The 142462-nt window shown below is 41.9% G+C and overlaps 9 protein-coding genes and 1 long non-coding RNA gene across 25 annotated transcripts; 7 read left to right on the top strand and 3 right to left on the bottom strand.

The window, feature by feature from the left end:
• Positions 1 to 3776: 3776 nt before the first annotated feature.
• On the top strand, positions 3777 to 6596 carry LOC130190223 (uncharacterized). 2 transcript variants are annotated; one of them, XM_056409527.1, is made up of 5 exons: positions 3777 to 4302; positions 4380 to 4573; positions 5443 to 5590; positions 5779 to 5983; positions 6146 to 6596. In XM_056409527.1, exons 1-5 carry the CDS (start codon positions 4150 to 4152, stop codon positions 6451 to 6453), a joined length of 1008 nt encoding a protein of 335 aa, XP_056265502.1. In that variant the 5' UTR covers positions 3777 to 4149; the 3' UTR covers positions 6454 to 6596. The 2 variants fall into 2 exon arrangements, with proteins under 2 accessions (XP_056265502.1, XP_056265503.1); XM_056409528.1 differs by having other exon boundaries at positions 3778 to 4290.
• A 12795-nt stretch (positions 6597 to 19391) lies between these two features.
• rtn4rl2a (reticulon 4 receptor-like 2 a) lies at positions 19392 to 22288 on the top strand. Its single transcript, XM_056409725.1, has 4 exons — positions 19392 to 19608; positions 20627 to 20853; positions 20969 to 21202; positions 21327 to 22288. The coding sequence occupies exons 1-4, from the start codon at positions 19551 to 19553 to the stop codon at positions 22179 to 22181; spliced, it is 1374 nt and encodes a 457-aa protein (XP_056265700.1). The 5' UTR covers positions 19392 to 19550; the 3' UTR covers positions 22182 to 22288.
• A 23668-nt stretch (positions 22289 to 45956) lies between these two features.
• LOC130190201 (N-acetylaspartate synthetase-like) lies at positions 45957 to 56263 on the top strand. Of its 13 annotated transcripts, XM_056409495.1 has the most exons (8): positions 46997 to 48797; positions 48916 to 48996; positions 49094 to 49145; positions 51335 to 51411; positions 52414 to 52507; positions 52827 to 53043; positions 53996 to 54157; positions 55345 to 56263. In XM_056409495.1, exons 3-8 carry the CDS (start codon positions 49122 to 49124, stop codon positions 55710 to 55712), a joined length of 942 nt encoding a protein of 313 aa, XP_056265470.1. In that variant the 5' UTR covers positions 46997 to 48797; positions 48916 to 48996; positions 49094 to 49121; the 3' UTR covers positions 55713 to 56263. The 13 variants fall into 13 exon arrangements, 3 of the variants coding, with proteins under 3 accessions (XP_056265470.1, XP_056265471.1, XP_056265469.1); XM_056409496.1 differs by lacking the exons at positions 46997 to 48797; positions 49094 to 49145 and having other exon boundaries at positions 48985 to 48996; XM_056409494.1 differs by lacking the exons at positions 46997 to 48797; positions 48916 to 48996 and having other exon boundaries at positions 49003 to 49145.
• A 5111-nt stretch (positions 56264 to 61374) lies between these two features.
• On the top strand, positions 61375 to 66832 carry LOC130190040 (CD209 antigen-like). The gene is made up of 7 exons (XM_056409177.1): positions 61375 to 61481; positions 62025 to 62162; positions 63579 to 63677; positions 63784 to 64578; positions 65077 to 65219; positions 65728 to 65837; positions 65931 to 66832. Exons 2-7 carry the CDS (start codon positions 62057 to 62059, stop codon positions 66067 to 66069), a joined length of 1392 nt encoding a protein of 463 aa, XP_056265152.1. The 5' UTR covers positions 61375 to 61481; positions 62025 to 62056; the 3' UTR covers positions 66070 to 66832.
• A 2863-nt stretch (positions 66833 to 69695) lies between these two features.
• Positions 69696 to 85530, bottom strand: cabp2a (calcium binding protein 2a). Its single transcript, XM_056409434.1, has 7 exons — positions 85459 to 85530; positions 83746 to 83928; positions 73573 to 73603; positions 72035 to 72169; positions 71821 to 71930; positions 71596 to 71743; positions 69696 to 70766 (listed from the first exon to the last, which is right to left on the bottom strand). The coding sequence occupies exons 1-7, from the start codon at positions 85516 to 85518 to the stop codon at positions 70741 to 70743; spliced, it is 693 nt and encodes a 230-aa protein (XP_056265409.1). The 5' UTR covers positions 85519 to 85530; the 3' UTR covers positions 69696 to 70740.
• Positions 85531 to 88173: 2643 nt separating this feature from the next.
• Positions 88174 to 114629, top strand: vwa11 (von Willebrand factor A domain containing 11). The gene is made up of 18 exons (XM_056409217.1): positions 88174 to 88218; positions 100376 to 100568; positions 102987 to 103123; positions 104353 to 104497; positions 104668 to 104761; positions 104858 to 104986; positions 105835 to 106021; positions 107054 to 107223; positions 107899 to 108011; positions 108109 to 108225; positions 108301 to 108474; positions 108557 to 108689; positions 108787 to 108939; positions 109561 to 109653; positions 110037 to 110308; positions 111341 to 111474; positions 112239 to 112398; positions 113665 to 114629. The coding sequence occupies exons 2-18, from the start codon at positions 100383 to 100385 to the stop codon at positions 114037 to 114039; spliced, it is 2772 nt and encodes a 923-aa protein (XP_056265192.1). The 5' UTR covers positions 88174 to 88218; positions 100376 to 100382; the 3' UTR covers positions 114040 to 114629.
• A 78-nt stretch (positions 114630 to 114707) lies between these two features.
• On the bottom strand, positions 114708 to 124904 carry LOC130190051 (mucin-2). Its single transcript, XM_056409216.1, has 5 exons — positions 124504 to 124904; positions 121980 to 122149; positions 121809 to 121899; positions 118580 to 121701; positions 114708 to 118353 (listed from the first exon to the last, which is right to left on the bottom strand). The coding sequence occupies exons 1-5, from the start codon at positions 124772 to 124774 to the stop codon at positions 115930 to 115932; spliced, it is 6078 nt and encodes a 2025-aa protein (XP_056265191.1). The 5' UTR covers positions 124775 to 124904; the 3' UTR covers positions 114708 to 115929.
• A 732-nt stretch (positions 124905 to 125636) lies between these two features.
• si:ch73-109d9.2 (uncharacterized protein LOC565042 homolog) lies at positions 125637 to 132694 on the top strand. 3 transcript variants are annotated; one of them, XM_056410011.1, is made up of 5 exons: positions 125649 to 125665; positions 126053 to 126346; positions 129931 to 130055; positions 130612 to 130720; positions 131257 to 132694. In XM_056410011.1, exons 2-5 carry the CDS (start codon positions 126085 to 126087, stop codon positions 132432 to 132434), a joined length of 1674 nt encoding a protein of 557 aa, XP_056265986.1. In that variant the 5' UTR covers positions 125649 to 125665; positions 126053 to 126084; the 3' UTR covers positions 132435 to 132694. The 3 variants fall into 3 exon arrangements, with proteins under 3 accessions (XP_056265985.1, XP_056265986.1, XP_056265987.1); XM_056410010.1 differs by having other exon boundaries at positions 125637 to 126346; XM_056410012.1 differs by lacking the exons at positions 125649 to 125665; positions 126053 to 126346 and adding an exon at positions 126368 to 127922 and having other exon boundaries at positions 128275 to 130055.
• Positions 132695 to 134100: 1406 nt separating this feature from the next.
• LOC130190088 (uncharacterized) lies at positions 134101 to 135140 on the bottom strand. Its single transcript, XR_008830901.1, has 2 exons — positions 135052 to 135140; positions 134101 to 134360 (listed from the first exon to the last, which is right to left on the bottom strand). It is a non-coding gene; the product is annotated as an uncharacterized LOC130190088 (long non-coding RNA).
• On the top strand, positions 134373 to 139162 carry si:ch73-109d9.3 (zinc finger and SCAN domain-containing protein 21). Its single transcript, XM_056409282.1, has 4 exons — positions 134373 to 135352; positions 136250 to 136386; positions 136508 to 136607; positions 137766 to 139162. Exons 1-4 carry the CDS (start codon positions 135043 to 135045, stop codon positions 138893 to 138895), a joined length of 1677 nt encoding a protein of 558 aa, XP_056265257.1. The 5' UTR covers positions 134373 to 135042; the 3' UTR covers positions 138896 to 139162.
• The last annotated feature ends 3300 nt before the right edge of the window (positions 139163 to 142462 follow it).

The following is a 142462-nucleotide window of genomic DNA, read 5'->3' as shown; positions in this document are numbered from 1 at the left end:
TCCCGGGGCGCGCCCTCAGAGCATGTGCAGACCAGTTGGCAGGAGTCTTCGCAGACATCTTCAACCTCTCCCTGTCCCAGGCTGTTGTTCCTGAGAGCTTCAAGATGTCCACCATTGTGCCTGTCCCCAAACACCCCAAGGTAACCTGCCTGAATGACTGGAGACCCGTAGCCCTCACCTCGATTGTCAGTAAATGCTTGAGAGGTTGGTCAAGGACTTCATTTGTTCCATGTTGCCTGCCACGCTGGACCCATGGCAATTTGCATATCGTCAAAACAGATCCACCGACGTGCAATTGCCATGGCACTTCACACCGCCCTTTCCCACCTGGAGGAGGAACTGTTGTTCGAATGCTGGTTGTGGACTACAGCTCAGCGTTCAACACTATTGTTCCCGCCAAGCTCGACACCAAGCTCAGAGGTCTAGGCCTGCACTCTACCATGTGCAGCTGGATACTGGACTTCCTGTCGGGCCGCCGCCAGGTGGTGAGGATGGGCGGTACCACCTCAGAGCCGCTGACCCTCAACACGGGAGCCCCTCAGGGATGCGTGTTGAGCCCTCTCCTCTACTCCCTGTACACCCACGACTGCACGGCCATGCACAGCTCCAACGTCATCATCAAGTTTGCTGACGACACAACAGTGTTGGGGCTGATCACCGGCCACGACGAGACAGCCTACAGGGAGGAGGTTGGATCACTGGTACAGTGGTGCCAGGAGAACAGCCTCGTCCTCAACGTCAAGAAGACCAAGGAGCTGATCGTGGACTACAGGAAGCGGAGAGGAGAGCACACCCCATCTCCATAGACGGTGTTGCAGTAGAGTGCGTCAGCAGCTTCAAGTTCCTCGGCGTGCACATCTCCGAGGACCTCACATGGACCACGCACACCACTCACGTGGTGAAAAGGGCCCAACAACGCCTGTATTTCCTTAGGCGACTGAGGAAATTCAACATGGCCCCGCATCCTCAGAACATTCTACACCAGTACCATCGAGAGTGTTCTGACAGGTTGCATCACCGTCTGGTACGGGAACTGCACCGCCCTGTAGCGTAGGGCACTACAGAGGGTGGTGCGGTCGGCACAGTACATCGTTGGAGGTGAGCTTCCCTCCATCCTGGACATATACACCAAGCGGTGCGTGGCCAGGGCCAAACGGATGATGAAAGACAATAACCACCCGGCCACAAACTGTTCACCCTTCTACCGTCAGGCAGGCGATACCGCAGTATCAAGTGCCGCACAAACAGACTGAGGGACAGCTTCTTCAGTCAGGCCATCAGGCTGCTGAACAAGGACTGAGACCCTCATTAACACTATACACCAGAACATATTCTGTGAATATCTATGGCCATGGTGTATATTTTATTACATTGTTTTATATATATATATTGTATATATATATTGTATGTATACATATATATATATATATGTCTCAAAAAGTGTATATTTTATTACATTGTTTTATATATATATATTGTCATGATGTATATTCTATTACATTGTTTTATATATATATATTGTTAATACTTTCTTCTCTTTTTTGTGTTTGGATATTGTATAGTTTATTCTCATTCTTATTCTTTTTTTAGTCTGCTACTGCTGTCGGGTGTTTTGCACATAAGAATTTCACAAACCGATTATACTTGTATAAAAGGGGATGTGACAATAAAAACTTGAAACTTGAAACTTGAAACTTAATTTGGCCGCGATTAACGCACTAAAATATTTTAACGCAATTAACGCAACTTTGTTTACTTCCGGTGTCGTTGAAGTTGTTGCACTCCTGTGAGTGTCAAGCCGCGGCAGTCCGCCTCCTTCCTCCCGTCTGCTCCTGATATTCACAGAGAAGCAGAGGGCGACGTGTCGGTGACGCGGGGCGGAAGGTAAAGGGGACTTTGTTGTTGGTCCGTGTACGTTTTGTTAGTTTGTTTTTTCGTTTCATTCCAAATACGGAATACGGAAATCACGTGGTTTTTTCGTTTTCCGTTTGAAAACCAAAAACGGAAAAACGGAATACCACCTCCGTATTTCGTTTATGCTGTCTGAAACCAAAAACGACAGAACGGAAGTGCTTAAAATGAAGTCAAAATAAAAGCCAGTGATACATATTCGTATTAACCTTAGAAGAATATTAATGAATCAATATAAAGAATAAATAATTAAACGGAGATATTTTAACGATGCAAACACATAGCAGGGTAACGTTAGAAGAATATTAATTAGTCAATATAAAGAATAAAGAATTAAACCTGGATATTTTAGCGACAGTGGTGACGACGGGAAGTTTAATATTCATGTACACAGCAAGAATGTGTGTGTGTGTGTGTGTGTGTGTGTGTGTGTGTGTGTGTGTGTGTGTGTGTGTGTGTGTGTGTGTGTGTGTGTGTGTGTGTGTGTGTGTGTGTGTGTGTGTGTGTTTTTTTTAAACATATGGTTGGAGGGAGCCAGAAAGACTGTCCCACATTTACAAAGAAACAAATGGTCAATTTGACCCGCCACATAACAGGAGGGTTAAATGTAGTTGACACTACAAAGGGTTGCATTTTGGGTAACTGAGTTTATTCTGTGTTTATCTCCCGCAGTAGACGTGTTTGCCACTGCCACCCTTTTGCACTGAAGCACGCAAGATGGACTCCAGCCTGTTACCTTACTTAGATATTGTACAACAAATGATGCATAGTGGCTGTAGTGATGTGGACATAAAAACCACTTGATATTTGAATGTGGCTTGCGTAGAGGAACGTCCGTGGCCAATATTCGGAAGTTTTGTAAAGACCACGGGTTAAAATGACAGCGAGTGACGGACCAACAAGTTGAAGCTGCAGTCTCCAATGCAATAACACAGGTAGGGTGCAGCTTATTCATTTGCGTGAAAAAATGCATACAACGAAACTATAAGTGTGTGTAAGGTTAGTATGTTATACTTTAACCCTCCTGTTATGTTCGTTTCTGACATACAGCCGTCATGCTCCCGGGTCAGTTTGACCCAAAAGTGGTCAGAAACAAAAACATCCTAATAACTATAGTTTGTACCTCATCACCAACACCATTACTAACAATCCAATCAGTTTTTAGTGGAATTGAGTTATTCACCCCTCCATAGATTTAATGAAAAATACATGTTCAAACAATTGTTTAGGTACATTGAAAAAATCTAAATCTAAATTAAATTGCATTAGTTTACTATAACATGTATATTTTCCTACATTTTATTACCATTTAGTAAAAAAATGTCATGGGGTGATGTAGATAAATAGAGATGAGACACCTGTGTTCAGGGTCATAATGACCCGCCCACTAAAAATCAAGCCAAATGAGTCATAAAGGATTTGTATTGAAAGTAAACTTTAGTTATGTTAATGTATAGTGTTGATATGCATACATTATGTTATAAAAGATGACCAAAGGCCAGCACATAGTCATCCTCTTGGTGCAGTCGTATGGATCTGTAGAAATGTCACTCTTGCCTGTCTTCAAAACTTGAGAGCCCTGAACAGGGTGTGTGTCACTCTCAGTCACCCAGTCTATTAGAAGTACTAGAGCACCATATTTATTAGGAGAGACATGAAAGAAAGCCTTACCTTAGTGTCCCATGTCCAATAAAGGTGTATTTAGGGGGAAAATGAGAAACATTTGTAAAGTGTGGTTCTCGTGGGGTGATGGCCGGGCACACAGGCAGGATATAGATGGTTCATACAAACAGATGGTAAGAAAGACTGTCCCACATTTACAAAGAGGGGGGACTCCATAATAGCTATTGTATTTAGTAGTTATATAGTTATTGTAACACGGTCCGAAAACTGTGCAGCTCCACGCAGCTCCAGCCGCAAATACCTGCCGTAAAGTGTGATCCATGTGACGTCATTCTGTAACTTGCTTGTATTTATTACAATAACAAATGATAACGACATCTTTTAACATTAAAGTTAGACACAGATCTGATTAAAGGTCAACATCTGAATCCAACTAAATAATGTAGCCTACTGCTAATTAAATTTGTCTCTTACAACTATGAAAATGTAACGAGTAAAACATGTTTAAACTGCAACTAGTTTTCATAATCATCTATAATTCAAAACACTTAACAATTAATAGTAATTTAATTGGAGTTGAAGTTGACATTTCATGGCTTAACATTACAATGCAACATGTATTCCTTTCTTTATCTTCAGGGTGGTCCTACCTATGGCAGGAAAATGATGACTGGGAGTCTTGCAGCTGCAGGTGTCTTCGCATCAGAGAGTCGTGTTGGAGCTGTTTTGCGCAACATTCACCCACCTTACCATAAGGCACGATGCCAGGTTTTTTTTTTTTTTCTCAAATTAGAATATGTTGTGCTATTCAATAAGGTAATGATGTTCTTTTTTGTCTGTTTAAGGGAGCAAGGAACCTCAACCCTCTTCCTTACCATGCAGCCTATGTGGGTCACAAAATCCACATGGACCAAAATGAGAAGATTGTCATGTTTGGCGTGACTCATGTGCTGGCAATAGATGGCTTCTCCAGCAAAATTGTTGGACAAGCTACTATGCCTGTAAAGAACAACCTCACCATCTACAATGACGTTTACAGGTAATTGAAAAGACTGTTGTCCTTGTACCCTAAACATTACAAATCATCCCCATTTTATGAGGTGTTTTAACAGGGTGTCTGTGGGTCCTTAAAAACAAAAAAATGCATTTAAAATTAAATATCTTACAATTTCTTGAATACCATTTTGTCAGCTCTGAAAAATGTACTTGATTAGGAAGAGACGCACATTTTCGAAAGTGGATTTAAATTCAATATGGCTTGTTAATGTATTAACCCTTGTGTTGCCTTCGGGTCATTTTGACCCGAATCAATATTACACCCTCCCCCCGCCTTCGGATTAATTTGACCCCATTCAATGTTTAATGTCGGTGTTCTTTCGGTAGTCAACAAACAAACATAAAGCGCCTCACACTTAAACTTGGAAAACAATATTAATTCTAATAATTTTCTGGAGGTTTTAATTGCTGGCGTCAAATTGAACCCAAAGGGTAAAATATGTTAGTAAATATAAAGGTAACAGGAGGGTGAAACATTGAATCGGGTCAAAATGACCCATAGGCGTGGGGAGGGTAATATTGATTCGGGTCAAAATGACCCGAAGGAAACACAAGGGTTAAAAGAAAATGCTCAATTTAAGTGGGATTAGTCGCATGTGAAAACCTTCATAATATATATTTTTTTAGTTTGGATTTGAATCAACGTATTAAATTGCATTCATATTGGTCTAAAGAGGACTTAAATTAAACTTATTGAAAACTACAGAAACCCTTTTTAAGCAGCAAGTTAAAACTCATCTCACCTCATCAGTACCTGATAACACAAGGCCTACTACACATTTTGTAAATGTATCTGACACCATTAGCCTTACCCTCCATACTGCTGTCTGCCAATGTTATGTTTTCTTGCAGGAGTGCAGTAATGGAATATGGGATGTGGGACCAGGTCAGAGTGGATCATGGAAAGGAGTTCTACCTCACTCTTTTCATGCAGGAGAAGTTGGCCAGCCACCGCCACAACACTGAAAGGCCACCATATCTCCAAACACCATCGACAAAGGTGATCAACATACAATGGTTTTGCTGATTATAAAGTTAATCAACATGTAATTAAATAACTATTTCACACTTTCATTAATTATTCAGAATGGTTAACTGGAGATATTGAAATGTGTGAAAGTGTTAGTCTGGGGGCGGGGAAAATATTTGTTTATCAAGAATCTGAAAATGTCTATTTTGCAATGACAGAATCACAGAATCGAGAGAATCTGGCCAGAAATCAACAACTGGGTTAACTACCCGTTGAAAGCTGCATTGGTCCAACTGGTGGATCAGGAGGAGCTGGACATGGAGGACCAGATGACTCGGTTCTGTGTGTCATCTTTGACATGCCAGTTGGCCCAGATCGGTGTTAACCGAACTGTGCAAGCATGGAATGCACACAGGATTCCTGGTATGTCTTCGGGTTGGTCTTTCAAGCCTTTTTTAATGTGAATAATTATTTTCAAAATGTTTTACTATAGAATGTTTCTTAAACATGTTTAATCAAATACTAGAAGGAGCATGTTGCAATACATGGCATGGTTGTGACAGCCACATTGAATTATTATTACAGGGAGGGGGATACCAAATTACTTGGCCAGAGATGGATGCCCAAAGAAGCTGTCGACAGACCTTTTGCCAAATGCATCTGTGGCTGCAGACTGGTACGACCAGGAAGTGGGCTCACTGACACGAGTGTCAGACTTTGGCACCAACCCATTTCCAAGTTTACAGGACCAGGAAGCTGCAGTGAGGGAATTTGCTCTGCAGTGCCCTGATACAAGTGTACTGCTGGACAATGCAGTGAATAATCTGGCACAACCGTTCAAAGATGGACTCAAAGGCCTCATCGACATCTCAAGGAGAAATTGTCAACGCTGATGTTTTTTTGTGTGTCCAAATTGTTATTGTCTGTGCTTTTTATTTGGTTCAACTGACGGGATGTTTTTTTCTTTTCTTCAAATGTTGGGGGTTTAAAGGGAGAAATATGTTCTTTTTGAATAAACACTTATGTCTTCAAAGTCTGGCACGAATTTCATTTTTAATCTCTAATGGGAAAGGCTGGACCTGTAACACCAACTATTGAGAGTGACACGGTGTGTTGACCCCCTGCCCTGTAAGGCACTGGAAGATGGCTTGTTCAGCGACCTCTGACCTAGGTAACAAACGTACACCCCAAAATATACACACACAAGACGGTTGCAGCCGGTTTAGGGCGGTGAAGCCATGATAACTTCATACATTAGCCACCATTGTATCACTTGTTTCAGGCTAATAAGTCGGTCTCCCCGACAGCCGGGTATCACAGATTTGGACCCAGTGTGAAGATTTCCCACTGGAGGAGGACCCCTATGTGGTTGGGAACCTCGCTTGTTTATGAAGGGCAGCTTAAGGACCCTGACACCCTCAGTTTGGATGCCAATCTGACACCTATTGCTTCACTAAGAACACAGCTGATGTCTGAGCACGACAATCAAACAGCAGGAACAAACATCAATGAATGATAAACAATCTGAGCCAACCTATAAATCACATAATACTAAACACCATTTTGACCTGAGCTTGTAGCAGGTATGAAGCTTCAGTAGAAGCTCAGTCAGGACGGTTCATACATCTGACATTCACTTTTCATTTGGAACAGCTCTTGGAAGGCAAAACTTTGATGATGTAAATCATGCGAGCAGATTGACTGCAGATGGAAGAATCAGAGGAATTGAGATCCAGCAATACAATTCAAATACAGGAATGTAATCCTAATGCAATGCTACCACTAATTCTGAAGGCTTCCTCTTTAGGGAGTAGTTAACTTGTGCTTGACATAAAGAATTAGTAAAAAACATTTGTCTTTCTTTCTTAATCTAGAAGTGTGTGATGTCATTGGGGGATCAGATATAAGTAGGCTACATGTGAGCTGCTGCTCTAAACTAAAGGCCATGACCTGTTAGGCCTACTCTGAGCTAAACCTGTTGCTATTAGCTAAACAAGGCCATGACTTGTTGCTCTAAACTAAAGAAGGTCATGACTTGCTGCTCTAAACTAAAGAAGGCCATGACTTGCTGCTCTAAACTAAAGAAGGCCATGACTTGCTGCTCTAAACTAAAGAAGGCCATGGCCTGTTGCTCTGAGCTAAAGAAGGCTCTGAGCTGAATATGGCTTATCTAAATGTACATGCAGAGATATAGCCATACGGCTAAACACAGACAACAACTCCTAACAATCACTACTATAAACTATGTGAGACATGTTAGAGATGTGAGGAGCTTTGCTCTCCATGTTTCAGTCTGATACAATAACTCATGGAGTCAACTCCTCAGAACATGTTCACACACAACACAGAGCTCCATCCTTCTGGAGACCAAAGTACTACATGATGATGATGTGATGTAGTCAGAGGGCTAAGACTGCAGAGTAACAACATAACAGGTTACATGTTGATGATGATGTGATGTAGTCAGAGGAGTAAGACAGCAGTCACAACAGAACAGGTTACATGTTGATGATGATTTAGTTTATTTCAATCAGCAAAATATACAACACTCATAATTCAACAAATGAAGAAAGTGGCTGACCGAAAGGGTCGAGGCTGAAGCTAACAAGCTTATAAGTGCCCTAACCTATGATTTCTCGAAAAAACTTATTTCAAAGAATCATATATATATATATATATATACACACATACATACGTATACATATACACATATATACATATAAACACACACACTATACATACACACACATGCATATAAACATAAAACGAAAAACAAAACAAAAAACGTGTCCCCATTAACCGTTGATGTAATGATGATGTAGTAATGAAGGTTACAGGTGAAGCACAGGTGGTGCTGTGACTGGGTGCTAACTGAACGCTGCTTAATAAGAAAAACTCAACTGTCTCTTTATTTTTCAATTGTCAATATGTATTGCCTCGTGGTCATCATATCCTCACTCTTCCATGTGGGAATGTTTTGTTCCAAAATGACCCAAATAAAACAAGTAAATACATGATGTATACAACTATGCTGGAAATTAACCATGGACATAAATATCAGAGGAAATAAACGGCATTAAATACATATGTATCAATAACAGATATACTGCCATCTAGCGGTATAAAGGTGAACCGTTTACTCTGCGGTGGAAATATAGTCTCTGCACAGAAACATTACTTTGATTAATCTATATTAGGAACTGTGTTGCATCAAACAATGCAACGATTAAGTGAGAAGGTGATTCTTGCTGTGTAGGCTACATGAATATTAAACTTCCCGTCTTTCACCACTGTCGCTAACATATCCAGGTTTAATTCTTTATTCTTTATATTGACTAATTAATATTCTTCTAACATTACCCTGCTATGTGTTTGCATCGTTAAAATATCCCCGTTTAATTATTTATTCTTTATATTGATTAATTAATATTCTTCTAAGGTTAATACGAATATGTATCACTGGCATGTATCACTGGCTTTTATTTTGACTTCATTTTAAGCACTTCCGTTCTGTCGTTTTTGGTTTCAGACAGCAAAACGAAATACGGAGGTGGTATTCCGTTTTTCCGTTTTTGGTTTTCAAACGGAAAACGAAAAAACCACGTGATTTCCGTATTCCGTATTTGGAATGAAACGAAAAAACGAAATAACATTACGTACACGGACCGTTGTTGCTCCGCCCGATGCGCGCGCAGACACGCCGGCATGGAGCTCTGCGGCGAGACGGAGAGAGAAGAGTGACCGACACGTGGAGACAGAATGACATGCTGCTGTAGAGACGACCAACAACAGACGTTTAGTTTAATAAAAGAACAAACACGTCTTGAAAAGAACCTTACATTACTTCTGCTGTAATCTGGCGCGATAGAGAAAATTACAGGGGGCGGGGCCTCACCCTGATCGAATGGTGGGGGAAACACTGGGATGTGTCACATGCAAAAGACTTTAAAGGGTGAATTTACATTGTTTTGTAAAATCGAGAAAATGAGCCCAGCCTCCAGAGGGTTAACGTGACATATTTGAATGTCAGTCAGTTTACCAAGGCCACTGGTTCTGCTGTTCAGTGTTAAAGATGACAGGACCAATGGGGTCTCTAAAACACCTTTGTTTACTAATCTGGATGTTTCACTGAAGAAACAATTTATCATCCACGATATTAAATACCTCACTGGCACTTTATAGGTAGGAGCCTCTTTGAAAACACAGCTCTGTGTGAAGTTTTGTCTTTAAAAAAGTATACAATTAAACAAGTGTCTGAAATACACGCTGTCTGAAGTGATTACTCGTTCATTTAGAAGATTTAGTCTTTAGAAGAAAAAAACTTTTAATCGCGATTAAATGTATCTAGAAATATATCTATTTATACAGAAAAATATGTATGTGAATATATACATCTATAAATATATACATGTATATATATCATATATATACAGGACTGTCTCAGAAAATTAGAATATTGTGATAAAGTTCTTTATTTTCTGTAATGCAATTAAAAAACAAATGTCATGCATTCTGGATTCATTACAAATCAACTGAAATATTGCAAGCCTTTTATTCTTTTAATATTGCTGATTATGGCTTACAGCTTAAGAAAACTCTAAAATCCTATCTCATAAAATTTTAATATTTCCTCAGACCAAGTTAAAAAGATTTATAACAGCTGAGTGTTTGTCAAGGCTCAGGAAACCCTTGCAGGTGTTTCGAGTTAATTAGACAATTCAAGTGATTTGTTTAATACCCTACTAGTATACTTTTTCATGATATTCTAATATTTAGAGATAGGATATTTGAGTTTTCTTACGCTGTAAGCCATAATCAGCAATAAATCAGAATAAAAGGCTTGCAATATTTCAGTTGATTTGTAATGAATCCAGAATGCATGACATTTTTGTTTTTTAAATTGCATTACAGAAAATAAAGAACTTCATCACAATATTCTAATTTTCTGAGACAGTCCTGTATATGTATATATATGATATATATACATATATAAATATATATATATGTATATATATACAGTATATGTATATATATATTCATATATATATACTGTATATATATACATATATATATATATACATATATATATGACATATATACATGTACAGGACTGTCTCAGAAAATTAGAATATTGTGATAAAGTTCTTTATTTTCTGTAATGCAATTAAAAAAATATTAAATATTAAAAGAATAAAAGACTTGCAATATTTCAGTTGATTTGTAATGAATCCAGAATGCATGACATTTTTGTTTTTTTAAATTGCATTACAGAAAATAAAGAACTTTATCACAATATTCTAATTTTCTGAGACAGTCCTGTATATATACATTTATAGATGTATATATTCACATACATATTTTTCTGTATAAATAGATATATTTCTATATACATATGTTCATATACAGTATATGTATATATATATTCATATATATATACATATATATACATATATATACATATATATACTGTATATATATACATATATATATATATATATATATATATATATATATATATACATATATATATATATGATATATATACATGTATATATACATTTATAGATGTATATATTCACATACATATTTTTCTGTATAAATAGATATATTTCTATATACATATGTTCATAAACAGTATATGTATATATATTCATATATATATATATATATATATATATGCAGTCACACTATACTTTTGTATATTTCCCCATGTTATCAGGTCACATTTATATAAAGTGAGTGAGAGATCCATACATTGATAGAGAGATGGAGAGAGAGAGATAAAGAGAGAGAGAGAGTGGGGGGGAAACATGGCAAGATCTCTGAGAGCAGAAAAGATACGATAATAAGAGTGAGCGAGGGAAGGAGGAATGGAGTGGGAGGAATAGGAGGAGTGGGAGGAGTGGGAGGAGAGGGAGAGTGGACAATATTGATGTGAACACATGCCGAGCACATACGGCCGAGTGTTACACAATTCCTCTGCCGGCGATGAAAGAGGAGGACAGGAAGCTGCACGGACCAAAAGAGAGTGAGCGACTTCCTCTTTCAGATGAAACCCCCGACGATGACATCATCTCCATCCAGAGAGACGACATTACGCAACCGCTTTCTGCCATGCTGGGGTTTTAATTGGTCGTGATGGTCATGTGACACGGCCAGAACCACCTCATCCTCTCCTTCCTCTTTACACTAGTTATATATATATATAAAAATATATATATTTATATATATTTATATATATATATATATAAATTATATGTATAGCAGCTATAATTAAATACACGTATTCTGTTCTAAGTTATATTAAAATAGAAAAAATATATGCGAAAACTTCCAATGTTTTACCATCTGTGAGGTTCCTATGCTGTTTTTTTAAATTAATGACGATTTGAGTATTTAGATTTGCATTTATTGGATTTTTGGATTATCCATGTAGGTCAACTGTGTTTGAATCTGACCCACGGAGCCCAAATACATCCTGTTTATCTCTTTACGATTAAAATGTCATTTGTATTTGGTCATTTATGTGTGTGGTCGTGTCACTTCTAAATATCATTCAGTAATTGGGGCCATCTTTCTGCTTCATTTAAGTAAAAACAAAAATCCTTTTCATGAGAAAATAATTCAGTGTGACCTTCAACGTTCTCTTGATATCAACCATTTACAGATCTGTGGAGGGAATGTTTTCATAGTGAGTAAAATGAGCCTCCTGTGTGACATTAATGTGGCTTTATAGACAGCAGAGGACTAAAGATCATCATCATAATAATGTTATTTATGTAGCTCTTTTTATGGTAGTCAAAGATACTTTAAATATCATATTAAAAACATCCTCATAGAATAAAAATAACTAAAATTACAATAATATATTAATATTTGATATTAATGTATGAATATTAAATAAATATATATTTTAAATAAGTTTCTATATTTGAATCATTGTATAAAAAAAGAAACATTGTGAAAGTGACGATAAATATATATATATATAAATATATATATATACATATATATTAACATATGTATATCGAAATATATCTATTTATATTGAAAATTATTTATATGAAAAAGACAGCAGAGGACTAAAGATCACCATAATAATAATTTTATTTGTGTAGCTCTTTCCATGGTACTCAAAGACACATTATATAGCATATTTAAAACATCCTCATAGAATAAAAATAACTAAAATTACAATAATATATTAATATTTGATATTGATGTATGAATATAAAATAAATATATATTTTAAATAAGTTTCTCTTTTTGAATCATTGTAGAAAAAAAGAAAACATTGTGAAATTGACGATATATATATCTATATATATGACTGTATATACATATATATTAACATATGTTTATATAAATATATATATATTTATATAGAAAAATATTTCTATGAAAAAGACAGCAGAGGATTAAAGATCGTCAACATTATGAAAGTGCCGATAAATACAATAACTGCAAAAGTGATGACCTCATCTCTAGCCGTCTAAGCGTATTAACTAATCAATTTACCTTTTATTTCAGACTCAAGCTCAAGATAAATAAAAATAGATAAAAAGATCACAAATAAAATCTATAGAACAGGGTTCATACGGTCATGGAAAACCTGGAAAAGTCATGGAATTTGTTAATGATTATTTCCAGGCCTGGAAAAGTCTTCACATTTTTTCTTCCAAAAGTCATGGACATTTAATTATATTCATATTTGCATTCATGCTGAGTCTTAAATCATTACACACTTTTTTAAAGAATACGCTCTTTCATACTCACATACACACATTTTCCACGCTGCAAGTGAACACACCTTAAATAAAAATACATAAATGTTTAATTCTTTTAACCAAAATATTGTGTCTCTCATTCATTTGTTAATTAAGGTTATTTACTGTATGCTTTGGAATTCTCTTTGTTAGTTTAAATACGAGGTTTTCTTACTTTTTCATGTTTATACACCGAGATTTCACAAAATGTTTGGTCATGGAAATTTGGTTTAAAGTCCTGGACACCCATTGGTCCCCATGTGGATGAACCTGTTCATTGGTCATGAGGATGAACCCTGATAGAACTCCAAATTATTTATCAATAGACAGCTGTAGAACTAAACTTTAAGTTTGATTAAACCGTTATTATTTCATGTTCATGTCATCAAACCCGGCAGATAAATAAAAAAATAAAATGTCTTAACAAACAGCTGGTAAAGTGTTGACTCCTCCTCGGTCTCTCCGATAATATTTAGCAATGGCAGCATATTAGTCAACGCGTTGTCTTATTCAGAATAACTTCATGACGTCGCCCATTCTCTTCCCACCATTGTTCTGGCGCGTGGAAAAGAAAGCAGCAGAGCGGCGCGTGGCGAAGCGGAAGTGGTGACGAACACGACCCATGAAAGACACTGGCAGGAAGAGAGAGAGAGAGAGAGAGACAAAGGGATGGAGAGAGAGAGAGAGCACATTAAGACAAAAGAGAAATGTGATGTAAGAGAGGGAGGAGATGCATCGGCGTCTGGGAAAAAACTCTGGAAAAGATTCTGAAAGACGCCGACGCCTCGGGTGGAGCTATTTATTTGATACCAGCATGCACCTGGGTTATATGTAGGAGTATGCAGGTAGAGGACCAGCATGCACCTGGGTTATATGTAGGAGTATGCAGGTAGAGGACTAGCATGCACCTGGGTAGGCCGATGGAGAGGCAGCGTTAGGAGTTTTTTTCTTCTTTTGTTTGTTTGTTTTATTTAAATAAATTATCAGATAAACAGAATCCTGAATGGACAAAACTTTCTTGTGTCTGCGCGTGAACCACAACCTTCACAGAGCGTCAGCGGCCATTTGATTGATGTGTTTTTGGGGTCTATTGGACAAATTGGCCCCTGCAGCCTCTGTGAGGTGCATGTGAGAGGTGTGAGGAAGAGATGTGTCAATCATAAACCTGTCAGATGGTTTTCCTACCAGCGGGTTCCCCTTCCATGGAGAACATGTCTCTCACATTTGGGCTTTTTTATGTCAGAGCAGAGCAGAGGCTTTATATATATTAATATATATATATATATAAATATATATATATATATAAATATAAATGTATATATATATATATATATATTAATATATATATTAATTTTTATATATTAATATATATATATATATTAATGACTATATATATATATACAGATATACATATATATATAAATATATGTATATATATACATATAAATATATAAATATATATATATACATATATATATATATGTATATATATATATACATCAGTAGTTGTTAACTTAATTAAGGTAAATGAAAGAGAAACTGAGAAGCTGTCTTCGGTGAGCGAGAGTGTGAACGAGCGAATCCGAAATACAAGAATTAAATATGGACATCTCTCTATTATTTGCATTAATATACATTATTAATATATATTTTTTCCATTGAATGGTATATCTGACACTGAACTAGTTCTTCTCTATCTCAGCGTCATCATATACTTATATAATGCAGCAAAACTACAGAGCAAATGACATTGCCCCCCCCCCCTTCTTTAAATCCCACACAAAAGCCCATGATTCAGTCTGTCAAGTCTTTTATTTACTGCATGCGTGTCACGCCTGTCTGTCGCACCTCCTTATTAGTGAAGTCCCCCCCCCCCCCACGGGGTGCCTCGAGCTGTGTGTTGTGTTCGCTAACGAGATAAACCGCGAAACCCATCATGAAAAGCCGTTTCCCCGTCGCCGAGTGACCTTCATCATAAACCCAGGATGTTAATTAAAGAGAAGCATGTCTTCCTTAAGCCGGCGCGTTGTAACTGGAAAGATCTGACCTTTTTATTCCTATTTAACAGCTTTATCTATTCCAGAGAACAAATGGATGTGTGTGTGTGTGTGTGTGTGTCGTTACCTTGGTAACAGACACACCTCCACTATAGTATTCCCATCACTCGTAATAACACACGTTCTCCCGCCTGCACACAGAAACATGAAGGTTCCTTCTGGAACCGAGAATGGTTCTTCAGAGTGATGCCGTAGAAGAACCATTTATGGTTCCACGAAGAACCTTTCATACCAGGGTTCTCGTAAGAACCATTTCCTTAAAGAGTTCTTCAAAGAACCTATAAAGGTGTCTCAAAACACCTTCAAAACATGGTTCTTTAAGGCACCATTTCTGGTTCCTCAAAGAACTTTTCAAACCAGGGTTCCTTAAAGAACCATTTCCTTAAAGAGTTCTTCAAAGAACCTATAAAGGGGTCTCAACGAACCTTAAAAAATGGTTCTTTAAGGCACCATTTCTGGTTCCATGTAGAACCTTTCAAACCAGGGTTCTTTAAAGAACCATTTCCTTATGGAGTTCTTCAAAGAACCTATAAAGGTGTCTCAAACGAAAGAATTGTTCTCCAGTCGGTGATGGTTCTCCGTAGAACCACAAAGCCTTTTAAAGAACCATTTAAGAACCGTTACTTTTCTGTGTGCTGTCAGATGAACCCAGGAGGCTTCTTCACATCAGCTGATTCAAAGTGCAATCACAACACACACACGCACACACACACACAGACACACAAATACGCACACACACACACACACACACACACACACACACACACACACACACACACACAGAGAAAGCCGACAACACTGTGACGCACAGATGAAGACGGACATGCAGATGTGCGGAAGTGGGCGTCGGCCCGGGGAAGCCCCTGTTGTTTTTATCCTCCTGTGTGGGGGAATGCAAAGCGTACACACACACACACACACACACACACACACACACACACACACACACACACACACACAGCATACTCACAGCATACTCACACACGCAGCTGGTGCCGTGGGTGTGTGTGTGTGTGTGTGTGTGAAGGGGAGGCCTGTGAGGTGTTGATACCCGGATGGCCAGTGGGCACCGATAGCTCGTCCACAAGTCCAGATAAGGACAAAGCAGGAGGTGTGAGGGAACAACAACACACACACACACACACACATACACACACTCACCGTGTCATGGATCTCCTCAATTACTCATTTGTTTATGATGCCGGTGGCTCAGTGTGTACATGTGTGTGTGGGACATGTGACTCGTCCTCCCCCTTGTGTACTCGTCTGTTGTGTTGCAGGATTGTGAATGGGAGTCCTTCTGATGTCCACTTCATCAGGACCTTCCTCCTTCATTTTCACTGTCAGACATTTATTAAAAAAAAAGTAATATTCACCAAGGTCGACGATGCTATCTTTCCTCTTCTTAGCGTCGGGCTGGTCTGACGTGAAACTGACTAAACGCTCTCAGGAAAGAGATATTTACGGCTCTCGCCTCTCGGCTCTGATGTTCTTAAAGGACTTTCAAGAGCCCACCAGACGGAGCGAGACGACGATCGATACCAGAGTGACTCACGCATTAAGCAAATGAAACAAGTGGAAGAGCTCCGGGTCCTGAGGAAGACCTCGAGAGCGGATGTCGTCTTGAAAGCTTTTCCCAAAACTCTTCGACTAATTATTTCTCAGATCCTGTTCCAGTGGTTCTCAAATGGGGTACGTGAAGGTCCTCTAGGGGGTATGTGAAGGCTCTCTAGGGGGTACGTGAAGGTCCTCTAGGGGTACGTGAAGGTCCTCTAGGGGGTATGTGAAGGCTCTCTAGGGGGTACGTGAAGGTCCTCTAGGGGGTATGTGAAGGCCCTCTAGGGGGTATGTGAAGGCCCTCTAGGGGGTATGTGAAGGCTCTCTAGGGGGTACGTGAAGGTCCTCTAGGGGTACGTGAAGGTCCTCTAGGGGGTATGTGAAGGCTCTCTAGGGGGTACGTGAAGGTCCTCTAGGGGATATGTGAAGGCCCTCTAGGGGGTATGTGAAGGCTCTCTAGGGGGTATGTGAAGGCTCTCTAGGGGGTATGTGAAGGCCCTCTAGGGGGTATGTGAAGGCTCTCTAGGGGGTATGTGAAGGTCCTCTAGGGGGTATGTGAAGGTCCTCTAGGGGGTATGTGAAGGCTCTCTAGGGGGTACGTGAAGGTCCTCTAGGGGATATGTGAAGGCCCTCTAGGGGGTATGTGAAGGCTCTCTAGGGGGTATGTGAAGGCTCTCTAGGGGGTATGTGAAGGCCCTCTAGGGGGTATGTGAAGGTCCTCTAGGGGGTATGTGAAGGCTCTCTAGGGGGTATGTGAAGGCCCTCTAGGGGGTATGTGAAGGTCCTCTAGGGGGTATGTGAAGGTCCTCTAGGGGGTAAGTGAAGGCCCTCTAGGGGGTATGTGAAGGCCCTCTAGGGGGTATGTGAAGGCTCTCTAGGGGGTATGTGAAGGCCCTCTAGGGGGTAAGTGAAGGCCCTCTAGGGGGTATGTGAAGGTCCTCTAGGGGGTAAGTGAAGGCCCTCTAGGGGGTATGTGAAGGTCCTCTAGGGGGTATGTGAAGGCCCTCTAGGGGGTATGTGAAGGCCCTCTAGGGGGTATGTGAAGGCCCTCTAGGGGGTACGTGAAGGTCCTCTAGGGGGTACGTGAAGACCCTCGATTGGGTACATGAAGGCCCTGGGGGTACATGAAGGCCCTCTAGGGGGTACTTGTACCCCTGGGGGTACTTGAAGGTCCTCTAGGGGGGTACGTGAAGACCCTCTAACCCTCTGCTCACCACTGTGACCCACATACTCAAAGTTATTAACTCAACTTGACTTTACAGTGTCGTGGTGTATTAAACTCAAGTGTTTCTAATATTTTGTCCACCCTATTTACGACGATGGAGTGAATCTTTTAGAAATACAATTCGAATTGAAATCATATTTTGAAGGGTCAATACATTTGAATGTTCCATAAAGTTATAGTTTAAATAATAAACACAGGGCTGGTGCTTCATACTTTTCATTCAGTCGATTAAAGAACTTCAACAAAAAGCCAAACGACAAAGTTGTCATCTCACTGTATCATTGTCACATTTCATGCTACCTCGTGGTTTAACACACGCAGCTTGAGGCGCAGACACACAACACAACACATTTGCAGTGCTGTGAGTCTGATGGTGTGTGTGTGCGTGTGTGTGTGTGTCTTTCTGCTTTATTTACAAAAACCCTTAAAAAAAAAAAGCCCTATAAACCTAATTAACATATACCACATGCAATAAAACCCATTTTATGGCACAAGTCCCATTTAAATCTACACAGATTTAGTTAAAAAGTGATTCACATCTAGTTATATTGTAATAAAACATAAAAGCACATTTCCATCTAACCATATCTCATCATCAAGCACATTAAGACCTATAATTGTACAAATAGCATCCAAATACACTCCTCAATCATGATTTCTTGTGAAGTGACTCTCTTCTGGCACCGACTTGTTTCCCTTGCAGTTGACTCATAATTCGGGGGCCTCCTGCTTTCCCGTCAGGCAGAACCGTCTCGGTCCATCTTTCCTCTCCTGTATCTTTCTATCCGGGCTGCAGTGCGCCGGAAGCTGGCCATAAGAGTCCCTGAGAGAGCCATGCAGGAAACGAGCTGTGCGCTCCTCTCCTTCTACCCGTTCTGCGCGCTCCTCCACACAGTCATCACCAGGCACCGTGCCTTGTCCAACCCCTCCTCCCCCTCCTCCTCCTCACCCCTCCCTTCACGTGTTCTACTTTCACTCTCTCACCCTCCCTCCCTCCCTCCTTGTCGTGCTCCTACGTGCGTCGAGGAGAAGTCTCCTCCTCTCGCCGTCTGAGCGCAACGTCTCCAACCCGCAGGCTTTACGCGCGTAAACACTCTCCAAGAGAATTCCCTACGGAAGGCTCCTCCCCTTTCCGTCGTTGTGTATGTGTGTGTGTGTGTGTGCCTCCCTCCTTCATTCATGACCCCGGATTGATGACGTGGGAGATTCCTCGGTGCCCACTGCCGTATCGGCAACAGCGGGACGCAGGGGGGTATATATGGGACGCTGGGCGCCACCAACCGGCACAGTCTCAGTCGCTCCGACTCGGGAACCAGTGCATCAGCGCAGATAGCAGGCTTTTCATTCGCCCTCGTAAGCTAACTCGCTTTGGTCTTTGGTTCAGGATGGACTCCTCTTCGATTTCTCGAAGCCGACGATGCTCCATCGTACGGAACTGCACAAGTAAGTGTCTCTCTGTGATAATATTCTTTTGCTTTTCGCTACAGACACATAGAGATGGACTGTCATGCTGCTTTGCATGACTTTTGTAACAGTTTATTTCATTTCAAATTGATGCATGATAGAAATTAGAAAGGAAGACAAAATAATTTAAATGGTTTTAATGTGAAGTGGAATATCCAACGGGGACTTGTGTATTACGCAAAGGAAGAGCTGCTACATTTGGAATTTTTTTTATTTTTTAAATAACATGAATGGATGGATGATAGAAATTAGAAAGGAAGACAAAATAATTTAAATGGTTTTAATGTAAAGTGGAATATCCAATGGGGACTTTTGTATTACGCAAAGGAAGAGCTGCTACATTTGGACACTTGGATTTTTTTCTTTTTCTAAATAACATGAATGGATGGATGATAGAAATTAGAAAGGAAGACACATAAATGTAAGACTTAAATGTTTTTTGTATTTCACGTAAAGCCCTCTGAGGCAAATTATTAATTTGTGATATCTGGCTTTACAGAAATAAACTGAATTGAATAGAATTGAAAGGCAGAGCTGCTACATTTTGACATTTGTGATTTTTCTTTTTCTAAATAACATGAATGGATGGATGATAGAACTTAGAAAGGGAGACACATAAATGTAAGACTTAGCCTACATGTTTTTTGTATTTCACGTAAAGCCCACTGAGGCAAATTCTTAATTGGTGATATCTGGCTTTACAAAAATAAACTGAATTGAATAGAATTGAAAGGAAGAGCTGCTAAGTTTGGACACTATTACTTATGCTTTGCGTAAAGGTCGGTGCGTAAAACGTGTAGAAACACAACGCTGTAAAGTGTAGACAGTCGAAATTTAATTCCGACTTCAAAAAACACCAGTGCAGTCGTCGTACATGTCGGATGATTTTCAGCACCATGCACAGCTCCCGCTCACCACCCTTCCTCCTCCTCCTCCTCCTCCTCCTCCTCCTCCTCCTCCTCCTCCTCCTCCTCCTCCTCCTCCTCCTCTCCTTCAGGCGGTCTCTCCCTCTGGCTGGTGGTGTGGCTGGTCCTCGGCAAGCCAAGTCCGGCATCGGCGTGTCCGCCCTCGTGTGTGTGCTACCCGACGCCCATGACCGTGAGCTGCCAGGCGCAGAACTTCACCGCCGTGCCGGTCGGAGTGCCCTATGAGTCGCAGCGCGTATTCCTCCAGAACAACCGGATCACCGAACTCAGAGTCGGCTCGTTTAGCTTCGGGACTCAGGTAAGAGGGAGTTTGGAGAAAGACTTTTACTTTTTCTTCTCCTCCTCAATATGCTTTACTATCCATTGAGAAGAATAATCACCGTTCAAGTCTTGTGTTTATTTGCGTCGTATAGGTCCTGTGGCTGTTCGCCAACAACATCACGTGGATCGAAGGAGGGGCCTTCAGTGAGCTGAGGGACTTGGAGGAATTGGACTTGGGGGACAATCCCAGCCTCCGCAGGCTGGAGAGGGGAGCCTTCCGTGGACTCGAGAAGCTCCAGAGCCTCCACATGCACCGCTGCCGACTCAACGCCCTGCCCCACGACATCTTCCACAAGCTTTATAGCCTGCAGTTCCTCTACCTGCAGGTAGGGGCGCTGGAGAGACACAGAAAGCTGCGGATGACGTCACCCAGTTGGAAAAATCATACACGTTCCTGTGTGTTTCTTCTTCTTCTTCTCTCATGCTAATCCCTCCTTCCTTCTTCCTCAGGAGAATAACCTTCACTTCCTGCAGGACGACATCTTCTCCGACCTCATCAACCTGAGTCAGCTTTTCCTGCACGGCAACCGCATCCGCACGCTGTCGGAGAACGTGTTCCGCGGACTCGTCAACCTCGACCGCCTCCTCCTGCACGACAACCGCGTGCGCCAGGTGAACCGCCGGGCCTTCCGCGACCTCGGCCGCCTCACCATGCTCTTCCTCTTCAACAACTCCCTGGCCGAGCTACCCAGCCAGGCCCTGAGGGACACCCAGGGCATCGAGTTCCTCCGCCTCAACGCCAACCCGTGGTCGTGCGGCTGCGAGGCCCGCGCCCTGTGGGAGTGGTTCCGCGAGGCCCGCGTGTCGTCCTCCGAGGTGATCTGCGCCTCGCCCTCCGCCCGCCGCAACCAGGACCTCCGCTTCCTCCGCGAGATGGACTTCGCCCTCTGCCCGTTGGCGGACCCCGGCTCCATCGGCGGCTCCACCACCACCACCTTCAGCACCAAGACCCGCTGGTGGTTCCACAAGAACAAGCCCCAGTCGTCGACCAAGGGCCTCTTCGAAAAGTCCTCGGAGACCGTCAAGGCCGGCCTGTACGGGAAGGGCCCGTCCTCGACCACCTCGGTGGTCAAGTACGAGCTGGGGGAGGACGAGCTGGCGCTGCCCAAGCTCGACGCCGAAGAGTACTGGGTGAACTACGGCAACGAGGACTCCGGCGTCACGCTGCGCTGCGTGGAGCTCGAGTGTCCGCCCGAGTTCGACATGCCTCCGTCTTCCTCCCCTCGGTCGCCCTCCTCTCCCTCCTCCCTCGCGCTGCTCGCCCTGTGCGTCTTCAGCCTCCACCTCCACCTGCTGTTCGGCTGAACTCTCAAAGGTCCCGGCGTGACCACTCCCCCTCCGCTCCAGCCTGTTGTAAAGGCTGCGAGGAGATATGAACCCGTTACTCGACACACACCCCCCTTTGCCCGTTATGCCGTCAACCATTTCTCAAAGGCTCGGCGAGGGAGATGGGGGGGGTTAGATTCTGAATCTACCCCCTACAGGGCTTAACACCATTCAGGGCTGATGAGAACTCCTCAGCTATAAGATCTTATACATCGACAATACTCTACAGGTGTGGCCTTCTGCGTCTCACCTGTACGGCGTGACGGTGCGGGTTACCCCGTCGTCACGGCTACGAGGGTGGAGTCCATTGCTAACGACTCATCGACTCATAGTTAGATCCGCTATCGCTATCGGCGCATCCGATGAAAAGGGCGGCCAATAGCACAGTGACGAGGACACGCTCAAATAATAGGTATGTATTTTTGCGATATTTTGGGATATTTGTGGTCCACTGCGATCACTTTCATCTTCATCCAGGAGAGAAGGACAGAGGACATGTTGAGGAAGAGGAGGAGACGATATGCTGTGAGGCTGCAGGAGGGACGGGAGGAGGTGCAGGAAGGACGTCAAGGACGAAGGAAAGGTGGCGAGGGTAGGGGCGGGGGGGGGGGGGAGAGAAAAAGGGGAAGGGTTAGAATGAGGAAGAGAGGAAGGGAAGGAAGGAAGGGGGGACAGTGTTAATGCAGCAATAAGAAAAAAGAGGCAGTGAGAATAAAGGACATGGAGGACATGTTGAGATAGAGGAGGAGATGATATGCTGTGAGGCTGCAGGAGAGAGGGAGGGGATGCAGGAAGGACGTCAAGGACGAAGGAAAGGAGGCGAGGGTAGCGGCAGGGAGTGAGAGAAAAAGGGGAAGGGTTAGAATGAGGAAGAGAGGAAGGGAAGGGAGGAAGGGAGGAAGGGAAGGAAGGAAGGGAGGAGGGGAGGACAGTGTTCATGCAGCAATAAGAAAGTAAAGGATAATAAAGGACGGGCTGCAGGAGAGGAAGTGAGACATCCACTCGTCCGCCGTGGTCCCTTCATCCCATCCCCCGGACGCCATTTGTAAATGTGGCGTCGTTTCGGAGACGCCGCCACAGGGGAACGACTGCTTCCTGTTAGGAAGCCCAACATTTTATTTTGAATTTTTATTTTTTGAAATGTCTTTCTGTGACATTGATATGTGAATACATATGCTGTGTAAATATTGTTGACTTGAATCTTGATAAAAAAAACCCGACTTGATACAAAACAAACGTCCTGAATCGATGCTTTTCTTTTGAGAAACTGAAATGATATCCATGTGGCCGCAACAAAACGACAACCAACGTTTCAGATTACCAGCGAACGCACCGTTCCACACGGACCTGATGCCGCCGCGAGAGCGGCATCAGGTCCGTGTGGACCCGTCAGCGCCGACGGATTCACGGGCTTCACCACGTCAGCGGCTCGCCGGGGGGCGGCGCCAGATGGACGACGCGGCTGGAAGTCGGCCGGTCGGTAAACACGGCAAGAGAGAGGCCGGGCGGCCGATGGAGAGAAGGTGGAGGAGAGGGGAGAGCGATGGAGAGAAGGTGGAGGAGAGGGGGGACCGATGGAGAGAAGGTGGAGGAGAGGGGAGAGAAGGTGGAGGAGAGGGGAGAGCGATGGAGAGAAGGTGGAGGAGAGGGGAGAGCGATGGAGAGAAGGTGGAGGAGAGGGGGGACCGATGGAGAGAAGGTGGAGGAGAGGGCGGACCGATGGAGAAGGTGGAGGAGAGGGAGAAGGTGGAGGAGAGGGGAGCGATGGAGAGAAGGTGGAGGAGAGGGGAGCAATGGAGAGAAGGTGGAGGAGGGGAGCGATGGAGAAGGTGGAGGAGAGGGAGCGATGGAGAGAAGGTGGAGGAGAGGGGAGCGATGGAGAGAAGGTGGAGGAGAGGGAGGCGATGGAGAGAAGGTGGAGGAGAGGAGAGAGATGGAGAGAAGGTGGAGGAGAGGAGGCGATGAGAGAAGGTGGAGGAGAGGGAGGCGATGAGAGAAGGTGGAGGAGAGGGAGAAGGTGGAGGAGAGGGAGGCGATGGAGAGAAGGTGGAGGAGAGGGAGGCGATGGAGAGAAGGTGGAGGAGGCGATGGAGAGAAGGTGGAGAGAAGGTGGAGGAGAGGGAGAGCGATGGAGAGAAGGTGGAGGAGAGGGGGGACCGATGGAGAGAAGGTGGAGGAGAGGGGAGAGCGATGGAGAGAAGGTGGAGGAGAGGGGGGACCGATGGAGAGAAGGTGGAGGAGAGGGGAGAGCGATGGAGAGAAGGTGGAGGAGAGGGGAGAGCGATGGAGAGAAGGTGGAGGAGAGGGGGGACCGATGGAGAGAAGGTGGAGGAGAGGGAAAGAGAAGGTGGAGGAGAGGGGAGAGCGATGGAGAGAAGGTGGAGGAGAGGGAGGCGATGGAGAGAAGGTGGAGGAGAGGAGAGGCGATAGAGAAGGTGGAGGAGGGAGGCGATGGAGAGAAGGTGGAGGAGAGGGAGGCGATGGAGAGAAGGTGGAGGAGAGGGAGAGCGATGGAGAGAAGGTGGAGGAGAGGGAGAGCGATGGAGAGAAGGTGGAGGAGAGGGAGGAGAGAAGGTGGAGGAGAGGGAGAGCGATGGAGAGAAGGTGGAGGAGAGGGACGATGGAGAAGGTGGAGGAGAGGGAGGCGATGGAGAGAAGGTGGAGGAGAGGGGAGAGCGATGGAGAGAAGGTGGAGGAGAGGGGGGAGCGATGGAGAGAAGGTGGAGGAGAGGGGGGACCGATGGAGAGAAGGTGGAGGAGAGGGGAGAGCGATGGAGAAGGTGGAGAGGGGACCGATGGAGAGAAGGTGGAGGAGGGGGGACCGATGGAGAAGGTGGAGGAGAGGGGAGAGCGATGGAGAGAAGGTGGAGGAGAGGGGAGAGCGATGGAGAGAAGGTGGAGGAGAGGGGAGAGCGATGGAGAGAAGGTGGAGGAGAGGGGAGAGCGATAGAGAAGGTGGAGGAGAGGGGAGAGCGATGGAGAGAAGGTGGAGGAGAGGGGAGAGCGATGGAGAGAAGGTGGAGGAGAGGGGAGAGCGATGGAGAGAAGGCAAAGAGAGTCAAAGTCAAAGTCAGCAGGGAACTCAGGAATGCTGAGAATCTTCTTCTTCTTCTTCTTTTCCTTCTCCTTCTCATCCACCTTTTCCGCCTCTTCCTTCTTCTTCTCCTTCTCATTCGCTTCCTCCTTTTCCTTCTTCTCCTTCTTCTCCTCCTTTTCCTTCTCCTTCTTCTTCTTCTTCTTCTTCTTCTCCTTCTATGTGCACTGAGCCTTTTCTTAAAGCTTCCTCCATCACTCAAGGCCACAGATGGGAGATGGAAGAATAGAAGGAGAGAAGGAGAGGAGAAGGGAAGGAGAGGAGGAGGGAAGGAGAGGAGGAAAGGGTCCCAGTAGAGGTGACAACCGTAAGGCAGTAGTAGGAGTGAAAGAGTAGGAGGTAATGTTAAAGGAACACACACACACACACACACACACACACACACACACACACACACACACACTCTCTGCGTGAGCTCCTAATACGTCTTTAAATAAATCAGCTTATTTGTTATAAATATATTTATTTTTTACTAGAAAATAAAATGTAACAGACGTCACGATAAAAAAATAATAAATTCATAGGATGTTTACAAAATGTTTATTTGTAGCCGTTTCAGTCGTTCTGGCTTTTGTCCAGAGCGCGCACACACACACACACACACACACACACACACACACACACACACAATCACACACATGCACACACACACAAGCACCAGTGGCGGCTGGTGAAATTTTTTTTTGGGGGGGGCGCAGTTTAAATATCACTCAACAATGAGAAGAAAAGAGGTTTTGAGTAGAATATTGTAAAAAACAAAGCTTTATTTAAAGAACACAGCGTGCTCAACACTGTCCAATAACAACTATCAACACACTGTAACTTTAGCATGAGAGGTTCAGAGCAGCTTTAAGGAACATTGGGTTGGGTTTCAGAGGTTTGCAAAATAAAAGAGTTTCACCCTCACATGAAAGAGGTTCAGAGCAGAATAGAGTCAGAAAGAGATCACATGTTACATTGGGTGACAGAGCAGACCCACTACTGTAAAGACAAGTAGCTCCTCTCTTTAAAGTGGTCAAACTTCTCAATAACTCTCTGGTTAAAGTCAATCATGTCTGTAACCAGCCTGTTTCATTATTCTGGAGGGAATGTGTCTGTTTTTCAGAACTTCTTCGTTGTGTTTCGATGCCAGTTCGGTCTCCTACTGCTCTGCATGAAGCTAACTCGCTAACAGCTGTTAGCGAGTTAGCTCCATGCTCTTAGCTAGATAACTGCGGCAAGATTCGTGCTTTACACTTGTCTGAAGCTCTTTAGATCCCTCGCCCCGTTGTAGTCCAGAGAGTTTCAGTCCCAGGACTTTGGAACAACAGACAGGGGGAACAAAAAACGAATTACTCATGGAGCATCCAGCTAACCAGCTCCGGTTAGCATATAGGCTAGAGGAGAATCTCCGGGTGTACGTCCTCCCGCGGTCAGCGATTTGCTGCTGAATTTTTAATTCGGATGTTCGGGTCCCAACTCTTTCAGCCTCTTCTTGTCAATATCTGACCGTCGATTGAAAGGTCTTTCGTAGAGATACCACAGAGTTTTCAGTCACCGACGCCATGCTAACAACAAGCTTCTGCTAGCTATGTTGCTCGCGTACCTGCGTGGAGGTGGAGCTCCCTGGCAGGGTTGCCAGGTCTGTGAGATAAAACCAGCCCAATATCAGAACTCAAAATATGCCCGTGCAAACCATATACACTGCTTTTAAAGTCCAACAGCATTGCTATCATTGCCAAATGTATTGTAATATCTACAAAGTAACAACATATGTTTAGTTTGCCAGCATTAAAAGCAGTTTTCCTCAAGTTATTTCACCTAGGTCCTAAAATGGCCTTGTGTAATTAGATACAGTATATTATCATAAATAAAATGTGTGTACGTGCTGATCTGGAGTCAGTTTGGTAGGATTTGGGTATGAATAAATTATTTCATTTAAAATATGGATTTTTATTTAAAGATATTCATGTAATTTGCATGCAAAATAGGTCTACCCGAACCAAGGACAAAAATTCAACCCGCAACACTTCAAAAGTGGCCCGATTCCGCAGGAAAACCGCGGACCTGGCAACACATGCTCTATGGGCTGAGGGAACATACGGGTCTCTGATCTGCCGAATAATCCAATCGCGTGCGCACATTTGTGCTCCCCAAGATTCCCGGTTTCATCCGCCAATGTGAAGCCGGTCATTGCCAAAACGACTGAAATGTTGTATCGATGCCGTACACACACGTTAGACCAGCGCCTCGAAAAAGGGGAGGGGCTTCTCTCCATGATAATGGCGATATATTATATTTTTTCACATTAACTTAAGTGGTTGTTGACAGGGGCTTACGGTCTCCCACACACATTTAGCGCGTCAACACGGTATATTTACTATTTAAATGATTTGGCATATAATGTTTTTTGACAGGATTTTTTTTTTCTTCTTCTTTTTTTTTCATCTCCAAATTTTAAGAGGGGCGGCGCACTAGCGCCCCCTATGGACGAACCGCCACTGACAAGCACGCACAAACACAACACACACACACAAACAAATGCATGGACACACACACAAACACACACACACACACATGCACACACACACACACACAAATCCATGGACAAACACACAATCACACACAAGCACACACACACGAGCACGCACACACACACAACACACACACAAACAAATGCATGGACACACACACAAACTCACACACACATGCACACACACACACACACACACACAAGCACGCACACACACACAAGCACCCACCCACACACACACACACACGTGCCATTGTGTAAGTCCTCCAGCTGTCCAGCTTTCTCAACTGTGAAACCGAGGAAAAAACCCACGGAGAACAGGAAGTGTGTGTGTGTGTGTGTGTATGTGTGTGTGTGTTTGTGTGTGTGTGGAGATGAAAAGTGCACGAGTGTATCACTTCCTGACAGCGAGCTTTAAGTTTCAGCGTCACACGTAGAACACCGGCTCCTGCCAACAATAATTGTCACAAGTAGATATAAGATTATAAAGATTTTGTATTTAAATCCAAATAAACTAAGCGCCAAAATCTGTGTGAATGTGATTCATCTCAGAGTAAAAGTATAAAAACAACCAAGAATACAGCTTCCATTGAGTCTCATGCACATTGAACCACCAGGTGCACATTGTGGTACTCTAATGTGCACATAGTCTTACTCTAATGTGCACATCGTGGTACTCTAATGTGCACATTGTGGTACTCTAATGTGCACATCGTCCTACTCTAATGTGCACATTGTCTTCCTCTAATGTGCACATTGTGGTTCTCTAATGTGCACATCGTCCTACTCTAATGTGCACATTGTGGTACTCTAATGTGCACATAGTGGTACTCTAATGTGCACATAGTCTTACTCTAATGTGCACATTGTGGTTCTCTAATGTGCACATTGTGGTACTCTAATGTGCACATCGTCCTACTCTAATGTGCACATTGTGGTACTCTAATGTGCACATTGTGGTACTCTAATGTGCACATAGTCTTACTCTAATGTGCACATCGTGGTACTCTAATGTGCACATAGTGGTACTCTAATGTGCACATAGTCTTACTCTAATGTGCACATTGTGGTTCTCTAATGTGCACATCGTCCTACTCTAATGTGCACATTGTGGTACTCTAATGTGCACATTGTGGTACTCTAATGTGCACATCGTCATACTCTAATGTGCACATCGTCCTACTCTAATGTGCACATTGTGGTTCTCTAATGTGCACATCGTCCTACTCTAATGTGCACATCGTCCTACTCTAATGTGCACATTGTGGGACTCTAATGTGCACATAGTCCTACTCTAATGTGCACATTGTGGTACTCTAATGTGCACATTATCTTACTCTAATGTGCACATAGTCTTACTCTAATGTGCACATTGTGGTACTCTAATGTGCACATTGTGCTACTCTAATGTGCACATCGTGGTACTCTAATGTGCACATCGTCCTACTCTAATGTGCACATCGTGGTACTCTAATGTGCACATCGTCCTACTCTAATGTGCACATAGTCCTACTCTAATGTGCACATTGTCCTACACTAATGTGCACATAGTCTTACTCTAATGTGCACATTGTGGTACTCTAATGTGCACATTGTGCTACTCTAATGTGCACATCGTGGTACTCTAATGTGCACATCGTCCTACTCTAATGTGCACATAGTCCTACTCTAATGTGCACATAGTCCTACTCTAATGTGCACATTGTCCTACTCTAATGTGCACATAGTCTTACTCTAATGTGCACATTGTGGTACTCTAATGTGCACATCGTGGTACTCTAATGTGCACATCGTGGTACTCTAATGTGCACATTGTGGTTCTCTAATGTGCACATCGTGGTACTCTAATGTGCACATCGTGGTACTCTAATGTGCACATCGTCCTACTCTAATGTGCACATAGTCCTACTCTAATGTGCACATTGTGGTACTCTAATGTGCACATCGTCCTACTCTAATGTGCACATTGTGGTACTCTAATGTGCACATCGTCCTACTCTAATGTGCACATCGTGGTACTCTAATGTGCACATCGTCCTACTCTAATGTGCACATTGTGGTACTCTAATGTGCACATCGTCCTACTCTAATGTGCACATTGTGGTACTCTAATGTGCACATAGTCTTACTCTAATGTGCACATAGTCTTACTCTAATGTGCACATTGTGGTACTCTTATGTGCACATTGTCCTACTCTAATGTGCACATTGTGGTACTCTTATGTGCACATTGTCCTACTCTAATGTGCACATTGTGGTACTCTAATGTGCACATTGTCCTACTCTAATTAATATGAAGTTTATGCAGTCTGAGTTATTCAATAAAGAGTTTACTGTCATGTCTTTGAACTCCACAGCGAATTGTAACAACGGTTTTATTTATTTAGGGACTAGTTCTGGAGAATTGTTCTTGTTTATTCCCCTGATGTTTTCAGTTAATTCATCAGTAAACAAGTCACATGTTATGGTTGTTATCGTGGGAACTTTGCATCAAAGTATAGTAAATATATATATATATATATATATATATATATATACATTCAAAATGTTGCGGTCACCCAGACAATTTGATGTTTTCCATGAAAACTCACTCTTTTATTTATCAATTAATTTGAGAATGAATATAAAATAGAGTCAAGACATTGACAAGGTTATAAATAATGTTTTTTAAATTGTAAATATGAATGTAGTTCTTCTTGTGGCTCAAAGGAAGGCCAGTTTTATAGCTTCTCTCACCAGCATAACTGTTTTCAGCTGCGCTCACATAAAAAGGGGTTTCAAGGGTTTTCCACCCCTCTGTTAGTCTTCTAAGGCGATAACACAAAGTACCATCAGAACACTGGAGATGGGCCTCTACACACCTCTGGAGAGACTGTGTTTATGATTCATTTCACGTTATCTTCATTGAATAAATCACATTTGAAATATACGGACGTTCCTTTTTTTTTTAACGCCATCGTTTCTGCTTTTCACAAAATAAAAAGGAACATATAAAATCACGGTGGACTAATTTCCACTCAGTGGAACAGTATGTCTTCACCAGACTTTACTCAGCAGACGGACGGCGAGGAAAAACTGAAAGCTGTCACGTAGAAAAGTCACAAGCTCACACTTCAAACGCACACACACACACACACACACAAACACAATGCGTGTGTGTGACATGGAGCTCACAGCTTCACATGCCCATATAAGGATGAAACCAGCGCACATCACAGGGTTCATCCTTCTAGTTCCATCTCCGGAGCTTTTTGTTTGGCAGAAAGATTCCGTGACGCAGTTTCTCCATCGAGCAACACGTGAACTTCTCGATTGGACGCATTCAATGTCATTCAAATCTGTTGAATGGGTTGAATAATACTACTAATAATAATGATTCCCAGCACAACAGAGATGGGGAGGAGGGGGAGGGGAGGGGAGGGGGGGGGGGGGGGCTGGTCGCAAGCCAGCTTGTTCAAATGCGTCACTACTTTGGATCAACTTGCCTCCAACCTCTTTATTATTTTCTCTCACACACAAACACACACACACACACACACACACATTCACACACACATGTTCACACACACACGTTCACAACCCTGCCAACCCGTTCTCTCACTCCCTCGTGCACATACGCATTCTGCATGTCGTTCGCCCCGTTGTGTGTTCGGGAGTTGATGTTTTTTTTCGCTCGGCCGTGTTGCTTTCACACGTTTTTCTGTTTTGTAAAGACGTCACGTCTTCCGCTCGCCGTGTTTCCATCTCTTCGGTTTGCCTTTATAACATTTATAAATATCCTCCAGCGAGCTCTTCTGATTCATCGATTTTCTTCTTCAGAGTTAGGAGTACTCAAAATAAAATCCATATAAAAAGATGAGAACAGAGGTCGGTGCTGCATCAATTAAACACGAGAGAAACACTTTTGATGTGGTGCACGTTATCTTTTATTTTTACTACCAACTATTCATACACTCATTTATTCATTGAATGTCTTCATGTAACTCTGGTCACATGACCTATCTTGCTTCTCTCCATCCTAGAGAGGGATCCTCCTCTGTTGCTCTCCTGAAGGGTTCTTCACCTTTCCCCTGTACATTTTTATTTCTTTGGGTGTTGTTTTACCTGATTCGATGTGAAAGGTCAAAGGTCAGGGAGTCGTCTGTGTACAGATTCTAAAGCCCTCTGAGGCAAATTTGTTATTTGTGATATTGGGCTATGTAAAATAAACTGAATTGAATTGCTAATGTAGGTGAATGGATAAACATAAGAACATATGGACACATAAACAACATTTAAAAACAACACAATTCAACAATATAAAACAAACAGCTTAATCCTATTACAATACAAAATTAATCAGAAATAGTCCATAACCAAAAAGCTTAAATGGATATTTAAGGTCCTTTTAATGGAGGTAAATTAATCCGCTGTAAGTGAATTTACCTTATTTGACCTTTTCAGAGGAAAATGCAATAAAGGAATATATATTTATTAGAAGGCAATCAACCAATCAAATGTTTATTTCAGACTCAAGTACCAGATAGTACTAAAGATTACAACAACAAAAAATACATAAAAAATCACAAATAAAATACAAATGCTTTGCGTGTAGTACTGAACTTTAAAACCCATTATTAGAGAACAGCTTTTAAGTGATGTCGTCCTTTTATGCAGTTCTCTGGTTCCCCTAATTTAGTTTGTCTGTTGTTTTTTATTTTATTGTTGTATCTTACCATTCTATTTGTTTTGCCTTGATTCTCTGTAGAGCAATTTGTCAACTCTGTTTCTAAAGTTGCTATATAAATAAAGTTATTATTATTATTATTATTATTATTATTATTATTATTATTATATATGATAAAACCATTATTATTTTATTTTTGTTTATTATATTTGTATTTTAGCATACTATTTGTTTTGCCTTGATTCTCTGAAGAGTATTTTGTAAACTCTGTTTTATTATTTATTATTATAATAATTTGTATTATTATTATTATTAATACTATTAATATTATTATATTTTATAAAACCATTATTATTTGATTTTTCTGAGTCATCAACCTGGCAGATACATTTATAAATAATATTAATAGTATAATATTATAGTATCGACTCCAACATTTCACTCCCATCAGAACCACGACCCCATTCGATAACGATGATCCCGACCTGCTGTACAAAACACACTAAAACACAACGTGTGTAAAAAGTTTCGGGCCCACAGCCGCCAGGTGGTCGTGATCAGTCACAGCTCCCAGCCAGAGCATGGCAGTCACATTTTACTTCACGAAGATGGCGGCTGACTCACTCGTTGACGCATCGAGAACATCGAACGCAGCGTTGAAGGCGGCGCCTGTCGGTTCCTTTGAAAGTTACTCAGACGCACGGCCGGAAAAAAAAAAGGTTTTGACATGCGAGGACGTGATAACTCGAGATGTGAATACCCAGATATCCTGATCTCATCCATCGCTGGCCAGGCCTGCTGAATGAAGGCTGCAGGACACGCCGCTGAATAGACGGCGGCCGAGACGCACAATGGAATGTTTTAAAAATAGAACGCTTTTGTTTTTGGGTCTTTTATTATTGATCCTTTGGATTGTGATGAATTACGTGACGATGACATCGTCCCCTCAAACGAATGAATCCTGATGTTCTATGATTAGTGACCAGATCTCTCTGCGCTGTATCCTCCTGCACTGAGGGAACATAATTATTATTATTAGTTCTTTGAGACACCTTCATAGGTTCTTTAAAGAACTCTTTAAAGAAATGGTTCTTTAAAGAACCCTGGTTTTAAAGGTTCTTTGAGGAACCAGAAATGGTGCCTTAAAGAACCATTTTTGAAGGTTATTTCAGACACATTTATACGTTCTTTGAAGAACTCTTTAAGGAAATAGTTCTTTAAAGAACCCTGGTTTTAAAGGTTCTTTGAGGAACAAGAAATGGTGCCTTAAAGAACCATTTTGAAGGTTATTTCAGACACATTTATACGTTCTTTGAAGAACTCTTTAAGGAAATAGTTCTTTAAAGAACCCTGGTTTTAAAGGTTCTTTGAGGAACCAGAAATGGTGCCTTAACCCTCCTGTTGCCTTCGGGTCAATTTGACCCGATTCATATTGAATCGGGTCAAATTGACCCGAAGGCAACAGGAGGGTTAAAGAACCATTTTTGAAGGTTATTTCAGACACATTTATACGTTCTTTGAAGAACTTTTTAAAATAAAAAAATTAATATACACTTATATTAATCCCCAAGGGGAAATTAGTTCTCTGCATTTAACCCATCCTTAGTTATTAAGGAGCAGTGGGCTGCGGTGATGCGCCCGGGAAGCAACTGGGGGTTCAGTGCCTTGTTCAAAGGACACTTCGACTTGCAACTAATGGGGAGAGCGGGGATCGAACCCAAAACCTTGCTGTTGCAGGATGGCCCTCTTACCCCACTGAGCTACAGCCACCCTTTAAGGAAATGGTTCTTTAAAGAACCCTGTTTTGAAAGGGTCTTCGTGGAACCAAGAATGGTGTCTTAAAGAACCATATTTGGAGGTTCATTGAGACACCTTTAAAGGTTCTTTGAAGAAATATTTAAGGAAATGGTTCTTTAGAGACCCCTGGTTTTAAAGGTTCTTTGTGGAAGCAGTAAATGTGCCTTAAATAACCATTGTTAAGGTTCTTTAAGACACCTTTATAGGTTCCTTAAAGAACTCTTTAAGGAAATGGTTCTTTAAAGAATCCTGGTTTTTAAAGGTTCTTTGAGGAACCAGAAATGGTGCCTTAAAGAACCATTTTGTTAAGGTTCTTTGAGACACCTTTATAGGTTCTTTGAAGAACTGAAAAATAAAACGATTGAAAGAAGGAGAACGTGACGACTCTGAGGTGTTTTTTGGAGGCGCTCATGTGCGTGTTTGCTGCTCGTGTGACGCGATGAGGAACGTCTGTCTCCCAGTGGGCTTTTCTCGAGGCAAAATGTTACCAACGGCGGCAGAAAGCTGCCAAGGTGGGCGCGTTTTGCACATGCGTGTGCGTGCACACGCTTAATTAAGCCCGCCAAATGTTCTCGCCTGGGAAAGAGATCCAAGTACATGACTCAAACGTCACACCTCCCCTGTCTCCCTCACATTTACACAAATACTCATGTGCAGCTCGTTCTGTCGGTTCCATTCTGCCGTTGACGGGTTTTCTGTCGCACACGGTCAGAACAGGTCATGCGTGTGAATCTGTGTGTGGCATGAAAAACATCTCAGACATTAGACATCACTAGAGGGTCCAAACGCTACGAGAGCTTCATGAAAGAATGACTTAGATACACACAGAAACAGGAAGGAGACATCTGGAACCGAAAATGGTTCTTCAGAGTGATGCAATAGAAGAACCATTTCAAACCAGGATTCTTTAAAGAACCATTTTCTTAAATATTTCTTCAAAGAACCTTTAAAGGTGTCTCATGAACCTTCAAATATGGTTCTTTAAGGCACCATTTTTGGTTCCATGAAGAACCTTTCAAAACAGGGTTCTTTAAAGAACCATTTCCTGAAAGAGTTCTTCAAAGAACGTATGAATGTGTCTGAAATAACCTTCAAAAATGGTTCTTTAAGGCACAATTTTTGGTTCCACAAAGAACCTTTTAAACTAGGGTTTTTAAAAGAACCATTTCCTTGAAGAGTTCTTCAAAGAACCTATAAAGGTGTCTCAAAGAACCTTAAAAACATGGTTCTTTGAGGCACCATTTCTGGTTCCGCAAAGAACCTTTCAAACCAGGGTTCTTTAAAGAACCAGTTCCTTAAATAGTTCTACAAATAACCTATAAAGGTGTCTTAAAGAACCTTAAAAACATGGTTCTTGAAGGCATCATTTCCAAAATGGTTCTTCAGTAGGTGATGGTTCTTCGTAGAACCACAAAGCCTTTTAAAGAACCATTTTAGAACCATCATGTTTCTGTGTGTATACAGAAAGAGGAAAGTGAGTGGATGGGCAGAGGCCAGGGGAGAGAATAACAGCAATGGTGGAGATGAATAACGGTTAAAGATCATTATGGATCAGTGTTACTGCTGGATTACAACAACCTTTAACACAGAAGCACCAACGTTTAAAGCCCTGAAGCAGTTTATTAACGTGTAATAATCCACAAGCATCTAAGTAAAAGTATCAAATTATGGAATTAATTGCATATCTATTGCCTCAACTAGCTAGAAGCTAACGGTGCTAGAAGCTAACGGTGCTAGAAGCTAATGGTGCGAGAAGCTAACGGTGCTAGAAGCTAACGGTGCTCGAAGCCAATGGTGCTAGAAGCTAACGGTGCTAGAAGCTAACGGTGCTAGAAGCCAACGGTGCTAGAAGCTAATGGTGCTAGAAGCTAATGGTGCTAGAAGCCAATGGTGCTAGAAGCTAACGGTGCTAGAAGCTAATGGTGCTAGAAGCTAGTGGTGCATGAAGCTAACGGTGCGAGAAGCTAATGGTGCTAGAAGCTAACGATGCTAGAAGCTAGTGGTGCATGAAGCTAACGGTGCTAGAAGCTAATGGTGCTAGAAGCTAACGGTGCTGGAAGCTAGTGGTGCATGAAGCTAACGGTGCTAGAAGCTAATGGTGCTAGAAGCTAACGGTGCTAGAAGCTAGTGGTGCTAGAAGCTAACGGTGCTAGAAGCTAATGGTGCTAGAAGCTAACTGTTCTAGAAGCTAATGGTGCTAGAAACTAACGGTGCTAGAAGCTAGTGGTGCATGAAGCTAACGGTGCTAGAAGCTAATGGTGCTAGAAGCTAACGGTGCTAGAAGCTAATGGTGCTAGAAGCTAACGGTGCTAGAAGCTAATGGTGCATGAAGCTAACGGTGCTAGAAGCTAACGGTGCATGAAGCTAACGGTGCTAGAAGCTAGTGGTGCATGAAGCTAACGGTGCAAGAAGTTAACGGTGATAACAGCGTGGATCGTGCAAAAAAACAACAACAACAACAACAAAGGTGCTGACGGTGTTAAGTATGTGAACAGTATGTGACATCACCTTTTTCATCCCAAGATCATTTTTATTAGTTTGTATCTCTCATTTCAAACAAGTGCTAACAAATACAAATACATAAAAAAGTGTTACAAATTAAATAAATAAAACCTTTTTGCAAAGAAGTTGCTCGAGTAAGAAGCTAACGGTCTCAACATTTTTGTTCGGGGCATTTGCGGTCATGTCACCGTGACGGCCCCGTGGCCCCGGAGACGTCACCGGTTATTGAGAAAGACACATCTCACCCGCTCATGTGACACATTTGATTATTTTAAGGAAGCAGCGGTTTTGTACCACAGTAAATCATTTTTGGTTTATGCTGAAAAGCTCACAGAACATATTTCTGGAAAACAAGCATGTTTGATCTCTCTATGTTTGAGTGTGTGTGTCTCTCTCTCTGTGTGTGTCTCTCTCTCTCTCTGTGTGTGTCTCTGTCTCTCTGTGTGTGTCTCTCTCTCCCTCCTTTGTCACCCTGCTCTTCCTCCTCTTTTCTTCTCCCCATCGTCATCCTCGGGTACGTTCTGCTCTGTTCTCTTTGACCGCTGATGACTGGCCGTGTCACGGCGATGTCACGACACTCATTTACACTCATGCACCGTTGTTGTTTTTGTACCCATTTTTTTCCTCTTCATTCAACAAAGAAAGTTTAAAAAAAAGTCTGTAGCTGGTCATCAAAATCTTGAAGTCCATCAAATGATCACAAACCTTTTTTATCCCAATATTATTAAATTCTTATTTAATGTTTGGTTTAGCAAAATCATTGTTAAAAAAAAATTCTAAAATCTTTCCACTCAAATCCCAACAGAGTTATGAACATCAAACGAGTCATAATAACTTCCATCTTCACCCTGTCAACAACAATGCTGCTAATTGGTGCTCAGCCATGTACCATTGACCTTCGTGGTTTTCTCCTTCAGCTTGATTAGATGCTTTTGTGCTGGTGATCTTGGGAATTCAATCAACAGGCTGAGAATGAATAAAGTTCATGTTAATGAATGCAGGAAATGAAGAGTAAATAAATGGAGTCAGGGGTATTCAACTCAAATTCATCGAGGTCGAGATGGAGAGAATGTCCACGTCCGCAGCATCACGATAATGCCCAAAAGTTTCGCTCATGGATTTTGAAGTAAGCCAACAGATGTATGAACGTCTCTGTGTCGCCAACAACCGACTGTCTAATTAAATAAATACATTTAATTGAATTAGTATTTATTATTACAGATTCATCTGTTAAAAATACATTTTGGGCAGTTAATTCATGTGTCAGGAGGATTCTGATCATATTAGCGCTATTTCTCTGTTGTGTCCGACTTGATCCCTGTCATGATCTGGAGTTTGTGTTGTTTTGAAGTCCTTGTGTCGTCTGTCTCCCGGTGATTGTCTGCCCTGGTCCTGATTGCTTCCTTCTGTGTGATTGCTGGCCCCGCCCTCATTGTGTCCACCTGTGTCTCGTTCCCCGTTGTCCAATCCTCTCACCTTGCCTGTGTATGTAAACCCTGTTCGTCTCATTCCCAGTGTGGCTTCGTACTGTTTGGTCCGCGTGTTTGTCGTCCTGTTCTGGTCTGGTCTGTGATTGTTGGAAATAAATAATAGTTTGTACAGTACTGTCGGCATTTGGGTCTTCTCTCGCTGCGACAACCCGGACTCCCCACGACAGAACGAAGCCACCAATAATGGACCCAGCCTTCAGTTTCCGCTGCACGGTTCCTGCCTGGCCAGCTGACGCTCATGTTCTTCTGGAGGAGATGTGGGAGTCCCTCCGGGCCCTGGAGTCAATGACGCCGGTTCCAGCCCCCGATGTTCTGGTTCCAGTCCACGATGTTCTGGTTCCAGTCCCCGGTGTTCCGTCACCGGCTCCAGTCCACGATGTTCTGGTTCCAGTCCCCGGTGTTCCGCCGCCGCCTCCAGCCCCCGATGTTCCAGTCCCCGGTGTTCCATCACCGGTTCCAGTCCACGATGTTCCGTCACCGGCTCCTGTCCCCGGTGTTCCGCCGTCGCATGTTCCGGTTCCAGTCCCCGATGTTCCAGTTCCAGTCCCCGGTGTTCCGCCGCCGTCTCCAGTCCCTGGGTTTCCGTCACCGGTTCCAGTCCCCGGTGTTCCGCCGCCGGCTCCAGCCCCCGATGTTCCAGTCCCCGGTGTTTCGCCACCGTCCCGCCCGGCCCCGGTTCTCCCATCCGCCTCCGTCCGGTCAGCCACAGTTCCCCGTGTTCCGTCCCGTCCATCCCCGGTTCCCCGTGGCCCATCCCGTCCAGCCCCCGTTCCCCATGTCTCGTCGTCTGGTCCTGGTCCCACAGAGCCCCATCCCCAGACCCGGTACCCTGGGACTTCCTCTCCTGAGCCCGGTCCCCTAGCTCCCCGCTCTTGTCCTCCGGCCCGCCCTCCAGAGCGTGCCCCTCGGCCTGGTGATCGTCCTGCGGCCCGCCCCCCGGACTGCTTCTGCAGCCTTGGACACTCCTCCGGCTCCCCTCCACCCACCCTTGTGGAACACTTGGCCGTCTGGAATTCGTCCCTTGAGGGGGGGGTACTGTCATGATCTGGAGTTTGTGTTGTTTTGAAGTCCTTGTGTCGTCTGTCTCCCGGTGATTGTCTGCCCTGGTCCTGATTGTTTCCTTCTGTATGATTGCTGGCCCCGCCCTCATTGTGTCCACCTGTGTCTCGTTCCCCGTTGTCCAATCCTCTCACCTTGCCTGTGTTTGTAAACCCTGTTCGTCTCATTCCCAGTGTGGCTTCGTACTGTTTGGTCCGCGTGTTTGTCGTCCTGTTCTGGTCTGGTCTGTGATTGTTGGAAATAAATAATAGTTTGTACAGTACTGTCGGCATTTGGGTCTTCTTTCGCTGCGACAACCCGGACTCCCCACGACAATCCCGACTTGATCCAGTAGCTCTTCACCGACTGCGTGGCCCAGTGCATGATGGGAAACGCCACATCACAGAGATATTTGTGTTACATAGGTTGACTAAAATCTCGTGAGTGGTTACCGGATGTGAACCTGGTAACTAGGTAAAATAGGATATAAAACTATTTAAAAAAAACATCGCTGTGTATTTATTGTGACTGTGGCCATGAAAGGTCAAACTCAGGCCCTGTGAGGAACCAGCAGGACACTGCACCTACTTCATTTTGAGTTTCTAAAACTGTTTAATGTTCTTCTTTAAAGGGAGTGGGTTGTGTAGTTAGATTTGTTTCATATAAATTACAGTGTGGGAAGGTTTTATGGATGGCAGTGCCCAGTTTGCATGGTTCCCATTTTAATTTATGAAGAAGAAAATGTCTTTTATTTGTCTTCAGCTGTGGGAGTCACCTGCTAATCTAAAGTAAAAACACATCTGAATATCATGATGTGGATGATCTAAGCATCAGTGATATCCTTAAAGGGAAAGTTTAAAGTTTGCAGACTGCCATCTCTTGATAAGTTTCTCTTTTATTTGCTTTGTCCTTTCTGATTTATTGGCTTTGTGCTTTTTGAATGCGTGAGTCTTCTTGTTGCATATCTTGTGAGTACTTGACAACGTCAGAGTATATTCATTATTCTCACTATTCATTTTTGTGCATCATTTTGGAAAGCGTAAATATTGTACACATATTGTTTCTGTAATCTTATGTTTTTAGGTTTGTTTGATGACATCTGCCTCTCGGGACAATACAGATGAGAAAATAGCCTCTTGGCTCATAACTCCGGCACATTTACGGAAATGTTTTTATTAATGTTCGCTGACTGTCCCCTTATCAAATAAACCAAAGTAAAAAAATAAATAAAAAATGAATCTGAACTATTCCTTTAAATGACATCAGAGAGTGACCTTCACTTTAATGCCAGGTTGATACCACTTTTGTAATCTCTGAGTATCGGATAGCACCAGCAGCCTGTTAGCTTAGCTTAGCACAGAGACTAGAAACGGAGGGAAACAGCTAGCCTCACAAAACGACGGCAATCGGCACAGCAGGTTGCATCTTAATCCAGCAACAATAGATGGTCAGGGTAATAATTGTAGTTTCTTTTCTGCCGTATCAAGAGACAAAAAAAAATTAATATTATTGATCTTGTATTAGCATACATGCTCATCAGCGTACCGTAGAGAAGAATATCTTTTGAAAAAAATCTGAATCACTGTGATCGTGGTAATTTATATGGTAAACATGTGACTACAGAACACAAATCATAAGAAAAAAAGTGAGTGTTAATACAAGTGAGTGGGAGGCAGCATGTGCTCATAGTATGTACATTCCAAAAAGGAAAGAGAGATGAAGACGGACAGAATATGTGTGGGTGTATTGGTTTGTTCTGCATCGTGAAGGGAACTATTTAAAGCAACAGGTGGTTCTTTAATGATAGTTTCACACTACTGAGAGATGTAGATTCATGTTTTTTTATTATTACCTTCGCATTGAAAATGCGGAAGGTTATGTTTTGATCGCTGTGTATTTATTTATTTATTTATTTATTTGTATGCGTGTTATTCGCAGAACTCAAAAAGTATTGAACCGAATCGCATGAAATTTGGTGGGATGATTGGTTATTATCCGGGGACCAGTTGATTAGATTTTGGGATCGATCGGGTCAAAGGTCAAGGTCAAAGGTCACGAACAGGTCAAAATCTTCTTGAATCGCATGAAATTTGGTGGGATGATTGTTTATTACCCGGGGACCATTTGATTAGATTTTGGGATCAATCTGGTCAAAGGTCAAGGTCATGGAAAGGTCAACATCTTTTTTTTACCATAGCACGATACATTTTTGTCCAATTGGCATGCAACTAATGCCAATATGTTCATAATTCAATGCCCAATCTTGTGATATGCGAAGGTATGCACTCTACCAAGTGCCCATTCTAGTTATTTGTATGCATCCTTTATTGGGGGAAATTCATCTCTGCATTTGGCCCCATCCCTTGGTATTAAGGAGTAGCACCAGGGGTACAACTCATGGGTTCAGTGTTTTGCTCAAGGGCACCTCAACATGCAAACTAATGGGGAGTGCTGTGGTCCAACCGTGGTACCTTGTGGTTAGCCACCCTAAAATCTATCATTTGGGTTTTATTATTATACAATTACGTGTTTTTACTTCAGGTATTTTTTTTAAGATGCACTGATAAAAGACTCAACTGCATGTAAAGGAGACAGGCAAGTGCCTTTAGAGAGTCGCATAAGTCGGATCACACTGAACCTGTAACAGGTGACGATCCTTGAAATGTGTTCCCGTCATAAAATGATTGATGTTCCTTTCAGGTTTTTTTCGTCTCAACTTCTTGGTTTTGTCAGGCGCTTCATTCACACTTTCTTCCACTGCAACATTTGCGTCAATATGATTTTTCAAAGTATCACGACCAAAAAGCGTCATCGCGTGTTAAATATAGACTCTGACTGATCCCACCCCTCATGTCACATTTGGCACGCCTGATCTTGTCTCGATGTACACGGATTCTTTTTGATCTCGACGGGCATTTCGGAGAGTTCTCGAGTCAGAAGTGAGTCACCGCTAGAATAATTAGAGGCCTACCCGCCTCTCGCCTTCTGTCGTCACCGCCGCGACCTATTTTCAGACCGCAGAAGTTGTTATGAAATCACTGCATTAAATTAGCTCCAGTACATCTCCTCGTGGAGCTCGTGGATAAACCTCTGCATCTTTTTAAACCTCGAGTCAACACAGAAACAGTTGGTGTTTGCGAAATGTTATTTGTCGCATTGATTCAATAAGCCTGCTTCTATTAATTGTCATAATTCTCTCAGAATATGAAGTTTAGTGGTGGATTAAATGCTTTAGCAAAAATGTGCAAACCCATAATAAAACAAATTAATCTCTGCAACCACATGGGCTATTTGAATTGTTGTGGTGTTGTTAGGGTTGGTTTAGATATAACTATGAAGATAACATTAAATGAATCATAAATACCCTCTCTACATAGTTAATGTGTAAATGACTATTCTCTGGTGTTTAATGAAGTCTCTACAGAGGTGTGTAGAGGCCCATCTCCAGTGTTCTAATGGTACATTGTGTTATCGCCTTAGAAGACTAGCGGAGGGGTAGAAAACCCTTTTACGTGAGCGCAGCTGAAAACAGTTATGCTGCTGAGAGAAGCTATACAACTGGCCTTCCTTTGAGCGACAAGTTTGAAGAGCAACATTAATATTTCAAATAAAAATAATAATTTCTAACCTTGTCAATGTCTTGACTATATTTTATATTCATTTTGAAATAAATTTGACGAATAAAACAGTGAATTTTCATGGAAAATTGTCTGGATGACCCCAAACTTTCAACGGTAGTATATATCTACATTCATTGGAGTGTGACATGTTTTGTGTATTTAAATAGAAGATTTCTGATTCAGGTTGGCGAGGGAGAAAATAAACAAATTTAAGGACATGGTGAACTTCATTAACTATAGCATACGCATCATTACAGAGACATCGATGATTGAGAGATGCTCTCATGCAGTTTACTGAAACACGGCAAATTATATTTAGAGGACTCGAAGCACTCTCCCCGATCAATGAAAAGGCCTCTCATCACGGACGTCACACAGCGGGTCGATCACGTGACACGGAGGAAATTCAATTCAATTCAAATCAGTTTATTTGTATAGCCCAATTTCACAAATTACAAATTTGTCTCGGAGTGCTTTACAATCTGTACACATAGACATCCCTGCCCTAAAACCTCACATCGGACCAGGAAAAACTCCCAAATAACCCTTCAGGGGAAAAAAAAGGGAAGAACCCTTCAGGAGAGCAACAGAGGAGGATCCCTCTCCAGGATGGACAGAACAATAGATGTAATGTGTACAGAAGGACAGATTTAGACGGCATTATGAATGAATGTAATCTGGTGTTTTCTAAATATTTAATTCGGCGGCTAAAATGTGGTCAAGTCCATTATTCTGTTAAAGTTTTATGGACCATAACCTCCATTAATATTCACTTTTTCAAGACGTAGTAAATCACAAAAATGTATTCTTTGTCGTTAAAAGGAAATAATCTGTCGACGAGTGAGAATGAAGCCGGGTGTTTCACAGCAGTTGGACGACGCGTTTTAAATATCACTCAACAATGAGAAGAAAAGAGGTTTTGAGTAGAATATTGTAAAAAACAAAGCTTTATTTCAAGAACACAGCGTGCTCAACACGGTCCTCTGGGCTGAGGGAACGATACCGGTCTCTGATTGGCCGAATAGTCCAGTCACGTGAAATAAGAAACGATGTCATTGGCCAGGGCGCACATTTTTGCGCCCCAAGATTCACGTTTCATTGGCCAATGAGAAGCCGTCCTTGCCGAAACGACCGTGAAATGTTTACTCGCTGCCGCACACACACGTTAGGCCGGCTCCCTTAAATGGGGAGGGGCTTCTCTCCGTGATGATGAGTGGCAATATGTTATTTATGTCACATTTAACTTAAGTGGTTGTTGACAGGCTGACGGTCTCCCACACACATTTGGCACGTCAACACGGTATATTTGCTATTTAAATGATTTGGTAAATAATGTTTTTTTCTTCTTTTTTTTTTCATCTCAAAATTGTAAGAGGGGCGGTGCCCTAGCGCCCTCTATGGACGCACCGCCACTGTTTCACAGGATGGGTCTGATGAACAAGGATTTGTGTTTGTTCCATTGCCATCAGGAAGAAGAGTCAGGACTATTACAACCTGGACTAACAGGCTGGAGAACAGCGTCTTCCCCAGAGTGGTTTCCTCCATCACCCCCCCCCCCCCACCCCACCCCACCCAGCTCACACCGGACAGTGCTGCGGGGCGACCAACATACTCATTTACACGACACTTGTTCTACTCAAAAAACGATAATACATTTGGTTTTAGACATTTATTTACATGTATCTAGCATTTTATTGAGATATTTCACTGCTTTTGTGAACCTAGTACCTTTGTTAAACCAATTTCAAACATCAAAACAGTTTGTCCACATGAGTAAAGGTGTGTTTTCAAAAGAGATGAGGAATTCAAAATAGTCGAACTTCAATTTTCAGCTCTAGGGACATATTTCTCTTTTACACTTAAGCCTAAGGAAAATTGTGCCTCATTATATAAAGAGCTGAGATTGTTCTGCAACTTTTGATGCAAAACACATGGGTATGTGTCATATGCAAGTAACTTTAAAAGGAGGAATGTAAGAAATTGTGTAAAATCGAGAAAATGACCCCAGACTCAAAAGGGTTAAGCCATTGATGCCTGTGTTTTATGTTTGATTTATTCTTATTTATTTTAAATTAAAAATGTCTTGTCTTAATGTTTTTACCTGTTGCTGCTTTACTGACTGATGAGTCACGAACTTAATGTCATTGTATGTAAAAAAAACAACAAAAAAACAACAACACAATAAACATCCTATTCCTTATAAAAAAGGCACCACTTGTGAGATTTGGCCAGATGTGTAGATATCACTATATATTGTCACGTCACGGGCTGTCCCTAGCGCCGACTGGGGTGGGGCAGTGCAAGGGAGGGGCAGAGACAGGCAACATTGAAAGGTTTAAAAGTGAAAGGGAAAGTTTATTCATTCAAAAAATAAAAAAAGTCCATTAATCAACAAAGTGTCCCGTGGGAGAAAAGGTTTCCTGAAACAAAAAAACTTATCGTAGCAACGTCCGTGTTACAAAGTCCTGAAATTTGTAGTCCGCTTGGGTCTTGTCCTCGTCCTGGAGGCGTCAGGTTCTTGTGACGGGGCGAGGTTCAGGCGCAGATTGACAGGCTGGACGCAATATGAATAACAAAAAAGCACTCTTTAAATGAGGCAAAACAGTTTACAAACAACAAGGTCCAAAAGGGGCAGGCAGAGAATCCAGGTTCGGGGCAGACAGGGTCAACAGGCAGAACCAGGACCACGGACAGCACGACGGGAAAAGGACACGGAACTATAGACGACAAACCGACAGGAGACGAGGGAAAGACTGACACAATATATAGGGGGGGAAACACGGGTGTACGACATCAGACACTAACGAGACAAGAGTGGCTGAGGGCAGGTGCAGGGAATGAAACAATCGAGACAGAGAAGACACAGAGGAGACATAGGAGACACAGAGGTTATCAAGGTGGATGTGACACCCCTCTCCCGGCCACTTGGTTCAGTCCACATCCTCGTACCCGGAAGTAGTAGTAAATATTTACTTTGCTGACTTCCATTCGGGCCGGCCTGACACCTGAGACGGCTGACGTGTTGGTTGGTAAGTGGCTGGACATTGGAGCAGCAATAGCTAGCGGGAGGGCTGGGACTGGCGGAAGCGTGACAAACGACAGATAGTTTGGAGGATTAGTTTCAGCGGAGTGTACATACACTGATCTGCGACTGGACTAAGGATGGGAGGCGATAGCGATGGAGAGGGTGGGAGTGAGGATATGGATTATAATAGCTGGACTGAAGTGGGGAATAAGAAACGAGCCAGGAGTCGTAGCAGTAGATCTGGTAGTCGTGGGGACGGGAGAGAGAAAAGCAGGAGGATGAGGGAGAGGATTGCAGAGAAGGAGGGGTTCAAAATAATTGTGAGATTCAAGGACGGAAATGACATTCGGAAAATAAGCCCGGTGGCGCTGACTCGCGGGTTGAAGGAGAAAGTTGGCGAGATTGTGATGGCGAAGGTGCTGGCTGATGGCGGATTGTTGATCCAGTGTAAGGACGAGGGGCAGAGAGGGAAAGCAATGAAGCTGAAAAAAGTGTGCAATATAGTGGTTGAGAGCGTGAAGAAGTTACATGATGGGCCCTTTGTTAGAGGCGTGATATACGATATCCCAGTGGAAGAGAATGTGGAGGAACCGAGAGCAAGTATGAAAGGGGGTAAAGTTATAGGGATTAAACGTCTGCAGGCAAGACGAGCTGGAGAAAGGGTGGACAGTTTGTCAGTGCTGCTCGATTTTGAAGAAAGGGTGTTGCCTGACTCAGTTCCGGTGGGGTATTTAAGGTATAGAGTAAGAGCTTATGTCCCACCACCTTTGAGGTGTTACAAATGCCAAAAGTATGGCCATATTGCGGCAGCGTGTAAAGGGAAGCAAAGATGTGGAAAATGTGGAGGGGAACATGACTTTGGGAAATGTGAGGCTGGGACAGATCAAATGTGCAAATTGCGGAGGTGCACACAGTGTGGCCTCTGGTGGTGTGAAGTGAGAAAGAAGGCAGTGGGAGTGCAGCAGCTGGAAGTGAAAATGAATATATCGTATGCAGAAGCAGCAAAGAGGGCTCAGAGGGAAAGTGGGGGGGAGAGAGGGGGGAGATGTAGTAAGGAAGGAACCGGCTCAACAGCCAAGTGAACAACTGTCGACTAAGAGTCAAAGGGGAGATGAGAATATAATGGCAGTAAATAAGGAGAACTTTGTGTTTTTCATGGCAGAAGTGGTTAACTGCACATTCCAGGCAAAAGGGAGATCTGAGACAATTTAAATAATAGTAAAAAGTGCAGCAAAGTACTTAAATATTCACGGAATAACTGGGATGGCGGTACAGGAAGAGCTTAGAAAACAGGGGCAGTTAACCACAGAATCATGCTCACAGGATTAATCATCATGTTAATTCTACAATGGAATGCTCGGAGTTTGTTGGCAAATGGACAAGAATTCAAAAAATATGTTGGGGATATGCCTAGTAAGCCAGATGTCATATGCATACAGGAAACATGGATAAAACCAAATTTGGACTTCAGACTAGCTGGATATGCGTGTGTTAGGTGTGATAGGGAGGGTGGTCAGGGAGGAGGACGTGCCACATTTATTAGTGAAGACATCACATTTAGAGAGGTGAAGACAGGGACCGAGCTCCAAGATGTAACTGTGGAGATCTGGGCAAGGGAAGGAGAGGTCATAGTTGTACATTTGTATAATCCCTGAAAAAAATTAGTGGTGAATAGATTGGCACAAATTGAAAGGATAGATGGCAACAAGGTGGTGGTATGTGGAGATTTTAATGCACATAGTACATTATGGGGTGGAGTAAGAACAGATCTCAATGGGGAGGTAATGGAAGAGTTACTAGAGGAACACAATTTGGTTTGTTTAAACGATGGCAGAGGGACTCGATGTGCACACAGGGAACATGTCGGCGCTAGACTTAACCATGGTATCTAGGAGTTTAGCAGGGATATGCGAGTGGGAGGTAGAAGAGGAAACATCAGTGGGCAGTGATCATTTTCCAATAAAGTGTAAAATAGCATTACAAAGGAGTCAGGAACAGGGAGAGGTGAGAGGGAAGTGGGTGTTTAATAGGGCAAAATGGGAACTTTTCAAATATATATGCGAGCAAGAAATGGATAAAATAGACTTAAATGAAGATATTGAGGAGATTGATACAAAAATGACAGTTACAATACTGGAAGCAGCGAATCAAACAATTTCTAAAAGTAAAGGAAGGATGAAAAGAAAGGCGGTCCCCTGGTGGACTGAGGAGTGTGGGAGAGCAGTGAAAGAAAGGAACAAAGCTCTGAAGGTATTAAGAAGATCGCATCATTTCCGAACTTTAATAGAATACAAACAAGCACAAGCAAAGGTTCGTAGAATCATTCGTAAAGGGAAAGCTGGCAGAATTATTGTAGCAGAATTGGAAGAGCAACACCTGTGGGAGAGATTTGGGGGATGATTAGAAGCATGAGAGGAATGAGGAAAGTGTGGCAGTATCCAGTGTTGAAGAGGGGGGAGGAAACAGCAGCGTCAGATGGGGAGAGGGCAGAGAGGATGGCAAAAGCACGAATAGAAATCCACAGCGCTGACAACCTGACAGGAGAAGGTAAGAGAGGACGGGAGATTGCAGTGAGACGCGGAGAAAATGTGAAGTGGTGCTCTTCTTCGCAATAAAACATCTTTGATGGCACGTGTCTCGGCCAATCAGCGTTCAGATGTCCACAGCGTTTGGGAAGTTAGGTTAGTAAAGTACCCGTACGTTAAAAGCGATGTGATTCAGCATATCTTTAGGATCGATACTACAGTAAAAGAGCGCGCACGCGCTGCTCCGCTCCGTCAAATGCTGTCTGCACGAGCAGTGTTCACAGCGAGTGGCGCGCGCTTCGCTCAGCCGTGATGCGCGCACACAGGTGAGCACACCCCCCCCCCCCCTATCTAGACGATACCTGGTAGAGAATGGTACACCGCAGGGTGGTGTCATTAGTCCGATACTGTTCTCCATCATGATAAATGATGTTTTCCTTCAAGTCCAGGGTGATATTGGCCGATCTCTATTTGCTGATGATGGTGCACTGTGGAAGAGGGGGAAGAACATAAATCACATTGAAGGTAAAGTACAAGAGGCTGTGAAAGTGGTAGAAAGATGGTCTTATTCATGGGGATTCAAATTTTCTGTGGGGAAAACTAAAACAATCATGTTTACTAGGAAAAGAGGAGTTGATGCTCAGATCAAGATGTACGGACAAAAGATTGAACAAGTGAGAGTTTTTAGGTTCCTTGGTGTGTGGCTCTGATAAATTAACATGGAATGAGCATATTCAGAGGTTAGTAAATAAATGTAAAACGATTCTAAATGTAATGAGGTGTCTCACAGGGTCAGAATGGGGAGCCAGCAGGGCTGCGATTAAAAATCTTTATATCGCTCTGATGAGGTCATTCCTTGACTACGGCTGTGTCGTGTTTGGATCAGCTGCAAAAACGTCACTAAAGAAGCTGGAAGTGTTGCGATCCCGAGCTCTGAGACTGTGTTGTGGTGCTTTAAGACCAGGTGGCTGCTCTGCAGGTGGAGATGGGTGAGATGCCGCTGCATTTGAGACGCAAGCTCCTAACTATGAATTACTGGGCCAACCTGCAAGGGCATTCTAGAGAAAATCATCCAACAAAAAAAGTACTTCTGCCATGTTGGGAAAGAGACGGGGCCAAGCAGGAGTGTTTCGCATGGAGCAGTGAGAAATTAGCCAAAGATATGTCATTGGATCAGAGAACATTCACCCCTGCAATACCGCTATCAATTACACCACCATGGCTCTTTCCCTCAGTGTCAGTTGATCTTTATTTTTTAGACAAAGACCAAGCATTTAACCCTTGTGTTGCCTTCGGGTCATTTTCACCCGAATCAATATTACACCCTCCCCCCGCCTTAGGATTAATTTGACCCCATTCAATGTTTAATGTCGGTGTTCTTTCGGTAGTCAACAAACAAACATAAAGTACCTCACACTTAAACTTGGAAAACAATATTAATTCTAATAATTTTCTGGAGGTTTTAATTGCTGGCGTCAAATTGAACCCAAAGGGTACAATATGTTAGTAAATATAAAGGTAACAGGAGGGTGAAACATTGAATCGGGTCAAAATGACCCAAAGGCGGGGGGAGGGTGTAATATTGATTCGGGTCAAAATGACCCGAAGGCAACACAAGGGTTAAAGACAATAATAACGTGGCAGGAATGGTGGAGGATAGACTGGAGACGACATACTTATCATTTATTCCAGCATTTACAGACGGATCAAAAGACCCTGATACAGGGAGAACTGGGTTTGCAGTCACCATACCGGCCTTAAGATATGAAGTTAAAAAGAGAACCTCAGAGCATCTGTCTGTATACAGTGGAGACGTTGGCCATCTTAACAGCACTGCAGTGGGAAGAGGAGGTTCGGGTCGAAAAAGTCTTCATCTGTTCAGACTCTAGTTCAACACTATCCTCATTACAATCATTCACTTCACATAGCAGGCAGGATTTAATTAATGAAATATATGAAACACTGTTCCGTCTAAAGAATATGGGTATTGTCGTAGCATTTATATGGGTACCAGCACACAGGGGGGTGCAAGGAAACGAAAGAGCAGATACACTAGCAACACAAGCGTTAGAAAGGCAGCACAAGACGGACATTTACACAGCAAAGCAGAAGTTAAAACAATTATCAAAAGAAACATTATTAAGGAATGGCAGCATAGTTGGGATGTAGGGGAAACAGGAAGACATCTGTATGCTGTGCAGAGGGAAGTTGGCAAAGGGAGGCCAGCTAGAAGAAGCAGAGCAGAAGAACACATAGTAACCAGACTGAGGATCGGGCCAAGGCTGAAGAAAACAATGCATCTCATAAATAAACACCCAACAGACGATGTGAGACTGTCAAGGACCATAATCTGTAGAACATATCATTTGTCATTGTCAGAAATACACACTTGAGCGACACGTGTTGAAGAGGAAGCTGGGAGTGGAGGAACTAAATCTAACGGATGCGTTAAAATTGGGGGCAGGACAGGTATTACAATATTTGAAAGAAACAGGATTAAGCAATATAATTTAAAGCACTGACATTTTTGAATCTCCCTTTTGTTTTGTTTGTTTTATTGATTTTGTTTTGTGGGTATTTTGTTGGGTTTGGTTTTTGTTTGTTTGGTTTTGTAAGGGGATAGGGTACTCTGGTCCACACTCCACTGCAGGAGGTGGCGGAAATGCACCGTTCACTGGATGCCATCCGCCTAAAATTTTTAAAAGAAGAAGGAGACACAGAGGAGACATAGGAGACACAGAGGAGACATAGGAGACACATAGGAGACACAGAGGAGACACAGAGGAGACATAGGAGACACGGAACACAGGAGAAACAGAACAGGGTGTTACAGGAGGCCCTTTCACCTCTGCCTCTTTTGAAGCTTCCAGTCCTGCCTCAACTCGTGACCGTGACAAGTCTGGACGATTTCCAGGAATGCTGTACAGTGAGTTACAAGAAGTCAGTTGTGGTTACCAATGTGGATAGAGTGCTTCAAACGAGACGGTCGTCTTTTTACAGCCAGAGTAAGTCATATTTACACGCAAGAAGATAAACACGACACGGGCCAGAAAGCTGTCGAGTGGTCGGACTTTTTGCGAGAAATTAATATTGATATTTGGTAATTAATTTGGTTGGTGTTTGAGTTTTACAATACATCTGACACATTATTGTAGCTCTGGCTCCGCTATTTAATCTGGTAGGTAGCCTACCGTCATTATGGTGTTGTTTCGTGATTAGGACATTGCTAATTATGTGATTGATAATCCCGAGGGCCCCTCTGAACCACTTGTTGAGGTTCTTTCCAAATATGGGGTGCAACCTAGTTATGTCTATTATTGTTCTTCTATTATTGGCGTGACTACAGCTAATGTCACTCTCATATACACTACCGTTCAAACGTTTGGGGTCACTTAGAAATGTCCTTATTTTCCAAAGAAAAGCTGTTTTTTACCAATGAAGATAACATGAAATGGATCAGAAATAAACTCTATACATTGTTAATGTGATAAATGACTATTCTAGGTGGAAACGTCTTTTTTAATGAAGTCTCTACAGAGGTGTATAGAGGCCCACCTCCAGTGTTCTAATGGTACATTGTGTTATCGCCTTTGAAGACTAACGGAGGGGTAGAAAACCCTTGAAAACCCTTTTTATGTGAGCGCAGCTGAAAACAGTTATGCTGGTTGGAGAAGCTATAAAACTGGCCTTCCTTTGAGCCACAAGTTGGAAGAAAAACATTAATATTTGAAATACAAATTATTATTTCGAACCAAGTCAATGTCTTGACTATATTTTCGATACACTTATAAATTCATAAGATAAATAAAAGTGTGAGTTTTCATGGAAACCACGAAAATGTCTGGGTGACCCCAAACTTTTGAACGCTAGTGTAAATATAAATTATTCATCTCCTATGGATTGAAGATCTTGTTCTTCTATTGTGTTTGACATTTTTTGCAGCTGCACATTACCTCGTGGAAGGTGCACTCCCTTTTCGGACAGATATCGATCGGGCGCCACGTCAGGTGCTGCTGTGTCTGCCTCCGTGAGAGAGGTGGGGAGATTACAGCAAGTCAGACATCATCTTCATCTTATCTTCAAGAGTTATCCAAGTTACATCTCAAAGAACAATGCTAATACAATGCCACAGCATGGTTGAATTCCTCTTTAACTTTCCCATTGCTAGCACCTGCCTTGCTTTTCACTAGAGCCCCTCATTGACATATTCTTTAAACACTGCCTGGGTCAGATACTGTACTTGTAGAAACATGAGAAAACAGCACTACTAGCAAGCATTACCAAAGGAAGTTTTTAGCTGTTGGACTTGAGCAACTATACCTGCAATCTTCTGCATCTGAATCTCACTTTTACAGGAGGAAAAAATGCAGTGGAAAGATGTCCGAAATTATTTCAAGAGGCCAACAATTCGACATGGAGTTATTACATTTACGGTTCGGGAGTTTGAGCTGGCAGACACACGGGCAGTACAGCAAATCTTTCAGGACGGGGTGATTGAGTTGATAGTAGACATTGCCTTCAGAGGCCTGAGACACCACCCTGAGAGTCTCCTGCTCTATGCGGCTATGACAGGTAAGATTACTATATGCATGACATTTTATAAATGTCTGCAGTTTTAAAAATGTTGCAAGCACACTGATAAGACACTGATTGTCTTGTAAGACACACACATTAAAGGCAATATATTACTTTCTGGTTTCTAACTCTTGTTTTTTTTTCTTATGTAATGTTTTAATCCATTTTTTAGAGGTTTTTCTTTCTTTCTGTTTTATTACCTTCGCATTGAAAATGCGGAAGGTTATGTTTTGTTCGCCATTTATTTATTTATTTGTATGCGTGTTACCCGCATAACTCAAAAAGGATTAAACCGAATCGCATGAAATTTGGTGGGATGATTGGTTATTATCCGGGGACCATTTGATTAGATTTTGGGATTGATCGGGTCAAAGGTCATGAAAATCTTGTGATATGCGAAGGTATGCGATATACCGAGTGCCCGTTCTAGTTATTGTCTTGTGTTGCACGTATCAAGGCTGAAACTCTGTCCTATAGCCACAGAGAAAGTTATACGCGCTTCACATTTTCTTCACCTTCACACATCTCGAGCATCTTGATTACCTGATAAAGCGCTATACAAATAAAACATGTATAACTAGAACGGGCACTCGGTAGAGCGCATACCTTCGCATATCACAAGATTGGACATTGAATTATGAACATTTTGGCATTAGTTGCATGCCAATTGGATACAAATTGACCGCTATGGTAAAAAGAAGAGTTTGACCTTTTCATGACCTTGACCTTTGACCCGATCGATCCCAAAATCTAATCAAATGGTCCCCGGATAATAACCAATCATCCCACCAAATTTCATGCATTCGGTTTAAAACTTTTTTTGTTATGCGAGTAACACGCATACAAATAAATAATTAAATACACGGCGATCAAAACATAACCTTCCGCATTTTCAATGCGAAGGTAATTAGGGTTGCTATTCTTATCTTGTCCATCTTCCCTGTGGCAGTTGCATGTGTTGCCATCACCACGTGCTGGTGGGTGATAGGACTCTTCCTGGCAACTCTATTGTTTGGGCGCTACTTCTACAGCAGGCGCGTGACCCATCGCTTCCTAGAGCACGCCATGACCGACATGGACGACATCCAAGAGTTTTACATGAAACCCCCAGGTATATTATATTGTAATATACGGTTTCGTGTGTAAGATTAACTGAAAACCGATCTGCTGCCACTCCTGACTCACTGTTATAACGCATATAGTTGAATTTAGTCGTTTTTTCTAATTCTGCACAGCCAAAGTGTTTGAACTCAAAATATAGACTAACATTCTCGTCAATGACAGAGAATTTAATCACGGACACTGATTAAAGCTAAAACACAAACTTCTATCACATCTTGTTTCTTGTAATTGTAACAATGCAGTTTCTCCACAATCTACCGTGTTTAATCGAGATGTAGACGAGTGTATGCAATACTCACATTAAGAGATATTAAAAAAATAGTAACTCAAAGACTGGAGAATTGGATACAAATAATCATGACTAAAGAAGCACATCACATGAACTAAGCCGTTGTTTTGCTTATGAAGTGTAACCGCTTATTGGAAGACAGTACAGGGCCCTATTTCTCGTTTGTCGCAACAAAGTTGATCAAATGTCCCATTATCCCGCTTAAATTAACGAGATGACGTCAGGCTATCTCGGTCTCTCAAAGGCGACGATCACCGAAACCGTGATTTTATAACGGCACAAAGTCAAATAAACTGAAAGGAAAAGACACTTTTTTTTTTCCTCCACTGACGAGCAGGAGATGATCATGAACGCATTTGAGGAATTCCAGACCATAATCATGAACATCAAACACGCTGTCATTAAATTCATTCACTTTCTTTGCGCTGTAGAGGGGGCGTGGCTTATCTTCATGGAAACAGTTGTACACCATGGACGAAATAACCAGTATTTCTGCTTTCTAATTGTTGTGGAACTCCCACAAACGTTGGAACATCAAACGCCCTCAGTGTATGGGTTCATAACAATATCATATAGATATTTATACATGACATCATCCGTAGGCTTACACAGCTCGGTAACTTATATCCTTAACAACTGGATGAAAATCTTCTTTATTCTCATCCATTCTCGTCTGTGCATTCATGAATCTCCTCTCCACCTGTTTGTTGTGAACGCATACATGTGATAAACTCAGACAAATAATAATAACATATGTTCATCTTCTTTGAATGATTATTGCAATTACAAAATTAAAATGCCTCTTGTTCCTGTAAAAAAAAGAGTTTTAAACTGAATGATTTCCCTCCTTTCCCCCCCACATTCTTTATTAATGGTGTCCGCTGCAGACCGCTGTCTGTGGGTAGCGGTGCTGGAGGACCGAGTGGTGGGTCTTGTAGCAGCGGTTGGCCAGCAGGAGCCGGGAGGCGCCGTTCGGTTGATGCGGATGTCTGTCGACCGTCGCTACCGGCAGCTTGGAATCGGCACGTTGCTGGGACGACAGGTCGTGGAGTTCGCCGTCACTCGTGGATATTCCTCCGTGGTCCTGGGAACCTCGGCGTACATCGCCAGAACCCACCTGTTGTACCAGCGTCTGGGCTTCCGCCATGTGGGGTCCACCAATGAGCAAGCCACACCGGGGGCGAGATGGGACGTACTGGAATGGATTTTCTACAGAGTCCGTCAACATCACTACAAACTCGACTGTAGAAAATAGTACAAGATCGCTGACATATAAATGGCATGTATACTTAGTGGGAGTGCAGGCGACTGAAGTGAATTAACTTCATTCATAAAAATTAGGTCTGTTCCAAATGTTTATCTTAAACCACCACTTGACTTTTTTGGGAAAAGTTGTAGCATGGCTGACTGACTATATACAGAAAAAATGGTTTATTGTCATATATGGTCCTCGTGTTTCTTGTTGGTCCCCCGTTTGACCTGTGTGTGAGTGTGTGCGTGTGGCTTTTTATTTGAGATGTAATGAAAGTCCAATGGCTGCTTAACCCTCCTGTTACATTTGGGTCAATTTGACCCCATTCAATATTTAACCCTCCAGTTGTAGGGGACTCTGTTGGGAGCACATAATTCACAAGACTAGTAGGGTGGTGTGCAGGATACGTGGCCGGTCCCTTTAAGAGCTGGGAGCGTAACCAGGGCAACGGGGTGGCGTCGAGGGGTTTAAAGGTCACGAGGTGTCAGTGTCACGGGTGAAATGTTTGTGTGAGGAAATAAACGGCCACAGAGGTGTGCAGCCAAAGAAAGTGACTTTGTCCATATCGTTCATTCCCGCGCTCCTACACTGTTACCTTTATATTTAATGACATATTTTACCCTTGGGGTCAATTAGACCCCAGCAATTAAAACCTCCAGAAAATTATTAGAATTAATATTGTTTTCCAAGTTTAAGTGTGAGGTACTTTATGTTTGTTTGTTGACTACCTAAATAGCCCTTAAAATATATATAAAGAAGTTGATATTTCTTATATGTTTGACACAGTGAAAAACAGCCTGGGGTCAAATTGACCCGAAAGAACACCGACATTAAACATTGAATGGGGTCAAATTGACCCTAAAGGTAACAGGAGGGTTAAGACGTTTTTGATTTCAGTACCTTTAAAAAAAATTGTAATTTAGTTATATATATATTTACATGTATATATATATATATGTATAAATAAATAGTAAATAAATATATAAATGAATATATTTATATATATATACAGTATATCACACTGGCTGGTATTAACGGGGTAGTTCAGCTGTGATTGTCGATGACAAATAAAAAATGCAACAAACGTTTCCACAGTAACTTACTCATTATGATGAGTAACCTTATTGAATTGGTGCAGTGCCCCTTTTTTAATGAGGTGAACAATATGAAAATGAATATCTCATTTGGACGTATTCATAAAGCCCTGCAGGCTTTCTTTTTTAAGCATTTTACTCGGTAACATTCAAATTAACCACATAACCTTTTATCTCTGGGTGCACAATGCATTATCTATACTGCATGGAGAGGTCAGAGGTCTTCTCTGTGTATTCATGAGGCTCTTTCTTAGATATCAACCGATCCAACTCCTCTCTTATTCTAAGCTTCTCTTCACCACCAACATCCCCAGCAGCTGGGCGAAGAGGATATTTTGTATGGTACCACACACACAGAAACATTAACACCCTATCAGTTGCTTTAATGCTATAACTGGCATCCAACCTTTCAGTTCATTTTCAATGTCAGAGCCTTTGCCTACAGCTAGATACAGAAAACCATGAATATGCAAATCAGCGGACTGACTGTCTTCAGGTCTGCTCAGATGCAAGTTCAAATTGTATGAAGTTTGGTTGCCGATAAAAAATTAATTTTGATATCGCTCAACATAAAAAAGTTGAAAAATTAATAGTTTTTCAATGCTTGGAGTCCTTTGGTACAAAGAAACTAGGACTATGTGACGTGCCTGTTCCACTTCAGTGATTCCCTAAGATGTCCATGTGGGTGCACATAGAGTCCATGGTCTATATGCAGATTTAATGAACTTGAAAAAGACATTTTCATTTTTTATTTAATTAATTTGATGAAAGAGAATGCAGAAATGTATTAAAAGTTCATATGAATTGGGGGACACATGAACTCAAGCAAACCTGCAGCGCTCTATTCATTGCAGACCTCAACTTAAAGCCCAATACCAGATTTCCCTTTTCTTTCATTGTCAATAATGTGCTTGAAAGTACATTGTTATAATTTACCTAAAAAAAATAGATCTACAGAAGGATCATAGTGTGTATTATAATTCCTATACTTGTACAGCATAACTTTTCAAATGCATAATAATCAGAATCAGAATCAGGTTTATTGCCAAAGAATGTTTTCACAAACAAACGAGGATTTTTTGGTGGAAGGTGCAACATTTGGACATGACAAACAACAATCAACGCGACGGAAAGACAACAAATAATGTGAGAGTGTTTGGGTGTGTGCTTCACTCATTAGTGTAAATGCATTTTAAGTGATCATTGTTTGCTTTAAAGCAACACTATGTACCTTTTGGACCTTAAAATAACAGCTTGAAAAAAATTGTGCCGCTACAATGACTTTTAATGACGATTTGCGTCTCCACTATTGCCATCGGGGGTCTGTGGGGAAATAACTCCGCTATGTAAGATTCTGGAGCCGCCCGGTACATCCGGCGGATGTACTCGACCTGCTTTCTGGCAGTGATTACGCAATGTCATAAAGTGCCACTCCACGCTCGCAGTATAAGGGTAGCTTTTTTATGTAGCTTTTTGGTGTTGTCAACAATATTGTATTCGATCACACGTACTCCACATTTGCAGTCCCCCAAAACAAAAGGAAATGACTGCACGCGCGCCCCCCCCCCAAAAGCCGGCAAACAGCTGACCGACCAGGCAGAGACGTGGCGAGGCGCCGCGTTCAATCCCCGCGCTCCTTCACCCTAGTCCGGTCGGTGCTGGGCCAGTTCAGTGTTCCTGCGCAGTCTTCTATTAGTGATCCCGCCCGTTGGTATGAATCCAAAATAGAAAGTCGCCGGATTGCTGCCGTTCTGAGTCCGCCGTCGGTCAGCGCGCTCCAAACAAAAAAACCCTCGCGTCACCTCCCCCTCGTCACCTTTTATAACCCGTGACACGTACAAATAATAATAATAATAATATTATAATACAGGACAACACATGATCCCAACTCAATACAAGTGTATGCGAGACTGCATCTATCGTCACTGGGTATTTACGACACTGAAATCGATACCTAAATACCTAAAAACCTGAAGGGGGCGCCAAAAGTGAAAAGTTACATAGTGTTGCTTTAAATAAAGTAAAAATGTATTTGATGCACTTTTCTGTTTTTCTTGCATGGATTTAATGATTCGACTATAACTCATTGTAAGAGTGTGTATATAATGCATTATTGGCATAGAAAGTGTTCCCAAAAATAAAAAAAATGTCCCCTCCTAATTATAATACAGTTTTTCTCCATTGCTTTGGCTCAATTCTTGAAACAGAAATGACATTCTCAAAACAACTCGTGCAAACCTCCAAACCACTGGGCACTTGTTCACAACAGATTTGAATTTCTCATTCCTTTAATCAAATTGCAATTGTTTTAGAAACTCCTTGCAAATGACAAGTACAGTTGCCTACAGCTTGCACACATTTCAAATGAATTAGCACATCTGTGCAAACGGTTCGGTACAATTGCCTTCAGTTAGCCCAATTACCAATTGAATACATCTGGCTGGTCTAAACTGACTGTTGCTTCTCAGTCAAGTCGTTGTTCTCTGCAAAACATCTTGGCATAATTTCCTTGTGTACATCATCACCTGCACAATAGTTCACTCCTCTGTCAAAATCGTTCAGGCACACAATACCATGAAAAACATCATGGTATATACTATAATATGGATCTCTTGGATCATCGGCTTCATTTTCAGGTGCAACTAGAACTTTACTCATCAAGGGGGAGTTTCTCACATCCGATCACCAATCACACAGTCATTTTAGTTAGCTGACAGGTGCTATCCAGGAGTATAAATGCTTCCATCAAATATCTAGGGCTTGACAAAGTTCAGTACAGTTTACAGTATGAACATGGAAGCACCTGGCCAGGTAAACGAACAAGGGCAACTGCCTGTTCGAGGAAGAGGAGGAAGAATAAGAGGAGCAAGGGTGCATAGTGGTGGAGGGTGTATGAGCATCGGGCTCTAGACCAGGGGTCCCTTCTCTAGGCAATGGATGCTGCTTGTGCCGATGTCACAGCAGATCGGTGCAGGGGATGGTTGGGTCATGCGCGGCGATTCTTCCCCCGTTGCATCGCAAGGGAGAACATCAGATGCGATGTTGACGAAAATCTGTGTCCAGACAGACGTGAGGATGAGCAGGAGAGTGAGGATGAACTCCAGCTTTGAGCTCCAGCTTTGCTTTACTTTCCTACTGTATGTTTTGTTACAGTCGTGTAGGCTATACTTCATTTTATTTTTGATGTGCTTTTTGTTTGACACTATTTTTTGCTGTACACATTTTCTGTTTCGGTTTTGCAAGTACTGTAACAATTTCCATGGCAGTATAAGTGCAATACAGTATGTGATGTGAAACCTTGTTGGCTCCTCTTGAATGAATCTTTGTTCTGTTTGATACACATAGTATTCTGGAAAGAAAACATCTCCTACAGTAACCATTCAGTGTCAAAGGACTAAGCCAAGATTGAATTGTGCACATGAGGGATATTTCTATGGTCCACTGCCATACTGACAAAACATCTAAACATTTTGACTTGCAGTGTTTTAAACAATGACGAAGGGACTTTTCATTTTGGGGGCACTGACTATTTGTATGAGAAAAGGAATTCGTTTTGACTGATGAGTTGTCTGTTTTGGGAGAGATATGACCTTTTGCAGGTGTGCCATAGTGTTTTGCTAAACCATCTAGGTTATTTTGGCAAATGTATTGAAAGCTTTGAGAATGTCCTTTTTTTCAAGAGAGAGATGAGCCACAGCAATCGAGAAGGAAGTTTTCATTTTGGGGGCACTGACTATTTTTATGAGAAAATGATTTGGGTTTGAAGCTTGAGTTACCTGTTTTGGGTGAGATATGACCTTTTGAAGGTGATCTATGTAGTTGTGCTGAACCATATATGCTATTTTACCAAATGCACTAAGAGCTTTGAGAATGTAATTTCTGTTTCAAGAATTGAGCCAAAACAATGGAGAAAAACTGTAATACAATATGGTTGAATAGAGGGTACATAAAATACATTTACTAGCCTCGTTGCACAATGTTTTGCTTAGAATGAATCCTGGAACTTGAGTAATCAAACTGACTCAAGCTGTTTCACAGTATGAAGAAATGAAAACTGCACATTCTGCATCTTTTTTTGCATTTTGTGAAATATGTTGTTCCTCATATGCATTCATGTCAGCATGTGCTTCATATTGTGAAATTTGCAAAATAGTTGCCACCTGAAAGTGCTTTATTTTTCCCGATCTCTCACCACTGTGTGAGATCACGAATGCCTCTATTAATATCTTTATATTACATATTACATTGCATATTAATTAGCTGATGCTGTTATGCAAAGTGACTTACAATAAGTGCGTTCAACCATGAGTGCAAACTCAGAACAATGAGAATTATGAATGTCTTAATGCCCAAAAAGGAGGCATGTGTTGACTCCTTATGTCTGGTTTGAAGTGTTTACGATGCACCAGAGTTGAGATCAATAAGAGTTTAAGTTCAAGCCTCTCAGGTTGAACCTTCATCTGATTTTCGCTGACCAACTCGTCAGCAATTAGGAAGGAAGGAGGCTCTCCCTCCGCCTCCTGCCCAGCCCTGCATGTCTTCATCCACTGAAGACGAGTTTAAAGTAACCCGACACACCAGTGTGGCTCTTATTGAAGCGTACGGTGAAGTTACAGGACGGGAATAGTTTAGGTTTTACTCTACAAGATCTCCGTCATATTTCCAATTCTCCCACGAGGTAAGTTTGACTTTCAAAATCAATCAAATTTTTATATTTCAGACTCAAAGTCCAGATAGTACAAAACATTGAAATAAAATGAAAATACATACAAAATCACAAGTAAAATATTTAGAACTACAGCGGTACCAAAGTCTCCACAGCTGGATACTGGTAGCGTGTCGTACTTTGTGTCTTACATTCACCGTATTTACGGTCTAAATTTGTTAAATTAATGTTTTATTATTGTGATTACACTATACAACATTTGCAGATGTCAAGATAGGAACACAATGATAGATTTTTTGTTTTGTTTTTGTGGATGTGTATGTATGTATGTTTGTGTGTGTATGTATGTGTATGAATTGTATATAATTTTGCCCTGTGTTATTTATTTTAATGTTTATGTCTGACGTTTTCTTATTTGTTTAATGTTAATATATCTAAACGAATAAAAACATTTCAGTCAAAAAAAGAATAAGATAGGAGAAAACTGTCAGATTTCTTTTAAATATCGTCTATAAACCCACTAATGCTAATTTCTTCTTTATTATTTTTTATCAGTGAGGCTCTGGCTTCATGAATCAGATGCGAAGATGTCTGTTGAGTTCCGCTCCTCCACCGTGACGAACATGGACATGGACAACAGTAAAGTTGGCTACGGCCGACTTCTAGGAGAAGGAAGCAAGCTCCAGTATGCAGGTAATGAAATGAGAACTTCATTTAAAAATGATGTGATGATATAATTAATATAACCAATAATCTTTAAATAAAGTTTCTGCTCACAGATTTGGATTCAAAGCATTTATGAGGGCTGATAATAATAATAATAATAATAATAATAATAGGGTGGTGCCTGATAATGTGCTTAATTTGTTTGATACAGAACTTGCTGAAAGTCCCCCTTTTTGTGTTTACTTTTTATTTATTTATCAGGTTGATGAACATGTTCCTTTTTTGAATATTTTTGAATATACAGGACTGTCTCAGAAAATTAGAATATTGTGATAAAGTTCTTTATTTTCTGTAATGCAATTAAAAAAACAAAAATGTCATGCATTCTGGATTCATTACAAATCAACTGAAATATTGCAAGCCTTTTATTCTTTTAATATTGCTGATTATGGCTTACAGCTTAAGAAAACTCTAAAATCCTATCTCATAAAATTTTAATATTTCCTCAGACCAAGTAAAAAAAAAGATTTATAACAGCTGAGTGTTTGTCAAGGCTCAGGAAACCCTTGCAGGTGTTTCGAGTTAATTAGACAATTCAAGTGATTTGTTTAATACCCTACTAGTATACTTTTTCATGATATTCTAATATTTAGAGATAGGATATTTGAGTTTTCTTAAGCTGTAAGCCATAATCAGCAATAAATCAGAATAAAAGGCTTGCAATATTTCAGTTGATTTGTAATGAATCCAGAATGCATGACATTTTTGTTTTTTTAATTGCATTACAGAAAATAAAGAACTTCATCACAATATTCTAATTTTCTGAGACAGTCCTGTATATATATATATTTTTTCTAATGTAAATTTGTTTGTACAAATACTTTATTGATGATGATGGACAAAAAACTAAAGTAAATAATTAAATAACAAACAGATGAACCTGTTCCTTTTTTAAATTTAAATTAAAAACATTTGTTTTAATATATACTTTATTGATGATAATGCACAAAAAACAAAAGTAAAGAAATAAATAAAAGATGAAAATGTTCCTTTTTAAAATTTTAATTTCATTTCATTTTTTAAAAACATATATACTTAATTGATGATTAGAACAACATTTTATTAGAAAAATGTATTAATCCCCAGTGAGGAAACTCATTATACATTTCTCTAATCTAAGTTTTTTCCAATCATCAAGTATGTGTAAAATATACATATATATTTTCAAAAAAGGAACATGTTCATCATTTATTTCTGAAAATGAGAATGCACAATATGATATACAGGGATCAAAGAACAAGTGTTTTCATTTTTTTGTGTACGTGCTAATCAGTTTTCAATTGTAAAGAAAAAAACAGGAAAGTAAAACAGAAAAAAAGTAAAGAAACAAATAAAAGATGAACATGTTGCTTTAAATGTCGTTTCTGTCTTTCTGTCTTTCAGCGTACGCGTTGAGAAACAGCCCATTCAGAGCCGCCACGGTCGTTCTCGGCTTGCTGTGTGTTCTCCTGTTGGCCGGGGTCATAGGTCAAAGTGTCCACCGTGAGCCTCTACGCCCTCTTTTGTTTTTACGGTCAAAATATAGTTGCATGTTTTTTCAAAAAGTGTTCCAGATTTACCCGATTTCCTCTCACATCTCCCCCCGCAGACCAGAAAGTAGAGCGAGACCATCGGAACGAGCTGAAAGCCGCGAGCGACGAGAGCGACAAGCAACGGGAGAACCTGAGGAAGGTGCAAAGCGACGTGAAGAAGCTCGAGACCGGCCGCAGCCAGCTAGAGCAAAGGAATGAATTCCTATCCAAAAAGAGAGATCAAATACAGACCAACAACAATTTACTGACGGGCGAAACAGAAGCACTTAAACTCAGCCAGAACCAGTTACAGGCCAGTAACGCCGCGTTTGGCAAAGAGATAGAAGGGTTAAAAACCAGTAAGAACCAGTTAGAGACGAACACCAACTCCTTGTCCGCAGCCAAACTCCTTTTACAAAAACAGTACGATGCGACACTCAAACGCAAGAACGAAATCCAGGCCGGTTACGACGCGGCGACCCGAGACAAGGACAACTTACAGAACCGATACAACAACGTGACCCGGTTAAAAGAGCATCTGCAGTTGAGGTACAACGACTTGATCGGAAAGGTCGAGCATCTGCAGGACAGGTACAACTTCTCCAGCAGCGAGAAGGAGAAGGCGCAGAGCAGTCACCAGAACCTGACGATATCGAAGGAAGCTCTGCAGGCGTCGTACAACCTGCTGATCACGGCCACGGACGAGATGCGGGCGTCCTACGCGACGTTAGCTAAGGAAAAAGACGAGCTGGAGGGCGGTTGCAACGAGGCGATTGCCGAGAGGGACCGGTTGAAGGTGAAGAACTACAACCTGACTATTGAGAGAGACGCGGCGCAGGTGGAGGCGGAGAAGTTGAAGAAAATATCTCCAGGTAAAGTGGAAAGAACGAAGATGAAAAGATGTTTTTTCATATCGCAAAAATAAATGTTTTTCCACCCGGCAAAATGCATTTGCCCTGAATTTTTAAGATTCAATATATCATTTAAACTAAAAAAAAATACTTGTTTACACATTTGGTTCAATTAAATATTCTATGACCTGCTTTTTCATCTGTATATTTATTTTATTGCACCATCTTTTACAGTGTAATGTACTTTGCTTGTTTTTGTTGAAATGTTTTTGGCCTCTGTTATTGCCAAATAGTTTTTAATTATCTACTGTAATGCACTTTGTGACACTTTGTCTGTGATAAGTGAAATATATTAAATTAACTTCACTTACTTACTTAAAAAATCACAGTTGAAATTCCACCGAATGAAAAACTAAATCAAAACTCATTAAACCAGCTACCATTTTTGTTTTTTAAATGAACTCCAAATCATTGCTTTTAAACACTTAATTGATTCATACACTTTTTTTGTATTTTCAGCGAGGAAGTGCCCCACCGGCTGGACAAGGTTCAAGTACAGCTGCTACTTCACGTCGGTTGGCAAGAGCAACTGGAGCTTGGGAAGAGAATACTGTCAGAACAAAGGCGCCGACCTGGCCATCATAAAAAGTGAAGAGGAAATGGTTTGTTGGGATAATTTTGTCTTTTGTATATTTGTCTGTGTCTGAATAACTGGAAGCGTCACCCTAGAAATGCTCATAGATGAACTTTAAGAAATTTAAGTTAGTTGCAATTTGCAATCTCACCACTAGATGTCACTAAATCCTACACACTGGGCCTTTAACAAATAGCTCAATTGATCATGTATCATGTGAAAGTTGTCATCATTCTCCAGCTGTACTATCGGCATTTTCACTGTTTTCACATTGCTTAACAACAAATTACAGTTTTAATGACGCTTTAATTTCACTCATAGAACTAGAACTTGTAGGTAAAGCTGCATTGAGTGCTTTTTTTGGCTTATCTGGGCTAGTAAAATCAGTTGTAAACACAACATTGACATAACCTTACAAAGTTTAAATGGCAAAAATGTTCAGAAACAATTTAAACCAAGAGCCTTTGGACACGTTGAAACTTTATGTGTCAAAAAACTTGTGCAATAACTTTATTTGTACGTCTCTTTCTTCGCAGGGTTTCATCAATAACTTGTATATAAGTGAAAAAGAAGTCTGGATTGGATTGACTGACGGAGGAATAGAGGGGCAGTGGAAATGGGTGGACGGGACACCGATGACCACGACGTAAGAAATTATGCTCATGTGTCTTGGAACCTGGGAAGATAGAATAAGGTATTTTACATTTTTAAACATGGACTTTTCTCCGTTGTCCTGCAGGTACTGGGGCAAAGACCAGCCCAACAGCTTCGACGGGAGGAACCAGGACTGTGTGGAATTCTGGCACAGCAAGACGGGAAAAGGCAGCTGGAACGACGAGATCTGCACCATCGAGCAGCAGTTCATCTGCGAGATGTAGTTCACGTGGAGAGAGAGAGGTGTGGAAGGTCTGAAGATCCTTATGTAACATCAGAGGAGTTTTAAAAGGATGCATACTGGGACTGTTTTGAATTGGAAATAATAGAAATATCAGACAGTGTGTTTAAAGATGTATATATTGTGACCAATTAACACACAATGACAATTATGAGTATTCTGCAGCATCAGTGGAGTTTAAAAGTATGCATATTTGGACTGTTTTAAAGTGGAAATAATAGAGAAATATTAGACAGTTTGTTTAAAAATGTGACCAATTAACACAAGATTACAATGAGTATTCTGCAGCATCCGTGGAGTTTAAAAAGTATGCATATTGGGACTGTTTTGAATTGGAAATAATATAAATATCATATATATTGTGGCCAATTAACACTTAATGACAATGATGAGTATTATGCAGTTACATTTACTGGGGAAAACTGTCTTGGTAATGTGGAAGCAGCTTGCTTTAAACTAAAGGAGCTGAGATTCCCATATATATATATATATATATATATATGCCATGTGATATAGTTGATACTTGGAGTTTTTAGTGGCTTTCCTTTGTATTGTGTCCTGTGAATATAAATGTTTTTTCACATAATCCAACAAACATTAAATCTGTATTTTATATTTAAATTAATACATGGGAAAAAGATAAATAATTTTTGAATTGCAATTCAATTGATTTCCTATTCCATATAAACACATTTCAATGTATATTCATGTAAACACTTTTTGAATAAAAAAAAATTCACTTTGTGCTTCTAGTGTAATAATTCACACAAATATTTCACTCTGAATTTTAAGTAATTTGGACACCAAAAGCGAGTTATTAAAAGGAATATTTAAAAAATAAAATGAAGGGTATATTAGTAATGACCTGTGTTGGCTCTCTAACAACACTGTCCTTCGTACATGTGTATATTGTTTATGTTGTGTATAGGTTATGGAATGTCATGAAGAAGTATTTGTGTGTAATACCTTCTAAATTAAAGGAATACTTCACCCCCAAGTCTAAACGGGGGCAACTTTTAACGCTGCAATACTATATAAACAAACATCAGTTCACACACTCAACTGTCAGAGAAGTCGTGAAAGGACATAAATAATATCCCATAAAATAACATACACAACTAATCAAAAACTTTTAGAACACCTCAAAAGGAAAGACCTTCACTTTTAAGGGTTATTATGGTCTGTCTTTATTCCTTTTGTTAATTTTTCCTGCCATTATAAGAACAATATACGACTTCCTCCAGTGACACCGTGTGTTCCTACACTGCTTCAAACAGACAGTAATCAACTAGAGTGGAGACACCTGGAGGAGTCGTTAGCATCAACTCTCAAGGCTTCATATACTTTCAGACCAGCTGAAAGTCGTTAACCTTTAATTACTTGTTACCTGAAAAAGGCTTTTTTGTAGAACTCTGAAATGTACATTATTTTTCAGTTTTTGGAAACCTACATTTCTTTAGTTTAACCTCTGGCCTTTCAGGTTATTCCCTGGACTTGAACTGCTTACAACTCAATAAATCTGGAAACATGGGGGTTGTCTAAAAACTTTTGCCCGGTAGTGTATAAAGTTTCCTCTCGCTCAAAGCAAATTTAGATACAATCTGTAAAAAGAGAGACGTGTGATTTTAATCAGCCGTCGGAGACCTTTAAAGTGCAAAAAGACATTAATGTGGAATATATGAAGCAGACCAAGGAAACAAGAAACTCCGTCTCTTATCTAATATGCTATTATAATATCATTAAATCTGCGATGTCGTACAGTTTGGTGCAATTGACGACTCATTTGTTTTCTCGAGATCATTCATAATTTGTTTCCACGTGACAGTCACTATAAATACACACTTTTAATACATTGCCAGACCTGTTTTCAGTGTCATGATTCAGTCTTCATCATGTCTGGTTATTAGACTAACTGAGTGTAGAAGTAACACGAAGTGGAGAGTTATTGTGCTCTTATATTTGCCAGCAGTGCCCCCTAGTGGTGAGATGCAATAACCTGTCAGTGAAGCCCGAGAGCATCAGAGATGGAGCTCCTTGGAAGGTTTTTCTTCTTCATATTTCATATGTTCCCATCACTGCATAATAACATTTAAATGACATGCTCTCTTGCGGCGGTGATAAATAAATTACGTTTTAAGATGTAAGAAAGTTAATAAGGATTTCGTTTCCATAAAGAAATGTTGGATTATTACACGATGACACGTTATGAAACGATGGAAACAAAACACCTGAAGTGAAGCCTTCCTACCAACCACGGCTCCCCCTCCCTCCCCCCCCAACCTCTGTAGTTTCTTCTTCTTCTGTGGTAGTTTGCAGCTTACCTTTAATATTACTGAAGTCTACAAATCTGTTCTGAGACTGCAGCGACCGTCGACATCCTCTCATTGTGAAATTGTATCAGAAAACAAGAAAGCCGCTTTGTTAGATAGACACGTTAAACATGTTAATTTGTTTTACATTATAGGTTTTGTAAAGCAGATTAGTGAACTAAACTTAATACTTTTGAGTGGATTTAACTCATCGGAGGTGCTGACAAGCTCACACTAAACACCGTGAAAGAGATTAATCACAATAGAGATTAATGACAATAAAGATTATTAACAACGATACATCAGAGAACAAACGTCAAGTCACTTCTTGAGGCATTTCTGACAAATAATTAAAAAATGTCCTGCAAAAATCCCCATGACATGCTAACGGTGTTAGCTTTCTGCCACGAAACAAGAGATCTCACGATGATGCTTGGTCCAAACTTTAGACTCTCCAACCACGCATTCGGAAAGTTAAGTCTAATATTTTTCAGATGCTGAACAAACTACGACAGTCCAACTAATATATGTTATCATCGTAACACGATGTGCACTTTATGCAGACAGTAAGGTTTCCGGCTAGCTTCACATCCTCAACCTCGGTGGAGACGTCAGCGTCTCTCATTTCTCTGCCAGACTTCTGGAGCCGTTCGCATCTCCTGTGAGGAATCAGCGGCTAATTAATTCAAGAATCAGAAGAAATTAGATTGAAGATTCAAGAAAAAAAGATGTGAAAACGAAGGTCATTTTGATTAGCAGCGTACAGGAGGAACAACTCAACATATTTTTGAAAATTAAACTAAGTTTAGACAACTAATGTGAGCCAGTAGAAAAAGACGGATGCATAGACGAATATGATAGAAAAAGATATGTGTCAAATCTGGCTGATAAAGCTCGCTGGTGTGAGATGATGGATGATGAGGGTAGTGATACATGTGAAAAGAGTTTGTGGATGAATGGTAAAAGAATGACCAAATTCAAAGACAAAGAAGGAAAACATCTTGGAAGTGCGTTTTCAAGGCTGAAAAAAGTGCCGGAGATGGAAAACTGAGGACTACAGTTAGTATTTTAAATTAAAAGAAGAAGAAAAATACTTTGATTGAAACAAGCAAAGATTTGAGATGACAGATGCAATGTTCTACGGTTCCTTTACCTCAGCAGTGTAACTCATATTTCCTCAAAAAGAGTCGGAAAACAGGAAATAATGAATTTTCAGGAAAACAAAGTTGAAATGTAATCACTAAAAAGCAATTGAGTTACATTTTAGGGAGCAAATAATACAGGAAATATATTTGGTCAATAAAAACAAGTTTATTATCAATCTGAGTCACTTTTTTGTCTATCTACAATGCATTGTTTTATTAAAGATCTGACCTTACAAAGACTGTCCAAATAAAACATAAATTATATATATATGATTGCAAAAAAATAATCATGTACTTTAAGAGACTCTTTCGATTTATTTCCACCAAGGAAAACATCACATCATTTGTATCTATGTGTAGCAGACACCAAAAATCCATATGTATATATGTATATATATATGTATATATATGAATATACATATATATACACTTTTACTAACTACCCTACAATAATGTCACACAATCACATTTCTAATGGTTGAATTAAAGTTAGAATTTAAGATGTTGCTTTGAACAAATCCTCATTTTAATTAAGAGTTATTAATTAGTTAAAATAATAATAAATAATGTAAGAAACTGTATTTATTTAACGGGTCAGCTCACATAAAATACAATGACTCTCAGAAAAATCTCAAAGGGGCCGCACAACGCCTACATTTAGTGTTAGAGTTAATCCCATCCCTAACACACACACACACTCACACACACACACACACACACTGACTTGAACTCGCATACCCGTGAGGACTTGACAAGGAGGTGTCACGTGGGGACACAATTTACACACACACACACACACACACATACACTGACTTGAACTTGGTGACCCGTGAGGACTTGACAAGGAGGTGTCACGTGGGGACACAATTTACACACACACACACGCACACACACATACACTGACTTGAACTTGGTGACACGTGAGGACTTGACAAGGAGGTGTCATGTGGGGACACAATTTATACACACACACACACACACACACACACACACACACTATCCCGTTGCTTGAGTCTTTGCTCTATAATCTCTCGTCACATGTTAAATACATTCACACAAGGGTGACACATTAAAAAGGGAATTCTCTTATACTTGAGAAATGAAAGTGACAGAAAACAATAAAACTACAAACACCAATACGTCTTTGTAAGAAGAAATAACAAGAACATTAACGGTGTTGTGTTGAGGTTTGGTGATGAATCAGCGAGACATCATTCGCACAAACTCTGTGGGAAGAAATTATTTGTTAATAATAATAATAATGCATTAAATGTATAAAGAGCTTTTTGAAGCACTTTGCATCACTTAATTAAAACATCCTAGAAGCTATACAATAGAAATAACTACACATACAACAAAAAACAATAGATAAAAACAATAAGCACACTATCACACATTAAAAGCAGTTCTAAACAGGTGGGTTTTGATCTGTGAAAAAATATCAGCGTCCGTCACCATTAACAAGGTTCATATGGTCATGGAAAACCTGGAAAAGTTATGGAATTTTAAAATTGTTTATTTCCAGGCCTGGAAAAGTCGTGGGGAAAAAAATCGCTCAAAGTTTTGAAAAAGTCATTAATATTTGTTATATTCATGTGTGCATTTTACGCTGAGTTTTAAATAATTAATATGCTTTTTAAAAGAAAGACGCTAGAAATATAAATCCGGCATACGCTCTTTCACACTCGCACATTTTCCACGCTGCAAGTGAACGCACCTTAAGTGAAAAGACATACATGTTTATTCTTTTAATCAAACTATTGTCTCTCATTAATTTGAGACATTTAAGGTTATATACTGTATACTTAGGAATCCTCATTGTTAGTTTAATACTAAATGTGCTTATTTGTTCCGTGTAAGCACCGAGATTTCCCAAAAATGTTGGTAATGGAAACTTGGTTTAAAGTCCTGGAGATCCATTACTCAACGTGTGTATGAACCCTGTATTAAGTGTATTCTTTCTTCCAACATCTTCTTTTTCTTTACCGTATCCTGAACATCCACCCAATAACCTATACATTATTTCTTAATTTGTTCCTAGTGTCAACCCCTCACCTTCAAAGTCCACCTCTCCATCCCCGTTGAGGTCCACGTCTCGCAGGATCTCGTCTATCTCGCGGTGTTTCAGCTGCTCCCCCATCAGCTTCTTCATGGCTTCCCTCAGCTCCCCGAGGCTGATCTGACCGTCGCCGTCGGAGTCAAACTGGGATAAAAATGGAAAAAATCAAATGACTTTGAGAAAGCGGGGTGTGGGGCGTGGTCAAATCACCCTGCCCGTACCTCTTTGAAGGCATCCCTCAGCTCCTTGACTCCGATCATGTCGGCGGTCTCGGCGAGCATCTTGGGACCCATCAACTCAACAAAGTCCTCAAAGTCCACTCTGCCGCCACCTGAAACGGGGACAACACGAGACTGTTAACTGGTCTTTGTTGTCGTCCGTAGGCCTACCCAGGTGACCATAATCAATACGGTTAATGATCACATGGTCACTCACAGATCTGCTGGCTGAGTTCGATCAGCTCCATCTCCGTCGGCATGTATCCCATCGTCCTCATGCACTCGCCCAGGTCCTTACAGCTGATGAAGCCGTCCTTGTCCTTGTCGAACTCCCTGAACGCCTCACGCAGCTCTGCATGGGGAGACGTGTGAAGAGCAGTAAATACACTACCGTTCAAAAGTTTGGGGTCATCCAGACAATTTCGTGTCTTCCATGAAAACTCACTTTTATTTATCAAATGAATTGAAAATTGAATAGAAAATATAGTCAAGACATTGACAAGGTTAGAAATAATGATGAATATTTGAAGTATTAATTTTGTTCTTCAAACATCAAGCTCAAAGGAAGGCCAGTTGTATAGCTTATATCACCAGCATAACTGTTTTCAGCTGTGCTAACATAATTGCACAAGGGTTTTCTAATCAGACATTAGTCTTCTAAGGCGATTAGCAAACACAATGTACCATTAGAACACTCGAGTGATAGTTGATGGAAATGGGCCTCTATACACCTATGGAGATATTTCATTAGAAACCAGACGTTTCACCTAGAATAGACATTTACCACATTAACAATGTATAGAGTGTATTTTTGATTAATGTTATCTTTATTGAAAAAACAGTGCTTTTCTTTGAAAAATAAAGACATTTCTAAGTGACCCCAAACTTTTGAACGGTAGTGTACGTGGAAGAAATAGTGTATAAAAAGTCTATACTCTGTAATTCTTATGTAAAAATGCGTGTGTATAGAAACTTTACATGAGTGTCTCTTCTTTCTAATTATATTTATATTATTCCAGATTCATGAGTCCATATAGCAACAAACACAAATACAACAACTATATATATATATATATGTATATATATATATATGTATATGCAATACAAGGTCATAGGTACAACCACTGCAGTTAAAAAGTCACTCCTGGTTAAAAAACATACAAATACTTGTTCCAATGTCTTCAGAAAAAAATACCTCATATCACTGTGTGTTGGCTTTTATAAATTGCATTTTCTGAGTCATTTAATCAATATTTGACAATATCTGACAACCCCGAAAATAATAATATATGTTATTAATGCCGAGTGTGAAAGTGTGAACCAGACCTGAGAAATATGGGCTTAAATTAAATTATCTATATTATATTTTGTCTTTAAATACTAATAATAAAATATAATACACAAAATGTGGTAACAAATAAAATAATGTAAAAAATAATACTAATCCTAAACTTTGATATAACACATTTCAATAAAGTAAATCTCTACTGGTTTACATGCCAACATTCAATTGGCAGGCCAACTCGCGACATTTGAACTCTACGTTTGACCTTTACGTTTGACCTCTACGTTTGACCTCTACGTTTGACCTCTACGTTTGACCTCTACACTCAGGCACACTTTTTTCAAAAGTCAAACAGAAGTTTGAGGGTTTGAAAGGTAGAAGAAGTTGGTTCAGGAAAAAGAAAAGTGATTGATGACGACGGAGTGAGAGAAGGATTGAGGAATTTTGTATTTTAATATCTCCGTACCTACCTTCCATTTCCTCTGGTCGTAGAGTTCTGTCCTGCGGTGGTGCAGACATGAAACAGGAAACACAGAAAGTCAGGTAAAAACACACACTTTTAATCTCACTTCCTGTTTCTCACACACACACACACACACACACACATACACACACACACACACACACATATGCAGCTGGCTTCAGCTTCTCTACTTCCTTTGCTCGTCCGAAGCATTTTTTTGTTCCATGTTCAATCGCACGAGAGGACATCCTACTGCTGGATTATTTGGGGTTTTCAGATCCGAGTGACCCAAATAACCTTTTTAGTAGTTAATCTGCTACACGAGCTTGTGTCCAATCTCTGGTGGAGAAGCTTTTGGTTTGATATTCATATGAAATAATTCAAAATGCATCATGAAAAAACACAGAAATGAGATGCACACACGTCTGTTTGCACACGCACAACAAAGATGATGCACTTTTATAATAGACGTATAACCTAAACATGTTTTTAGGAGCACCTTTAGTTACAGCCACACACACACACACACACACACACACAGTTTATTTTGAATTGGTTTAGCATATGGGGTCGGATCACTCTCAATAATTGCAAATAAAAACAAAAAGATTCACAAATGGGCACAGAAAAATTCACAAATAAATTCAATTTACAAATGCACACAGAAAAAAAAAAGGTCTCGCACATGCAACAAAGCCGATGAAAATATCCCTTTCATAATAGAGTTAGAACCTAACCATATTTTTTTCGAAATGAGTTTATACAGTCGCACCTTTAGCTTCACAGTTTATTTTGAATTGGCTTCAGATTGTGGGACAAAAAGGTGACGCCAGGATGGAATAACACCGGCCTGGATTAGAGGATGCCAGGGGGTGGAACAGTGGCAGAGAGATTACAGATGTAAATTGTATTACAAATCACAACAGCTTAAAAGGTTTTTCTTTTTTGTTTTCATCTGCATCTGCGCTGCTACTCGGGCCCGGACTCGATTAAAGGACTTTAACACACCTGCACGGGATGAACACAACACACGCACAATTAGATTGTTTCGCTAACTATGAGGCGGAGCTAAATTCAAAGTATATGCACATGTGTTCCTTGTTGTTCCCGTGCTTTTTCATTTCCAAGCTATACTAATACCACGAGTTCTGGAAAAAACGCCTGAAATATTACATTTTTAGAACAAAACTTATTGTGGCATCCAGTAAATCCAGTAAAATCCAGTAAAATCTGCTAAAATCCAGTAAATGATTGTGTGCTCTAAATTCTTATTGCTTTTATCTATTGTTACCTTCGCATTGAAAATGCGGAAGGTAATGTTTTGATCGCCGTGTATTTATTTATTTATTTGTATGCGTGTTATTCGCATAAGTAAAAAAGTATTTAACCGAATCGCATGAAATTTGATGGGATGATTTGTTATTATCCGGGGACCATTTGATTAGATTTTGAGATCAATTGGGTCAAAGGTCAAGGTCAAGGTCATGAAAAAGGTCAAAATCTTCTTGAATCGCATGAAATTTGGTGGGATGATTGGTTATTATCCGGGGACCATTTGATTAGATTTTGGGATCGATCGGGTCAAAGGTCATGGTCAAGGTCATGAAAAGGTCAACATCTTCTTTTTACCATAGCGCGGTCAATTTATATCCAATTGGCATGCAACTAATGCCAAAATGTTCATAATTCAATGCCCAATCTTGTGATATGCGAAGGTATGCGCTCTACCGAGTGCCCGTTCTAGTTTTTATTGTTATTGTAGTTCTTTTATTGTAAAGCTTCTAGGATGTTTCGATTATGTGATGTAAAAGTGTCTTTGAATGCTTCGAAAATTGCTATGCAAATTACATTATGCATAATAATAATGAAACCTAAAAATAAAGTAAAAATTAATCATGCATCTGGCCAAGAAGGGCCATAAGGAAACACAAAAATAAAAAAGTTAAAGCAGGAAAATAAATATAAAAAATTTGGATTGGATTCAATTGTCATTGCACAGAGTTAAAGGTACACATGCAACACAATGTGTTCTCTGCATTTAACCCCTCCTTAGTCATTAAGGAGCAGTGGGCTGCAGTGATGCGCCCGGGAAGCAACTGGGGGTTCAGTGCCTTGCTCAAGGACACTTCAACTTGCAACAAGTGGGGAGAGCGGGGATCGAACCGACGACCTCGGGGTTGCAGGACGACCCCCTGACCCCCTGACCCCACTGAGATACAGCCGCTAAAATCAAAACAACCATGCAACACTTCACCGACGTTGATCCTGAAGATAGTTCACGTGCACATAAACTCGTGTGCACGTAAATGTTGCTCGTATGGTGGAGTATGAGATTACCATGTGGTGGTGGGGGGGGGGGGGGATGTGATGAAATCACGCTGCACTGAGGCCACAACCAGGGTTTTTCCTGGGTCAAAATGGGTCTTCGGTGCTCCCAAATAAAATTGTTGGCGCGCTGCGTGCGCACGGTCTGTGTCGCTCTGTCCATTCAGCACCTCACAGTTGCGTATTGATCAGACAAGAAGACACGCTTATCAACTCAATTACTATTTATCAAAACAGAACGAGGGTTCGGCTGTAGCCTACTTGAAACATACTATTGAGAACATATTCGCTGACATGCACGTGATGAACACATTTTTTTATTTTATTTTTCCATCGCAGACTTTTTTTTGCCTTAAGGCTCGATCACACCAGACGCGACTATAAAATGTAGCCGCACCAAAAACGCCTTGGCAAAAATGTGCCGGGCAAAACAGCGCTGTGCGCCTGTGGAGCGGACCTGCGTGCGGAACCAACCATTGATTTTGGGTTCAATATATTTTAAAAAAAGAAAGGAAAGAGTACGGCGAACACCACCATCTACTCCGTGAGTCGTGTCTCGATGGCGAGGCTTTCAGTTGCACTTCCGACCGAGCGGGAGTCAGTTTGAGTCGTGTCTAGATTTAGGATTATAAAGATCTTCGGAATTAAATCCCGCTATTATAACATAGAATATGAGGTTCTCCTCGGGAAAACAGGAAGGAAAGCCCGCCTCCTGCCTGATCCGATTGGCTGCCTTGGCCGAGTGTGACGTTGATGAGCGGTGCTCCTCCGCGCCTCGCGCTTAAAGTTGAGAATATTTCAACTTTTAACCGCGCCTGAAAAACGCAAGAAACCCGCGCCGCGTGGCATTTAAAAGGCGCGTCTGAAAGTCGCGTCGTACCAGAGGTAATCAATGGTTTTGCGGGCGACGCGTTTTTGAGAGGCGCGTCTGGTGTGATCGAGCCCTTAGGCGTTCGGGAAAACGGCTTAGGCGCGCGCCCAAATTTTCTCTATGCAGGAAAAACCCTGACTACTATACGTTCAATGGATGGATAAAGAGATTTCTGAGAGAATTTTGGCTTTCATAATTCTGTGTGTGTGTGTGTGTGTGTCATACATACAAGCTGGCTCTGGGAGAAGCCCTGTCTGAGGAAGATACAAGCGGGCCCCAATAAGTTGTGCAGCATGGTGCAGTTTTCCACCAGAGCGTACAGGGGCCCGTCAAAGTCGTTCCCCCCCTCTTCCTCATCATCCGAGTCCACCTCGCCGGCGGCGCCGCTTCTTCGTTCTACGGGCAACTTAAGGAGGAGAGGAACGCCACGAAGTTATGACCCGGATATCAAATCACAACTTCTTTGTTTTTATTTGATGAGGAGGAGTCAGGGCACATTAAAAAACACATTTCTGTTAATGTGAGTTATTATTAGCTAAGAGGCTATTTTTTTCATCCTTAGAGGCAGATTGTCATAAAATAAACTTAAAAACATAAGATTACATCTACAATGTTTCTACCATATTTACGCTTTCCAAAAAGTGCACAAACAATTATTATAATGAGAATAGTCCTCTCAGACGTTATTAACTTCCAATTATATTCCAATTAAACTGGCAGATTCACACCTACATGTGTATTTGTTATGATGCAATTAAAATGCAATTAGTTATATTAAAATATAGATTTATTATAAGCTTTGATTTTGTCAGATGTACATTTTAAGCATTATCTTTTATATATCTATTATTTCAAAGTCTTTGATGAATCGATTTTAGGATTTAAATAAATCTTACCTTCTTCCTTTTCCTGTTCTTTTTAGAAGCCTTGTTTATGTTCCCCATCTCCCCGCCCTCTACCCCTCCTCCTCCTGTCGCCCCAAGACTTCTCCCCTTCCTCTTCCTCTTTCTCTCATAAAGGTCGAAAATCCATATTTAATCCAGAGCATTCCACGGGGGCAACGTCGGCAGATTTTCTTCCTCTAAAAAAAGTGAAAAAGGATCCGAGTGAGTGCTCCTGCTAAGAATCCAAGGTCAGAAAACAAGTCAAGTGAGAGGCGAGGTGTCGTAGGCGTGTGCTGTTTTTGCATGAGATCCTAAACTCCTCGGGGTTGCTGGAGGCCGTCATGATGAGCTTTGAGAGACGTGTGTGTGTGTGTGTGTGTGTGATAATATGGAATAGCAGCAAAAAGGGTGCTGCAGAGGGACGGGTGGGGGTTGGAGAGAGCCGGGTGTCACATCAGGGGCTGAAACAACCTCCTGATGCACAGATATTGGCTCTGATTTCATGACATGTTCTCTCTCTCTCTCTCTCTCTCTCTCTCTCTCTCTCTCTCTCTCTCTCTCTCTGTCTCTCTCTCTCTCTCTCTGTCTGTCTCTCTCTCTGCCTCTCATACTTCCCACCCCCCCACCCATGTATCTGTCGGTCCCTCTCGATCATGGGTGATCCCTTGAATTTGGACCAATTTAACTTAATCCATCCCACCCACCGCCCTCTCTCCCAAACATCGTGCTTGTGGTCTCAAAACGATGAGTCTGGCAGAAGGTGTGTCTGTGTGTGTGTGGGGGGGGGGGGGGGGGGATAATAGAGTTATGGATGGAGAGTTGGCTGCCTATTTAATCCCCCGGCATTTTAGATTAGAGGGAATTAGGTTTTTTTAAACAGATCAATGTACTTCCGATTCTGTTCAGCAACATGGAAACAAACAAGAGAGAGAACACACCTGTGTACTTTGAGATATGCCTCAAATTTAAGGCGGGGACCATTAGCTATAGCTAGCCGCCCCCCCCCCCCCCCTCCCCCGTCAACAACTCTTCTCGGAGCTCTTGCCTGTCTTGAGAGCCCTGTAAATGTATAGATGTGATTAATCATGATTAATCCACAGAAACCTGTGATTAACCTGATTAAAAATGTTAATCGTTTCACAGCCCTAATATATATATATATAAATACATTTTTTAAATAAATGTATTACATTTAAATGAATGGAATGTGTATACATAAATAAATATATATATATATATATATGTATTTAAATTGAATATATGTATTATATATGTATATTTTAATATAAATGGAATGAATGTATTTCATTTAAATTAAAGGACTGGTAATATATATATGCAAGTACCGGTGCATTTACCATTTACTATCAACTCAACTGGGGATATGTCCTTCACACACTAATTACTTGTATTTCATCTTTTGCAGGATTCAGACATTTATCCATGAGCCACTTTTCTGATACTGTACACTTCCGATGTTTCACCAACCGGGGGCAGCACAGCTCAGTTTACTGTCACAGCGACCTGGTGCTCGGCTGTCTGCCCCACCACCACCACCAGGGAGTAGCACCCTGCCCTGCTATTGGGAAAATCCACTATCCACTGGAGCAGGGGTGGCCAACCAGTCAGAGACTAAGAGCCACATTTTTTACTGTGTCACCGCAAAGAGCCACATCATACACATATGTGTGCGCGCGCACACACACACCTCTGATCAGCCAGATTTGTTGTAAATGTCACACACCAACATGATAATGACAGAAATGGACTCCTACAGTACTAAGACAACAGGTCTGTCATGTTCAACAATGAACATTGTGTACACTGTCTCACACACACACACACACACAAACACACATTATCTCAGTTCAACCAAGTCCACAAACAAAAATAGAATAATTTACAATGGCGTTTCTCTTTTACTATGCATGTTGCTTAGTGGGACTTATGGGATTCCTTGCCTTGAACAATCCTCTTCAAATCTGGCTTAATTCCGTTGTTGCCACTCGAAGCAATTCCTTCACATGGTGTCAATCAGAACAGGTGTCCGAAAATCGAACGGTGCACTTGCGCCATGAATGCCGCATTATGGGGGGCTGGAGTAATCAAACGCCCACCAATAAACCACTTTAGCCGAAGAGTGTTCGACATTCGGATGCGGTTCTCCCGCAACGCTGCTCTTACACCGTGTCCGCTGAATTGAGGGCGGCTGGAGAAAGCGTCACCGTAAACTACTTTAGCCATAGTGCGGGACATCCAGCTGCCCATAATGCGGCGTTCATGGCGTAAGTGCAGTGTTTGATTTTCGGACACTTTCATTCGCGTAACCCACCGTAGAACGGCCCGCTCGACATTCGGATGTGGTCTTTTTGCGTTTGGCCCACGAGTTTGAGACCCGTGCCCTACTGGGAAACTTTGCGTTTTTTTCATCTCACGCATGCGCGTTTGACGAAAAATACCGTATTGAACTCAAGCGAAGCGAACACGCACATACAAAAAAACACAAACTTAGATATGAACGTAAGAGCCGCATGACACCAGGCAAAGAGCCGCATGCTGCTCGCGAGCCGCGGGTTGGCCACCCCTGCACTGGAGGTACAGGACAATGTGCGTATGTATATACAGTATATGTCAGCATTGAGCAGTGAGGAGTGAGATGTTGCGCAATCAGCTGACTCTCAAGCAGCTTCACAGATGTGCCTCTCCAGCTGCAGTGTGACCTCTCTTATTCTGGGTGAAATACAACAAATAAATACACTGAACATCTATTAAATAGAGTGGACAGTGATTGATGAGATGATTTGAAACAAAAAGGATTTGGATCCACACTGTCTGGGTTATATAATAGTACGAGCCTTAGCCCACACTGATCCAGCTGGGCAGCCACCAGATTAGGAATGGAAGCCTCGGTGCTTTTTCCCCTCTTTTTTTCCTGCATTGTTTCTCCATTATTTACAGCCATGCATGGAAAAGCTTCTGATTAATTTAATCGGAGTCTTTTTTCCCTCACAAATAACAAAGGGAAACATAAAAATAAGTAAAGAAGTAGGCGCGTGCATTTAAAGCAGATACACGTGGAAAGTTAAAAGCAAAATATAATTTGTTGGTCTTGAAATAATAATACAGAAGCACCTAAATCAATGAATACAGAGCTTTTGAGCAAAAAAACTAACAAACAGAATTTGTAATTCATGCCTCGACAACAGTAAGTACACTAGATGCCTGACAGACAAGGGAGGGGGCATAACACCCACAGACAGCGTGATGGACAAACTCCAACGTCACGATATCAGCTGAGATACAGTGCCATGTTTTTTTTGCATGTTGACACAAAAACACACACATTTATTTATTTATTGCCCTGATTATATATATATATATATATATATTAGGGCTGTGAAACGATTACAAATTTTAATCAGGTTAATCACAGGTTTCTGTGGATTAATCATGATTAATCACATATTACCGATATTATCGGTATATTTTTGTGAGAACATAAAGATTAAAGGGGGGGGGGGGGAGTGCAAGTGACTTTTTTTCGTCCCGATGTGTGCGCACACGCCGGCATCCGAGCTCTGCGGCGCGCGAGACGGAGATCGGAGTCGTGTTAACGCGACACGTAGAGACAGAATGACATGCTGCTGGAGAGACGACCAACAACAGACGGATTGGAAGCTCATTCATGCGTTATAAAAAAATAACTAATTAATCCTGTAATTTAATCATAATGCATTAACGCGTTATTTTTCACAGTACTAATATATATATTTATATATAATAATAAAAAAATAATAAAAAAATATATATATAATTTGTTAATATATATATAAATACAATATATATAATTTTATATATATAAATATATAAATTAATAAATAATAAATAAACAAATATATATACATATATATATAATTTGTTAATATATATATGAATGAAATATATAATTTTATATTTATATATATAAATATATGAATAAATAAATAAAAAATAAACAAAATATATATACATATATATATACTGTATATATATAAATATAATATATATGTACATATATATATATATATATATATATTAATGTTCACATGTTAAAGCTGCTTGTCTGATGGTTGTAGAGCCTAAGTTTAGGACTTAAGGTGCAGCAAGAGGGATTTATACACAGTTTGGGTTCTGTTATTGTTTAGGGATCTGCAACTCATTTTCTTTTTTGTCATGATTGTAAATAAATATCAAATTGCGTTTCAAGGCAGTTAATGTATCTTTGCATCTGTCAAAGTTATAGAACTGTTTAATAAAAATGGGTTGGATACCATTACAACACCAGATAAAAGGGACTAAATAAGAGGCACCGACTTTTTATTTGATTACTTATTCTACTGGAGGCACCGACAGTTAATTCAGTTTCATTAATACCAGAGTAACGGTTGTAGGAACCATAAGATAAACTTAAAATCTGTACCCAGGACCCCGGCCATAGTACTATTACACCGATCAATCCTCATGATCTGGTATTGCTACAGTACATGGGATGTGTGATACACTAAGATCAGTTGAAATGAGGCCTACACACACACACACACACACACACACACACACACACACACACACACACACACACACACACACACACACACACACACACACACACACACACACACACACACACACACACACACACACACACACACACGTGTGCAGATACTCTGAGCTGTGCAGACGACATCAGATTGTGGCTGTTAACAAGTCTCCGCCTCAGACGGCATCCGGGTCTTTTCCCAGCGTGACCCCCACGGTGGTGTTCACCATGATCCCAGCGCTTAGGAATCGAATGGTGAAGCCGTGTCGGCGCGGTAAGCCGAGCCTGTTCGACGTCAGGCGTAGGAAGTGCTCATCCCCTCGCTCGGTCTTCACCCGGAGCGTCCGTGCACATCGAACAACGCCGCGCGACCTCGACCGCGCGCTGACCCCACACGGATCAACGCGCTGCGTCTCTGGAAGGAGAGCTGCAGGTCGATCCTTCAGACCACTGGCCGGGTCCAGTCGTCGGAAGGTGTCTCAAAGAACCGTAACACATGGTTCTTTACGGCACCATTTTTGGTTCCACAAAGAACCTTTCAAACCAGCATTCTTTAGAGAACCATTTCCTTAAATAGTTCTTCAAAGAACCTATAAAGGTGCCTCAAAGAACCCTCAACGAATGGTTCTATAAGGCACCATTTCTGGTTCTACAGAGAACCTTTCAAACCAGGGTTCTTTAGAGAACCATTTCCTCAAGTAGTTCTTCAAATAACATCTAAAAGTGTCTTTAAAGAACCTTTAAAACATGGTTCTTTAATTCACCATTTCGGGTTCCACAAAGAACCTTTCAAACCAGGGTTCTTTAGAGAACCATGTCCTTAAAGAGTTCTTCAAATAACCTCTAAAAGTGTCTTAAAGAACCTTAAAAAATGGTTCTTTAAGTCACCATTTCTGGTTCCACAAAGAACCTTTCAAAAAGGGTTCTTTAGAGAACCATGTCCTTAAAGAGTTCTGCAAAGAACCTATAAAGGTGTCTCAAAGAACCTTCAACGAATGGTTCTTTAAGGCACCATTTCTGGTACCACAAAGAACCTTTCAAACCAGGGTTCTTTAGAGAACCATGTCCTTAAAGAGTTCTGCAAAGAACCTATAATGGTGTCTCAAAGAACCTTCAACGAATGGTTCTTTAAGGCACCATTTCTGGCACCACAAAGAACCTTTAAAACCAGGGTTCTTTAAAGAACCATGTCCTTAAAGAGTTCTGCAAAGAACCTATAATGGTGTCTCAAAGAACCTTCAACGAATGGTTCTTTAAGGCACCATTTCTGGTTCCACAAAGAACCTTTCAAAAAGGGTTCTTTAGAGAACCATGTCCTTAAATAATTCTTCAATTCTTCAATTCTTCCAGAGGGAGAACCTATAAATGAAGTACCAGAGCTTTTGTTGGGCAGCATGTTCTCACTTCCTCTCTAAACTCTCTCTCCTCTTCAGAGACTCTGGAGTTTCATTCATTCCGAGTTTCTGAGATCACACATGACATCCACGCCCACGACGCCACACGAGACCCCCTCAGGGTCCTGACCTGTCCGAAGACCGAGTCCACGATGGGCCCCAGCTTCCTCCGGTCTCCCTCCTGCAGCCAGACGGCGCCGGGGTCTCCCACGGGGGAGGACAGGCTCAGGCCCTTGGCCGTGGGCTTGGGATGCCTCTTCATGCTCGCCGAGCTCCATCGCCTCAACGAGTCGATCTTCTTCTTGATGGAGCCCTGGAGAACGGCGGAGGATGGAGAAAAGTTGGAAAGATTCACTCAACGACGAACAACGCCGGGGGAAATGGACCGTGTGCAAGGAAAAGATGAGCAAAGAGCGATTGATGACCCGCTCTTAATTTAATATGTATATTTTTCATTTATTTTTCTCCTATTTTTTTCTCTTCTTTTTCTCTTCTATATTTATATGTATATATATATTTTATTTTCCTCTCCTCCTTTTTGATTTATTTTCTCTCTTCTTTTTTTCTCCTTTTTTTGTGTGTATATATATATTCTTCTCTTTTTAAATATATTTTTCCTCTTCTTTTTTATCCTCTTTTTGTCTTCTATATATATATATATATATATATATATATATATATATATAATCCTTTAAAAAAACATCTCCCCTCTTTTGTTTTCCTCATTTCTCTTCTATATTTTTTATTTATTTTATTCCCCCCCCCCCTATTTTTGTCTTTTTGTAATTTACAATGTTTTTTTCAGTGAAAGTGAAAAAAATCAATAAATAAAAAGTTTAACCCTTGTGTTGCCTTCGGGTCATTTTGACCCGATTCAATATTTAACCCTCCTGTCGCCTTCGTGTCAATTTGACCCGATTCAATGTTTATTGTCGGTGTTCTTTCGGGAATCAACAAACAAACATAAAGTACCTCACACTTAAACTTGGAAAACAATATTAATTCTAATAATTTTCTGGAGATTTTAATAGCTGGGGTCATATTGACCTCAAGGGTAAAATATGTTAGTAAATATAAAGGTAACAGGAGGGTTAAACATTGAATCGGGTCATATTGACCCGAAGGCGACAGGAGGGTGAAACATTGAATCGGGTCAAATTGACCCGAAGGCAACACAAGGGTTAAAAAGAAGAAAAATATATAAAGAGAAAAATCGTCTCACGAGTAGATATTATGAATTAACTCGTATCAAGTAAATATATATATATATACATACATATATATATCTTTAGGATTCTCCTGTTCTTATCCAATACATTTAATATATATATATATATTATAAATCTATATATATAAATATATATATATAGATTTAACTCTTTGCATATATTTATCTATATAAATGCACACTTTGAGATTAAATTCCTAGAAAGTATTGTGTTATACAAAGAGGCTGCAGTTGGATTTACAGCACACACACACACACACACACACACACACACACACACACACACACACACACACACACACACACACACACACACACACACACACAACACACACACACACACACACTCCCACACCTGCTGCAGGAGAACTTGCATCATACAGAAAATTTACCAGTTCAGGAAAAACAATTTAAGTGGTGAGAAGTTTTAAGTTCTTACACAAATAGAATTGCTAAAAAATTATATTCCTCAAAAAAAAAAAAAAAAAGGAAAATATTCGTAGAAACAAATAAAGTAAATCGTGTGTCCCATGCCAGCCGGAACACGACAGTATACCACGTTGAGTTTTTAAGAGCACCATGGCAACACCGCGACCATATTGTGACTTTACTGACCTTCTTCATCAACTTCCCCTCCGACACGTCCAGGGAGGATCTGCTCTGTGCGTCCGTCATCTTCTCTCCTCTCCTCACACTCTTGTCCACTCTTTCCTCTTTCACGGTCTCCAGAGCCTCTGACACTGGTTGATAATAATCTGAGGCGTGTATCTTCTATGGTTGTAGCTCCGCCTCCTATCCCTCCCCCTGTATCTGCATTCATCACTCACTTTATTTCATCCGTCAGCATCCATCCAACCTCTTCTTTTTGGTTTCTCTCCATCACATAGATGCTTGTCCAATCGGAACCAAGGAGAACATTTATTTATGTCTTTTTAAACGTGTGGTGTTCTTTTAATCATGCTAATGTATGTCTTTTTTCCTGCCTTTAAAGAACAACACAATCTATATTTTGTCTTTTGACACTATTTACTGTCCATATGTGACATCTCTAATAATCCCATATTTATTTTCCTCTCTCATCTTCCGCTTCTTCTCAATCCTCTGCTCTTTATAGCGCTACCAGTTGTATATTACATTTACCATATGGTTTATAAAATAATTTCGTAAAAGTATTTCGTAAAATAATTTCGTCAAATCTTTTAGTAAAATCCGCATCACATAAAATAATTTAGTAAAACAAATGTCCAAAAAGAATTTCCTGAAAAAACTTCATAAAAGAATTTTGTAAAATCTTTTTGTAAATTCGCATCACATAAAATTATTTCCTAACAAAATTTCACAAAAGAATTTCGTACAAGAATTTTGAAAAAGAATTTCGGAAAAGAACATCGTAAAATTATTTTGTAAAATCTTTTAGTACATTCCGCAACACATGACATAATTTCATATCATAATTTCGTACAAGAATTTCGAAAAAAGAATTTCATGAAAAAATGTCCTAAAAGAATTCCCTAAAAGAATTTCCTAAATGAATTTCCTGAAAGAACATCGAAAAAAGAATTTCAAGAACACATGAAATAATTTCATATAACAATTTCGGGAAAAAAATTCGTAAGAGAATTTTGGAAAAGAATTTCATGAAAGAATTTCCGAAAAGAACTTCGTAAAAGAATTTTCTAAAATCTTTTAGTAAATTCCGCAACACATGAAATAATTTCGTATAAGAATTTCGTAATAGAATTTCGTAAAAGAATTTCGTAAAAGAATTTCGTAAAATCCACATCACATAAAGGCCGGTCTGTAGAAGTCTGTTTTAAAACGTGATTTAAACAACATGCTGTGAGTCGGGCCGGTTTTTCCGAGATGTTCACCAATTCAATTCAATTCAATTCAGTTTATTTGTATAGCCCAATTTCACAAATTACAAATTTGTCTCGGAGTGCTTTACAATCTGTACACATAGACATCCCTGCCCCAAAACCTCACATCGGACCAGGAAAAACTCCCAAATAACCCTTCAGGGGGAAAAAAAGGGAAGAAACCTGGAGGAGAGCAACAGAGGAGGATCCCTCTCCAGGATGGACAGATGCAATAGATGTCATGTGTACAGAAGGACAGATTTAGAGTTAAAATACATTCAATGAATATGACAGAGTGTATGAATAGTTCATAGTAGGCATATTCCACGATGGAGACCTCCACGATCCATCAGGCAGATGGCGGTGGGGAGGAGGAGTGGGCGGAGTCTCAACAGGACAGTGGCGTAGTCATGAGCAGGAATTCCACGACCCAGACGATCCATCAGGCAGATAGGATCTATGCCGTCTCATAGGGTCCGATGACCCCATGAGACGTAAAGTCAAAAGGACTTCCGGGAGAAAGCAGAGTTAGTAACGTGTGATTGAGAGATGAAAATTCATCCTTAAGGAGAGAAAAAGAGGAGATAGGTACTCAGTGCATCCTAACGTCCCCGGCAGCTATAAGCCTATAGCAGCATATCAAGGGGCTGGACCAGGGCAAACCTGATTCAGCCCTAACTATAAGCTCTGTCAAAGAGGAAGGTCTTCAGTCTACTCTTAAACGAGGTGACTGTGTCTGCCTCCCGGACTGAAATTGGAAGCTGGTTCCATAAAAGAGGAGCTTGATAACTAAAGGCTCTGGCTCCCATTCTACTTTTTAAGACTCTAGGAACTACAAGTAGTCCCGCATTTAGTGAGCGTAGCTCTCTAGTGGGGCAATATGGTACTACAAGCTCCTTAAGATATGATGGAGCATCACCAATCAAGGCTTTGTAGGTTAAGAGAAGAATTTTAAAAGTGATTCTTGATTTTACTGGGAGCCAGTGCAGAGCAGCTAGTGCAGGAGTGATGTGATCTCTTTTCTTAGTTTTAGTGAGAACACGAGCTGCAGCATTCTGGATTAACCAGTTGTTAATAATGTAAGAGTTAATCCTATGATATAAACTTAAGTACATGTAGGAGTTATGACCACTAGTTGGCGCTGTTCAGGTGCCTGCAGGTGTGAGGCGAGGACAAGAGAAGAAGAGGAGAAGGGAACTTGGCGGTACAGTCGGAAGTGGAGCGATAACTAAAGAGTAAAACCCAGAACGGCTCGGACTGAGTTCTCCCTGCGCTCACACACACACACACACACACACACACACACACACACACACACACACACACACACACACACACACACACACACACACACACATCGCTCACAATAACTCAGGAAATTCCCAGTTTCAGAACGACTTCCTGAACATCAGGAAACGAGTCAACTCTCACTTCCTTTGAGCCGGTGTTGATATCTGAAGGTCGGGAACACCCTTCGCGTTGGAATACTTTTCACAAACATTAAAGCAAAACAAAGGTAAGAATCATACTTTCCTGAAGTGATCTTGTCATCAGTGTATTTATTATATATATTTTTTTTCTCCACTTAAGCGGAAAGTTTTTTTTTTTTGGTGGATGTTTTGAAGTGGAGTTTTGTTTGATCTGTTTTTGGATTGAATTAGCAAATTGATGGTTCTATCCCCGCCCTAGTCCATGGGTCCTTGAGCAAGTCACTTAAACCCGGAGTTGCTCCCTGTATGGCGCACTAATGTCAGCCACTTTGGATAAAAGTGTATACTTTAGTGTATGATGACATGCAACAGGCTTTAATTCTCTGGTCAGCATTAAGTGCTGCAGCAGCGTATTAAACCCTTTAAAGCAATACTTACCGCCCCTCCCTCTCTCTCTCTCTCTCTCTCGCTCTCTCTCTTTATTGTTTTGCCTTACTTCTATACACCAACTGCCCTTTATATAACTATCTGACTCCGGCATCGTCAACGTCAACCGTTGTCCTGCTGTTGCATCATTTCCTTCCCTCTAGGATTCTGTCTTTTCTGTACAGTCCAGTGTCGGGAAACCTGTTTTTACTTTCGGTTTCTCAGAGATATGAGACGAGATGTTAAGACTATTCTATTTTCTCGTATCATCAGTTATCGCAAAATCATTTAAGGGCTGTTCAAAAGAATATCGCCGTAAGAAAAAAAGCAAGATCCTGAATTGAGTTATTAATATTTATATTAAATCCTGCCTGACACTTAATTACCTCAGTCAATATTGACGTTTTTTAAACTAATTTCATCATTTATTGAGTTGAAGAGTCAAAGCGAAGTTAATTGACTATGTTCCGGCATTTAATAATCATATACAGGACTGTCTCAGAAAAGTAGAATATTGTGATAAAGTTCTTTATTTTCTGTAATGCAATTAAAAAAACAAAAATGTCATGCATTCTGGATTCATTACAAATCAACTGAAATATTGCAAGCCTTTTATTCTTTTAATATTGCTGATTATGGCTTACAGCTTAAGAAAACTCTAAAATCCTATCTCATAAAATTTTAATATTTCCTCAGACCAAGTAAAAAAAAAGATTTATAACAGCTGAGTGTTTGTCAAGGCTCAGGAAACCCTTGCAGGTGTTTCGAGTTAATTAGACAATTCAAGTGATTTGTTTAATACCCTACTAGTATACTTTTTCATGATGTTCTAATATTTAGAGATAGGATATTTGAGTTTTCTTAAGCTGTAAGCCATAATCAGCAATATTAAAAGAATAAAAGGCTTGCAATATTTCAGTTGATTTGTAATGAATCCAGAATGCATGACATTTTTGTTTTTTGAATTGCATTACAGAAAATAAAGAACTTCATCACAATATTCTAATTTTCTGAGACAGTCCTGTATATTATAATTTTTATTATTATTTATATTAATATTATTATTATTTTTCTAATTTGATGACATTATAATTTTTTGTCCTTTATTGATTATTTCTGGGAGAAGAAAATCCATAACGACGCAACGTATTCCGTGTTTGTCGAGTTGATTATTAGGATTTTTTACCTTTTAAAAAGTATTTTTTTGCAATAGATCTTGCAGGCTGAAATATATTTTTTTAAAGTGATGTAAGGAAACCAAGAAAAAAGAGACCTCAAAAGCATCCTCCCCACCAGAATATAGAAAACCAGAATAATATTTGTTGTAATCTCTCACAAGATCCTCTTAAATCTCACTATTTAGTGAAATGTACACGTCTTCACTCCTTAACTCTTCCTCTTTTTCCCCGTTCCTCTTTCTTTTTCAGTTTGAGTTCAACTTCATAGAAAATAGACGAAGCAGGAGAAAAAAATGGCCGAAAAAAAAATCTGAAGTGAACGGCATGGAGTAGAACGTGGAGCTTTTGTATGCCAGTCTGGTTTAATCCCGCTGCGTCTTTATATTCTGGATATTCGCTTTCTAATATTCTATTCAAATTACATCAACCTCCATGGTAATCCCACGCTGCCGTGGCCTATATTACACCTCGGTTGAGCTGGAACCGGACACATATGGCAAACGTCGAGAGTCGATTAAAAAACCAAGAAATCAGATTTTTTTTTTTAATCATTTAGAAAGGTGGTCATATGTTTAATGAGTTCATATATAAAGTGCTCCTAAGGATTACACAACTGAAAAGCATGACCCTACTCTTCATTCCATATCACGTTTGTCTTAGTTACGGTCGGACACTGGACCATAACTACTTTTTTCGATTATTCTACTGTGGCTTTTGTTCACTTTGTCGAGAGTATCGGTGAGCCACAGCAAAACAATGACGGGGACCGCGGCTCACCCAGCGTGCTCAGCTGATCGCCTGTGCAGGCGAAGCTTCTGCCTGGAGAAAGACCTGTGATCCCGCTGGAGCTACGGAGAAGGGCTCGATTGCAGATCGGGTGTCAGCGGAGGGCTAAAACGAGGAGATACAAACCTCGGTACGTCCCGATCATAACGGGGGACGTGAGGTCTTTGGCGAATAAGACGGATGAGCTCGGCGCGCTGGTAATGACCGAGAGGATCTTCCGTGAGAGCAGTCTCTTGTGCTTCACTGAGCTACCGCGGACGTTACACGCGGACTATCCGGATCACAGCGTCTTTGCCCGGCTTCAGGACTGTTCGGGCTGACAGAGCTACACAGAGCGTAAAGAGAGGGGGCGGATCGCTGTTTATGTGAATGAACGGTGGTGCCACCGGACCCATGTGCGCGAAGGAGCGCTTGTAGCCCGAACATTGAACTGTTGGCGTGGGATGCGCCCGTACTATTTGCCGAGAGAGTTCACGTCCGCCATTGTGGTTGTCGTATGCGTGCCGCCATCAGCTGACGCTGAGGAAGCTGTGGACACCATCCACTCCACTGTGTCTGCTCTGCTGAATCATCAGCCTGGAGCATTCATGGCTATCACTGGTGACTTTAACCACACCACATTGGAAAAAGCTCTGCCAACCTTCCATCAATACATAGACTGCCCAACAAGGAACAATAAAACTCTGGACTTGCCTGCTAATACTAAAGGCGCATACAGCGCCACTGCCCTTCCCCTCGGCAGGTCTGATCATGACCTGGTCCGGCTGACACCCAGGTATGTTCCTCTGGTGAAGAGGCTGCGGTGACCACCAGGACTGTGAGGAGGTGGTCTCTGGAGGCTAACGACGCCTACAGGACTGCTTGAGTCAACGGACTGGGATGTGTTGTGTGGACCGCACGGGAGGACATCAACAGTATGACCGACTGCATCACGGAATACATCAAGTTCTGTGAACACACCACCATCCCATCACGGACTGTGCGCTGCTTCCCCAACAACAAGCCCTGGATCACCAGGGACCTGAAGGCGCTTCTTAACATGAAGAAAGCTGCTTTCAGGTCTGGAGACAGGGATGAGCTGAGAAAGCCAGCGCAAAGCCTAAAGGTGAAGCTCAGGAGGCAAGGACTCCTACAGGAGGAAGCTGGAGGCCAAACTCCAGCTGAACAACACAAGGGAGGTGTGGTCTGGCATGAAGCAGATAACTGGCTTCAAGGTGGGAGGAGACAGCCAGGGGCTCCTGGAGAGGCCAGCAGGCTGAACTGTTTTTCAATAGGTTCAGTTCACAGCCCTCTCCTGTCTCCTCCACATCACACCTCCCAAACACCTCCCCTCTGTCCCCCTGCTGAGCTGCACATCCACCGAGCCCTCTATAACAATGGGCTCCTCCACCCTCCCTCTCTGTGACGACTGACCAGGTGAGAAGACAGCTGGAGAAACTACACCAGCGCAGAGCTGAAGGTCCTGATGGCATCAGCCCCAGGGTCCTAAAGACCTGCGCCACCCAGCTGTCTGGTGTCCTGCAGCGCCTCTTCAACCTCAGCCTGAGGCTTGGGGAGGTCAGTGCTGCGGAAGACGTTGTGCCCGGTCCCTGTCCCAAGAAGTCAACACCATCTGGCCTCAACTACCGACCGGTCGCCCTCACCTCACATGTGATGAAGGTGCTGGAGAGGCTGGTCTTGCCCACCTCCGGCCGCAGGTGAAATCGTCGCTGGACCCTCTGCAATTTGCTTACCAGCCTCATGTGGGAGTGGGCGACGCCATCATCTACCTGCTGCAACGAGCTCAGTCGCACCTGGATGGAACCGGTGTCTCTGTGAGAGTCACTTTCTTTGACTTCTCCAGTGCATTTAACACCATCCAGCCACTGCTGCTGAGTGAGATGCTGCGGGTGGCAGGCTTGGACGCGCTCACCATCCCCTGGATCACTGACTTCCTCACAGGCAGACCACAGTTTGTCAGAATGGGCGTGTGCTGTCTGGAACGGTGGTCAGTGATGTTGAGCCCCACAGGAACTGTTCTGTCTCCTTCCTCTTCACCCTGTACACCAGTGACTTCCAGTACAACACGGAGTCATGCCATCTGCAGAAGTACTCTGATGATTCTGCAGTGGTCGTGTATTAGGGATGGACGGGAGGAGGAGTACAGGGCAGTGGTGAGTGACTTTGTAAAGTGGGCGATGAGAACCACCTGCGGCTGAACGTGGCCAAGACCAGAGAGATGGTGGTGGACTTCAGGAGGGCGACAGCTCCTACACCTCTGAGTGTCCTGGGAGTGGACGTGGACATGGTGGAGAGTACAAAGTACTGGCGTCTCCCATCGACAGCCGACTGAACTGGAAGGCCAACATCAACGTGTACAAGAAGGAGGATGAGTCGACTCTTTCCTGAGAAAGCTTGCATGTACAGAAGGGGATGAGTCGACCTTTTTTCCTGAAAGCTTGATCCTTCAACGTGTGCAGCAAGATGCTGGTGGTATTCTGCCAGTCGGTTGTGGGCGGTGTGCTGCACGTTGCCATTGTCTGCTGGGGGAGCGCATCGGGCCGTGACACCAGCCGTCTTAACAAACTGGTTAGGAAGGCTGGCTCCATCATCGGCTGCCAGCTGGAGCACCTGGAACAGGTGGTGGAGAGGAGGCGTTGAAGAAACTGGTGTCCATATTGGACAACCCGGACCACCCTCTCCACCACCTCCTACAGGGACAGAGGAGTACTTTCTCCAGCGTCTCCTCACGCTCCGCTGCCACAAGGACAGATACAGGAGAACATTCCTGCCGACGGCTGCGACGGCTATGAGGCTCTACAACAGTTCACCTCTTGCCAGATCACCCTAACCCTTCTTATATTTGTGTTTTTTATTTTTATTTTTATTCTTGTGTGTTGCTGCTACTGGCTCGACAAATTTCCCCTTGGGGATTAATAAAGTATATATCTATCTATCTATCTATCTATCTATCTGGTTATGTAATCAGCGCTCTACTGCCCTCTGGTGGCTGGATTATGCATAGCACGACGCTCCAATCTACTCTAAACCAAAGTGTCTTTTACTTGTGAGCCATTTGCTGACAATTCTCCTCATTTATGTTCCATGTGAATACAATTGGGAATAAAAAATGTAAATTAGTGCAGAAAAAATATATTTAGTTGTCTTCCCTATCACTTTATTAATCTCATGACCCCTCAACGATTGCATTTTTTAAAAATTAATCCATCAAAAAAAAATCAAATGATATCTTATTTTCTTATATATATATATATATCTTAAAAAATATATATCCTTTTATATATATACCATTTTATACATATATATATAAATATCCTTATATATGTATATTTATATACATATATATACATATATATACATATATATATGTATATATACATATATATAAATAAATTATATATATATATATATACACTACCGTTCAAAAGTTTGGGATCACTTAGAAATGTCCTTATTTTTCAAAGAAAAGCATTGTTTTTTTCAATGAAGATAACATTAAATCAATCAGAAATACACTCTATGCATTGTTAATGTGGTAAATGACTATTCTAGGTGGAAACGTCTGGTTTCTAATGAAATATCTCCATAGGTGTATAGAGGCCCATTTCCATCAACTATCACTCCAGTGTTCTAATGGTACATTGTTTGCTAATCGCCTTAGAAGACTAATATCTGATAAGAAAACCCTTGTGCAATTATGTTAGCACAGCTGAAAACTGTTTTGCTGATGAGAGAAGCTATAAAACTGGCCTTCCTTTGAGCTAGTTGATTATCTGGAGCATCACATTTGTGGGTTCGATAAGACTCTCAAAATGGCCAGAAAAAAAGAACTTTCATGTGAAACTCGCCAGTCTATTCTTGTTCTTAGAAATGAAGGCTATTCCATGCGAGAAATTGCAAAGAAACTGAAAATTTCCTACAGCGGTGTGTACTACTCTCTTCAGAGAACAGCACAAACGGGCTCTAACCAGAGCAGAAAGAGAAGTGGGAGGCCCGGTGCACAACTCAGCAAGAAGACAAGTACATTAGAGTCTCCAGTTTGAGAAATAGACGCCTCACAGGTCCTCAACTGGCAGCTTCTTTAAATGGTACCCGCAAAACGCCAGTGTCAACGTTGACAGTGAAGAGGCGACTCCGGGATGCTGGCCTTCTAGGCAGAGTGGCAAAGAAAAAGCCATATCTGAGACTGGCCAATCAAAAGAAAAGATTGGTATGGGCAAAAGAACACAGGCATTGGACAGAGGAAGATTGGGAAAAGGTGTTCTGGACAGATGAATCCAAGTTTGAGGTGTTTGGATCACACAGAAGAACATTTGTGAGACGCAGAACAGGTGAAAAGATGCTGGAAGAGTGCCTGACACCATCTGTCAAGCATGGTGGAGGTAATGTGATGGTCTGGGGCTGCTTTGGTGCTGGTAAAGTGGGAGATTTGTACCAGGTAAAAGGGATTTTAAATAAGGAAGGCTATCACTCCATTTTGCAACGCCATGCCATACCCTGTGGGCAGCGCTTGATTGGAGCCAATTTCCTCCTCCAACAGGACAATGACCCAAAGCACACCTCCACATTGTGCAAGAACTATTGAGGGAAGAAGCAGGCAGCTGGTATGCTGTCTGTCATGGAGTGGCCAGTCACCAGATCTCAACCCCATTGAGCTGTTGTGGGAGCAGCTTGACCGTATTGTCCGCAAGAAGTGCCCATCAAGCCAATCCAACTTGTGGAGGTGCTTCAGGAAGCGTGGGGTGACATTTCAACAGATTACCTCAACAAATTAACAGCTAGAATGCCAAAGGTCTGCGATGCTGTAATTGCTGCAAAAGGAGCATTCTTTGACGAAAGCAAAGTTTGAAGAAAAAAAGGAATACTTCAAATACAAATCATTATTTCTAACCTTGTCAATGTCTTGACTATATTTTCTATACATTTTGCAACTCTTTTGATAAATAAAAGTGTGAGTTTTCATGGAAAACACGAAATTGTCTGGGTGATCCCAATCTTTTGAACGGTAGTGTATATATATATAATTTTCACTCATCAGATATCTTATCAGTTTAAAGGGCAGAGCAAGGGGAAGTGTGTGTGTCCGTTCGTGTGTGTGTATGTGTGTGTTCATTGGTGTCTTCATAACAGGAGAGTTGTACATTTGTCACTCTAATCCTCCCACAGCAGGTATGTTCCTTCGCACACACACACACACACACACACACACACACACACACACACACACACACACACACACACACACAGGCCGTTGTCCCCATCGGGGGCGGGGCCTCCTTTCACGTCAGGATAAGGGGAACGGCCGGTTATGAGTTCAAACCCCACGACAGGATGGACGTTAACACACCGAGGTTCGGCGGTTCGATCCCCGGCGCCGCTCGTCCATGTCGACGTGTCTTCGGGTCGGACGGTTTACCCCGAGTTGTTCCCGCGAATGATGACATGTAATGTTAGACATGTAACATGTAGTTATGTAATAATAATACATTCATTTTATAAGGCGCCTTTCAAGGCACTCAAGGTCGCCGGACAACATATTTAAAATGGAAACAATTAAAAAGCAGAACAGTTAAAAAGCAGAACAGTCTGCAGCAGAGCAACCAAGAGGGGAACAGGTCAGGCATAGGCCCGCCTGAAAAGGTGAGTTTTGAGGTGAGTTTTGAATAAAATGATAGAGTCAATGTACACGATCGTTCAAAAGTTTGGGGTCACTTAGAAATGTCAACTGATTTTTTTCAATGAAGATAATATTTAAATTAATCATAAATAAACTCTCGACATAGTTAATGTGTGAATGACTATTCTGTGGTGTTTAATGAAGTCTCTACAGAGGTGTGTAGAGGCCCATCTCCAGTGCTCTAATGGTACATTGTGTTATCGCCTAAGAAGACTAGCGGAGGGGTAGAAAACCCTTTAAAACCCTTTTTATGTGAGCGCAGCTGAAAACAGTTATGCTGGTGAGAGAAGCTATAAAACTGGCCTTCTTTTGAGCCACAAGAAGAACAACATTAATATTTACAATAAAAGTCATTATTTTTAACCTCATCAATGTCTTGACGATATTTTATATTCAATTTGAAATTAATTTGATAAATAAAAGTGTGAGTTTCATGGAAAACACAACATTGTCTGCGTGACCTTAAACTTTTAAACGCTAGAGTACGTTAACATTAAAGTTTTCTTAATTTGTTCCAATATGGTTCAGTTACGCTATTATTGGGAGTATTATTGGCCCAAATATAATTAACAACAAAATCACAACATATTTCTGATAGAGTAGAATCAAACATGCTTTAAAGAAGAAACAAATAGGAATTAGAAGAGGGATTGAAATAGATTATTTCCCCCGTTAAAACATTTCTTTCATCCGTTTCTCGTTATCGAACATGACTTTACTCTTTATGGTTCTCCTTTGGTCTACTTTCCTTCCCTTGTCTTTTGTTTTTTACCCCACCTCTCAAACATCAACATGCTTCTCCACCCTCTGTGCACTTTGGATCCAGGAAGATACGGGATGAGGATCTATCGCCGTCTACCAGGAATATTCTGAGGAACTGGTGAATTGAGGTAAAGTACAGGTACACAAGCAAAAAGGTAAGATGAAGATTACAGTGCATATGGAGAAATTAAAGAAAAAGAAACCAGAAAAGAAAAACAGGGAGCATGAGGAAGAGCAGGAAACAGGACAGCACATAAGCACAAAAACACCACACTTTAGCACATTAGGAAGGGGAGGCAGAGGCACACAAGGGGGTGATCTAAGCCCATGGTGGGGGGGCAGATCAAGCCCAGCTGGTGGCCAACACCGACAAGCGCCCAGCCGGCCAGCGCAGCAACAGCCTGCAGCGTCAGCCCCCGGCCCCAGCCCCAGCCAAAGAAGGCGGGGGGGGGGGGGGAGGGGAGGGGTGGGATGGGGAGGATGGATGAGGGTGAGCAATTGAAAGTCATCAGCGTGTTCCTTCGGCCACAACAGACAGAGTTCTCAGTCCCAGAGATCAGACAGAGTTCTCAATAGCTCACATGGTTGAAGGGTCGTGGAAAGGGAAAGGAAGTGTCTGGGAGAAAACCTGGAGAGATCTGATAGGGGAGGGTTTCAGAGAGGTTGTTGTTTTGTTGCCAAGGCTTCGAGTTGTTGCAGGGTGGTTGAAGGCAAAGCAGATAAGATTGATTGAGTTGGGATTGTTTGATCCTGTTTTGCTTTTTGCAGCTCTCCCATTTGCACTTTCCTCCCATTCCACCACACTCCATTTCAATTTCTCTCCAATTTTTTCGCAGGGCATTTCGTTTGCTTTTGTCATTTTTTCCTATATTTTTCCGATAAAACCAACAGCAAAAATCCAAAAAACAATCTCCTGTAATCTCATAGTTCGATGGTAGGAGACCTCGTCCTCCACGGAAGGCTACAAGGAAGCCACGCACACCACACGCGTGTAATCGGCTGCCAGGACCGGCAGGACGGGCAGTCCCCAAACCCAAGCTTCGTCGAGAGAAGCCGAGAAGACGAGATTGATTGTTGTTGAGATGATCAGAGTTGTGATCCATGGTGTTTGGTTTCGCGAAAGCGAGAGAGAGAGAAGTCTAAATAAAAAAAGACAAGAGACATGACGAGAGAGCCAAGCAGGGAAGGGAAGGGTCATGGGAGGAGAGAGGAAAAAATGATCCGCCTCCGAAGAGAGCCAATCTTCTGAGATTAGCGCAATAAAACACTTCTTTCCCCCGGACAGATTTTACTGGAATGACACCCTGTGACCCTGAATTATCCCTGTCAAACTCTGATTTAAATGTTATGGCGATCAGCTGACGGAATTTAGTTTGTGTTTTTTATTTTTTCAATATATATATATATATATATATATATATATTCTTTTTAAAAATGTTATATTTGTTTCTTACTAGTCTATTTGTTTTGCCTTGACTCTCTCTAGAGCACTTTGTAAACTTTGTTTTTAAAGGTGCTATATAAATAAAGTTATTATTATTATTAAGAATGTACGAAATGTGTTAAATGTGTACATTTTTGTGAGTTTTAATCCTATTTTTAAGCGACTTGTTGAAAGAGAGTAAACACTATAGTTCCTCAAAGCCAATCTAAAAGGTTATAAGGATGTGCAAAGTCATTTTCGAAACTCCTCCCATCTTTAGTTTGAACCTTCGTACTTTGTGTGATAAATCTATGGGGTTAATGTTTATTTATAATTACTTTAACAGTTGTCACTGCACACACACACACACACACACTCCACGGCCAAGTCTCCACCCTCTATCATATAATACACAGTACTGTATATATATGCAGCTATAACGAGGAGTGGTGGGGTCACACACTTCTCTAAGAGTCACCGGAGCTGAGAGACATCACGGTAGGATCGGATTTTAAAGTTCAATTTTGTTCATTTCATTAAGTTTTACAGTTTTTTACACAAAAAGATAAGTTTTTACAAAATGTCTTAAATCAAAAAAATTCTATTATTTATTTATTTGAAAATATTGTCGGTATGATAAATAATTCTTCGTATGGAATAAGCAAGAGCATTTATCATAGTGTCTATTTATTTTGTAGGGAAACTAATTTAATGCATATATTTAAAATCAAAGTGGTTTCTTTTCCCTTATATTTTATATTAAATTGACTTGTAATCCATTGCATTGTTGTAAACTATGATTTAACTTAAAAAATATATATATTATATATATATTTTATACAATTTATAATTGATGTATACACTACTTTGGGGTCACCCGCTCTCAGCCACTAAAGGATGTATTTATCATGTTTTTATCATGTTTTTATTAGTTTTTTATCATGCTTTTAGGTTGCCGAAAGTCCTCTTCACATATCATTATTTTTTATGAAAGTGTGTGTTTCGTACATGGGGAACAAAGCGCGGAACAACTGACAGTTGAAAATATAATATAATCACCGGTTATTGGTCAAATTAATTGGAAGATTAGCATAAAATAATCTGATTTAAAAAAAGAAAACGTTCCTGTTTCAAATACACAAAAAATGCCTGTAAAAAGATGGAATATTAGGTGTGTTAGTATTAACATCTATTCTTAAAACATCACAATATAAAATAGAAGGATAGTCTCGAGTTATCAGTATTGGAATTGGATCAATAAATATCAGATGGAGAAAATCTTTAGAGCTCAAATGCACCGGACTTGGGCTATTTATGCAAATTTAAAAAACGGGAAATTACAACCGGATTTACCCCGGTTATGTAACTCTATCTGAACTTTGACCAAACACAAGTTGTATTCAAGTAATTATTTTGTGTTGGTCTAAACTATTACAAATGTAAATAATACATTTAGTGTCTGAAATAAACTTTTTTTGTCTCTAAAATGGAAAAAAACCTAAAAACATACCAGGTGACTTCAAACTTTTGCCCGGCAACTGTTATTATACAATTATATATATATTTATATTTATTTAGAAACCATTGTCCAGCTTACTATTTGTAAAGAAATCACTGAGAAATCTGTGTGAATAGTGAATAAAAACAAATCTCAACGCTGTGTGTATGGTGGGGAGCGGCTGCGTCAGCACATTCCTCAAGTGTGTACTAAATGTGTGTCTTTTGCCTTCGAACCAGGGATCATAGGTCAGTTCCGTACATTGAATAACAGATAAATAAGACATTATAATTCATCTGTGGAAAACCCCCAGAAAAAACCCATCTCTTATGTGACTCAATTTCTGAGCATAATGTCAACTTTCTGATGTGTCATAATATATCTTTAAACAATATTTGTCAGAAGTTGAATCACTTGAATTAATAATCAATTTTTATGACATTTAATTCTCCTGATAACTGCTATCTAATAATTGTTCTCCTTCTTCCTGTAGACTGATCATGATGACCTCATTGCTGGGCACTGCCCTGATGACTCTGGTCCTATCGGGGCCCGTGTTGACCTTTGCCCCCATCGGGGGCGGGGGCTCCTCTCACGTCAGCATTACGGGAACGGCCCTGCTGCAAAAAGTGACGGAGACGTGTCGGGCCGTGGCCGAGGCCGCCGGTTATGAGTTCAAACCCACGGTAGGACGGATGATAAGAAACACTGTCACACCCAACAGGGGGGACTGTGGGTCAGAGCAGGTCTGTGTTTCAATCAGGGGGTTGGCGGTTCAATCCCCACCCTAATCGATGTCTCCTTGAGCAAGACACTTAAACCTGAATTGCTCCCTGTAGCTGCGTCGAAGGTGAAATCTAATCTAGCGAAATGACATCTAATTTAACAACATGCAAACGTACTCACATTCAACCTCAATTCAATGCATTTGTATGTTGAAATATATATATATATATTTATATATATGTATAAATATATAAATATATAAATATATATATATTTGTATATACTATATATATATAAATACATATATATGTATAATTATATACATATATATATTTGTATAGAATATATATCTAAATATATATATATATCTTTTAAATATATATATATTATAAAAATATTTATATGAATAAATATATACATATACAGTATATAATATATATATGTGTAAATATATATATAAATATATATGTATACATCTTGTATAATATAAATATAAATATATATATATATGTATATTGTATAATATATATATATAACAATATATAAATAAGCATATATATATTGTTACGGCCTCTCGGTTAACTAGGGATGCACAGGCCGCAACATACAAAAAGGGATACAGCTAAGGGGGAAACAAAGGAGGCAAATAATAAAGTTAAATACTTGAACAAAATAAGGAAGATTTATTTCACAGTTAAAGGTTTAACGAAGGGCCGAATAACACAGAAGCAAAGCAACAGGAAAAATAGGCGTCAGGGTCTCCAAGGCCAACACAACAAACAAAACCACAATGCTAACTAGAAATCAAAAGATACCACTGACCTACCATTGAAGAAAGGAAAAACAATACTAAGCTCCCTGTCTGACCACAAAACAGGAGAAAACTGACACAACAAAAATGGCAGAGAACCCCTACAAGCTTGACCCGAAAATACAAATGGTGGCCAACACTTCGGCACCATACCACAGAATGGTCACAGCTCAGAGGTGGAGAGAGAGAGAGAGAGACTTGGTCAGGGTGTATATAAGCCCCGCCCGCTGATTAGGTGATCCCTCTCAGGTGGTGGTACTCCAGGCGTACCAGAACTGAGAGAGATAGCTCCACCCTCTTCCTGAAAGAGGGCCGTCTCAGTCACGGGACGTAACACCCCTTCCCATAAAAACATGCATAACTTTTAAGTTATGTCACACCCGACCATCCTAATTTCTCTTCATGCTCCATCTTGACTGGTTTGGTGAAGTCTGGGGCAGCCAATACCAGAGCACCAACCAGTGATAGGAACCGCCGGAGTTCCCGTCTGGTCATGGGTACTGGCACTGACACAGGGCCCACTTGCTTCCGCGAGTTGGCCATCTGACGAGCAACCTGCACATCACCCGCGCCACGCCGCCGTCTGACTTCCTTGGCTCTGAACTTTTGCAGAGCGTCCAAACTCTTGCCACAGTCTGCACCTGCTCCGAACGTGGGTCGTTGGGCTGGCTCTTTGCAAAAACCACCGCGCTGTTGCATCTCCTTATCCAACGAGAAGTCTGCCATTTTGGGGGTTTCAGGTGCAGAATCACGATGATCGAGGGGCAGCTTGTCATTTTCTAAGACAAGTGCAAGACTGGCGGCAGCCAGGTTTCCTCCTTTCCGTCTCCTTCTCTGGGACCTGTTGAGGACACTGACACGAAAAACATCAGGATGACTTTCCACCAAGTCATCCTTCACTGAATTATGATTATTCACCACATCACTAACCCCCCTGGCCCGCGTTCCTGGCTGAGGCTGCCGCTTGCGCTTGAGGGTCAGGCAGTCAGCAATGAGATGACCAGTGTGGTGGCAATAGAAGCACTGCCTTTCTGACTTTGGGTTTGCAAAGGCCCCTCGTGAACGCTGGAAAGGGGGGGCAGCATCTCTTGGGCTATTGTCATGGGTAGTCATTTCCCGCTTCCCCATGAAGACGCTCTTGTGGGTCAATGCAAACTCCTCTGCGAGGACAGCAGCTTCCTGCACAGTTGTGGCTTTCTGTTCGTTTAGGTACACCATGACCGGCTCTGGAACACAGATCCTAAACTCTTCCAGCAAAATCAATTCCCGGAGTGAGCTAAAATCCGTGACATTGCTGGCTAGGCACCATCTGTCAAACAGCATCACCTTTTCTCTCGCAAACTCAACAAAGGTTTGAGGGAGAGATTTCCTCAGACTACGATTTATATATTAATATTATACAACATTTTTGCTCATAGATCCCCCCCCCCCCCAAAAAAAATATGTTACCCGGTTTTATTGCTTAGTAATAAAAACATATTTTTCTACTATGTCTCTTCCTTTCTGATGCTGTAAATCCGTACATTTCCCAGATTATCTTCTTAATTATGTTGACCTCCGGCTGCAGGGTTCGTCCCCTGAGGAGCTGGTCCAGGCATGTCTGGGTCCCACTGCAACAGGAGAAGTGTCCGGTGCCAAGTTCCACTCGGCTCTCCAAGAGATCTACGTCCAGAACGGACTGGTGGACCGCGACTTCGTCAACAGGTCGGGAGAAAAGATCAAAACAAAAGCAACTTACACACAGAACAATAACGGTTCTTAAATGGTTCTTCAAAAGGCTTTGTGGATTTATGAAGAACCATTTTGGAAATGGTGCCTGAAAGAACCATTTTTTAAATGTTCTTTGAGACGCCTTTATAGGTTCTTTGAATAACTATTTCAGGAAATTGTTCTTTAACCCTTGTGTTGCCTTAGGGTCATTTTGACCTGAATCAATATTACACCCTCCCCCCGCTTTAGGATTAATTTGACCCCATTCAATGTTTAATGTCGGTGTTCTTTCGGTAGTCAACAAACAAACATAAAGTGCCTCACACTTAAACTTGGAAAACAATATTAATTCTAATAATTTTCTGGAGGTTTTAATTGCTGGCGTCAAATTGAACCCAAAGGGTAAAATATGTTAGTAAATATAAAGGTAACAGGATGGTGAAACATTGAATCGGGTCAAAATGACCCAAAGGCGGGGGGAGGGTGTAATATTGATTCGGGTCAAAATGACCCTAAGGCAACACAAGGGTTAAAGAACCCTGAGTTGAAAAGTTCCTTGTGGAACCAGAAATGGTGCCTCAAAGAACCATTTTTTAAAGGTTCTTTGAGATACAGGTTCTTTGAAGAACTCTTTAAGGACATTTTTCTTTTAAGAACCCTGGTTTGAAAGGTTCTTTGTGGGACCAAAAATGGTGCCTTAAAGATCCATTTTTGAAGGTTCTTCGAGACACCTTTACAGGTTCTTTGAATAACTACTTAAGGAAATGTTTTTTTACAGAACCCTGGTTTGAAAGGTTCTTTGTGGAACCGGAAATGGTGCCTTAAAGAGCCATTGTTTAGGGTTCATTGAGACGCCTTTATAGGTTCTTTGCAGAACTATTTAAGTAAATGGTTCTTTAAAGAACCCTGGTTTGAAAGGTTCTTCATGGAACCAGAAATGGTTCTTCTATGTCATCACTCCAAAGAACCATGTTAAAGAACCATTCGTTGAAGGTTCTTCTAGACACCTTTACAGGTTCTTTGAAGAACTCTTGAAGGAAATGGCTCTTTAAAGAACCCTGGTTTGAAAGGTTCTTCATGGAACCAGAAATGGTTCTTCTATGTCATCACTCTAAAGAACCATTTTCGGTTCCAGATTGCACCTTCATTTTTTTCGAACGTAGTAATGCAATATGGGATTTTTGAAGCTTATTGAAAGAATATATCCTCACGGTTGTTTTTAGTGCTGCACACCACTTCAACTCAGAGGCCTTCCTGGAAGGGCGGCGCCTCATCATGAGGGGCAACGTGGCCATCAAGGCCAGCATTCGCGAGGGGAACTTCCAGGCCGCCAGGGAAACACTGGGCCGGGTGCTTCACACACTGCAGGTAAGAGGGGTTCAGATAGGTCAACGGGTAAGGTAAGAGGAAATGAAGTAATAGAGAGACATATGCATTGGATGATGAGGTGAGAGGAGGCAGAATAAGGAAGGAAGGAGACTGAATAGGAATTCTACCTCTAGTCCGTGTGTGTGCATCAAAGGGTTTCTGTGTTTCAGGACTTCTACAGCCACAGTAACTGGGTGGAGCTGGGATTCACCGAGCCGTACGCCAGCCTCTTACGCTCAGACCTTCCTCTGGAAAACCTGGCAGGTGTGTGTTGGGTAACATGTCATGAAGTAGACTATATACATACTCCTCCAACAGGTGACTAAATATGGTAACTTGTGTGCCTTTTTGTTCGTGTAGATGTCGACACTCCGACCTGCAGTGACTGTGTCAGTGGAAAGTGCCCCAATTCCATCCTGCCAAACATCCTGAAAGAGAAGAAACTCACATCCGGCTACATGGGGATCTTCTCAGCTGCCAAGCCCAAAGGTATCAAACGTGTCTCCAACATTCATGTTTTTTTATTTTAAATGTATGTATGTATGTGTGTGCATGTGTATTTATATATATATATATGTCTGTATATATGTAATTATATATATATTTATATGTATATATGTATGTATATATATTTATATATATATGTCTGTATATATGTATGTATGTATATATATGTATATATATATATAAATATGTATATATTTATAAAGATATATCACTGTGTTCTGTTTTGTTTGTGCATGTGTATGTATATATATATATATTTTTTTAAATGTTTATGTCTTACCTTTTCGTATTTGTTTTATGTTGATATGTTTAAACGAATAAAAAAATTGAACTGAAAAAAACAAATGACGAATTTTCCTCAGAGCGTTTTGCAATCTGTCGACATACGACATGGCTGACCTTTGACCTCACATTGAATCAGGAGAAACTCCCCCCAAAAATAGAAAAAACCCTTTCACTGCGGAAAAGAAGGAAGAAATCTTCAGGAGAGCAACAGAGGAGGATCCCTCTCCAGGATGGACAGAAGTAGAATAGATGTAAATGTATAATATTATATAAAACCAAGGAATAAGACACTTCCAGGTGACAGTGAGGATCTTCTCACTGGGTATGATCCCAGAAGCTGTTCCCTCCTGTTTGCCTTAAATGACATTCCGGACGCCCCAGATTGTGACGTAATAGAAATCCAGACGCGTCCCTCATAAAACAGTTCTTTACTTTGGAGGTAATACCCAGTAAAGCCCACTAGAGCGCACGGCATGCCCGAGTCCCTCTGTGAATATCCTCGTGGACCACGACCCCGGTTCTACCGCCTGTTGCCTTCTCTCCAGGGAAGTGCAGCCACGGAGGAGCGGCCGACCTGACGAGCGCGGTAGAACCTCGCGGAGGAATCAGCAAAGACGAGCGCCGCGCGGATAACGTGGCTCTGCACACCGCCGCCGTGCAGCTGGCCACGGCCGCCAGCCTCCAGCTGCTGGAGGACATCCGGTTGGCTGCCGGGGACCAGGACTTCCTGAGGTGTGACGGCGGAGATACCTCGAGTGATTGGTCCACACACAGAACAATTAATGGTGCCATCTGGAACCGAAAAATGGTTCTTTGAAGTGATGCCGTAGAAGAACCACTTTCGGTTCCACGAAGATCCTTTCATAACCAGGGTTCTTTGAAGAGTCATTTCCTTAAAGAGTTCTTCAAAGAACCTATAAAGGTGTCTCACTGAACCTTCAAAAAATGGATCTTCAAGGCACCATTTCTGGTTCCACAAAGAACCTTTCAAACCAGGGTTCTTGAAAGAACCATGTCCTTAAACAGTTCTTCAAATAACCTTAAAAATCTGTCTCAAAGAACCTTAATACACGGTTCTTTAAGGCACCATTTCTGGTTCCACAAAGAACCTTTCAAACCAGGGTTCTTTAAAGAACCATTTCCTTAAATAGTTCTTCAAAGAACCTATAAAGGTATCTGAAAGAACCTTAAAAAAATGTTTTTTTAAGGCCCCATTTCTGGTTCCACAAAGAACTTTTCAAACCAGGGTTCTTTAAAGAACTGTTTCCTTAAATAGTTCTGTAAAGAACTTATAAAGAAGTCTCAAAGACCCTTAAAAATGGTTCTTCGAGGCACCATTTCTGGTTCCACAAAGAACCTTTCAAACCAGGGTTCTTTAAAGAACCATGTCCTTAAATAGTTCTTCAAAGTACCTATACATATGTCCCAAAGAACCTTAAACGAATGGTTCTTTAAGGCACCATTTCTGGTTCCACAAAGAACCTTTCAAACCAGGGTTCTTTAAAGAAACATGTCCTTAAATAGTTCTTCAAAGAACCTATAAAATTGTCTCAAAGAACCTTCAAAAATAGTTCTTTGTGGCACCATTTCCCAAATGGTTCTTCAGTAGGAGATGGTTCTTTGAAAAACCACAAAGCCTTTTAAAGAACCATTTAAGAACCCTTATTGTTCTGTGTGTTGAATCTCTAATCTTGACTTCTCCATCCAGATTGACAGGGTCGATGTAGGTTTTCAATCCTCCACTTCTCTCTCTCTTTCTCACAGGATGATGGGGATCGCTCGCTCAGCCGTCGTGTGCTTCGTCATCGACACCACCGGCAGCATGTCGGACGATATCGCGGCGGCCAGGCAAACGATGTACGACATTATCGACGGTAAAAAAGGAACGCAGGACGAGCCATCCGAGTACATCCTGGTGCCCTTCAACGACCCCGGTGAGGAACGCTTCTGCTTTTACTGATACGTCTATCAAATCATTCGTTGTCTTAGACCCTTGGTGGATAGATAATGCCATAGAATTGTAAGCATGTAATATGCTTGGTTGTTTAGTCAATACGCACAGAAAATAAATGGTTCTTAAATGGTTCTTTAAAAGGCTTTGTGGTTTTACGAAGAACCATCACCCATTGAAGAACCATTCTTTCGTTTGAGACACCTCTATAGGTTCTTTCAAGAACTCTTTAAGGAAATGGTTCTTTAAAGAACCCTGGTTTGAAAGGTTCTTTCTGGAACCAGAAATGGTGCCTTGAAGAACCATTTTTTAAGATTCTTGAGACACCTTTATAGGTTCTTTGAAGAACTCTTTAAGGAAATGGTTCTTCAAAGACCCCTGGTTTTAAAGGTTCTTTGTGGAAGCAGAAATGGTGCCTTGAAGAACCATGTTTTGAAGGGTCTTTGAGACACCTTTATAGGTTCTTTGAAGAACTCTTTATGGAAATGGTTCTTTAAAGAACCCTGGTTTGAAAGGCTCTTCGCGGAACCAAAAATGGTTCTTCTATGGTATCACTCTGAAGAACCATTTTCGGTTACAGATGGCACCTTCATGTTTCTGTGTGTAGAGTATGATCTTAATATTAATATTATCCCTTTTTTCTATGCTTCATATGTAGAGTTTGGACCAATGTTCAAGACAACAGACCCAGATAAAATGAAAACAGAAATCTCTAAGCTCACAGCCAGAGGAGGTGGAGACTACCCTGAGATGTGCCTGTCAGGACTTCAGGTACCATCATCTTTACTTGACTTGGGTGGCTGTTGACGTTCCAGATATTTGTCATCAAACCCTTAACTTTCATTTCTAAATCGTTTCATTCCTCCAGTTGGCTCTCACCGGTTCTCCCGCCTCCTCCAACATCTTTGTTTTCACCGACGCTATCGCCAAAGACATTCATCTCAAGGACACTATCGTTGCTCTCATGCAGAGCACCAAGTCAACGGTAAATACTGGACTGACACCCGAAAAGATGCCCCTTAAGAGAATTGTAATCTCCATATTCAATGATTTCCAATAGGTGTCGTTCTTTTTAACCCGGGTAAGTAAGAGGCGCCGTCGTGAGCTCCGCGCTAGCACCTTTGAGGACTACAAGGACCTGGCGTTGGCCTCCGGAGGCCAGGCCATCCAAGTTTCTAAGAGTCAGTTGCCTCAGGCCACAGACATCATCCTGGACACCTCTACTTCAGCTCTGGTACGACGGAACATTCTGGAGCGCGTGGCCTTCAGTGGGCGTTAAAAAAGAGGCAAATAAATCATCAGGCTCTTCTTCTCAGGTGACAGTTCTTCAGCGAGCGAGGAACCCTGGGAAGAAGGAGACGTTCCCCTTCACGTTGGATGGATCTCTGAAGAACATCACCATCTACATCACGGGAAATGCCATCACTTTCACGCTGACCGACCCCACAGGTGACGTCCCACGCTCGACACTCATCGGGGTTTCCTTTTCTCGGCCGTGATCGCGATGCATCTTCACGAGAAACGAATGCGTGCCGTCGATTTACAGGTGTGAGCCAGACGTACAACGAGGCCAGCGGTAAATTGGGCACCATCAACACGGTGGGGAACCTGCGGAGAATTCGTCTCCACGTTGGCAGAGATACCGGCGGCTGGAAGATCGAGATCATTTCCACACAACCGTACACACTTAAAGTCACAGGTCAGATACTCGTCTTCATTATACGTGCTCTGTTGTAAGGGTGTCTTATTGCGAGTACACTCAATTTGTAGATTAAAAGTGATAGTTTAGCAATCTGAGATATGTACTTATTTGCTTTCTTGCCAATGAGACGTTCAATACCACGCTCGTATCTAGCTCGTATTCGCTAGCTAGTCTGGCTCTGGTCCACATTGGTAACCCTGAGTTTGCAGGACGACTAGAGAAGACTTACCACTAATTGTTTTTTTTTAACCTTTTACTTTAAACAGTGTTGAAACAAATCAGATTGTGTTACCTTCGGACGAAGTTGAACAAACTGTTTTCCCTCTTTCCAGTCTCTGTGCAAAGCTAATCAGATATTAGCTTAATATTTCATACACAGAGATAAAAGTGTTGATCTTCTCATCTAACATTTAGCAAGAAAGAAAATAACATTAATTAAGGCATTCTCTCATATTCACACTGACCCTTTTTTTCGAATGAGTAGGATATTTATTTTTTATTTTCACAAATTCTTTATAAATGAATTCAGTATCGAATGTCAAAAGATTTTTCAGTTTCAGTAGTTGGTCAAACGATATTTAATCTTTATTTACTGTAAGTCTATGCTTGTTTTTCAAGGTCAGAGTACCATTACCTTCATCTATGACTTTGTGGAAAAATTCGGTGGGCCTCATGCAGGCTACGCACAACTCAGCGGGCGTCCACAAGCAGGTACAACACATTAATGAAGCATTAATGGTGTAATTGAGAGCATCTTTTAATGTAAATATGTTTTGCAGAAATTTAATTTGTATCCTATGGCAATGCCCAACAAATAGTTATGAATATGATGATGTAGGGTAAATCCCTGTGGCAGCAGAAATAAGATAATATATGGGGAAAAGATTGAAACTTCATCATACATCAGGATTTTTATGTGAATATTTTAGGGTGATTAATTTTTTTAAGCAAGGTTATGCAACACATGACTTATGGAGGTTGTTTTTGAAATGCCATTATTCATTCATGTCACTTTTTTATCATGAAAATGAAAGTTCCTCCTCGTTTCTGTCCCTATAACTTATTTATTTACGCTCTCTCTTCTGGAAACTCAGGCCAGCCGGCGACTCTGATGCTCTCGGTGATAGGTAGGAAAGGTCCGTCCTCCATGACCATCGGGTCCGTTGCCCTTGTGACCGTGTCCGGTGCCGAGACTGTTAGAAACAGCACAACATCTGACATGGGCAACGGAGACCTCCTGGTGACCGTCGATCACGTCCCCGAGGGGGAGTTCGTGGTCCTCCTCAAGGGAACCGACAAAGTGTCGGCCAGTGAATTTCAGAGACAGTCCACCACCCAAATGTCCGTCTCCAAAGTGAACATCAAGGTGGGTCTGGTCACGTTCTGGTCATGTCCTGTGTGCACGCACGCACACACACACACACACACACACACACACACACACACACACACACACACACACACACACACACACACACAGGTTTTGTTTTATTTAAAGTGAGACACATTGATCCCAGAGGTGTTCCCACACACAGAAGGTGCCATCTGGAACCGAACATGCCAGAGAAGAACCATTTTTGGTTCCATGAAGAAACTTTCAAACCAGGGTTCTATAAAGAACCATTAGCTTAAATAGTTCTTCAAATAACCTATAAAGGTGTCTCAAAGAACCTTAAAAAACTGTTATTTGAGGCACCATTTATGGTTCCACAAAGAACCTTTCAAACCAGGGTTCTTTAAAGAACCATTACCTTAAATAGTTCTTCAAATAACCTATAAAGTTGTCTCAAAGAACCTTAAAAAATGGTTCTTTAAAGCACCATTTCTGGTTCCATGAAGAACCTTTCAAACCAGGGTAATTTAAAGAACTATTTTCTTAAATAGTTCTTCAAATAACCTATAAAGGTGTCTCAAAGAACCTTAAAAACTGTTATTTGAGGCACCATTTATGGTTCCACAAAGAACCTTTCAAACCAGGGTTCTTTAAAGAACCGTTTCCTTGAATAGTTCTTCGAATAACCTATAAAGGTGTCTCAAAGAACCTTAAAAATGGTTCTTTAAAGCACCATTTCTGGTTCCATGAAGAACCTTTCAAACCAGGGTTCTTTAAAGAACTATTTCCTGAAATAGTTCTTCAAATAACCTATAAAGGAAGAACCTTCAAAAAATGATTGTTTAAGGCACCATTTCCAAAATGGTTCTCTATGGTTCTTTGTAAAAAAAAACACCAATCCTTTTAAAGAACCATTAAAGAACCTTTATTTTTCAGTGTGCAGGTCAGCTGGGAGATATAATCCCCCCCGCAGTGTGTTCTGGGTCTTCACCCGGGAGGGGGGTCTCCTCCTTTCTTCACTTGTTTTGTATTTTTATTCTTTCACTTCTATGTCTTCCCCTTCAGGCTGTGGTGGACAGCAACATGGAGCCCGGTACAGAGTTCCATCTCCCCTTCAGCGTCCTGACGCAGGGCTCCGGGGGCCGATACGCCATCAGCGCCAGAATTGATAAGGACTTCCCTGTGACCTACCCACGCAGGTGAGTGAGAAGCAACTCAACTGTTCTTACTGATGAGGTCACAGCTTCCAATCTAGAGCATCCCATTCCTGCTCCCTGAGGGCAAAGTGACATCTGAGTGGAGGAGCTTTCTGCAACCCGACACAGAACAAGTCTCTTAAATGGTTCTTTAAAAGGCTTTGTGTTCTTACAAAGAACCATCACCTACTGAAGAACCATTTCTTTCATGTGAGGCACCATTAAAGGTTCTTTGAAGAACTCTTTAAGGAAATGATTCTTTAAAGAACCCTGGTTTAAAAGGTTCTTTGTGGAACCAGAAATGGTGCCTTAAAGAACCCTTTTTGAAGGTTCTTTGAGATACCTTTATAGGTTCTTTGAAGAACTCTTTAAGGAAATGATTCTTTAGAGAACCCTGGTTTGAAAAGTTCTTACTGGAACCAGAAATGGTGCCTTAAAGAACCCTTTTTGAAGGTTCTTTGAGACACCTTTATAGGTTCTTTGAAGAACTCTTTAAGGAAATGATTCTTTAAAGAACCCTGGTTTGAAAGGTTCTTTGTGGAACCAAAAATGGTGCCTTAAAGAACCATTTTTTAAGGTTCTTTGAGATACCTTTATAGGTTCTTTGAAGAACTATTTAAGGAAATGGTTCTTTAAAGAACCCTGGTTTGAAAGGTTCTTTGTGGAACCAGACATGGTTCTTCGATGGCATCACTCTGAAGAACCATTTTTGGTTCCAGATGGTACCTTCATGTACCTTCATGTATTGTTCTGTCTTCCCCCGACAGCCTCACCTTGACATCTGGAGAATACGCTAATTCTTCTTTGACCATCACGCCACCTGCCGGCACGCCGTCGGGCACCGACGTCACGCTGACCCTGGAAGCCAAGTCGTCCTCAGGCGTCGACTCCAATTACGTCGTGTTGAGAATCTCTGTCGTCACCAAGGTAACCAGGCGCCCGTTGGGATCACGTAGACGGAATCGGTGAACGAGTCCGAAAACCCGGGGATGCGTCAGCATTATGACAGGAGGCACCAGACCCAGCCAGGTCCAATGGACCCTATGAGACAGGAAGTCACAAAGACTCCAGGGAGGAAGCAGAGTTAATAACGTGTGATGGAGAGATGTAAATTCATCCATAAGGAGAGAGAGAAGAGGAGAGAGGTGCTCAGTGTATCCTAAACGTCCCCCATCAGCCTGTCAGCCTATAGCAGCATCTCTGGGTCTGGACCACCTGGTTCAGCCCTCACGATAAGACTATGAAGAGGAAAGTGTGAAGTCGACTCTCACATGAGGCGACTGGGTCTGCTCCACAACCTCTGGGTTGGCAGACAACATGGAGTCTTCCCTCCAGAACTCTGTGAAGAAGCTTTTTACAGATAAACTTCTTCAAAAAGGTATCCAACCATCCAACAGATCTCGATTACATCATAACCTTCTTCTTCTTCTTCTCATTTTCCTCCTCCTCCTTCTCCTTCTTATCATCGTCTTCTCCTTCTTCTGGTCCTCCTTTTCCTTCTCCTTCTACTTCTCCTTCTTCTTCTTCTTCTCCTTCTCCTCCTGCTCTTCCTTCTTCTTCTTCTCCTCCTCCTTCTTATCATCTTCTTCTCCTTCTTCTCCTTCTCATCCTTCTTCTTCTTCTTCTTCTCCTCCTTCTCATTCTCGTTCTTCTCCTTCTCATCCTTCTTCTCCTCCTCTTCTTTCTTCTCCTTCTTCTTCTTCTCCTCCTCCTCCTCCTCCTTCTTCTTCTTCTTCTTCTTCTTCTTCTTCTTCTTCTTCTTCTCATTCTCCTCCTTCTTCTTATCATCGTCTTCTCCTTCTTCTGGTCTCTTCTTCTTCTTCTTCTTCTTCTTCTTCTTCTTCTTCCTTCTACTTCTTCTCCTTCTTCTCCTCCTCCTCCTCCTCTTCTTCTTCTTCTTCTTCTCCTCCTTCTTCTTCTTCTCCTCCTTCTTCTCCTCTTCCTTCTTCTCCTTCTTCTCCTCCTCCTTCTTCTTTTTCTTCTCCTCATCCTTCTCCTCCTCCTCCTTCTTCTTTTTCTCCTTCTCATCCTTCTTCTCCTCCTCCTCTTCCTTCTTCTTCTTCTTCTCCTTCTCATCCTTCTTCTCCTCCTCCTCTTCCTTCTTCTTCTCCTTCTTTTTCTCCTTCTCATCCTTCTTCTCCTCCTCCTCTTCCTTCTTCTTCTCCTTCTCATCCTTCTTCTCCTCCTGTTCAGATCACAGATTTCGCTCAGCCCCTGTGTGAAGTGTTGAACGTGATGGCATACGATTGCCCTCGCGACGTGTCCCAGTGTGAACATTTCCAGTGGAAGCTGGCGGCCGCCCTCACCGACGGAAACGGCACCGGGATCGAGACGGTGTCGCTGCGCCAGGGCAGCGGAAACTTAACCACCACCTCGCTGAGCGACCCCGTCACCAGGGCCAACTACAAGGCCTCCTGCTGCTCGCAGATTGTCGAGTTTGTCGCCGTGGATAAAGTTGGAAACGTGGGCAGGTGCTATCACTCCATCGTCCGGTCCGCCGGGCCCCCGGCCTTAACGGGGCCGCTGTGGCTGTGCCTGCTGGCATCCGCCTTCGTGATGAGGATTTGAAGGGTATTAGATACAAAATTTACCACTATGTTTTTGTTGACATTTTTTTCAAATAAGTCAGTAATATTCAATTGGAAATGGGCTAATGATCCTTCTCTACTTAATAAAATATGATACATTTCATTTATCAACATTGCATTCACCTCCACTTTACAATTATGGTGGCGGAAATGTGTTTCATGTAACTTTTAGGAGAAACAACCGTGATGAACCGTCATTTTAAATACATATTGCCATGTGAAATAAAGGTCTTTTAATACGACACGAGAGCACATCGGATTGTTTTTATTCCACACACCATGAGCCCTCGTCAAGATCGAATAAGCAGTGTCTGAAGGATTAAAGAGCATCTGTATGCGAGCACAAGGACACTGCAATGACTTGCCAACCTCCAGGCATCACTAATAATAAAACAAACAAGTTAGACAGTAAGTGCTTTAAAAAAATAATTTGAACGCACTATTATTCTACAGTAATGTAGAACTAGCCACATGCTTAGCAGCATTAGAATAAATGGTTGTTGCACTTGTCTCACAGTGACGTTATTCTCAACATATTGTGAAAATAATATTCTTTCATCATAGGTTATAATGGAAATTACTTTTCCCCCCAAAATATTTCAAAAGATGTTTTTCTGACAAAAAAATAAAAGAGTACACAGAAGGGGATTAGTTTGAAACCTCAGTTTATTCTCCGTTTTCTCAAATCACTGGACCAAGAAAATACACATCTCGATACATCTTCGAAAAGCAATGAAATATTTAAATTCGTTACACGTTTAGAATTCCAGAGGAATGGGGTTGATGTCTAACAATTGTGTTGTCGTAAGAACTTTAAGACAAGATGGAAATGGATCTACACTCATTGCTCTGGTAGATCTCTTGTAATACAGCAGAATGTCACACATGCAAGACAATTTAGGAACAAAAAAGCGGAATTTAAGCAAAGAGGGTCGCTCCGCTAAAATGAAAGTAAAGAAGTGAACGGACCAACTGCAGCCGAGACTGAAACGGTATGAATTGAAGTGAAAATGTTGCGTTAGTCGTGAGCTGTAGGACTGTGGGGTTACATTCGTTGGCTTTCTGGGGTTTTAAGCAGAATGCAACAAAAGTTACATTTGCGACATTTCTTTTCTTGCAATATAATGCATCCCCGCCCTGCAAAATAAAAAAGAACGTCAATACTTTTATATGCATTGATTTTTATTTTCCAGCTCTCACAATGTCCCATTAATGTGAAAATGGTGAAACGGGAGTCAATAGAAACTTTTTGGATGATTGATATTTGCTATCATTTAAAGTTCGGTTGCAGGAATACATACAGCAATGAATATTAAACAATCTCAAGTGATATCACAACAGCTAGATATCATTTTAACATATCCACTGGGAAAAATTTCACTATAACACATTTCCAAAACAGATGTTTGAAGAACACCATAAAGGCTACTTGAGGTAGCGTCAGATTAACATTTGCATTTTCAATTACGTAACAAAGTCCTGGGGATATCCCTTGTTCAAAAATCCAACTAAAAATTATTAGTTGACATGATTTGAATCATTCTGTTGCATCTGTGTGCCTATTTACAATTTAAACAACGCTGGGGGGGAGGTGCTGCATCCAGCCTCCTTGTTATAGTGTCGACACTATTCTTCTCAATCAAAAAAACGCTTTACCTAAAAACGTTGCATGTCCGTCATAAAAATAAAAAAAAAATTAATAAAACCTCAAGTGGACACGAGAAAAAATATATTCTCCATTTGAAAAAGCATTAAATCCTAAAAATTAAACCAAAAAAAACCTTGTCAGTGAGTATTCTCACATTACAAGACTATATATATGTATATATATAGATTACTTCCCAAATACATGGAGTAGAACTTAGTATTTTCACAGTATTTTATGAACAGTTTTTACATGCTTCTTCAGGTGGCCCGACTGCGTGAAGCTCTTGGGGCAGTGGGAGCAGGCATGTGGTTTCTCCCCCGTGTGGATGTACTTGTGCCGTTTCAGGTTATTGAAGTCTAAAAATCCTTTCCCGCAGAACGGGCACCAGTGCCGCTTCTCCCCGTTGTGCCACCGCAGGTGCACGTTCAGTTCCACCCGGCGCGCAAATTTCTTTTCGCACAGGTTGCAGTGGAACGGTTTCTCCCCGGTGTGCATCCGGATGTGGGCCTCCATGTCTCGCCTCGTGAAGTACGCGCCGTGGCAAATCTGGCAGATGAACGGCTTGAGCTTCCGGTGCACCATCTGGAGGTGCTTGGTGAGGCCGAAGCGGTAGACGAAGCCCTTGCCGCACTGCTCGCAGATGTGGATGCGGCCGTTGCGGTGCACCCGGCCGTGCCGCTTGAGGCCCTTGGAGTCCGGGAACCTCTTCCCGCAGAGCGTGCAGGAGAACGGTCGCCGGCCCGTGTGGAGGCTGACGTGGCTTTCCAGCGCCGCCAGGCTGCTGAGGACGCGGCCGCACTCGCCGCACTGGTTCTTCAGCAGCCGCCGGCCGATGACCGAGAGAGGCTGCAGCGGCGATATGACCGTCGGGCCTTTGACGGGGATGGGAAGGAGAGAGACGCTGGCGGGGAACACCAACGTGTGATCGGCTACAAACGGCGACGCCGTCTCTCTCTGCCGCGCTGCGGGAGGCGGCGGCTTCCTGGCAGGCAGTCTGGGAGGAATCCACACGGCTCTAGCCGCACATTTCCTCATCGCCTCGCGGCTTTCTGCCAACTGGCTCGCTGTTGCGCCGTTTTGCAGTTTAGCTAACATTTGGGCTTTTGCCGCTTTAGTCAACCTCTTGGCATCCCCCCCCACCAACGTCCGTTTGGGACCAGTGGCATCTTGACCTAATCTGGGTTTCTTAGCGGGAGTGGACTCCCTCGTCTTTTTAGGGCCGACGCCATTTTGAGCCAATTCAGGCCAGCTAACATTTGGGGAACTCGTTTCACTGGAAGAGTCTTGAGTAGGAGCCCTGGCTGCGAGGGCATTGGCTTCTCTGTTATTCTGTTTACTGCTAGAACCATCTTTAGGTAGGGTACATCTCCGACGGCAGAACATCGATTTATCAAGAGACCCTTTGGGGCTGGTACCCTTTTTACTTAATTTTGGCGTCTCTTGACCAACAATAGGTTTAGCTTTTTTAGGAATAACGCCATCTGTACTCAAACTGGTTCTCTGAGGGCTCAACGAAGTGGCTTTAGCACTTTTAGGGCTAGCACCATCTTTAGTTGAACTAATCCACCTGGGACGCACAGAAATAGTTCTGGCATTTTTCGCGCTAGACCTCCTGGGACTCCCAGAAGTGGATTTTGTCTTTTTAGGGGTAGTGCTTTCTTTATTCGAGCTAGACCTCCTAGGACTCACAGAAGAGGATTTGGTCCTTTTCAGGCTTGCTCCTTTAATCGAGCTAGACCTCCGAGGACTCAAAGAGGATTTGGTCCTTTTCAGGCTTGCTCTTTCTTTAATCGAGCTAGACCTCCGAGGACTCACAGAAGAGGATTCGGGCCTTTTCAGGCTTGCTCTTTCTTTAATCGAGCTAGACCTCCGAGGACTCACAGAAGAGGATTCGGGCCTTTTCAGGCTTGCTCTTTCTTTAATCGAGCTAGACCTCCGAGGACTCACAGAAGAGGATTCGGGCCTTTTCAGGCTTGCTCTTTCTTTAATCGAGCTAGACCTCCGAGGACTCACAGAAGAGGATTCGGGCCTTTTCAGGCTTGCGCTTTCTTTAATCGAGTTCGACCTACTCGGACTCACAGAAGTGGATGTGGTCTTTTTAGGTCGACCACGTTTTGCCTTTACTGTAGGAATCACGGAAGTGGATTTCTTTGTTTTAGAGGCTACCACATGTGCACCGGAACTAGATCTCATGGGAGTCACAGGAGCAGATTTTCTAGTAGCCTTCAACCTCCTAGAACTGATCAAAGACGGTTCCTTGCTCGTCTTCTTCGGTCTAGCATCTGCTCCACGTAGTCCGGACCTCCTAGGACTAACAGCAGTGGGGGATTTAGCGGTCTTCGTTGGAGAAGTAACATCTCCTGGATCTTTTGGGCTGATGGGAATCGGTTCTACTGTCTCACATAGAGACACAGGCGCCTCTATATTTTTAGCACTTTCATTCTCAGGTGGACTTATTTGAGGGTTTACAGTGGGGGTCTCTGCTGCTGTGCACGAGTCTGAATTGGTTTTTGTTCTTCTAGCTTGAAGGCGAGTTTTGAGATGACTTCGGAGTTGGGCCACGAGAGATTTTTTCTGTAACCTTTTCTTTTCACTAGTGCTGGTCTCTGCAGTTGTGGCATTTAACTCTGAGTTGTCAGATGAGACCTATAACAAAAAGCATAATGACAAATTAACCGTGAATATCCATATAATCAATGACTAAGATATAATGAATACAAACAAGACTACATTATTATTTAGTAAAACATTGTTCAAGAATATTGCATAGTTCCCACTCCCCCACTATACTGCAAATCTCGTGCAAATATGATTTAATCAACAACGCAATAAAATTGCTTAAGAGAATGAGAAATAGTTAATACTGGATTACCTTTTTGGGGTCTTGCGGTACAGGAGTCACTGCCAGCTGCGCCAGGAACTGGGCTTTGGTCATCTGCAAATGAGGATGAGCCGTGTCCTTGGTGGTGATGTGCGTTAGCTGTATGAGGCCAGATGATTCCCTCTCTTCCATCGTCGGGTCAGGAGGTGATGCACAATCTTGATCTGCGATGCTCATCATCCCCTCATCAGCAGTAGGTTCTCCAGCTGGTGGTTCAGACTCGCTGATGGCTACCGTCGAATTCTCGACGACCGGTGACGACAGCGTAGATGGACCGGATGGTGTAGATGGACCGCCGTCGGTTGAGCCTCGTTCCAAAACCAGCGTCTCGGGTGGCGGTGGCGATATGACCGCAGAGGTTGGTTTGAAAACGGATCGATTTTCAAGATATCTAGCTGAGGGCAATCTCGAGACCAAGACTGCTTCTTTGGGCGATACTGTGAATGGGAGCCTGGTTAATCTGACCACGGCAGTCAGCGCCACCATTGGAGACATTGACGTAGGCACTGTTGGCCGAACTGACATGTTTGAACCGGAACACGTTTCAGTAGATGCATTCACCAGTTCAGAAACAGAGGCAGTTTGTTTGGGTAATTCTACGAGGTTCAATGTTTGATGCCTCTTTTGAGACGATATCGCTGCTACTTCATCTAAAACGGTTTGCGTGTCCACAGAAATGCTCAACTCCCGCGACGGCGTGATCGACTGCGGCGATGAGACTACAGGAGCAGCAGCAGCAGATTCGGTGGACTCTTGCCTGGTGGTCAGAACAATCGTCTTTTGAGGTTTACTTGGTCCCAAAGCTGGCATCTGTCTTGGAATTATAATAGTTATTTTTGGATGCGGTAGAGTCCCTGACTGCAGGTCAGAAGACGTGGTGGTGGTTATTGACTGCGAAGAGACCACGGTAATTGAGTTCCCGGATACAATGTGTGTAGCTTTCTGAGGAACGGAAGGAAGGGATGTACTTCCGAGAGGCGCGCCCGGAAGTCTATTTTTCTGCGCAGCAACAACTGTTGACACAACAGTAGGAAGCTGGGTAGGCGACAGCGCCGCTACTTTCTGGCGCGTTAACGAGGACTCCACTCTCGGCATCGCGATCAGTTTATGCGATACCGCCATGCCGGGTTTGGTGGGCGCCACCAACGTTATCAGAGGACGGGAAAGTTGCTTCTGCAGCGACTGCACGCTCGTTTTAACCGCATCGGTTAGCGCCGTCGTCGTAGTAGTAAGGGATGGCTTGACTGTGAGGTGATGTTTCGGTATGATTATCTTAATGTGGGCCTGAGGTTTAGGAGTTGACGCGGCATCCGATGTCCCAGAAGTGCCAGTGACTTTCTCCGTCGTCGGTTGCGCCATCTCCGCCGGAACCTCGTCCACCGTCGCTAGAGTACCCACACCGGGGGAACACTGGGTTTGAGTCGGTGTCTCAATTTGTTGAGGAGAGGTCAATATGCCTTTTATTATCGACTGATTCATGGCTTCGACCAACAGCAACGCGTCCTGCAGAGTCACCGAGGTGCGGCGTTCTCTGGTCTGAACAGTTGCCGTGTCTATCGTTTCATTTGCAAGCGAAGGAGTAGATGGAGCCCCAATCACATCGTCTTCAATTTCCGTTGGGGGTGGTTGAGATTCCGATGCCTTTTCTATTTCAGAGGAACAGATTTTACTTAAAGAGGCTTCTGGAACAGCGGGAGAAACGATTCCTTTCCCAGGAGGTTGCAGACGTTTGGTTTTTTTTGGTGGCCGTCCTCTTCTTTTTTTGGGAGCCTCACCACTTAACGCTTCACACGTTTCTACTTTCTTGGGTGGAGTAGGAGGCGATGGCTGTAGTTGTGGTGAAACATTAGCCGGTTCACTAACTGACACTTTGTTGTCCCCTCTTTGACATTGTTGGGGTTTTACCATTGGTTGCACTTTTTCGAGGGGCTCCACCTGTGATTGACTTTGAGCAACTACCAATTGGGTATTCTCAGGTGTCACAAGTTTTTCCTTCCGAGTTCTTCTTTTCTTGGGAGCCTCACCACTTAACGCTTCACACGTTTCTCCTTTCTTAGGTAGAGTAGGAGGCGATGGCTGTAGTTGCAGTGAAACATCAGCCGGTTCACTAACTGACACTTTGTTGTCCTGTCTTTGCCATTGTTGGGGTTTTACCAACGGTTGCTCTTTTTCAAGGGGCTCCACCTGTGATTGGCACTGAGCAACTACCAATGGGGTATTCTCAGGCGTCACGAGTTCTTCTTTCCGAGGTCTTTTTATGGTAGCCTCACAACTTTTTAATGGTTCACACATTTCTTCATTCCTGGGTGGCTGTATATGCGGAGAAACATCAACCGGTTCACTTACTGACACTTTGTTGACCTGTCTTTGACATTGTTGGGAGTTTACCAACGGTTGCTCTTTTTCAAGGGGCTCCACCTGTGATTGGCACTGAGCAACTACCAATGGGGTATTCTCAGGTGTCACGAGTTCTTCTTTCCGAGTTCCTCTTTTTTTGGTAGCCTCACCACTTTTTAATGCTTCACACGTTTCTCCTTTCTTGGGTGGAGTAGGAGGCGATAGTTGTAGTTGCGGAGAAACGTTAGCCGGTTCGCTAACTGACACTTTGTTGTCCTCTCTTTGACATTGTTGCGGTTTTACCAACGGTTGCTCTTTTTCGAGGGGCTCCACCTGTGATTGACACTGAGCAACTACCAATGGGGCTTTCTCAGGTGTCACAAGTTCTTCCTTCCGATTTCTTCTTTTTTCGGTAGCCTCACACGTTTCTCCTTTCTCGGGTGGAGTAGGAGGCGATGGCTGTAGTTGCGGAGAAACATTAGCCGGTTCACTTGCTGACACTTTGTTGTCTTCTCTTTGACATTGTTGGGGTTCTACCAACGGTTGCACTTTTTCGAGGGGTGATTGACACTGAGCAACTACCAACGGGGTTTTCTCAGGTGTCACAAGTTCTTCCTTCTGACTGAATTCCGACTCTTCTTCGACGCTGTCTTTTATTGCAGCGAGTGAGAGGACTTGTGAATGCTCCAATTCAGACAATTGGTTCTGGGCTCCTTGTAAACCGCTCTCCATTCCCATGATCCCTTCGTTTTCAGTTGCACAAGCAGGCGGTGAACCTAGCCACAGCCGTAAGAGACACGCCGGAGGAAACACGATACACAATTTAAAAAAAAGGTGAGTAAGAAACCTTTTCACATTTTGTAAATGTCTCTTAATTCCTTACCTGCTTTATCGTTCAACACCAGCCCACAAACGAGGACCTCGGTTTCCTCTTGCTTCACGACAGAATGCTGAGCAGAAACATCATAAGAGTCCTGAAGAGTGAGGGAAAAAAATTAATGTTCAGAGTGTAAATGGAGAAACATTTTTTGTTGATTCTCTCACATACACGCACCTCCTGTTTGACAAGTATGAAGGCCATTTGAGTAGTTCCCTCTCCGTAGGTGTGGTCCTGCAAACTGTACGACATCGGCTCAGAACGGCCCTGTTGCTCTTGGTTTTGCATTGACGAGTGTCTCAGTGATTGACATTGCTCCACCAATATGGTGCGGATTGGAACAAGGTCTATAAAAAAACAAACACACAACACAAAAAACTGGTGATTTTTAAGACTTCAGGCCTGAACTATTTGGTTAACAATGCCGTCCCGCTAATAGACAAAGAACTGGCTTTCCCTAGATGGCTCAGATTTTGAGTTGAAAAGCCAACAACCAAGGCCATGAGCCAGACATACAGTACACACACACACAATTAAACATGCATACACCGTTTTACACACACCTGTTATTAATGAAATCAAAGTGCAGTGAGATGATATGCCATTGGTAAAATAGGGACGGTCATATAAAAAAAATACTTTTCTGACCAATAGCGGACAGACAAATGCACGATTACAGGTTATTACAAAAGTAAAACCAAACAGACTATAACTGCCAATTAGCTTTGAAAATATATATATTTTTTAATGTTTCTTTTTTAAGTGTAATTGTACGTTAGCCTCTGAACTTTTCTCCATTCAAATAATGTCTCAAAAGGCTAATACAATGTTTACTTCAGAGAGCGTCATGTATGCTTTAATTCATCTTGTGAGCCACAAAACTGGTAGACTGCCCCGAGGCGCTCCCACAGCGAATGGCTTGCAGACCAAATCCTTGACAAATTTGTTGCCAACTAATGCCAAAATCTATTTGTTGTTGCAGCCTTTGTTTTTTGCATTTCTTCAATCAACATGACCAACCAATGCATTACCATGAATTGTCCAAGTAGAGGGCTAGTTAAGAGTTTTAATGCTCATCCCCGCATTTGAATGATAATTGCATCTGAACCATTTCTAAGCTTTTTCACTTGATCAGAACCGATCAGAATGGCTAAAAGAACAACTTTGAATTCTTGACGTCGTCGGACAACACATTGCACCACTCTAGTTTTTCATTTTATTTTTATTGAAAATTAAACTGGATTGGAGATATCTTGTATATAATTTTGTATCCGCGATTCTCAACACCATTTTCAGTGGGTCCTGGGTCTGCCTCCGCAAAAAAGAAAAACCCTGTGCTTTTATTATGAAGGGGATTTGTTTGTGCCGTCTATTCGCTCTCCTTCATGCTGCAGTCACACCAAAAGAGAAGCGAACTCTCGCGTTACTTTACTCGATCATTTGCGCGAGAAGCGCCTGAGAGGAGGCGTGGTTTATCGCCATGAAAACAGTGCAATACCGCCAGCCACCACGGAAGAAATAACCACGATTTCTGCTTTGTCCGTGTTGAGGAAGTCCTGGTGCGCCGTCTGGCAGAAATGGGATTACTCGCATCCATACACTGACATTGTATGCAAAAAACATCCCATTATTAATTCCTCCAGACTTCTATTCACCTACTTATGAAAGGTAATCAGAAGTAAAGTGAATTTTGTATATTTTAATCTTTTTAAAATTCACTTTGAGTTTATTGATAAAAGCTGTTCCTCAAGACACCGACTTGTTTCCATAATGCATCGTTGGTTGTCTTAGATTCAGCGAGTGGGTCACAAGTTAAATAAATTCAGTCTTTTTAAAACTACTTCTCATGAGTTGGACTTTTTTTATACACGTTAGTGCATTACAAAACTGCTGTGTCTGTTAAAGGCTGAAGTTACTGAATTGTTATATATGTTGTATCTTGTCCGTAAAATGCAATTTTGGGTTTTTAATTGACTGTAAAGGGGAATATTTCTAACAAATTTTTTTGCGTGCAAACTGGGATATTCTGTTGAAAATGTTGCCTCGATTTGGGTCACGACTTGTTATTCGGTGGTGATGGAGGGTCCCGCAGCCAGACCAGTTGAAAGCCACAGCCCAAGTATCATGTAGTATTGTGCAACACGTGTGCAATGCGTTACATACCGATATAAAATAAGCACGCCTCTCAAACTCTATGACTGTGATGCAACAATGTAAAACAAACATTGTATGATCCAGCCGCACAATAAACACAACTTAAAATAACAAAGCATGTTAAACTTCTTCCAATAATAATAATAACGTGTAAATGTTAACTCCAGATTATTTTACCTCACTCCTTGTGCCCTAAAAATATGTATGAAAATACAATAGTGAATATAAACTATAAAAGACATTGTGGTAACTTTTTTTAGTTACTATAATGTTGGATTCACTCTTTATGACACAACCGGAAGGTGTCGGAACACGCTGTACGAATCTGCTAGCCCCCCCAAAAAAGAGAGCATTGTATGGTTTCCCTCCCATTTTGGATTCCACGTTTTAGAGACATACGCTCGCGCTAGGCCGGGCTCACGTTTCTGTCACGATACAGAAGCTGCTAAATGAATAAAATACGACGTAACAATACAGTTTAAAACACCACACTGTATTATCGGATCTTTATTACGGATTACATGCTTGTCGTGGCGTCAGAACTCACCGCATTGAACCGCCCGGTCACGTTTCTCGGAGCCGTTGGTGGGCCCGTGACCAGACTCACTTCCTCCGGTGAGAACAGTCGGTGGGTTTCTCGCGCTCTCGAATTGAATACATCTCAATTTGAGATCCTCGTTCTCCTTCTTCATGCCGGATATTTCGACCTTCAGTTCGTCGACCATAGTTTTGAAAAGTTTCGTGGTCTCGGCGATTGCGCTCTTGAGCATAGTCTCCATGACGGAGGAGTACTTTGTCTGAAAATCATCCGCAGACATGTTTTTGGAAGGCTTGACCCCCCGTTCGTTCGGAGTTTAGTTACGAGTACACTTTTTTATTTTTACGAGTAGCTTTACCGTAAACGTTATAAAAACGATGGCTTTAGGAGCTGACTCTCAACATGGCTCCTTTCCGTCGTGGCTAAACGCGGTCGCTCGGCTTTGTGTGACGCATTTTAACGGAAGGAGGGAGTTGATCGTATATCCGGTGTCACAAAAAAAAAGAAAAAGACAGACTGTATATGATTGTATTTATCGTAGTAAATTGGCAAAAATCAAAATAACGGGTACATGTGTGAGTTATTTATTTATCGTAACGATCCATGTCCAACTATTGAGCAGGAGACGTCAATAATAATAAAAAACACCCATTCTCACTGAAATACTTAAGATTGTCCCAACTTGCTACCCGTATATTTTAATTTCGGAAGTACCGTTGTTCGCGGCATCAACAGGAAGTGAGAGACAAACGGCATTTTGGAAACGTTGAATTACAGCGAATAAATGTTTTTTAAACTACCAAACCCACTTTGCATTTAGCATACATTACATGAATGTTAACGGTGGTTATTATTTAATTTGTTATCATTATTTAACGCATGGGTCGGAATCTAGATTGAACAACTCAGCGTTTATCCGGTGACAAAAAACAACTATGTTTTTGTATATACCGTAGTAAATTGGAATAAATGCCAATACGAGGGTATATGTGTGAGTTATTCACATATATTAACGCTCTATGTCCAATTATTGAGCAGGAGGCGTCTATTTAAAAAAAAACGCATATTCCACTACAACACTGAAGATTGTCCTAACTCACGATCCGTATTTTGTAGTTCGGAAGTACCGTTGTTGGCGGAATCAAGGAAGTGAGACACTAACGGCATTTTGGTAATGTTGGATTACAGCGAAGAAATTTAATCTTTTTTTAATTTGTACTACCAATCCCACCTTGCATTTAGCATACATTATATGAATGTTAACGGTGGTTATTTTATGTTTATGATATTTTGTTTTCGCATGGGTCGGAATCTAGATTGAACTCTTGATTCACAACTAGCTAACCTAAGCTACCTAGAGCAGCAAGCTAGTTAGCTAGCTTGGTGTTAAGTTGACGTTTAGTTTGGCTGAATTCACACAGCGGTCAATGTGGACCGACCAACACACGCGCACGACTTGTATGCCGTTATCCAAACTGAGTTAAAGACGCCGACGTTAGCCGTGACCGACATCTGCGATCTCTGCCAGTCGGAACTCGTCTGCTTTTTTTCCTCCCAGTTGAAGGACCGTTATCATACGTCAATAGCATCATGGCCGAGACGATAGCGACGTTTCAGTCCCAACTGTCTGGCGTCATGGAAACGGTCTTCAAAGCTGCCATGTACGAGGTCACGCGGCTGGTCGAGGACAGTTTCGTGGAAGAGGTGACGAGGTGCAAGGAGCAGGTCGAGTCCCTGAAGAGGCGACTGAAGGCGGAGAGCCGCCGCAAAGACCGCGAGGGAGACCGGAAGGGAAGGTGCATCGACTGCGGGAAAAACGGGGTGTCCGGGGAGGATACTCCCAGTAAGACAGGTGAGTGTCAGGTGTCACTAATTACCTCCGCATTGAAAATGCGGAAGGTTATGTTTTGATCGCCGTGCTTTTATTTATTTATTTTTATGCGTGTTACTCGCATAACTCAAAAAGTATTTAACCGAATCGCATGAAATTTGGTGGGATGATTGGTTATTATCCGGGGGCCATTTGATTAGATTTTGGGATCCATCGGGTCAAAGGTCAAGGTCATGAAAAGGTCAAAATCTTATTTTTACCATAGCACGGTCAATTTTTTATCCAATTGGCATGCAACTAATGCCAAAATGTTCATAATTCAATGCCCAATCTTGTGATATGCGATAATGTCATAATGACCACAATATCCGGTATCAAGTTACATAAATTTACAGTTCCCCACACTCATGCCAAGTACCAAAAAAGTGGCTGCGGCGAAGGTATGAGTGCCCGTTCTAGTTTATTTATTTATTTATTTGTATGCGTGTTACTCTCATAACTCAAAAAGTATTAAACCGAATCGCATGAAATTTGGTGGGATGATTGGTTATTATCCGAGGGCCATTTGATTAGTTTTTGGGATCGATCGGGTCAAGGTCACAAAAAGGTCAAAATCTTCTTTTTACCATAGCACAGTACATTTTTATCCAATTGGCATGCAACTAATGCCAAAATGTTCATAATTCAATGTCCAATCTTGTGATATGCGAAGGTATGCGCTCTACCGAGTGCCCGTTCTAGTTATATATATATTCAGCCACTATCATGACCTGTATGAACTCTATTGGAATCTAACTTCTTTTTTTTAAAGTGCAGCTGAAGGGGTGTTAGAAAGTTTAAAGATGAAGTCATGGAATGCAGGGTGTCCGCGGGTCCTTAAAAAGTCTTAAAAAGTCTTAAATTGCTTTTCCTAAAAATAAGGCCTTAAAAAGTCTTAAGTCTTAAATTCAGATTGGATTGGTCTTAAATTTTTTGGGTGTCATGTCATTAGGAATATGAGGCAATCTGTTCCGCCAGGTCCGTATTTGGCTTCGGTCGCTCTGCGGTGTCTCTGGTGTCACCGGGGCCACGCCCCTTCTCTTAAAGGGGCCCCGCGTATTCGGTCCCATCCCCGACAACGTGAAGCATCGACTACTTTAGAAAACATGCAGGATGCAAGTTCAACAACGGCTTGAAAAGAACGAGTGTTTCTGGTCACGGTGGGTGAAATGCTTCTGAAGCTGCGTTATGTGTCGCGAGACTTTCCAGCGGTGGAATCTCACGTGCAGAGCAAGAAGCACAGAGACTAGCGAAGGCCGCCAGCAGCCTGCGGGGCTAGCTGCTGCTCTGCCGCTAGCTCCTGCTCCGCCGCCAGCAACGACGTCAACGCTACAACGCTGGAGGTCACCGGAGGAAATCCAGCGCCTTGCAACAAAGAGCTCATCACCGAAGACCAACAGGGCGGCGCGTTCTTCATTCTGTTTGACGAGACTCTGGACCAGACCACCGCGAGCAGACAGCTGGACTTCATGTGTGCTCTTGGTGAAATGACCAGGTCCAGTCAGGATCCTGTGGAGCTCATGGGCCATGACACCAGGACCTACTTCAGCACCTCAAAGTAAGTCTAACATAAATATATGTATTAACTATCCTCTTGTATATGAGTATGTGTTTCATATAGTTAAGCTTTACTCATGTGTCAAGTTAATAACAGCTATGCATAGGCGCACTACACATTAATTAGACTAATTCAAAATAGTTTTAGAATGGTAGTAAGTAGAGTGGTGTTTACCTGTCAATATGTCTAAATAGTGTTCACTAGGCTCAAGGGATGGCTCACGTTGCTTAATTTGTAAAAATAGTATTCATTCATATTTATCCAGTCTGACATTAATCTGAAGTGGTGGTGTCATAAGAGATGTGGTGACTGTTGTTTGGCTAATGTCTGCCTTTTTTTTCTTTTTTTCCAGGAGAATGGACCAAATGTAAACTGGAAGTTTTTATATTAATACAGTTTGAAAAGGATTGTTTTCCTAGTATATTCACAAAAGCTCAGGAGTAGACATGAACCTGTGCACAAACATCCATCACATAGAGACATGAGAACACACACACACACACACACATACATTCTATTATGTAAATGTATTTGCATTTTAAAAGCAGCTGGAATTGTTATTTGTTATTTTATAGATTTTTTTGTTCAAAAGGAACTATGTTGCCTGTATTTTTAAAATATATTTACTTGATATAAGCATTTGTTCATGGGACTTAAATGTTCTGAAAATGTATTAATAAATATAATTTACAACAGCAATGACATTTGTGTTATCCTTTTGCATTACACCATACTGTTAATTTTAAACAGACATCAGTGTGTTTACTTTGAATTAGTTTATTTAGATTAATGTATATTTCCATCGTAAGTTAGGTCTTAAATTTTATTTCGACGTGGTCTTAAAAAGTCTTAAATTTCACTGGTTTATTCCTGTAGACACCCTGGGAATGTGACGTGGATAACTTTAAAGCTGCAACAATCAAGCGAGCTAGTTTTTTAATAAACAATTAACCCTCCTGTTACCTTCAAATGTACTAACATCTTTTACCCTTGGGGTCAATTTGACCCCAGCAATTAAAACCTCCAGACAATTATTTGAATTAATATTGTTTCCCAAGTTTAAGTGTGAGGTACTTTATGTTTGTTTGTTGACTACCTAAATAGCCCTTTAAATAAATACAAAAAGTTGATATTTCTTATATGTTTTACAAGGTGAAAAACAGCCTGGGGTCAAATTGACTCCAAAGAACACCGATGCGTCCAAGTGTCCAGGACATTGAAAACATATCATCATGTGAATTTTGTGTTTTTCCAGTTGTCCCCAATAAATTAGGAAAACTCATGAAAAATGAAGCAAAAAACATGTCAATTGTTCTTTTAGAGATGTTAAACATTGAATGGGGTCAAATTGACCCCAAAGGTAACAGGAGGGTCAACAATGTGGCAGGTTTGTTGTTTAGTGACACAAACACCGATAATTTACCTCTCAACTCTTCGAGGCCCCTTCAATCTGTAGAGCATTTTATTTCTATGTGCTATGTTATGGGTGACTGTGGGTCCGTCTTTCAATCAGGGGGTTGGTGGTTCAATCCCCGCCCTGGTCGATGTGTCCTTGAGCAAGATACTTAACCCTGATTTGCTTTTTGTAGCTGTGTCTTCGGCGTATGAATATAACGTGTAAGTCGCTTTGGATAAAAGCTAAATTACCTGTAATGTTATGCTAGCTGCTCGGCAACAAACGGCATACAGACAAAGTTATCAACACGCTGGTGAACGTAGAGGAACATTTAGCAGCCACAGAACTGGATTTCCCTCTGAGGTTTCTAGAAGGAGAGCGACTATCGGACTTTTATTTCTCATGCTGCACGAAGCATGACTCTAGTTGCATGCTAACGTTGCTCTGCTGGGCTTCTCACTCATGCTGCTCTAAACCAGCAACTACTTCGTTGGCCACTTGAGGGGCAGAAGGAAACATCGGTCAACGCAGTATTGACATATTAACAAGCGCCTTCGAAAAGGGCTTCAAAGCTTGAAGAAATGTTTCCCCCTCCCCCATCTTCTGCTCCAGAGAAAAGTCTCAAGCAGGAGAGCGTGCTGCAGGAAGAGAGCCGGAGTTCCCGGAGCGCTGAAGGCGGGCCGCCTCTTCACGAAGAGACGAGACCAGAGGCCCGCAGCGCCGCCACGTCGCCGCAGGTAGAGGGCAGTTTGTTTCATTTCACTTCAATAACATCGATTGAAATGTTAAACTCTTTGTAAGTATTAAAACCTCCGTTCGATTTTTCAGGATTTACATTTTTGTGAAACTTAAATGTTGGAGAGTCCAATTAGACCTGCTTGTTACCTTCGCATTGAAAATGCGGAAGGTTATGTTTTGATCGCCATTTATTTGTATGCGTGTTACTCGCATAACTTTAAAAAGTATGAAACCGAATCGCATGAAATTTGGTGGGATGATTGGTTATTATCCGGGGACCATTTGATTAGATTTTGGGATCGATCGGGACAAAGGTCAAGGTCAAGATCATGAAAAGGTCAACATCTTTTTACCATAGCGCGGTCAATTTCTATCCAATTGGCATGAAACTAATGCCAAAATGTTCATAATTCAATGCCCAATCTTGTGATATGCGAAGGTATGCGCTCTACCGAGTGCCCGTTCTAGTTTATCTCATGAAACACTTATGTTGCTCTAGAGGGGAGTAGGGTTAACGCTTTTTGTATAACTGTTGTCCCTCTACTGGTCTCCCAGTCTCCATGTGTCCAGGGTGTAAAGCTGAATATGATGCTCAAGGAAGAAGTCCTTCGGATCACACCAGAAACGAATGAGCCCCAAGAGCGATGGGGAGTCAATTTGGATGGTGGGTCCCTTCATATATGCCCACATTCTGCAAAGCTATTTTTTAAGTACACAACATAAGTATGTAGTCATTTTTCCAGCACTACTTTGAAAGTAAAATAATACCCGAGACAACGCACTTCCTGAAGACATTATTACAGGGTTCGTGCGGTCATGGAAAACCTGGAAAAGTCATGGAATTTTAAAATGGTCATTTCCAGGCCTGCAAAAGTCATGGAAAAAACTTAAATCATCAAAGTTTTGGAAAAGTTCTGGAAATTTGTTATCATCACGTGTTCATTTAAGCCGAGTTTGAAATAATTAATGTGTTTTTTAAAGAAAGACGCTCAAAATATAAGCCGGCGTACGCTCTCGATACGCAACATTTTCTAAATTTTTCACGTTTATACCGAGATTTCAGTTTGGTTAAAATTCATGGAAATCCACTGGTCAACATGTGTAAGAACCCTGTTATTATCCGCGTTCATATGGTAATTGTGTCATTGTCGTCTCTGTTCTCATAACTGTGAGGACATCTTTTTTCTCCTCTATGATCAGGAACGGAGGCGTCGGGTCTGCCGGGGCCCAGTAAACGTTTTGTTGACCAGAAGATCCCAAAGAGTCATTTGAACTGGGAAGCTGGCTACGCCCAGAGGCCAGAATCAGGCCACGATGGACACTCGGGTGACCCGTCCGAACCGCTCTTCCAGAGCAGGTACGGTATGGAGGAATTGGGCGGCTTTAGCAAAACTGGCTACGGAGACTCCAACATGATGGACATGGGCAACTTGGACGGGTTACAAGGCTCGCCGTCCCAACTGGGCGAGGACCTGAACTACATCGGGCACTACGAGGGAGACCTGGACGCACCGGAAGGCGTCGAGCATCAGGTTTACCAAACGGGCGCCGCACCCAATCGGGGGGGCGCGGTCGGTTCCGCTTCACCTGCCGGCTCTCCCGCGAGGACGAACATCGACGTGCGGGGGGAGCTCAGCTGCTTATTGATCAACGAAGAAGGTTACCTGCAGGACCCCAGCATCTTGTACCCTGAGCATGTGTCCGGTGATCCAGGCGGCAGGTTGAATTTCAGGGGCCAGGGCGTTCGCGCGGACCCGCCTTTAAGCGCCACGGCGGACGTGTACAGACCGTCGGATGCGTACAGCGACACCTCGAACCTGGGAGAGAGGCTGCAGCATCCGGGAGGAGGGAGAGGAGGCAGGAGACACGCCTGCAACCAGTGCTCCACGTCTTTCCCCGATTCCGCCTCGCTAAAAGCCCACAAGCTGACGCACAAAACCAGCGGGCAAGTGCCGCCGTACTCCTGCACCCAGTGCGGAAAGAGCTTCACGCAGGCCTGCAACCTCAAAGTCCACCAGAGGATCCACGCGGGGCAGGGGCTGCACCTCTGCAGCCACTGCGGGAAAGGGTTCCCGACGTTCTCCGACCTGAAGGCGCACAAGTGCGGCCAGACGGGCGACAAGCCGTACTGCTGCATCTTGTGCGGCAACAAGTTCAGCCGCCTCTGGAACCTGAAGCTGCACCGGAGGATCCACACGCAGGAGAAACCGCACCGCTGCAACATGTGCGACAAGAGCTTCACGCGGGCGGACATCCTGAAGGTTCACCAGCGCACGCACACGGGGGAGAGACCGTACTGCTGCACCGTCTGCGGCCTCAGCTTCAAGCGGCTGGATCACCTGAAATCACATCAACGGAAACACATGACGGATCTATGAGGAGGGTTCTTTTTTTGGGGTGGAAAGAACATCAGAAAGGCTGATAAATGCTACTTTTAAAATCCCAAAACAAATATTTTTCTTTTTTATCTTCTCCAATTCCAAGCCCTTTGTTTTTATTATTATGGAAAACACTTTTGAAAGATATATAGGACAAAGATGCAATACGTCTTTATTTGTACACATGTATTGCTGCATATTTTGCACAACATTGTCCTTGTGATATAATTTCAAATTCAATTAAAAAATATATCTGTTAATGTTTCCTTTTCAGATTACTTCTTTTTTTTAACGGACCAGTGTAGGATTTAGTGGCATCTAGTAGTGGCCAACGCATCCCCCTCCAGAGCAGCACGCATCTTCAAAGTCAAAGCAATATAATATGCATGTTGTACATAAATTAAAATTGTATTCCTAATTCACCGTTGACCCTCCTGCTGGCCGGTCACTCCTTGTGTAGATATAAAGACTCATTGTTAACCAAAACGAGTCTTAGTTTCAGGTGATTTATAAACTAATGAAAACTAATTTGGAATATTATGTGATACAATAAATCTCCCGAATTATCTCACACTGTTCCAGCGCAATCAGGAGTGTGAGAGATACCAAGGGTCATTTCTGTAAATATGAGGGTCGTGCAGTTTGGGTTGTCGTCGGAGGGGTATCTTCATATCTGCCCTCATCTCAGAAAAACACAACATAGAAGTGGTCTAAAAACATTAATTAGAACAACTTTTCCATAGTTATTTGGGATGTTGTCTTTCTTCAAATATGCAAAAATATGTATTCTCATATTTGTGTTATGGCCTCATAACTGGAGTTTGTCCCCAGTCACTTTGTTGTGACTTTATTCTAAAGGGTTCTCTGGTTTGCGTGGGTTAAAACATAACTTGTGTTATTAGCCAGAACATTGAATAACAAAGTAATTTAAAAAAAAACTCAGGCATCTGTCTAAACATAATGAATGGTAAGATAACAGACCAGTTTCTCAGGAGATTTCCTAATATATCATAACACAGTAAAGACAGGCTTATGGAAATGAGGGAATCAATATTTGATCTAACTTCATTTTGGATCAAAATGTGTAATTTCACTTTTTTCGATTTAGTATTTTAAGAGAGCCTGGTAAGATATATATAAATACGCATTTCTATTTTAAAGAGTAGGTACATTCCATGTCTTAATTGTCTTTTTCTCTCTTGAACCGCAAGTCGTTCTGCGCCGCCATATTGACGTCCGTCCCGCGGCTTCGGTCGGCTAGACCTTTTGGATTAGGAGGAAGGTTCCTACCGGAGTGAAATTAGCCAGAAGTACATAAATCGGCGCCATGATAAGAGCTGGTCCAATCCTCTAAATGCCAAAACAAAGGAGTTTCTTTAGCTCCTTATTGGACCTTATTTTATGAAAGCAAAAGAGATAATTAAGTTTAACCTGAAACATTGAACCCCAAAACAAGTTATTCCAATGTTGAAGAGAAACCATAATCATATTGTGGGTTATTTTATAAAAAAAATCAGAATTCCACATACAGACGCAAATAATTAATAAATGAGACAAACGCGTATAAGCAGGACCCAGAAGACAGGATACATACCACACACTGTGTATACATACTCAATGCAGTTTGTTTGACAGGTAACGTAGCACAGATAAAACATCACCACTCTGACAGTAACTGTATTTATTATTATTATAAGTAGTAGTTTAACACCATTAAATCAACTGAAAACATGATACGATCATTTAATCAATATTTAAAGACGATTTGTATCAGAAAAAAAACTGTCTGGACCACAACCAGCTGTTAGAATCGATTGATAGCTGATCAGCTGTGATCAGCGGTCGCTTCACGTGACGCTTCCGAGGAAACAACGTTCATTTCTCCTGAAACATATCTCCTCGCTTCCTCTCTCCTCGCATGGTTCCCTAGGGAGGAAAGAGATGGGATGCAATTAAGAGAGTTGGGAGTTTAACTTTACAAACGGACCGCTTGGCGCAGCCTGTGGGTTTCACATTATTAAAACGCGTTTTGTTATACTCCAACCTCCCCGGTACGGCCACCGTAGTTCCCTGGGTATGACGTCACGAGCAAAACAAGGAGGACGGCAAGCGATCGTTTAAAAAAAAAGCTAACGGGGTTGAACGATTAACGAGAATTGATGTATCTGATCTTAACAAGGCGTCACTCAAAGGAATTCATGAACACGAGCGGAAATAAATCAACACGCGAGGCTTGACGATGGTTTCCACACTTAGTTGTTGTGAAATGTTTCGGTTTGTTGACGTTTTTACGCGGTTACCGTTGGATAGCATACGAATGCTACCGTTAAGCTAACGGGTCACATTAGCTGGCTGGGGAACAATCTCGCATTTAGCGTTACATTAAGGCACTTTGTATCAGTTAAAAGCTCTTTTAACGTTCACAAGTGAATGAATATCTGTTTATTGTTCATTAAATTAGCCTGAAAACACCCCCACGTCGAGGAGTTAACGTAAAGCAATGGCGTTACGTTAAAACGTAAACAACCCGTGGTGGCTAGCTCTCCAGTATATTCTAATACAGTAAACACGGGTGTCTTATTCTTCCTCACACACGACGCGGGGAATCATGTCGGACCTGGAGACCCTGGTGGTCACTTTCCAGACCCAGCTGTCCGACGTCATGGAGACCGTGGTGAAGACGGCCATGTACGAGGTCACGCGGCTGGTGGAGGAGGGCTTCCTGGAGGAGATGCAGCGCCGGAGCCGCGAGCTGGAGGCCCTGAGGAGGCGGCTGCGGCGGGCCGAGAGCACGCTGAGCGGCCGGGGGGTGGAGAGGAGGAGGGCCGACGGGGCCAAGGAGGAGTCAGAGCTGGCCAGTAATACTGAAGAAGAGGAGGAGGATGATGATGAAGAAGAAGAGAGGTTAGAGCAAGATGGTGAGAACGAGCAGAAATATATTGTTTTTATCTTGAAAAGTGACCATGTAAACTATTAAAAGTAAGTAATGCATACTATTGAAAGTAAGTAATAAAAACATAACAAGTAAGTAATACATACTATTAAAAACAAGCAATAAAAACCATTAAAAGTAAGTAATAATACTATTAAAAGCAATTAATAGGAAATATTAAAAGTGAGTAAAACAAACAATTAAAAGTAAGTAATGCAAAATATTAAAACTAAGTAATAATTACTATTAAAAGTAATTACTACAAACTATTAAAAATAAGTAATAAAAACAAAGTAAATTATACAAACTATTAAAAGTAAGTAATAGATACTATTAACAGTAAGTAATAAAAACTATTACAAATAAGCAATACAAACTATTACAAGTAAGTAATAGAAACTATTAAAAGTAAGTAATACAAAATATTTAAAGTAAGTAAAACAAACAATTTAAAGTAAGTAATAAAAACTTAAAAATAAGTAATACAAACAATTAAAAGTAAGTAATAAAAACTATTACAAATAAGTAATACAAACTATTAAAAGTAAGTAATACAAAATATTAAAAGTAATTAATAAAAAATATTAAAAGTAAGTAAAACAAACAATTAATAGTAAGTAATAATATTAAAAGTAAGTAATAATTACTATTACAAGTAATTATTACATTCGATTAAAAATAAGTAATACAAACTATTAAAGGTAAGAAATACATTCTATTAAAAGTAATTAATACTATTAAAAGTAAGTAAAAAAAATATTACAAGTAAGTAATAAAACACATTACAAGTAAGTAATACGTTCTAATAAAAGTAAGTAATACACGCCATAATAAAGGTCACACACACTGCATTATGTCATCCTCCTATTTTTTGTTTTTCCAGACCTTTTTGGGGCCTGTGGCGTAAAAGAAGAAGAAGAAGAAAAGTGGTCGATGAGCTGCACACAGGAAGTGATGTCAGAGTCGACGCGGGCAGAAGACCCGCCCACATCCCGCTTCAGTCCTGCGCTGAAGTCACTGGTGGGTCACAGGACTATCTCGTAGTAGAATAAGTCAGTGACACTTGATCGCCGTGGTTCCCGCAGTCTTCACGCGTGTCTTCCCCGGCAGAACTAACACATGACCCGTCTCCTCTGTGCAGACGACGGACGAGGACGAGTCGTCGCCGGCGGTGGACGTGAAAGACGAAGACGCTCATAAGCCGTCTTGTTTTCCTCTGCATTGGAGCGGTGCTCTCGACGGTGAGCGCTGTGCTACTACGTCCATTGCTTTTTCTTTTGCATATTAAGTTTGAACATATTTATATTTTAAGTAAATCTAAAACATACTATATTTCACATTTGATGTGATTTCTATCAGTACTACTGCTATTAAAAATAATTTGCAATGGGACTTAGCAACGTCTAAATAAACAGTATCAGTTTGATATTAGTATTACAATTATTGACCAAGTTCAAAGCCTTTTATTTAAAAAATAAAGAAAGAGAACCATTTCTAAAAAAATAAATTATATATATATATATATATGTGTATATATATATATATACACTACCGTTCAAAAGTTTGGGGTCACTTTGAAATGTCTATATTTTTCAAAGAAAAGCACTGTTTTTTCAATAAAGATAACATAAATCAAAAATCCATACTATACATTGTTAATGTGGTAAATGACTATTCTATGTGGAAACATCTGGTTTCTAATGAAATATCTCCATAGGTGTATAGAGGCCCATTTCCATCAACTATCACTCCAGTGTTCTAATGGTACATTGTGTTTGCTAATCGCCTTAGAAGACTAATGTCTGATTAGAAAACCCTTGCAATTATGTTAGCACAGCTGAAAACAGTTATGCTGGTGATATAAGCTATACAACTGGCCTTCCTTTGAGCTTGAAGTTTGAAGAACAAAATTAATACTTCAAATATTAATCATTATTTCTAACCTTGTCAATGTTTTGACTATATGTTCTATGAAATGTTCAATTCATTTGATAAATAAAAGTGAGTTTTCATGGAAGACACAAAATTGTCGGGATGACCCCAAACTTTTGAACGGTAATGTATATATAATTCATTTTTAACACATTTACTTTGGTCACAATTCGCACAAAATAAATCGTTTCACTATTATAATTTAATCAATTTGGTCCAATAACATTTGGAAAATCTAGAAGAGCTATATGATTGAATAAGTAAATTCCCATTCAAGTAAGCAAAGATCCAAACCAGACTTTAGACGGTTTCTGGGTCGTATGCCCATGAAGCATTCCTGTGAAACAGGAAATAGTATTGCTTATTTATTTCTGATTTTGTAACCTAATTTTATCAATTGAAAATGTGTTTGACGTGTAGAGAGAGAGAGAAAAAAAATTCACCACCGGTTCTCCTAATTCTTCCAGGTGAAGCAGCGCTCAACTCCCACGGCGCCGCCGAGAAGACGGAGGCTCAACCGGATCGGTCTCAGGAGAACGGCGAGAATCTATCGCGGGACGTCATGAAGCGGGAGCCACCGGCGTCTCCCGCGTACGTCTTCCCCGAAGACCACGAGGACGAGCACCGCACCACGGAGCCGTCTTTAGAGGAGGAGGAGGAGGAGGAGGACAGCTGTTGGGCCGCCATGACGGGCCTCCTGCAGGATCACAGACTGGCACCCGAACAGGACCGCGACCCGGTCCCATCGGAACACGCGCTCTCCGACTGCGTCGCGGCCCACGCCGATGTTCTGTTTCCCCCAAACAGAGACCGGGTGTCGGCCCCGACGGCGAGACTCCAAAGCGGCGCCGCGGCGTTGGCCGCGTCCGTCAAGCAGGAGGCGGATATCGATTCGGACGGGCGCGCGGACAGCGAGCCCGACGACGGGGGAAAACCGACGGCAAAGTCTCGCGCGGCGCCTTTTTCGTGCTCCGCGAATCGGCACCGAGCGAGTCCAGAGGCGCTGAAGCAGAACCGCACCTCCCACAAAGCCGCGGTGCAGGAGGTCATGAAGCGACACGCCAGAGCGGGTTCCAGTCTCCGATGGCACGCCGCTCTCCAGCACCTCCACCGGCCGGCGAAAAACTCAAACGGCGGCAACGCAGACTCAGACCCCCTCACCAGAACTCCGTCCACCTCTATAGCTCCTCCCCCTCCGCTCTCGGTCCACCCGGGCGTCAAACTGGCGGCGGCGGCGGCACACGATCGCGCCGGTGACCCGTGGGTCAGCGTCAAGACGCACCCATCCGCAAACCCCTCGCCGCATCCGGACGCTCACGCCGCCGGCGCCGCCGCCCGGCACCACCTGCTGCGCTGCGGCCAGTGCGGGAAGTGCTTCCCCCACCCGAGCAACCTGAAGGCCCACCTGCTGACGCACACGGGCGAGCGGCCGTTCTGCTGCGCGCTGTGCGGCCGCAGCTTCACCAAGCTGAGCAACCTGAAGGCGCACCGGCGCGTTCACACGGGGGAGAGACCCTACTGCTGCGCCGCCTGCGGCAAGCGCTTCACCCAGAAGTGTAACCTGAAGCGCCACCAGAGGATCCACCTGGACGTGTGAGCACGTGTGTGTGTGAGGACGCGTGTGTGTGAGGACGTGTGTGTGTGAGGACGTGTGTGTGTGAGGACGCGTGTGTGTGAGGACGTGTGTGTGTGAGGACGCGTGTGTGTGTGTGTGAGGACGTGTGTGTGTGAGGACGTGTGTGTGAGGACGTGTGTGTGTGAGGACGCGTGTGTGTGAGGACGTGTGTGTGTGTGTGTGAGGACGTGTGTGTGAGGACGTGTGTGTGAGGACGTGTGTGTGAGGACGTGTGTGTGTGAGGACGTGTGTGTGTGAGGACGTGTGTGAGGACGTGTGTGTGTGAGGACGTGTGTGTGTGTGAGGACGTGTGTGTGAGGACGTGTGTGTGTGAGGACGTGTGTGTGTGAGGACGTGTGTGTGAGGACGTGTGTGTGAGGACGTGTGTGTGAGGACGTGTGTGTGAGGACATGTGTGTGTGTGTGAAGGCGGGTGTGTGAGGACGTGTGTGAGGATGTGTGTGTGTGAGGACGTGTGTGTGAGGATGTGTGTGTGTGTGTGAGGACGTGTGTGTGAGGACGTGTGTGTGAGGGTGTGTGTGTGAGGACGTGTGTGTGTGAGGACGTGTGTGTGTGAGGACGTGTGTGTGTGAGGACGTGTGTGTGTGAGGACGTGTGTGTGTGAGGACGTGTGTGTGTGAGGACGTGTGTGTGTGAGGACGTGTGTGTGAGGACGTGTGTGTGTGAGGACGTGTGTGTGTGTGAGGACGTGTGTGTGTGTGAGGACGTGTGTGTGAGGACGTGTGTGTGAGGACGTGTGTGTGAGGACGTGTGTGTGAGGACGTGTGTGTGTGAGGACGTGTGTGTGTGAGGACGTGTGTGTGTGAGGACGTGTGTGTGAGGACGTGTGTGTGTGAGGACGTGTGTGTGAGGACGTGTGTGTGTGAGGACGTGTGTGAGGACGTGTGTGTGTGAGGACGTGTGTGTGAGGATGTGTGTGAGGATGTGTGTGTGTGAGGACGTGTGTGTGAGGACGTGTGTGTGTGAGGACGTGTGTGTGAGGATGTGTGTGTGAGGACGTGTGTGTGAGGACGTGTGTGTGTGAGGACGTGTGTGTGTGAGGACGTGTGTGTGAGGACGTGTGTGTGAGGACGTGTGTGAGGACGTGTGTGTGTGTGAGGACGTGTGTGTGAGGACGTGTGTGTGTGAGGACGTGTGTGTGTGAGGACGTGTGTGTGTGAGGACGTGTGTGTGTGAGGATGTGTGTGTGTGAGGACGTGTGTTTCCTCTTTGGATTGAGACGCTGCAGGTTGTTTTTTTTATTGCAATGTTAAAAATTGCCCGTGTTCTCGTCTCTGATTGGACGAAGTCGTCTTGTGCATTCCAGAAAGATTCATGTTTGTTGTGTTGTTATTAAAGGATGACATGCAGTGTGTTGTGAGTCATGCAGAGCTATAATAATAACAATAATAATAACAATAATGATGCATTACGTTTTTATAGCGCTTTTCAAATTACTCAGACACTTGGTCAATAAATATGTTTTCTGTGAATTCAAGTCCAACTAATTATTCCACTCATTTGTGCCATGTTTTTTTATTGATCTGCTCTTCACTTTTGACTCAAATGAAAGTTTATTTATCGGATTACTTTTTGTCCTGAGATTACTTTCAAGAAATGCGGTCGAGCTGCAGAGGCGTCTAAACCGGCCTCAGAGCAGATATTACACCTGAGACACATCCTCACCGATTATGAATAATAACACGTCGGTGGAACCGCAGGAGTTCATAAGTGTGGAGCTTTAGCCTCGTGTTGCAATTAAAAAGGATGCTACGCCACTTTTCAGTTTGTTTTTCTTTATTTCATTATTATTTTTCCATTATTATTTATCTATCAATTTACATGTTACACATTGATTAGATTTTTGTTAATTTTTCATGTTGAGTGATATTGTAGATATTATGGCTAATTAAAACAGACTATTCCTTAAGAAAGCAAGAAAAATTGACAAAATAATTGTCTCTAATCTGGTCACTGAAGGGCTTTACTCCTTTTCAGATTCATATTTATTTGAATGATTTTTACAATCTAAACAAACATTCTGATCATTTAATCGGCAATTCACAAGACAACTTACGTATGATTAATGTGAACTCTTTAAAACACTTGGAAGTGGGAGAAAATTGCTTAAAGATGTGTCTAAATACTTCACATTAAATACGAGCCATAAACACAAGTTAAAGAATAAAAACACGTCCGTGTGATTTCCTCTGATGGAGTCATCGTAAACCGACAGATGATTTAATAAGTGGTGACTGAATTCATACCCTGACTGATGATCAATAATTCAGCTCTGTTGGCTCCTCCAAAAAATACCAACATCACAATAATGTTTAACAACAACGTGTCAGTACCTTAAATGACCACTTGGTGTCAGTCTTTCACCTAACATGGTGCAGATATCAGAAATATTGTCTGAAAGAAAACCATTCCTTCAGAACAATTCAGTTTCTGTAGATTTTTTTGTTCTATCTGTGTGTGTATGTGTGTGTGTGTCTGTGTGTGTGTGTTACATAGCTCATGTTCAAGATTAAGCTTGATGTGTTGTATCTGTAGTTTGAGTCGGAGCAGCACGGTGCAGGTGGTGCAACAGATAACGTTCAATGTGAGGGAAAAGCTGGTAGAGGAGAGAGAGAGAGAAAGAGAGAGAGAGAGAGAGAAAGAGAGAGAGGGGGAGAGCGAGAGGGAGAGAGCCCGTGGATTAAAGCAGTTCTGTTCTAGACCGTATCTTTCTATTTGTTTGATGTTTGAACCCAATAACTAAAAGTTATCTATGAAAAGCAATTGAGAAATACCAATTTAGCTAAATCTGCCGTGAGTTTAATAGATAGTATGTTTTTGGGTTGTCAGTATAAACACTTTCCTTTGTGTTACCCAACATGCACCCTGTGTCTTTAGGCTAACACATGATCCGCAGCATGTGTTAAGCTCATGTAAATCTGTTTTTCTTCTCATTTTCTCACTCTTCCTCTTCTCTTTAGCCTCTTCATTTTGTCACCAATATCCAATAAAGCTACTTAAAGCTAAGCTTCTGTTTCACAAAGTGCCAAAAAACAACACTTAAAAGTAACAAAGCCCAAAAGCAGCTGAAATAGTTATGACTGGAGCAAAGGAGGAGGTATGATGTTATTAGAGTAGGGCTTCAAAGTGCACACACCTCGTCATGAGTGAGGTCAGGTGTTGTTACGACAGGTTTATAAAGGATGCATGTGGAGGAGCTTATGGTGGACGGGTTGGTCAACTAAACGTTGGACTATTCTGTTTGTTCCCTATTTCTAAATAACAGTCAACACTTTAAAAAGCATGTTCGCAATCATTCCGTAAATTAAACCACATGCTAATGTGATGCTAATAGTCGCCTACCTTTCATAAAGTACACCTTTAACCTAAACCACATGCTAATGTGATGCTAACGGTAACCAACCTTTCATAAAGTACTCCTTTAACCTAAACCACATGCTAATGTGATGCTAACGTTCCCCTACCTTTCATAAAGTACTCCTTTAACCTAAACCACATGCTAATGTGATGCTAATGTGATGCTAACGTG

Source organism: Pseudoliparis swirei, chromosome 24 (assembly GCF_029220125.1).
Source record: "Pseudoliparis swirei isolate HS2019 ecotype Mariana Trench chromosome 24, NWPU_hadal_v1, whole genome shotgun sequence".
NCBI classification, from domain to species: domain Eukaryota; kingdom Metazoa; phylum Chordata; class Actinopteri; order Perciformes; family Liparidae; genus Pseudoliparis; species Pseudoliparis swirei.
This window is presented reverse-complemented; position numbering and strand designations above follow the sequence as displayed.

What these genes read in the sequence shown, in the direction of transcription:
- vwa11 (XM_056409217.1), top strand. Translation starts at nt 100,383, where the DNA reads ATGATGACCTCATTGCTGGGCACTGCCCTGATGACTCTGGTCCTATCG. An exon ending in CAGCGGGCGTCCACAAGCAG is followed by an intron (nt 109,654 to 110,036) that starts GTACAACACATT and finishes CTGGAAACTCAG; the next exon opens with GCCAGCCGGCGACTCTGATG. An exon ending in TCTCCAAAGTGAACATCAAG is followed by an intron (nt 110,309 to 111,340) that starts GTGGGTCTGGTC and finishes CTTCCCCTTCAG; the next exon opens with GCTGTGGTGGACAGCAACAT.
- cabp2a (XM_056409434.1), bottom strand. Translation starts at nt 85,518, where the DNA reads ATGACGGACGCACAGAGCAGATCCTCCCTGGACGTGTCGGAGGGGAAG. An exon ending in ACGACCAGAGGAAATGGAAG is followed by an intron (nt 72,170 to 73,572) that starts GTAGGTACGGAG and finishes CTCCCCATGCAG; the next exon opens with AGCTGCGTGAGGCGTTCAGG. An exon ending in TGAGGGATGCCTTCAAAGAG is followed by an intron (nt 71,744 to 71,820) that starts GTACGGGCAGGG and finishes TTTTTATCCCAG; the next exon opens with TTTGACTCCGACGGCGACGG.
- si:ch73-109d9.2 (XM_056410010.1), top strand. Translation starts at nt 126,085, where the DNA reads ATGGCCGAGACGATAGCGACGTTTCAGTCCCAACTGTCTGGCGTCATG. An exon ending in GCGCCGCCACGTCGCCGCAG is followed by an intron (nt 130,056 to 130,611) that starts GTAGAGGGCAGT and finishes CTGGTCTCCCAG; the next exon opens with TCTCCATGTGTCCAGGGTGT. An exon ending in ATGGGGAGTCAATTTGGATG is followed by an intron (nt 130,721 to 131,256) that starts GTGGGTCCCTTC and finishes CTCTATGATCAG; the next exon opens with GAACGGAGGCGTCGGGTCTG.
- si:ch73-109d9.3 (XM_056409282.1), top strand. Translation starts at nt 135,043, where the DNA reads ATGTCGGACCTGGAGACCCTGGTGGTCACTTTCCAGACCCAGCTGTCC. An exon ending in AGAGAGGTTAGAGCAAGATG is followed by an intron (nt 135,353 to 136,249) that starts GTGAGAACGAGC and finishes TTGTTTTTCCAG; the next exon opens with ACCTTTTTGGGGCCTGTGGC. An exon ending in TTGGAGCGGTGCTCTCGACG is followed by an intron (nt 136,608 to 137,765) that starts GTGAGCGCTGTG and finishes TAATTCTTCCAG; the next exon opens with GTGAAGCAGCGCTCAACTCC.
- LOC130190040 (XM_056409177.1), top strand. Translation starts at nt 62,057, where the DNA reads ATGTCTGTTGAGTTCCGCTCCTCCACCGTGACGAACATGGACATGGAC. An exon ending in CATAGGTCAAAGTGTCCACC is followed by an intron (nt 63,678 to 63,783) that starts GTGAGCCTCTAC and finishes CTCCCCCCGCAG; the next exon opens with ACCAGAAAGTAGAGCGAGAC. An exon ending in GTTGAAGAAAATATCTCCAG is followed by an intron (nt 64,579 to 65,076) that starts GTAAAGTGGAAA and finishes TTGTATTTTCAG; the next exon opens with CGAGGAAGTGCCCCACCGGC.
- rtn4rl2a (XM_056409725.1), top strand. Translation starts at nt 19,551, where the DNA reads ATGGACTCCTCTTCGATTTCTCGAAGCCGACGATGCTCCATCGTACGG. An exon ending in CGTTTAGCTTCGGGACTCAG is followed by an intron (nt 20,854 to 20,968) that starts GTAAGAGGGAGT and finishes TGCGTCGTATAG; the next exon opens with GTCCTGTGGCTGTTCGCCAA. An exon ending in TGCAGTTCCTCTACCTGCAG is followed by an intron (nt 21,203 to 21,326) that starts GTAGGGGCGCTG and finishes CTTCTTCCTCAG; the next exon opens with GAGAATAACCTTCACTTCCT.
- LOC130190223 (XM_056409527.1), top strand. Translation starts at nt 4,150, where the DNA reads ATGTATTCCTTTCTTTATCTTCAGGGTGGTCCTACCTATGGCAGGAAA. An exon ending in ATCTACAATGACGTTTACAG is followed by an intron (nt 4,574 to 5,442) that starts GTAATTGAAAAG and finishes GTTTTCTTGCAG; the next exon opens with GAGTGCAGTAATGGAATATG. An exon ending in GAATGCACACAGGATTCCTG is followed by an intron (nt 5,984 to 6,145) that starts GTATGTCTTCGG and finishes TTATTATTACAG; the next exon opens with GGAGGGGGATACCAAATTAC.
- LOC130190201 (XM_056409494.1), top strand. Translation starts at nt 49,083, where the DNA reads ATGTTTACTAGGAAAAGAGGAGTTGATGCTCAGATCAAGATGTACGGA. An exon ending in TGTACAGTGAGTTACAAGAA is followed by an intron (nt 51,412 to 52,413) that starts GTCAGTTGTGGT and finishes CATTTTTTGCAG; the next exon opens with CTGCACATTACCTCGTGGAA. An exon ending in GTTTTACATGAAACCCCCAG is followed by an intron (nt 54,158 to 55,344) that starts GTATATTATATT and finishes TGTCCGCTGCAG; the next exon opens with ACCGCTGTCTGTGGGTAGCG.
- LOC130190051 (XM_056409216.1), bottom strand. Translation starts at nt 124,774, where the DNA reads ATGTCTGCGGATGATTTTCAGACAAAGTACTCCTCCGTCATGGAGACT. An exon ending in GGTGTTGAACGATAAAGCAG is followed by an intron (nt 121,702 to 121,808) that starts GTAAGGAATTAA and finishes GGCTGTGGCTAG; the next exon opens with GTTCACCGCCTGCTTGTGCA. An exon ending in TACCGCAAGACCCCAAAAAG is followed by an intron (nt 118,354 to 118,579) that starts GTAATCCAGTAT and finishes TTTTTGTTATAG; the next exon opens with GTCTCATCTGACAACTCAGA.